Source organism: Myotis myotis, unplaced genomic scaffold (genome assembly GCF_014108235.1).
Source record: "Myotis myotis isolate mMyoMyo1 unplaced genomic scaffold, mMyoMyo1.p scaffold_m19_p_12, whole genome shotgun sequence".
In the NCBI taxonomy this organism is placed as follows: domain Eukaryota; kingdom Metazoa; phylum Chordata; class Mammalia; order Chiroptera; family Vespertilionidae; genus Myotis; species Myotis myotis.
Window position 1 is genome coordinate 35657651 of NW_023416316.1, and position 122827 is coordinate 35780477.

General features: G+C 43.9%; 1 pseudogene; it reads left to right on the top strand.

The window, feature by feature from the left end:
* The first annotated feature begins 41632 nt into the window (after positions 1 to 41632).
* On the top strand, positions 41633 to 120742 carry LOC118667728 (annotated as a pseudogene).
* The last annotated feature ends 2085 nt before the right edge of the window (positions 120743 to 122827 follow it).

Here is a 122827-nt window from a genome sequence, read left to right on the forward strand (position 1 = left end):
GCAGTTGGGAAGGACCAATGCCCATATGTGAGTCTACATTGGAATTCCAGCTACAGGCTAAACAAATGACCTAAATCTTCCTATCTAGCACCAAACACTCCTATGAAATTAACCCAGCACTCTATCAAGCCTGTCATAGAGCCCCAATAAACAAAACCCATCAGAAAAGAGCCTGTTCATCCCTTGTCAATTTACTTCGTCACAAGAATATGAATTACACACAAAAAAATCATTCAACATTTTGGAGGACTTATATGTTCCAGGCACCGTTATAGGGACTCCGAATACAGCACTGACTAGGAAACAAAAACCCTGCTCCTTCCTCATAGAACTTATTGCTCTAATGGAGAGGGACAGACAAACTGTGAGGCATAGAAATAGAAACACCAAGTATGTTAGTGCTTAAGACAGGGGAGAGAAATGGAGGTATTTAGTGGAAGTTATTTTGAAGACTTTGTTTTCTTGCATTTTCAGGACTAGTGCTGGAAGAAGACCTTGCTGAGAAAGTTTCAGTAACGAACTAGAAATCCCACAGGAGACATCTAGGTGGAAGCACCTTTCAGGCAGAGGGACAGGTGGATGTGAAAAGGGTAGCTCACTCTGCAAACGTAAACTAACTGTTATCAGAGTGAATTAAAAATCTACATGCAACAAAATCGTTCCATTCAAAGGAAATCATCTAACATCCACTAAATACATAACAACATTCTTTTGCTCACTCTGCATACATAGCTTAGCCCTCAAAAATGCAACACAGGTACCCAAGTTACATAAAGGAGACAAAAATACTGGTAATGGGGATGTTTTTTACCACAGCAAAGCCCAGCCTGGTGGATACTGATACAAGGGTACAGAGAGTGACAACAATTGTGCGTGGTACAGTAGAAATCATTAAGAAAATAGAATTTCTTTTCCAAGTCAAAAAATAAACCAAGTTACCTTCAATTAACTATAACTACATGAAGAACACCCATTCTGGGATATTCTTGAATATAGATATAGAGCTGAAAGGTAGATTTCAAACCAATGCAAAAAAAAAAAAAAAAAAAAAAACATACACAAAAACTATACCTTTGTAACAGTCAGACCAGCCCAATACCCACTTAAGGAAACACACCCCCTTCCACAGATGCTGCAGAAGGGACGCCAACACTATGACTGTTGAGAGGAAATCTGTTCTTACTGTAAGATTCAGAATTCTGAAATTGGCCCATCTTCCTTAGCAATTCCTCTTTGTCTAGTATCTCCTGGCTTTGAGAGTGGGGTGGCTAAAATCCACCAACATCCAGCCCATGGTGCCAGGATTGTTGGGTCTGTTTGCATTTTAATAACATGTTTAAGTCATGGGTGTCATCATTGGGTATCATTTGATACTGAAAAAAAAGTATTATATTTGTCTGATCCGTTATCTGTGTTTAGCCCTAATAGTTATATCAAAGATAGATATTAGATACTGAAAATTAACAAGGTTCAGATGGTAGCAAAGGATCACCAATATATTCATTTTTAATAAGTAAATGTATTACTTCAATGAGACTCTTCTTGACAAGTTTCGGATAAACAGGAGATGTGGACACCTTCAGTGTATGTTCATCCTACAAACTGGTCTTTCCTTCTGTCAGGAAAACTCTGCCCACTTGTTTGCTTCAGGTGAGGGCCTGGTATGATGGTGTAAACAACAGACGTGGCTAGTTGCTTCAGTTCATTTATAAATTATTTTTAATAAGAACTTACAAATCAAATCGTCTTTTATTTATTCATTTCCCGGACAAGTCAGAGCAAAATTCGCCTTTCCCTCCACATATGTTAAGTTTTACTCTTTTCCCTCGACCACATTTTCATACATTAAGTTTTCAAGAAGATACCAGCCCCTGTACATGGTGGCCCTCAATCAAAGTAAAAGAACAATATCTGCGCCCCTCTTAGGGAGCTCCACAATATTAAAGGTTTTTCATTACTTTTCTCACATTCTCTCCTCCATTCGGCAAAGCCTACCCTGTGGGTGTATTTTCCCCCTCAAAACGTCTTTATGCCATATCCTTCTGTTCTCCTACTGAAATTCATTTGTGTTTATTCCTCAAGCTCTTGCACTTATATATTTTATTACAACTTCTTCATACCCTTTCCCATTCCCAAACCTAATCCTTTTCTTCTGTACCCTGAGGGCCCCTGCCAATATAACTTCAGGTGAAGCAAATGAAAATACTAGATTTTGCCCCAGGCTTCGGGCTTCCTCCACCAAAATTAAAACATAAAAACATTACCTAGATATTAATATAATATTCCCTGCCCCGCAAATCTCCTATAACATTCCATGATCTGTCAGTCAACAACATTTATTGAGTGTCCACTCTGAAAACTAAGTCGGTGCCCTTCTTAGAAGAGACAATGGAAGAGAAGGGCATTTTTGCTTTTCTTTACTATCAGTAAAAGTTCCGTCTTGTTCTCTGTTTTCCACTAACTGCAATTCCCCCACTCCAGGACCTGCCTTCACCCGCTGCAGCAACGCTTTCCACAGTGTTTGTGCCTCTCCGTCACCCATTCTCTTGGTTTCACAGAGAGCCCGTCACATTACTTGCAAACCCTCCAATCCATAATCAGCTACACCCTGTCAGCTCCCCCAAAAAGTCATAAAAGTAGTAGTAAACTAAAATCTGTGAGCCCATTGATATGCTAGGAAGTGTGGTACATACTTCAATTGCTTATATCATTTATTCCTCAGAGCTACTCTGCAAGATAGCAATCATTCCCATCTTACAGATCTTATAAGTCAGAATCAGAAAGGTTAGGGTAACTTGCCTGAGGGTTATAAAAGTGGCAACATGGAGAGCAAACTCCAATCTGGCTGATTCTGAAAAGCTCCCACAGAAAACAATTTTATATTTTGTAATTGGGTCAAAGAAAATTGCACATCCCTTTATGAAAATTCTGAGTGGGGATTAAGAGATTCAGATTCTGCTATGGGCCCGTGCATGTATATCTCACTCTCCAAGAAGTGTCTTCCCTGTACGCCACCCATGTTTGGTGACAAACATCCACCCATGTGGAGAGCATTCTGACGAGGAACTCTGAGGGGAGAATCACCGTGAAACTAGCTCCCTGGCTATCAGAGAGGAGGGCATTGCACTGGTCAAGGGCGCACTGATTTGAGGCACTGATTTGAGGCTGAAAACAGGTGCCACTTGTTCTGTGATTCTTCATGCTTGTTCTCAGCTCAAATTCCATCCAGACATTTCAGAGTCAGCAGAGCATGTAAAAGGGGGGTGTTTTTCACATGCTCAGACATTTTTCAGATGCATTTTGTGATTGGATAGCTCAAACATAGCTTTGTTTTCCACCTTCAAACATGCTCTGATATTGATGGGGAAAGAGAGTTGACAGCAAAGGAAGATGTCGGCCTCCATTTGGCTCTTACACCAAAGAATGGGGAAGACTAGAAGGAGGGGTTTATTTGACCATGTAATGAAAGAGGCTGCTCAGAGCATCACAAAGAAAACAGAACTTCATAAGGACATATGGGGGAGACGGAGGGGACCCACAACTAAAATTCTGACAATCCTGATTTCCAACACAAGTGCAGTTTTAGGATATAGAAAATTTTTCTTGCAATGTAAAAAAAAAAGGGGGGGGGGAGGGAAGCTGACTGCAATTTCTGACACACCATATTGCCATACAGTGGCACTATTATTTAGAAAACTAAACATATGTGTATATAACTTTTCAAACAAAGATGTTGTTTTAAATGTAAAACCCACAGCAGTTTTATTTGTTACAACCATTGGGCCTAATTCAGGGCTGGAGAAAAAATAACTTTTTCTGCCATTAGCTCTGGAACATGGTTTTTCAAAATTACAGTCTCTCTCCCTTTAGACCTTAAGAACATATGAGGGTGAGGAATTGATTTTGGATCTTTGTTCACATAAGTTACAACAGTTTAAAGAGCAGGAAAGGATTTGGGGATAATTCTTAGAATCAACTAACTTTTCCTTCCCATGCATCAGTGTAAGGTCCAAAAAAAGAGAAAATTAAATAAAAGGGAATGGTGTCAGAGTAAGACTATAAAGTGTTATTACTTATTGATGTTAATAAATAGTAATATTACTGGAAGCAAGTTCCTGGTCTGGGCACCTTTCTTTACATATGTTTCCTTATTTAATCCATATAACAACCTTTTGAAGTAAATGCTATTATTATACCCACTTTACAGATGATGAAACTGAGGAACTGTAATATTAAGTAACTTTCTTACAGTAATAACTAAGGAAGCTAGAATGCAGACCTGGGCAAAGTGGCTTCACATTTTTAATCACTGCATTTTTTAATTGTCGAATCATTGTGCAATGCTAAGACTTTGCTAGGTGCTTCAACTTCACTATCTCATTTAATCCTCAGAACACTGCAGATCTCCACACCCCAACTACAGATCAAAAAGACAATGTAACCAGACAAAGGGCACATGATAGGCAAGTAGCAGAACTAGGATTTTAATCCAGACCCACCAGATTTCAAAGTTTATGTGAAGTTGTATGTCAAGTAACCTGTGCCAGAAACTAGAAATTCATGGAAAAAACCTCACACAGTTCCTATATGCCCAAAGATCCTGCCCTGTCTAGAAAGGAAGGTAGATAAGGAAAGAGATATTACAGCATAATGTGATCACTGCAAAGAGCCCCTATTTTATAACTAGTAGACTCAGACCTTAGAGTGTAATAGGAGTGCCTTATTCATTGTTGTCCCATGTAACATATGTTCCATGTAACATATGTCTGGGATGAAAGTAGGTCTGCCATGCTTGCTCAGGTGACCTTCGAAGAAAAAGGGAATCCCAGAGACTCTTGGAGCTTCTCTAATATATCTGGGGGCAAAAATAGGAAGAACACACTTCTAACTATCCCAACACCTACCCAACAAAGCAAGCCCTAGCTTCAATTCTTCCCAATAAACTCAGTAGTAATGAGAAATTAGAAGAGTTGGTTACATACAATGAGCTCTGAGAGAATGGGAGGTGGAAAGACATTATCAGAGTAGAGGAAACGGGATCCTATCAATTTGGTTACCGGGGCCAAGTATTTCAGTAGGTCCCTAAATGTGGTACTAGAAGTATCACCAGAATGAGGGTAAGCCGTTCGGATGAACGCTGATCCTTCTGACTTCCAGGTGTGAGTCAGAGGCTGAAAAGGGAATGAAAAACTTACATATCTGTCTGGATGATTGATGGTAGGGAGGGGAAATCCTATTTTTCACAAATTATGGGCCTTTTTTTTACTGCTAGTAATGCACAGACGATTAAAGTGAAGTCTATATTTCACAAATGGGAGGACCACATGATTTAAAACCTTTGTTATAATGACCTACTTTGGAGTGAAGAATCAATTTCTTTTACAGCAAGAATCTGTTAATTTAGGGAAAGGGAGAGCGGGAGGGAGGAAGCACGTGGACTGAGCATAGAAGAGGAAGCGGTGGAGAGAGAATAGCTGAGGAAATCGGGTGGGGTTTTTCTGGCTCCATTTTTGTATGTCCAGCAATTGAGAGGTCATTCTGCATAGTGGAAAGGGGGGATCAACTTTGTATTTTGTTCTTAGTCCTGACCTGCCCTTAACGTGAAGTTTCCTATTGCTGTTATGGCAAAATACCACAGATTTAGTGGCTTAAAACAATGTGAATGTATTATCTTACAGCCCTGTGGGTCTGGAGGCTGGCCTAGGTTTCACTGGGCTAAGAGGCAAGGTGTCAATAGGTCCGTGTTCCCTCTGGAGGCTCCAGAGAAGAATCTATCTCCTTGTCTTTTCCAGCTTCTTGGGGCCGCCCACTTTCCTTCGCTTTTTGCTCCCTTACATCAACAAAGCCAGCAATGGCCAGTCACATCTCTATCCTATCACATCACTTTGACTCTGGCTGCTTCTGTCTCTCTCAGCCACTTTAAGGATTATTTGAGCTCACCTGGATAACCCAGGACACCCTCCCTTTCCTTAGGTCAGCTGCTCAGTAACCTTAACTCCATCTGCAAACCTAATTCTCCTCTGCCGTGTCAAAACATATTTAGAGGCTCGGGGATTAGGACACAGATATCCCTGGGGGTGGGGTGGGTGGGATGGGTGGGGGTGGGGCATTCTGTCTACCACAAGTGCTGTGGGACCTTGGTCACTTAGCTCTTAACTACCAGTCTCCTCGTCTATCAAATGGGAATAAACAAACGTGCTTTTTAGGCTACCTGGGAAAATAAAATGATAGGGCGTCGGTAACTCATCAGTGACAGTGAGCCCTTGGTAAACAGTGCCTATAATTATCATTATCAGCTGTTAATAAATGTATGGCTCCTAAGAAAGCCACAATATCTGTGACCCTTTCCCTAGTGACCCAAGGCGTCATTTAGCAGCGCATGCTGATCATTCCTCGTGAAGCTTCTTCCTTCCTTTTTCATTATGTCAAACTCCCTGGGATGTTTCCAGCAAGCTGCCTCTGGCCTCAGTGCTCCCACGTGCTCCCACGGCCTGGCACGGGCCTGACAGGGAACAGCAAACTTGGGTTTTATTTAAACCAAGGGGGCTTTTCCGCCTCTGCTTTTTGCACAGAACCCTGCCTCGAGCCAAGGGGCATGAGAAACTGGAAAAGAAGTTAATGTGGTGTCTTAAGTGATTTGGCTTCTCCTGTCACTCGAAGCGACAGGATCTCGCTGGCAGGCGCCCCTTCACAGATCAGTAGGTCCAAAGCCCCTCAGTGGCCTGCCTGGGTAAGTGGCAGTGTCTTATGTTGTCAAGGTGGAAAGGTTTAAATCTTAGAGGATAAAAGTAAGAGCACTGCCGAGCAAAGGCACCTTCCTCCTCTCAGCATTACAGCGAAATGGCTCTCAGACATCGCCTAATTATTACCCCAACATCTCAGTGAGCACCCCTTGGGTGGCGCTAAGCACTGCGGGAAGTTCGCCGGTGCCCACCAATTAAGTGAATCCTTTATTTCGCTCCTGCTAGGCCTGTGGGAAATTCAAGGGCGTTGTTCCAAAGAGCTAGCCAGGCTCAAGATTTGGCTGAAGATGAAATAGAGCATTTGGAGGTACAACTCATCGGGGATCAGGAAGGGAGGGTTTTTCTATGCTGTGACCTCCAGCAAGCACTTCCCAGTCAAATCGTCCTGTTCTCTACACACACAAATACTAAGACTAGTCACTCGCACACACTAACCACAGAAAGAACTCCAGGGACCTAACTGCCCCACCACTTCTCCCCGACAGGGAGGCCTTGTCCCCTGAGCTCCAACCATAGAGCCTTACTGTACTGGGGCAGCGGCCTTCCCCTCCTACTGCTTCGCTTTTTGTGGGGAGAGAATTAATGTTTCAGCCAGAGTCATACGGTGAAACGGAGCAGAACTGGAAGTAAAGCTACATCTTCTGTTCCCACCACAGGATGCCCCTTCCCGCTCAAAAATAAGAGACAGAGGAAAAATGCTCAGACTGTAATACTTAGAACCTCTGTGTGCTGCTTATTCGTATTTGATGTCATTCAACTTTGACACACACAAAATTTTTGTGTGTTTCCATAAGCATTGACCGTCTGTTCTCTTGGAGAAAACAAATTCTCCTGTACCCGCCACACCCTCTTCCCATTCTAGAAGGTTCAGAGAATAGCACTACCCATGACAGCTGAATCCCGTTCCTTGGCCATCTGAGAAGTTCCCAGAGCGGAATGGGCAGAAATGGGTAAGGTCTCGCCCTCACGCCAAACACGCTCACAAACACGCACACTCCCAGGCCAGGCCGCTGCAGCTGCACGCAGAAGAGCCAGAGACAAAGATTCAAGGGCAGCAAGAGGGGCCGTTGGCCAACTATCCATACATCTGAGGACAAGTAGCTATCTCCCTCCAACTGGTACATGAAAGAGTGGAGCAGACGGAAGACAATAAATTGTCAAAATGGCATAACTGTACGCAATCACCGAGAGAGCTAATGGGGCTACAAAAAGAAAACACACACACACAGAGAGAGAGAGAGAGAGAGAGAGAGAGAGAGAGAGAGAGAGAGAGAGAGTCCTGTGAAATACAACCTAATGCTGCCTTATGAATTTTCATACTCCTCTGTGATCCATCACAGCAGATGCTACACCCCGCACTGCCATCCATCACAAGGAGCACCGCAGGCAGGCGGGACACAGCACGGAGGGGATTCGCAGCAGCCGCTCCCGGAGGTGCCCCCACCCCCCACCCGTTGCAAGCTATAAATTGGGAGCTCACTATGGAGCTAAGTGCTAAGGCAGCAGGCTTTAAGCGGCACCCATTCCTGCCTGGGAGCGGGAGTGGGGAGGAGGTTTCCCTGTTTGTCTGGGAGTTCATTTGCACCACACTTGCAAAGCAGAGGACTTCTAACTAAACAGTCTTGCCTTCCTCTGGAAGCTGCTCTCACACCTGAGAGGCCCTGGAAACGTCCCAGTCCCTCATTTTCCTACTGGGATTCCCCTTCCCCATCAATGAAATAGGTGGGCACTATCTTCTTTTTCTAAAAATTCTGAGTTGAGACCCTAAGACTTCCATCAGATCCTTTCCCAGCTTGACAACCTAAGGGCACAGAGGGAAACCATCAGGAAAATTAAACAAGAGAGGGAAAAAAGAAGAAAGGGAAGACGAGAGATTGGATATGACTGGCACCTCCACATATATCATCTCATCCTTGCAACAACCCTGACAAGAGGTTCATTCATTTATTGTCATTTAACAAAAGAAAAAAATCAGAATTCAGAGAGGTTACGTGATCTGTCTGTGGTGAGATTATTTTATGCTTTTCTTATTTTTTCAGAAAGCCAGCTAAAGCCAAGGATAATATGCTATGGTCACCCTCACATACAGAGGAGCAGCTTGATCCGTTCCTTCAGGTTTTGTTCAGAGGCGGATCCTGCCACAGCCTTCAGCCTGTTATAAGCAGAGTCTGAAGCTTGTTGAGAACAAGAACAAATAGGCGAGTCGTCAGCCCAACTGGGCGGTCTACAGGATGAGTCTGAGGTTCCAGTCTTTGGCTGGAGTCTCATCGAGTTGAAGACAGTCACCAGCTCATCCTGATGAAGTCACACAAGTGGGGCACAGTTGGAGAATGCTAGGGAGGCCAGGACATGTGCTCCTTGGTGTTTGGAACTTAACAAACCATGATGTGGTAACTGCCTCAAGGCTAGAAATTGAGAGAATTTTGAAGGCTGTAGGGTTCAGCTCGTCCTCCCAGCTCAGGTGTGGCAAGGATGTGTGGGCCTCCCATGGGCCTATATAGGCTGAGAAGGGAACCTGGCCCTGCTTATTTGATTAGAACCCAAGAGGGTTTCCCGTCATGACAAGAAAACCCCAAAACTAAGAGGCTGAGGGGAGCCCACCACAGGCAAGACTTGAGGGAGAATATAAGAGAATAGATCAGTACACTGTACACTGCAGGGTTTCCCATGGGGTACCTCTGAAGGACCCCAGGATGGCATAGAGGGCATGATAGATGCCAAGGAAAAACTGCAAATAGTACCAGCCAGACACCAGCCAGGTATGAGAGCAGCTTCTTATTTCTTCTTCTTCCTTGCTCCCCCATCCCCAACTCTGGAGAACCCACAGGACAGAAGGAGATAAAGAACAAAGAAAGTAGGGGATGTAGGAAGCCACACCCACTTCTCCATTGCAGGTCTGGCCTGAGCTGGTGGCTGGTGGGGAGAAAGAGAAAGCCTCCGTTCTTTGCGAGCTTTATGTTTTAAAATTGACTGGACTGGAATTTAATGCCTGAAAATGAGTTTTAATTGCCAAAATAAATTCTGACAACTGAGAAGAGGTGGGACTGTAGGGTGAGAAAGTGAGGTTCAATGTAGCTCATCTGAAGACGGTGGGGAGAAAAAAAAGAACAACAGTGTGTTCCAACTTGGACCCTACCAGGCAGCCCAGCCTCTAGGTTGGGTACACTGACTATCACATATGTTTGCAAAGTCAGAATTTAAACTTTGTTTTCCAACTCCAAAGGCAGACCTTTCTAGCACTATAGGGGCAGAAATCAAAGGCAGTTGAGGTAGTTAAACCTGGAGTTAAACAGATGTTTTGGAATCACTTTTTCCCAATGTTCACAGCAGCAGCAGCACAGATCTGCTTCGGACATTAAGATCTGTCTAGGAATGACATAGGGATCTGTAGTGTGAGTCAGTTCGGTCCCACATAATTTTGTCCGCTGTTGGGTCAGAGTTGGTGGCATGAGAACACCCCTCCCCGCCAGCTGACCAACGTGTGGAAGATGCTGAGGACTGAGAACTGACAGAGACGTCCTCCTTGATCAGACTTTAGCTTAGGCTCCTCTGAGCCCTCTGCACGAGGCCTCCACCTTGTACTGCTTTTAGCAAGAAGCCCCCACCCTTCATGTCCAAATCCTTGGCCTACCTTTAACAAGAGTCATGTAAGGCCAGTTTAGTAAGAATCCTCCTACCCTTGGCATCTCTTCTTAGTTATTTCCCACCTACTATTTGACCCCCACCCCACCCCCTCTGGCTACAAACCCCCAGCTGTCTTTCTTGTATTTAGAGTTAAGCACAGTTTCTCCCCTATTGCAATACTCTGTTCTCCATTGCAATAGTCTCGAATAAAATCTGTCTTGCCACCTTTAACAAGTGTCTGGTGAATAGCGTCTCCCAAAAAGCACCGACCACAGAAACCCCCCTGACTTAGTGCAGAATGGTAAGAACAGCTGCTTCTATGATGTGTGTTTGTGGTTTGCCAAGCCTGCTTTTTTCTCTCTGTTGTTGCCAAGTACATTTTGAATTTTCTCTTCCTTTTCAGTTATTTGTATTAAAGAAAGAGAGGACAAAGATTTGGGGGGGGGGGGAATGAAGAAAGTATTACAAAGAAATAGAGAGGAAATGACCAATTAGTATATCTGACAAAAGAGGCCCTGCATTCAAGCTAGTGAGGAAGGAAAGAGAAAGAGATGGGGAGAAGAAGAGAAAGGAAGAAGATTCTGCCAAGTCAGGCTAATGGACTAAATGTTATAGCTTTATAAATTCCCAGAGGTGCAAAAAAGATCTCAGTGTATATAATGCTTTAAAAAGTCACAGAAGGAAAAAGGAAATGAATTCAACTCACTTGCTTTCAGGACTGCCTTTAAAAATAAAAAAAAATAAAAGAGCCAGATAAATGCTGCTAACAGAGCTCTTTGCAATGTTTCAAAATGAATAAATAAAACCTTCCCTGCCAACCTTTTTTTTACTATTATGTCTGTCCCTGACTTTTTAAATGCTTTCCTTAAAAATGTTTTCATGCTTCCTTTTCCCTGAACGTTTTACAGTTTGCCTTCTTAAATTTCACTGGAGACCTGCAAATCAAGTTGCATCTTGCTGATTTGATAGCTGCTTTTACGCAGCCCAGCGGAAGGCGATGCCTTGGCATCACTCTTGCTGGGAAGAGAGTTTATTAGCAAGCCCTCCCCTGCTTGGCTGGCAGGAGGACGTGCTAGGGAGGCCAGACAAGGCTGGGCCTGGCCCAGGGGCCAGCTGGCAGGTGTCTGGATCAAGCGCACCAGGCCACTCAACAGTGACCTTCAGCCTCAGAGTGACAACAAAGGAAATCACCTCTTTCTCCAAACATCATTAGAGACCCTTGCTCCTGCCCTGGTCGGGAGAGGGGAAAGGAAAGTGGGCAGAGGCAGGAGAAGAAAAATCCTTGTTTTGCAATCCCAGTAATTAATCCTAGAGGATTTCTCCAACTGCTCCTGCTGGCAGGGAGGCCTGGGAAAGCAGTCGCCAGGCTTGCTACACTGGCCACCGCAGAGCCGGCTCCCTACTTGAAATTCAAATGAGAGCGGCTCTGACCTTTCCTGTCACATATTTTATTTCAGAGACAGTTTACAAGGCCTCTCCGCCATGCAGGTCATGTTTTAGTTTAAACAGAAATACTCTCGTAGGTGTTAGATGCGAGTTAATGATTACACTGAAATCATTCTAATTAGGCTCTGTTGCTACACGCTGCCCTTTGGGGGCTGCTGCTGTTGTCACATAAAGTATTTTGTAGAAAAATAATTGGTCTGAGATCCTTTCCTCCCTCTCTCACATACCCATCCCTCTCTCCCTCTCTTTTCTTTTTTAAAATAATTATTGATCTTTCAGCGCTAGATCAGGATGATCATTCACCTCCCCGTGTCCCTGTGAACCTTCCGGAGGGGATGGGGCTGTGGGCTAAAAGCCGGGTGGGGGGAGGGGGGGCAGGGTGGGTGGAGCTGAGGCCCATCCTTTGCTAGCACAGGCCTGCCTGGCTGCATCAGAGGGGAAGTGAGAATGGGGTTTCTATTAGGGTTCTTCCAAAGTATCCTTCCATTTTGTTCTGTTCTGTTTTATTTGGGAGGAAGGGAAGAAGGGGAGCTGGATGGGTGGCTGACTTATTCAGGGAGCCTCATCCTCCTCCTGGGCTCTGCAAGTGTGGGGAACCCCAATTTCTCCGGTAACAGTGGGAGTGGGTGAGGCTGGCTTCTCTGTAATGTTTATTTACCATTTACACACATCCACATCCGTGCACCAGGCTCAGTTCACTCTGGAGCAGTTTTCCATCTTAATACTGGTAGGATTGTCCAATATTAATGTTTCTTTTTTCTTCTCTCAACGTTTCTCTGTTTCTTCGCATTTACCTGGAACAGCTGGCCTCACTGCCTTATGGAAGAGCACTTAGCAATGTCAGGGGATATATTTAACACCCGAGGAAAGGTAAACAAAGTTTGGGGCACAAGAAGGGCTTGTGGGCTACAACTAAAAAGATCTGTTCTGGAGAATGGTCAACACTGATGAAGATGTGGTAGACCATCACTTGGGGGAAAAATACATTTTTCCTGAACCTCTGGTAGTTAACAGGTTGGCTGAATAGCTAGAGGAGCAGGAGGAAAGAGTCAAGCTGGGAAGGGCATGCTACTCTAATACCCCAAGTCGCCTGAGAAGGTGCTTAATCTCATTGCTTATTACACAGGGAGTTGGCTACACTTTCTATCTTAAATTCTTTGAAAAAACATTATTCTAAAGCCAACCAATCACAGCTACTCTAAAACTCAAAACATTTAAAGTTTTTTTGCAGCAAAAACCTGTTTGAGGCAGATGTGCAAAAAAATGTACTAATTCTGATAATTTTTTAAAAGTGTAAAGAACAAAAATTATTAGAGCATAGCTACTGTTTATCTTAAAAATGCAGTACCTCAAGGATTTGCTGTCTGGTTCAATAATCCTTGCTCCTCAAAGCGTGGCCCCTGCACCAGCAGCTTCACCCGGGGAGGGAGTCAGAAATGCAGAGTCTCGAACCTGCTGAATCAGAATTTGCACTTTAACAAAAGCCCAGGTGACCCACTGCGGGCACATTCCTTCTGAGATGCCTGCTTTACTGCAGCCCTACCTTCATCGAAATCATCGGAACTTCTGATTTCACACATAAGTAAAGGACTCGCTTTCTTGGAAATTCAACTCACATCTCAAACCACCATAGAAAGGGACATCAGCTCCACCTTCCCCCCCTCTGTTTCCTCAAGAAGTTGAGAAGAATAAAACAGAGACACTAAGTGGATTTTCAAGGGAAAAAAAGTAGCAACCGAAACTTCTCTTCCTTGAGAAATACAATGTAGTGTTTTGCTTTTATTTTCTTTTTGTGAGGGGAAAGGAGGATGAGCCTTGAATTACTTCTAAGAAAGCCATAAAAATTGAAGTGCAGAGTTAGAGACCTCGTGTTCCTTCTATAGTCTCTTAAGAACTAATACGAGTTGTCAGTCCACAAAAATCCTTGCTATTCAAATAAACATTCCGCTGGTGATGCTAAGAATTCAATTAATGCTCTATTTGACTATGAAAGGACTGGTTTCTCCCTGATTTGATGTGGCTGCACTCTGTTAGGATTGGGATTTACAGGTGTGTTTTCCTTGATATATTTTAGATAAAAATTTCTTCAGGCAGCATGTAGAGAATATGTATATATGTGTGCTTAGGTGTAAACAACCAGCTAGCTAGTTAGCCAGATAGATAAAGACACTCCCTCTTTTAAACAACTGAGCAAGACCCCCGACAAACCCTAGACTGGCCTGCAGGCCCCAGGCACTAAGGCCTCCAACTGCAGTGTGTGTTGCTAACACCTTTGTCACTGCCTAAACAAGGCATCAATAATTAAATTCCCATTTATAAAAAGAGAAAATTATTCATGCCATCAGCACTCCCCATCAATAACAGAAGGAAACCTAACTATCTCATTACCCCATCACACTGTGTGCAAACAGAACTGCCCGTTGTTGACAATAAATATTTGATGAGTGAGGAAACACGAAGGATAAACCAAGGATGCAGAGAAGGGCTGGAGCCTCGCCAGGGCTCTGGCCCAGGGTTAGGGTTGACCTCATGGATCCTCCCCCAGACTGGCTTCTAGATGAGCCACAAACTGACCATAGCTGAATGGAATGCAGGCCATCTGGCTGCTTCTGAATTGCACACCCTTTCTTTATTCATGTCCTGAATTGAATTGTATTATTTTCTGTTTTTCAGAGTATTAGGTTTCAGAGGCAATAAATCCTTTGAAGGTTAGAAATCTTCTCATACACTAATTTTATTTCTCCCACAGCTCCTAACTGGGCAGACAGTGGGTTTTCAGTAAGTATTTGTTGAATTAAAGCTTTAGGAACATAGTGTCTATGAAGCTGCTTTTAATTAAAAAGCAAAACATGAACAAAGGCACCCAGTTCTGGAAGATGAAACTAGAAATTAGCTTGCCCATTAAATCAAGCTTATAAGAATTTCCCAGCATTTTTGCCAATATCTTTTTGTAATTATAGCACATTAGTGCATTTTGAATGCATTCAGATAAACATTTATCAGTGTTCCTTCCAGGGCCATCAGATATGGTGTATGGTTCTTGTCGGATGATGGAGAGGTGTCTTCAGCGTTCCGGTGAGGAGATGAGACCTTGAATGTAACTGAAATCTGTACCTGATAACAGCAACATCCTCCAATCAACACATCATGGTTTCATGCTTACTCTGAAATTTTATTTTATGGTGGACTGTGTTTTGCAACACTTTTACATTATATTAAGCGACAATGATTGTTGGAAACCTAGTTCTCCTCCAAATACTTGAATTCTGGAAAGTTTTATGGAAATCTAACTGGAGGTGGGAAGTATCAGATGATGAGAAATGGGGATTATAATTTGGGATTTTTCACTCTAAGAGAACCACTTCACTGAGTCCTGTTTCTCTCAGAAAACCTGGCACTTTGCTTCACACACAGGTCTTCAAAATGATGTTGATTGAAAATATCACCATAGTTTGATTTTCGACAATGATAAATCTACATTATTCCTTCCTCACACTTAGCATAATTTGACATATGGGTTTATGGAAAAAGATCATGAAAGAAATAGCACATAATAAGAATTTTAAATTCTTCTTTATATCAGAACTCCTACCATTATCCTTATGCAATGTAAAGGTTAACAGACAATATATATTTATATATATATACTAGAGGCCCAGTGCACAAAAATTTGTGCACTCGGTGGGGAGGGGAGGTTCCTCAGCCTGGCCTGTGCCCTCTCGCAGTCTGGGACCCCTCGGGAGATAATGCCCTGCTGGCTTAGGCCTGCTCCCGGGTGGCAGAGGGCAGGCCCAATCCCTAGGTGCAGCCCCTGGTCAGGCTCAGAGAAGGGCCGACTGGGAAGTTGGGGCTCCGCCCCATCATGCACAGAGCAGGGCAGATTGGGAGGTTGTGATGCCACCCTCAGTCACGCTCAGGGTAGGGCCAATTGGGGGGTTGGGGCACCGTCCCCTGTCACACTCAAGGCAGGGTCGATGGGGAGGTTGTGGCGCCACTCCCTGTCACGCACAGAGCAGGGCCAATCAGGGGGTTGGGGCGCTGCCCCCGTCACACACAGAGCAGGGCCGATCGGGGGTTGGGGCGCCGCCACTCTCACACTCAGGGCAGGGCCGATGGGGAGGTTATGGCTCTACCCCATCACACACAGAGCAGGGCCCGTGGGGGGGGGGGGTGGGGGAGCTCCCCCCTATCAGGCACAGAGCAGGGCTGCTCAGGGGGTTGGGGCCCCGCCCCCTGTCACACACAGAGCTGCAGGGCGATCAGGGGGTTTGGGCGCTGCCCCCTGTCATGCTAATCCTGGTGCCAGGAGGCATATTACCCTTTTACTATATAGGGTAGAGGCCTGGTGCATGGGTGGGGCCGGCTGGTTTGCCCTGAAGGGTGTCCTGGATCAGGGTGGGGGTCCCCACTGGGGTGCCTGGCCAGTCTGGGGTGAGGGGCTGAGGGCTGTTTTCAGGCTGGGAGTGACTGAAGTTCCCAACTGCTCCTTTTTTTCTTTTTTTTTTTATTCTGGGCCAGCTTTACCTTGAGGCTTGGCTCCAGCTCTTAGGCCTCCACACGGCTGAAAGTAGGTTTCTGGCCTTTGCTTACAATGTTGCGAATCTGCTGGCTGAAGTCCGGCGGTATTTGTTACAATGTTTCTTAAACTGCCCGCTCAGAGGCCTGCAGCCGCAGGCGGGGAATGTTGGTTTCCTCTGTCACTGAGGCAAGCAAGCCTCATGTTAGTTTCAAGCTACCTGGCTGCTGGCCGCCATCTTGGCTAACAGTTAATTTGCATATCTCGCTGATTAGCCAATGAAAAGGGTAGCAGTCGTACGCCAATTACCATGTTTCTCTTTTATTAGTGTAGATATCAGTTTCCTGACGGGCCATTCCATCAACCCACTATGATAGTCTTCAAAAGTCTTTCCACCAACATGTATCACCAGATACCGAACATGGAGTCTACATCCACTACACACATGAAATTGCTTTGTCAAATCAAACGGCATTTTTTGCTGCAAATTAAATGCAGACTTTGGATGGCTGCCAAATCCTATTTATCAATGTAACAAACAATATTTACCAACTGCTTCATTTCCCTAAATTGTTTTCCATCCTTAGGACATGTTGTCTGCATCTTAATTTAGCACTAATTTCTCCGTGCTGGAAACTTCTCCCTCGTGTTTTACCTTATTTCTGCTTCTGACAAAAGTAAACACTGACATGGACAGCTCTGGCAATTGGCTAATACAATGAATTAGTGCATTGTGCCTTAAGCAAGGTCTTTCTTTCCACCCTAGGGGTTGCACAGCTATCAGTTTCACTTGTACTCTTGATATTTTCGCAATCATGCATGGGATTTCTTTAGGCATGTGAGACTGAAATATCTCTCTAACAACACTTTGAAACATGTCACAGTCAAGGGCACAAATACAGTTGCCTCTAAGATGAAGAAGGCTGAAAAGGAACACATCCACGGAAGAAGAATGAGGAAAAGAATCAACTTGGAATTTAGGCCTAAATCTGGGCTACAGTTAAATCCTCCAATTTTTTTTTTGTTTTGTTTACATATTTACTGCAACCTGATCATCTAGGACCAGAAACCAAGAAAGCATTTGAGACAACTAGAAATGACCTGAGACCTTGAAGTCAAATTAATGCCTCCCTCACACAGACAATAAATGTTTTATACCTTATGATTAGATAAGATCCCACCTAAAGTGGCCCCAAATTAAGATATTCAAGTGAGCCCTAGCAGGTTTGGCTCAGTGGATAGAGCGTCGGCCTGCAGACTGAAAGGTCCCGGGGTTCAATTCTGGTCAAGGACATGTACCTCAGCTGCAGGCTCCTCCCCAACTCTGGTCAGGGTGCATGGAGGAGGCAACCGATCAATGTGTTTCTCTCAGACTGATACTTGTCTCTGTCTTTTCCTCTCTCTTCCATTCACTCCAAAAACTCAATGGAAAAATATCCTCGGGTGAGGATTTAAAGAAAGATATTCAAGTGAGATCAGGTGAGCCACATAAGAAGGCAGTAAATAGGTTAATCTGGCCTGGACTGGGGAGGGGGCATGTTAGAAATTGGACTCTGGCCGTTCTTTCCTCTAATCCAGGGGTCCTCAAACGACGGCCCGCCGGCCACATGCAAATACAAATATTGTATTTGTTCCCATTTTTTTTTTTTACTTCAAAATAAGATATGTGCAGTGTGCACAGGAATTTGTTCATAGTTTTTTTTAAAACTATAGTCCGGCCCTCCAACGGTCTGAGGGACAGTGAACTGGCCCCCTGTTTAAAAAGTTTGAGGACCCCTGCTCTAATCCAACCTGATAATGCCTGACAAACCCTCCTCTCAGCCAGATTTCATCAAACAGTATTTCTAGGTGTGTCTGTAGGATTAGATTTTAATTGATGAACTGAGAAATCAGATGGCCTTCCCTAGTGTGGGTGGTCATTATCCAATTGGTTGAAGGTCTGAATAGAACAAAAAGGCAGGTGAAAGTTGAACTCACTCTGTCTGACTGCTGGAGCTGGACCATTGACCTTCTCCTGCCTTTTGTGCTCCTAATCCTCAGGCCTTCAGACACAGACTAAAATCTATACCATTGGTTTCCTGGCTCTTAGGCCTTTAGACTACACCACCTGTTTTCCTGGGTCTTCAGCTTGCAGATAGCAGATGACATCTCAGCTTCTATTAGCCAGTTCCTGTACTAAGTCTTTTTTCTAGATGTGTGTATGTGTGTGTGTGTGTGAGAGAGAGAGAGACAGAGAGTGAGTGGGGAGGAAGGGAGAATATCACAGGCCATGGAGGATATAGTGTGTGTATTCTAGATAAATATATATTAGATAGATGACGATAGCTATTATATATACACACATCTACATCTACTAGAGACCTGGTGCAGGAATTCGTGCATGGGTGGAGGCCCTCAGCCTGGCCGGCGATCAGGGCCAATAGGGGCCATCTCGCCCAGTCCCGATTGGCCAGCGGGAGAGACCGCAGGAGGTTGGCTGTGTGAGTGCACTGACCACCAGGAAGTAGCTCCTGCGTTGAGCATCTGCCCCCTGGTGGTCAGTGCACACCATAGCAACCAGTCATAATGGTGGCTTAGGCTTTTATATATATAGATATTAAATATATGTGTGTGTGTGCATGTGTGTGTGTGTATCTGATCAGCTCTGTTTCTCTGAAGAAACCTGACTAATAATGTTTCTTTTCATTGCTTTTATAGTGTTTATATTATTTCTTTTAATTTTTTCCCCAACTAGATTGTGAGTTTCCCAAAGTCAGGGATAATAGTTCATGCATTGTTTTTGTTTTTTTCCAGTTTCTCTCATAGCACCTAGCAAGATGTTGAACATATAATATGAAATCAACAAATATTTCCCGATTGCTATCATTATGTTCTTATTATATTGACACTTGACATATGCTTGTCCTGTTTTTAAGATACAACCTCTAGCCCTGGTATGTGTTGCTCAGTGGAAAAAAGGATTCTAGTAAGGATTTTTAAAAAGATGCAGCCCTACCCAGTTTGGCTCAATAAAGAGTGTCAGCCTGCAGACTGAAGGGTCTTCAGTTCAATTCCAATCAATCAGGGTATATGCAGGAGGCAACCAATCAATGTGTTTCTCTCACATCAATGTTTCTCTGGCTCTCCCCTCCTCCCTTACACTCTCTCTAAAAATCAATGGAAAAATATCCTCGGGTGAGGATGAACAACAACAACAAAAAGATGCAACCTCTACAAATGATTTTTTGTTAACTTGAGAATCACATATTATGGAAGATATAAGCCAAAGTTAATAAATTATGAGCCTATGACATTTTCTGTCCTCTGAAATTATTTTTAAAATTAGTACATTTTACATAAAATCTGAACTCCAAACTTCTCCTAGAAAAACAAAAGAACCAGGAATTCTGTACTCACATTCCCACAAATCAGAAATTGCCTGGGGCTAAGTAAAACTAACTGACTTACTTAGACAGGATTTGTGTGGTCCAATCTGCCATAGTCACCACTCTTTCTATGGTGTTCCCAATAGAGTGAATGGAAATAGTAATTTATTGTAATGCTCAACTACTGTTTTACATCTAATAGGTAAATAGCTGCTGAGACTATTGATCTATCAAAGGAGAGAAATTGAAAGAGATCAAAAAGGCTACTTATTTTTAAAAAATTGGAAAGAGAATATATGCCTTTGTAAGAGCAAGTAATATGCCTAAATGTTTAATATACAAACAAAGCATGTCCATGTCTTTTTCTAATGCCCTGCCCACCTCATTCACTCATATTGAGTCTCCTGGGCACTCATATTTGTGACGCTTAATATAGGCCCTAAGTAAACAATTGGCCTAGCAATAGTATATCAGTCAGGTAAGCTAAGTTCTGCTGCAGTAACGAAAAGCCCAACAATGACAAAAGTTATCTCTTGTTCATCCTACGTGCCATCATGGGTCAGCAGGGGACTCTGTTCTGGGTTTCTTTGCTCTAGCTGATAGAGCACCCACCAGCTTGAATCTGATAAGCAGCACAAGAGCACTAAAGAGGTCTCACAATAGCAACTAAATACCATTGCCTGATAGTGATACAGTATCACTTCTGCTCACAATTCAATGGACAAAATTAATCCACATTTCTTTCGACTCAAACCTAACCAGAAGAAAACACAAGCCCACTTTGTGCCTGAGGGCAGAGAACTGAAAATAAGTGATAAATACCCTTGATGGCCACCCCCATGAAGCCAGCAGCAGTATCCTGACCCTGAGAATACTAAACCTGCTCTGGGAACATGGGGGCATTGGTGGCCACTTTCCTGACCTGCTGCCTTGGTCCTCACCTGGATGGCCAGGTTTGGAGAGTTTCCATTCAAAGCCACTGGACAAAGACAAGCTTCATTTGTTGCTAGAAAAAGGAAATATAACTAAATAATTCTTCAAAAACTTGAGTTCCTGTACATCTTAGCAATCCGTATCACACCAGTAAGAATGATGGTCTCCTTGGAACATGGGAGTTTAAGCCACCCCATTATACCTGGAGCAATGGAAGTACAGACTGACAAGAAAGGCAAGACTTCCAAGCCATAGGGGTACAAACTTGATCAAGGGGATGTAATCTGTTCAGGAGGCAAGCAAAACGAGAGAAGATGCAAAGCTCATTTGTGCAAAAACTATGTGCGGCACCTTGCACATTATTGCTTTAAACTTTTAACAATTTTAATAATATCCTTGAACCTGATTCTTCTCCAACAAGCACAAAAGTCACTTTCAAATGTGATGCTGGAAAAACTGCACTTACTGCTTAGTGTTATTTCTGAAGTATTTATACACACTTGTAATGTATAAAAAAGTACTTGTTTAATTTGCCTTTTCAATATCACAGTGGAAAAAAGTCACAAAGAATAGAAGGCATCTTTGAAGACTTTAATAAGGCCAGACCATTCAGAATATTCATGTGAACATCTCTACAGTCATCTTCAGGAATGAGCAAACTTTCTGGAATGTATTTAGCAAGACTTTACTTGACTCCTCTTTTGTCTACACACTTTTTCTACATGGACTGACATTTCCCAGATACAGTCTGTGTGTGTGGCAGGGGAGAAGGGGGCGAAAAACATTCTAATCAGAGCTCATTTTATCATCTACACTAATAAAAGAGAAACATGCAAATTGGTGTCACTCCACTATGCCCACCAGCCAATCAGGATGCGTATGCAAATTAACCCAACAAAGATGGCGGTTAATTTGCATATGCAGGCGCAGAGCGAAGACTGAAGGAGACTGAAGACTGAAGAGGCTTGGCTTCTCTGCTACAGCTGGAGCGAAAGCCTGGGTCCCGGGTGCCAGAGGAAAACCAGTGCCGGCAGCCAGGGGAAGGAAGGCCTATTGCACGAATCTCTTCGTGAACGGGCCTCCAGTAGAGAATAAGGAGGCACGGATTAAGATAGCTTTACAAATAAGCCAGAACTTTCAGAAATTGCTACCTGCTAAAAGCACACAATGAAGACCCTGTCATGAAATCACAGTTTTATTTAATAAAGTTTGGTGACCAATTGGGCACCTGTATTAAGAATTATGCAATAAGAATGCCTTTTTGTATATTTCCTGCCAGCCACCGTGTCAGACACTGAGACTGCATTCCCAGTGAACCCAGCTGATTCACAGTCCACAGCAGGGAGTCTTGGCATCTGTATTTAAAAGCCCAATTTGGATGTTTGGTCACTCTCTGTGTATGGCTCCCACAGGCACGGCATCTGAAGATTCCAACTTTAACTTTCTAAACTTTGGTTTATGATTAACAGCACTGTCACAAACGCAGAGAAGAAAATTTCTTTCCGTGAATTATTTAAAAATTGGAACCCTGATGTATGTGTTCTAATAGGAACTATGAAATAAAAACAACAGGACCACATGATGGCTATTTTTAGGGCCATGAAAACCTCCATTTCTAATATCACAAAGAGATAGTTTTCAAAATCACTCACACACAACAACACCAACAACAACACAGATGAAAATCCCAGGACCTGCAGAATATTCTGAGATCACTCTGAGATTTTAAAGTACGTGACATTCCACTTAGGTGGTCCCACGCTTCCATCAGATAGCCACACTCGGCTTCCCAGAGCACTTCAGCCTGTGATATCCCAAACCAGTGCACCAGCACCCAAAGATCCTAGAGCAGTGGTTCTCAACCTTGGCTGCACATTAGAATCACCTGGGAATCTTTTCAAAATCCTGATTTCTGGGCCTCATCCTCCGGAAATTCTGTTACTTTGTTACTAATGTTGTAGCCCCACCCCATAACAAAGAAACAGAATTTCCGGAGGGTGAGGCCCAGAAATCAAGATTTTAAAAAGATTCCCAGGTGATTCTAATGTGCAGCCAAGGTTGAGAACCACTGTTCTAGGCAGTGGTCGGCAAACCCATTAATCAACAGAGCCAAATATCAACAGTACAATGATTGAAATTTCTTTTGAGAGCCAAATTTTTTAAACTTAAACTATATAGGTAGGTACATTGTTATTAACTTAATTAGGGTACTCCTAAGGCTTAGGAAGAGCCACACTCAAGGAGCCAAAGAGCCACATGTGGCTCGCAAGCCACAGTGTGCCGACCACGGTTCTAGAGGATGACACAGGGAGAAGCTTTTAAGCTCAATGACTGGAACCATCATGACATGTGGGGCCCCTTGAGTGAGCCTAGCAGGAGAAGCTGGGGAAGAAAGGGAGACTGCGAGGCACTGGAGTGTCCCTGGCACAAAAAGTTGATGCCCAATTAGATTTAGAAAAAATGACAAAAAGTTGATGCCCAATTAAGTTTAGAAAAAGCTCTTCTCTGTAAACCTCAATTACCTATGATGCCTTATGACATTCAGCATTTACAAAGTATAATTACACAATAGTGTCTGACATTTAACGTCTATGGATAATTTAAAAGACTCCTGCTTCAAAACGGCTGCTCATGAGCAACAGTAATCACTTCAATTAGCTTGGCACCATTACAATATAACAAGACCATTTGACTGCCTATTAGAACCAGCCAAGCTCTTCAAGTGTGTTAATTTAGCAGTCATTGCTAATTTCTGGTCTTTGCTACATTTGCATAGGAAAACACAGCCCTTTAAGCAAGAAAGGAAGTTTCATTCCTGAACTGGCTTCCTATTCTTAGAGGCGCTTTTTATATTTTCACATTAAAAAATCAGAAACATATTCAAAACATGGGCATCTCTAAATAGTATTGGGTAACATAAGACTCTTACCAAATTTAAGCAGGATGCTAGTTCTCCCAGTTTCATACCATTTGTATGTGTGTGGGTATACCTATACACACATACATGTATACACATATAAATTTATGATATATAAACATACATATGGGATATATATAATAGGCAACATGTAAATATATAAGATGTTATAATAACTAATCCTATATAATAAAAGGCTAATATGCAAATTGTCCCCTCGGGAGTAAGACCAAACAGGTTTTCGACTGCTCACTATGACATGCATTGACCACCAGGGAGAGGCGTGGAATGAAGAAAGGCTCAGGTTGGCCCTGATCACGAGCCAGGCCTAGGGACCCTACCCATGCACGAATTTCATGCACTGAGCCTCTAGTATATTTATAATATCCAATATATTATAAAGTATATAGACTATCCCATACATAATATAAATATTATATATACTATAATATACTAGTATTTAAAATCAGCTAGGCAAAGTTGTGATTGGAAAAAAGGAGATGCTTTAGCCTCTAAAAAATCTTCAGTGGCAAGTCAATCTGCTAGAACTAGTGTTATGGATATAGTCTACTTTATTATTTTGTTATGTTTGTTATTGTTACACTTAAATAAAAAGAGCACCTTGCATAAACAAATTGGGCTTTTCAAAAATCATATTCTTATACATGAATATAATTTGTCTCTCACCATAAAGGATCTCTATTTTAGCCCTGGCTGGTTTGGCTCAGTGGATAGAGCATTGGCCTGCGGACTGAAGGGCCCCAGGTTCAATTCTGGTCAAGGGCACATGCCCAGGTTGTGGGCTCAATCCCCAGTAGGGGGTGTGCAGGAGGCAGCTGATAAGTGATTCTCTCTCATCATTGATGTTTTTATCTTTCCTTCTCCCTTTCTCTATGAAATCAATAAAAAAATATTTTTAAAAAATCTCTGTTCTACAGAAGAGAAAACTTACCCATTGTGTTGTAGTAAACAAAGTCAAACATGCACACACACACACCTGGAGGTTACATGTAAGACCTTTAGACTTAGAGGTAAATAAAAATTATTAAATATGCTCCGTGGCCAAGCACTGCTGGGTACTAGAAGCTTGGGAGAATAAAATAAATATTAAAATCATCTGGACTCCTGATCTAGTGCTCTTTTGCCAAGATTAATAATCTTTTCCTAACTTGGGGTTCTTACCTACTTATATTTAGCTATTTATTTAGGAAAGGGTATTACATTCCTAATATGCAATTTTTATGTTGAAAAACACTTCAAAGATTCCTCTTTTTTAAATAAGATATAATTCACATACCATAAAATTCTCATTTACAAAATGTAGAATTCAGTGGTTCTTACTATATTCACAAATATTGTGCAACCATCACTACCATCTAATTCCAGAATATTTTTCTAGCCCAGTAAAAAATAAAAAAACAATTAGCAGTCACTAACATTACCCCCTCCACCAAGCACTGATAATCACTACTCTACTTTATGTCTCTATGTCTACTCTGGACATCCTATATAATAAAGAGGTAACATGCAAATTGATCCTCACACCCTTGCATCACAAGGTGGCCCACATCATCACAAGATGGCCACCCCCACGTTGTCACAAGATGGCCAGCAGGAGAGGGCAGTTGGGGGGAGACCAGGCCTGCAGTTGGGGGCGATTGGGCCAGCAGGAGAGCAGTTGGGTATCAATCAGTCTGGCAGGGGAGTGGTTAGGGGCAATCAGGCAGGCAGGCAGGTGAGTTGTTAGAAGCCAGCAGTCCCAGATTGTGAGAGGGACCCCAGATTGGAGAGGGTGCAGCCTGGGCTAAGGGACACCTCTGATTCCCCCCTCCCCCAGTGCACAAGTTTCGTGCACTGGGCCTCTAGTTTCATATAAATGGAATCATATCATATGTGGCCTTCTCTGTCTTGTTTCTTTTACTTGGTGTAATGTTTTCAGGGTTCATCTATGTTGTACCCTGTGTACTTCACTTTTCATTCATTTTTGTGACTGAACTAGAGGCCCGGTACACAAAATTTGTGCACTTGTGGGGGGGTGGTGTCCCTCAGCCTGGCCTATACCCTCTTGCAGTCCGGGAGCCCTTGGGGATGTTCGACTGATGGCAGAGAGTGGGTCTAAGCCATCAGTAGGACATCCTTAGCGCTACTGTGGAGGAGGGAGGGGCTCCCAACACCAGTACTGCGCTCGCCAGCCATGAGCCCAGCTTCTGGCTGAGTGGCGCTCCCCATGGGAGTGTACTGACCACCAGGGGGAGCTCCTGCATTAAGCATCTGCCCCCTGGAGGTCAGAGCACGTCATAGTGACCAGACATTCCTCTGTTAGGTTGATTTGCATATTACCCTTTTATTATATTCTAGTAGCCCTGCGCATGAATCCATGCACAGGGCCCTCGCCAGTAGCTCGCTGCCGCCCTCCAGTAGCTCTCCGCCTGCTGCCCTGTCCTCTTGTAGCTCCCCCCACCCCCTTTCATAGCTTGATGCCCTGCCCCCTTCTGTAGCTCTCCACTGCCTGCTTGTAGACAGGAGCTCACTGCCACCCTCCTGTAGCTCTCCACCCACTGCTCTGCCCTCCTGTAGCTCCCTCCACCCCCCCTGTCCCCACCCTCATAGCTTGCTGCCCTGCCCCCTCCTGTAGCTCTACACTGCCCACTTGTAACTCACTGCCCCACCCTCCTGCTGATCCGTGATCCAGTTGTTACATGATCGGTCATTATGCTTCACAGTGTAATGCCCATTTGCATTTTACATCTTTTTTATATAGGACTAAATGACCAGTGCATGAAATTCGTGCATGGGGGGAGGGTCCCCTCAGCCAAGCCTGCACCCTCTCCAATCCGGAACCCCATGGAAGATGTCCAACTGCCGGTTTAGGCCCCATCCCGGGGATCGGACCTAAACCGGCAGTCGGACATCCCTCTCACAATCCTGGACCCCTGGCTCCTAATCGCTCACCTGCCTGCCTGCCTGGTTGCCCCTAACTGCCCCCCCTGCTGGCCTGGTCACCCCCAACTGCCCCCCTGCCAGCCTGGTTGCCCCTCACAGCCCCCCCCCCCCCGTGGGCCAGGTCACCCCATGCAGCCGGCTGTTCAGTCATTTCATTGTCCCTCACTAAACCCCCTGCTGGTCTGGTCGCCCCACGCAGCCTGCTTGTTCAGTCGTTTGGTCATTCCTCATTAACCCCCCTGCTGGCCTGGTCACCCCATGTAGCGTGCTTGTTCAGTCTTTTGGTCATCCCTCATTTAACCCCCCTGCTGGTCTAATCATAGGCAGCCATCTTGTGAGGGTGTGAGAGTTAATTCGCATATTGCCTCTTTATTATATAGGACTAGAGGCCCAATGCATGAAATTCGGGCAAGGAACTTGGCCCTCGCAGCTACAGTGGCTTCCCTCAACGCTTACAGCCTAATTAGCATATTATATGCTTTTATTATTACAGATAATATTCCATGGTATGGCTTTACCAGTTGATGGACACTTGGATTGTACCCACTTGGGGCTTTATGAAGAATACTATTAATATCTGTGTAGAAGTTTTTGTGTGGGTATATGCTTTCATTTCTCTTGGTTATTGCCACAGAATGGAATTGCTGTTTGTCAAAGTGGCTGCACCATTTTCCATTCCCACTAGCAATACATGGAAGTGCCAAATTCTCCATGCATTTTCCCACACTTGTTATTGTCCTTCCTTTTGATTATGGCATCTTAGTGAGTATGAAATGGTATCTCATTGTGACACGGGATAGCTTTCATTGCGTTCAACAATGTTTTGTAGTTTTCAGTGTACAAGGGCCATGCCTTCTCCACTCAGTCAGGCAATTGACAACTCTACCTTAGCCTTCACTTCCTGCTTGCACAGAGCCTCGAGGTCAGCCAGAGGTGGGAGTTCAGGACCTTCTTATGTCTTTATTGATCATATGTGGAGGGGAAGAGCCCTCAGTGTGGAAACAGCCTACTCCTACATGTGGTCTTTGCAAGGATATGTTAGAGTTTTTCAAAACCCCAATGGATATCTCATTCCCCAGCTTTTCCTTTTGAGTATTTGGTTATACTATTGTTTTAAATATAATTTTCTTGATTTCAGAGAGGAAGGGAGAGGGAAAGAGAAAGAGAAATATCAATGATGAGAGAGAATCATCGATCAGCTGCCTCCTACACGCCCCACACTGGGGATAGAGCCTGCAAGCTGGGCATGTGCTGACTGGGAATCAAACTGTGACCTGGTTCATTGATCAACACTCAACCACTAAGCCACACCAGCTGGACTGGTTATAGTATTTTTTTGCCTCAACTGTTATCCCTATATCAGGCTGTCTCAAAGCTAAACCACTGCCCCTAAATAGTTTTTACAAATGCCCTTGGAAAAAAACTTTTTTAAAAAAAATATTTTTGTTTTATTGATTTCAGAGAGGAAGGGAAAGGGAAAGAGAGACTGAAACATCAGTGGTGAGAGAGAATCATTGATCGGCTGCCTCCTACTCGCCCCCTACTGGGACCAAGCCCGCAACCAGGGCATGTGCCCTTGACCAGAATCAAACCCGGGACCCTTCAGTCCAAAGGCTGACATTCTATGCACTGAGCCAAACCAGGTAAGGCTGGAAAAAGACTTTTATTACTGAATTAGCTCAAAGTCAGAACAAATAAAGGCAACCTTGCAAGTGGGCTGCTCCGGAGAAGCAGATAAGTCAGACAATAACAATTCTCAAGAAATGAGGCTTTGAAGCAATGCCAACTCCTTTTGTCCCCTTTAATGGCTTCTGGGACAGGTTTCCACTGTGATTGCAGACTATAGGTTTTAAATACTACCTCAGAACTTAAGAGAGAGGTATGGGAATAAGGCAAGTTAAAATGCCACAAAGATCACTGTTCTTACTGAGATTCAGCCTCAGAATGCTGCAAGATTTTGATTCATTTCCAGAGTTCTGAAAAGTGATTCTGGCAAATTTTTATTTTTATTTTTTAGTTTTCTCATTGCTTCTATAGAAGAGAGAATTTTTGGAGCTCTTCATTCTATAATTTTCACTAAAGTAACTCAAAATATTCTCCTTTTCTAACAAAAATCAAACTCCTCAATTTAATTCAAATATCTTTCCAAATTGTATCTTAATAAAACTTACTTTATCCTCCTCGCCCTCCTTCAACTATATCAACATTCTGTTCCAATCAAGTTGGTTTTCCTCCTGTTGCCTGAATATATGATGTTCATTCCTGGGGACTTCTTTATACTTTTTTCCTCACTTGGATGGTCCTTTCCCTTCCCCTCCCTTCTAACCATCAAAATCCCATCCGTCCATTAGTCCTGCTCACATCCTCCCCCAGTTTCCTGAGCACTTCTGCCCACAAGGGTCTCTTTCTTCTCTCTTCTGATGAAACTTAAGTCTCTTACATTAATTATATCAGCTGACTTTAATTGTATACTGTTCTTTTTTCAGATCTTGTCAAATAAACAAGATATTAAATTACTTGAGAATAAGTCCATCTATAATTTCATACTTAAATTATGATTACTCCACAAATGCTCAATAAATTTGAGTTGAATCAGATAGTAGGCCAGGTTCTTTTAAAATTGGTTCAGAGTTACCACCATGCTTGTACTCCTCTACCTATATTTTTTAAGGCAATTTTTCTTCTGGGCACCAATTAAATGCATTGGCATTCCTTACCTGCAACAGGAGAGGGGAAGATTTTAAAGGAACAGAATTGCCCCAACTCACTCTTTTCTATGATGAGTTTCAGAAAATGGTAGTTTTAGACAGAACCTTGTAAAATATCTGAATGCAAGTGAATTTCCCTCAGTTTTCCAAACATATACATATGGGAAGTGGCCAGGCATTTTCTTTAGGTTGATTTTACCAACCTGGGTATGATTTATTTAATCTAGTTGATTTTTTTCCTTCTTAATTTTATTATCTGTGCCCAGGGATTTACTAATTATACAGTAAATTCAAACCAATTTACTTACTTATCTATTCTAATAATAATGTGTGTGTGTGCATGTATTTAATGCTCTGTGGAGCACCTAGTACATGACAATGCTAATAACTATTCATCATCTCTTATTTAACTGCCATTTGCATGTAGTGCTGAGACCTTCAGCCTCCTTCCACCAGCTCCCAGCACCATTCCCCAGGAACATAGGCAGCCAGACTCTTAGCTAACAGACAGGAGACTTGTAGGTGTTTGGAGGGAAATCTAACCTGTCCCGAGTAAAGACCTAAAGAAAATGACATCAGTGGTTCTGCAGCAAATGATTTGCCCACATCACCCCTTGGGTGAAGGTCAGTCAACAAGTTTCCCATTCCCCACATGCTCAGAACTTCTAATTCATTTTCAGTCCCTTACTATAAATCAAAAGCAAGCAACCAAAGACTACCAGATGCCAAAGAAATACTTCAAAATAAAAGAAAGAGAGCAAAATAGGGAAACAAAAATAATACAGAAAATGTAGACGTTGCAGGAAGATTTTTAAGCTATAATTAATATCCTTAAAGAAATAAGAGAATCTATTGAATCTATGAAAGGAAAGGAGACTCTAACAAGAAATTGAAAGATCACTCAGAAGAATTTTGCAATCATATATTGGAGGAAGAAGAATTGATAATTAGACTACCCTTGGTTGTAATATTTTTTTCCTTGAAGAATTTTTAAATTTATGGATTCTTAAAACCCAAGATAAAGAGACTTATCTCCATTCCATGGATGGGAAATGATCAGAAGGTTTGGGGAAGATCAGACAGATGATAGAGTAATCATGTCCCAATTTAGCTTGGACAGTTCCTGGTGTATTATATAGACACCCTACTGATGGGGCACTGCAGTGCTCACAGGGATAATCGCCACAGGCCCCACCCAAGAACTCAGCCATTGTGCCTTCAGTGGGGATTGAAGCTCTCTTCCCCTTTAGGATAGTGACTTTGTAGTCACGTGATTTTAACTCTTTAATAGTGGTGCCCTTTAAAAATTATTAACTACACAATAAAAATCACAGTCTCAAATTATAAAAACCCAAACCATATTCACATATAAACCAAGTTGCCTCAAAATAACTCATATTAACTTCTGAAGAACATACACAGGTAGAAGCCATGTGCTCTGAAAACTGTGGCAGTATCACTGCTCTGTCACTGCACACTGCAAACCACGTGCCCATAATCAAGGCCAAGATGTCCTAGAAATAACTTCTGTCCAAAATGTCTTCCTGCCATGGCCGGTTTGGCTCAGTAGATAGAGCGTCGGCCTGCGGACTGAAAGGTCCCGGGTTCGATTCCGGTCAAGGGCATGTACCTTGGTTGTGGGCACATCCCCAGTGGGAAGTGTGCAGGAGGTGGCTGATCGATGTTTCTTTCTCATCGATGTTTCTGACTCTCTGTCTCTCTCCCTTCCTCTCTGTAAAAAACCAATAAAGATATTAAAAAAAAATGAAATATCAAAATGTCTTCCTTTGCCCAATAATGAAGCCAAAAGGGGAAAAAGAAGGGAAAAAGTAAGGGGGGGCGGGTTGAAATAGAACATTTTATAGAAGGTTGGCAGTTCTCATTCATTATCTTAGTCAGAAGAGCCGACTTTGATTCACTGATTAAAATAACCCTGGACAATAGACAGAGAAGCATTACTATTGCTCCCAGTTTACAGGTGGGAAATCTAAGATTCAGAAACTTGATGACTTTACAAAAATCAAACAACTAATATGCTAGAAAGCTAAAACCCATCACCAAGTCTGATTCTAGATATCACATGCCAACTGAAATCTGCTACCTTTCATAAGTTTTTTTAAAAAATGAGCATTTAACATCTAGCTACTATATTAAGAGTCATCAGCAAGACTATTCAATGTCCTTTCCAGCATCATTGAGTTATGGGTTCTTAGGCAAATCTACAGAGTTCTGTGTAATCAGTTTCTCTGCTCAGCAATTACTACAAAAACATTAGCTAACATCTTTTTTTAACATGAAAGTCACTATACAAATAGAAGGATATATTCCATAGTGTTTGTCAAGTAAGTTCATTAAGTAGATGTTTATAACCTATTTCAGTGTCATAGGGACAATTTTGGAATTGGGGTGCTATTCCATTTGGACACAAAAGGCTTTTAGATTTTTCTCTTCTATCAGATAGATTTTTCATTCCGTCTGAGAGGGCCTGCTCACCCTCCCTCAGGGGTAGGACCCTTCTGAAAAGAAATACCTAGCATAACTGCTATCCTAGGATGTGCACTGGACCTTGGAAGAGAAGGAATTTTTCTTGGGCAAGCACAACAAACTTGCCCCCTCACTGTGTCCACGCTGGAGTTGCTTACACGATTCTTTGTTTCAGCATTTGTTTCAGCATCTGTTAACCCTGTTCTTACATGTAACCCCACCAAGACTCACTGCAACACAATAGAAAAGGTGAAACTATTACCTTTTGAAGAGGCTGTGCACTGGAATGCCAACAACATGAAAAGAATTCATCTTGTGACTTCCTTCAGAAAATCAGCTTGAAAGGCAGTCATAATAATTATCAGGTTCTATAGGCAGTTCTGGGATCATTCTGGGTTCATTCTGAGCAATTTCCAAAGCCGGCACTTACTCCTCTACAATGGCACAAAATGGTGTTTCTCCCCTGGTGTGGTGCACTGCCCTTACTGGTTTACCTCTTCATCAACCCTGGCAGTCTTCTCATCCCCCTTTTTCTTGTAACAGACCTGGGCAATCATGATCTCTCCTCCATTTCGCCCACTCTCCAATCAGTGATTAGTCCAGGATATGGACCCGTGATACCAGCACAATCCTAACTGAACAGATAATCTTGAAATAACATGAATTGTTAAATGGGATCATCTTTTCTGGCTCCATGGGCAAAGGTTTCTACAGACAAGCAAAATGAGCCATTACAAATGTATTCGTCTTCTTGGGCTGCTATGACAAAATACCACCGATTGGGTGGCTCAAACAACAGACACTTATTTCTCTCAGTTCTGGAGACTTGGGAAGTCCAAGATCAAGAAAGAAGGTTGGCCTGTAGGCGGCCACCACCTCACTGTGCTCACATGACCCCTTCTTCGGGCATGTGCAGAAAGAGAGAGAACATGAGTGCACACAAATTCCAGGTCTGTTCTTATAAGGACACTAATCCTATGGAGATGAGGTTCCACCCTCATTACCTCATTTAACCATAATTACTTCCTTGGAGGCTCCAATTGCCAATTCAAGGACATTAGAAGTTAGGACTTCAGTACAGGAATTTCAGGGAGACACACATATTCAGTCCATAGCAACACATAAAATCAGACCTTAACAAAGATGAGAGACAGTTGCACAGCAGACTTCATGTCCATGGCTCCAGGCCCAATGACCAAATGGTTTTTAGCCCATCTTCAAAGTTACGTGCCACCGTGGTGTTTTTCCCACCCATGCGAGTGGGGTCCTTCATTTTATACCCAAGCTGTGTTTAGTTGGGTTTCTGTTGATAGTAGCCCCTACAATTAAGACTCTTAGCACCACTTCCCACATCTGACATGGAAAAACTGACCTTCTCTACCTTCTCCTTCCTCTTCTGAAGCAAGAGCTGGAGGAGTTTGATGTAGGAGTTAAAAGCACCCAAACCCAAGTCTTGTACCTACTTCTTGATCACAAGTAACTTATGCACTGTCTCTCAATCTCAACTTCCTCACATCAATAATGAAAATAACAATACTAGTATCTACCTCACAAGGATGGTGTGGGAAGACATGAGGGAATGTGTGTGAGGAGCCCACCCCTGTGACCAGTACCTAGAAATCACTCAAGATGCGCTGCTTCCTCTATGCAGACAGGCAGACCCTGCCGACTCTGGTGTCCATCCCTCGTGATGGAAGAGCCAGCAACACTCTCCCTGACTCCCCTGCACCTAAAAATCCTCCTGTGGGAAATTCCAGGCCTCTGACTGGTCACAGGGTTCACAAGAAGAGGCCAGGCAAGCTTCAGAAAAAATAGCATTTTTCATTCTCCTGCTGAAGAAGTTGGGGCTCCACACAGAACCTCTCACCCCAGCCTCGGTGAGCTGGGTCTAAATTCAATTACCATGAAATTAATTAAGCATTAAACAAAAAAAACCCCAAACCTGGTAGCCGTCACTGCTAATTAACGGGTTCCCACTCACTGCTGCTCCTGCCTGCCTGCCTTTCAGGGGTGGGCTTGAGCTGCCCTGATTTGATTTGAACTGACATGGCACAGCAAGCTAATATCCCTCCTTAGGAGACTCACGTGACGGGAACTCACAGGACGAGCAAGACAGTGGATACACGGACCGGCCTAGACACAGAACAGGGGCAGGGTGAAGTGGGGACTGCAGGTCCAAAAGGAGAGTGATGGCCCTGAGAGAAAGTGGGGTACAGAGTGGTTAGTCAGGTAGTGGGTGGATTACAATTCAGCATTATGATAGCATCGTCTTGATAAAGTCAGGATTCATCACTTAATCTTGCAACTCAGTAAACATCGGTTGGGTGGATAAATCAACTTTATCAATTAGGAGGGAATATCCTTTCATTTCCATCTCATTTTTTAAGTAAAACTTCTGTAATTCTCTCTTCTCCTCCAAGAAACCAATTTTCTTAAAGCTGAATGAGAAAGGTATTTCTTGCCAAACTCTGAACATACCCGCCTCATGCTCCCCACTCCTCGTCCCATACAAAGTGGAAAGGCCATGTTTATTGACTTGTTTGAACAGACATCTATGGGTCTGTTTCTGCTTGTCAGATATACTGGGACAGCAGCCACACTGCACATTTTACTAAATTCAGTGGCCTTTATTACAGGGGACACAGACAAAGAAGAGGCCTGGTTGAGGCAATGTTCTGGGGAGGGGTTTCCTCATTCAGGCTTTAAGAAATTCCACTTATCATTTGGGTCTACCTTGTCCAAAATAACTACCTTTAACTACAACAGTGCAATCCTTTTCATTTGAGCTTCTACAGACACATCAAAGGATTTGTTAAGAACTAAACAAGGAACGCTAAGTGGTTTGTTAAACAGTTAAGACACTACAAATACTGTACACAGAGAAAACTCCTAGAAGGATCTTGCGTCAAATAGTAAACCCTCAACAAAACAGTCATGTAATGATAATGGAAGGGATTCCAAATTCTCCCAGGCTCTTGTCACAAGAGAACAAATTCCAGGCTGTGACTAACTTCAGCATCTTGTAAGAACAAATAACCACTTCATAGTTGCAACCTGTATTGTTCTAGGGAACATCCCAGGGCTGTGGGTTTTCACTTCAGGGAGAAATAGGGTTCTTTATGTCCTCCACTCTGGGGAGAACACAAGCTGAATAAAAACTTTCTGATCAAGATGGTGATGGTGCAAAGGCACCACCATGAGAAGTGGGTGTGCTCACATTTCCTGCTCCTTGCTTTCCTACCCACCCAAGCCCAAGATCGAACACCTCGTTAATTAATGACTATTGTGTTGGCAGAGGGCAACCTATGGTGCCATTTCTATAACTAGTTTGTTAGTCTAAAGTGATATTCTGTGACAGCCAAGGAGTCAAAAGGACACCAAAGGCCTGGTTTTCTGAAACTAGCTGAAGCAGCAGCAGGCAGGAACTAGCCATGAAAATAAGGGCTCCCCAGCAGTTGTGTGCAAACTTCTATTGACTTTGGAAATGCAGGGTTCAGGCCTCCCCTGCTCAGGTGCCCTGCTAGCTGACTCTCCAATATTTAACAAATCCATGCCAGTCTTTTAAAAGATGTCCCCTGTGACGGCGTCCTCTGAGAGACAGGAGGACATGAATGGGTCACTACCCAAGATCTCAACCTGAGCCTCTGCCTCCTTAAAGTGGGGCAGGGGTCCCAGCCATCAGGAGCCTCGGAAATTGATGTGTAGCCCAGATGTGTTTCTTTTGAGCCACAATATTTTCAAATTGAACGTCAGTATCTATCAGATTTCACATCTTCTACATCTAATGACATACCCAGCATCACTTGAAAATTCGGAGATCATCTTACAACACTAGTCCTACAGCTCTCCCTGGCCACAGCAGCCACCTCCTGCAAGAACGTGGACTCTCCGTGTCACCACAGTCTCCACCTCTCCTTATTGCCTCATACTGGACTGGCTTTCCCATTGACATTGCCTGCCAGCCTCCAGCAGGCACTGGAGTTTGTGGCCCATGGCTAATAAATTTCTCTGCCCCAACATCTTTGAGAGCCACAATCAAAATATTGGGGGGAAAAATTGCAGGGCTTCTCTGCTAAAAGCTTCACCACCATCTATCTACTTGTCATTGACAGGGCCATCTTTTCCATCCCATCATACTCATCCCTAGCTCAGTGGGTCCTTAAGAAAATTAAACAACATTGTATATGTAAACTACCCACTCCAGCACCTACCATATAAATAGATGCTGAATGAATATTGGTTCCCTTCTCCTTCCTAGGAAACAGGCCTGGGTGTCTAGTATTCTAGGAGCTTTTCCCAGCTTTGCCTCTTTACCCACCGAGAAGATGTGTGAATTAACTTGTAAGAACAGCAACCAGTTCCACCCTCCGCTCCACAATATTTTATTCTTGTGTGTTATCATTCCATGGCGGAGTCCCTTCCCCTCCCATACTCTGCTTCTTTTTCCCTTACTACTTTCAACATGGAACACTCTCTGTGCCCCACTGCTATTATGAAAACCAGAGATTATAAACTCAGATGCCTTCAGGGTTCAACTAAGTCATATAAAGGTGTGAAATCGCTGAGTTTAACACAACAGTAAGACATCAGGTCTATCGTCAACTGGAGTGGCCCCAGCCTAAAGTCATTCACATGCGATTTAAAAAAGAAATGCCAATCTGAACGAACCAACCAGTCTGTTGCTGGATGAGACCACTGGCCAGCAGTGTGCAAAGCGTATTTTACACATTCAAACGTAACATCTCCTTCCAAACCAGAGTCTAGACCAGTTGATTTCCAAGCTGCTGGACTTGTGCATCCTGATCAGAAAGCTATATTTAGCATGAACCTCATTATATGGGCATGTTTTGGTTTATAAATAATGTTCATTTACATTAGTATATTCTGTACTAAAGGACTTCGAGCAAATATTCAAAACAAATACAACGAAACCAAATGGCACAGACATTGGCGCACCTCTCACAATTCCCCCTCAGGACTGAAAACTCCCCCAGCTGCTGGAGAAAGCCTCCTTGTTCAAGGCCATACCTTTCCCCAAGGGCAGCCTACATCCATGACTGGTCGCTTACAGAAGTATAGAGGGATGGCACCCCTTTAACAACTCAGGATAATAGCGCAAAGTCTCCCCCAACTTCAGGGCTTCCTGTGTGTCATCTGAGGTGTTTGCTGTAACTGCGCCACAGACCAACTTCTCCCTCCTGTCTCCCAATCCCTTTTCCTTCTCTTCCTCACAGCAGTTCTCAATCTGTGGGTCGCGACCCCTGAAAATACATCCTGCATATCAGATATTTACATTACGATTCATAACAGTAGCAAAATTACAGTTATGAAGTAGCAACAAAAATAATTTTATGGTTCGGGTGTCACCAAAACATGAGGAACTGTATGAAAGGGTCGCGGCATTAGGAAGGTTGAGAACCACTGCTGCGTGTTAAACTCTATCTCAAAGTCTACTTCCTGAAACTAGATGGCATAAATAGAAGTTCTGGTATTTACTTCTCCCACTACAACTAGTGAGTTGTCTTACAAATCCCTTGAATTACTCGTATCCCATTTGGGAGAACAATAGTCTAAGCTAGTGCTGCCCAATAGAATGTTCTGGAATGATGAAAATGTCCAATATGGTAGCCACTAACCATACATGGCTATTGACCACTTAAATGTGATAAGTGCAATTGAAGAAGTAACCTTCTTAAATTATGTAATGTTAATAAATTTTAATTAAAACGGCCATATGTGGCAAGAAGCAATCAGGACAGTATAAGCTATTTGTGTACCAGGTGGATAGACTGAAGGGTCCAGACTTTCTATTACTCCTCTTTTCATTTGGAGGAAGTAAATGTGCAGCAATGAATAAATATACATGTAAGGAACCAATTAATTTAATCACCATAAGTTGTTTTTTAAAAATTGCTTCATCCTCACATCAGATGAAACATTCAGTAGCATCCCGAGACCGCTCCTTTGAGCTGGAGATGTCAACTGCCTTCATGAGTCAGCCAGGCCAGTGCTCGAGGGGCAGAGCTGTCTCTGCCATCTGCTTCCGTTTGATTGGCTCAGTTCTGCTGTTAAGTGAACATCCCCCAATCAAGCAGTCAGTGTTCTTCCCACAAACACTAGGCCTCCATTTAAGTCCAAGAATCAGCAGCTCTCACCCTGGAAAAACGCTGCTAATAACTGCCAGCAAAGTTGCCCAGGACTTTGCTCATCAGCAACAGTGTGTCAATGTGGAGGGTTGCTGGAGGCATACTTAGAAGCAAAGAGAGACCCCGCACCTCTGGAATCCAAATCAAATTGATGACAGGAAAGAAAGAGGTTCCTACATAAGCTGCTCTTGGAGAAAATAGTTCCATTTCTGTGAGATAATCCTCATCGCTGTGTCCACGGCCCCTCCCTCCTGTTTGAAATAATTTCCCAGGAAAGTGATTATCAAAAGCAAATGGAAACTACACACTCAGACCTGGGAGAGCACAGATCCCACTGTGCCCTGGGAGCTGGGAGCGTGGTGTGAGGTGTTAATGCATTATCTACTCCTTTGGAGGAAGGTTAAAGTTTGGGCTTGAATCACAAGTGAAAATGAGGTTGGTGGCCTGGTTGTCGCCCCTTGTGGACATTTATCCACAGTATAGAAACCTCACCCAGCTGGTGGTCTCAGCTCATCAAAGCATCAGGACAGAGAAAAAGTGGGGTGAGGTGCCCAGAGTGCTTCACAAGTAGAACATTGGACTGCTTTCTCTTCGAATGGCAATTAAGCTATGCATGAGGAAAAATCCCTCCTCTAGGAAATGAGCTAACCACAAACTTTGCCTTTTCCTTTCTCAAAAAGGCCTTGCCTCTGGTGTGTCTGTGCAAGGTGGCCCTTAGTCTATAATTCTCTTCCTCCCTTCTCCCTTGGGCCAACTAACATGCTAACCAAAATTCAGCTTCTCTAATGCTTCCATCAATAAAGGGCCCTTGCCCTAGCCATGTTGCTCAATGCTAAGAATGTTCGCCTACGCACGGAAGGGTCACAGGTTCAATTTCTGGTCAAGGGCACATAGCTGGGTTGCAGGTTCGATCCCCAGCCCTGGTATGGGAATGTACGAGAGGGACTGATCTTTCTTTCTCTCTTTCTTTTCCTCTCTCTCTCTCTCTCTCTCTCTCTCTCTCTCTCTCTCTCTCTCTCTCTCTCTCTCTCCTCATTCCCTCTCCCTCCTTCCCTTCCACTCTCTCCAAAAATCAATGGAAAAATATTCTCGGGTGATGATTAACAAAGAACAGTCCTTGTGCATCTGCTGTGTTGGGCCATGCTTCGTCCAGCAAACACTTCCTGGGAACGGTCATGACAAAGAGAGATGCAGTCCCTGCCCTCATGGAGATGATAATCTGACAGGGAAGATGCACATTACCCAAAAAAGCACTGTGAAGGAGGAAAGTAGGCCACAATGAGATAAGGTACATAAAAAAACCTGAGTGAGTCCAGGGCTTTGAAAGGCTTGTTTAGGAAAAAGATTTTTAAGCAGATGCTTACTCAGCCCCAACTCCCCTAATCTGACATTCAATCCACCTCCATGTTGATCAGTACCCTGTGCAAATCCTCCTCATACACTCACCATGTATCAGACCTACTGGTGCTGTGGCTGTCCACCGCTTTCTTCTGCGCTGTCACTGTCTATTTAGATGTGCAGTTGGCACAGGGCTGTCCACAGACATTCTATTTCTCCTTTCTTCCCAGGCACATTTTAGGATTGGACTTTCCAGTTTCTCTTAGGAATAGTGTTTTGCTTTGGCCAATAAAATAGGAGCAAAAATAGCATGTGGCAGAAGCTTTAAGAGTCAGGATGCAATTGACCGTGGTCCTTTCCGTCACTTGGAAGCCACATGTTGAAATGAAGCCTCTGAGGGCCTGGGAGCCTGTGTGTTCCCAACCTGAGGAGTTCCCTGTGGGAAATCTGAACCCTAGACCCTAGACCCAACAGTGAGGAAAGACTGAAGAAGAGGCAGACCACTCTAGATTGGTAAGTGACTGGTTTCATAAGCAAGGGAACTTACAAATGAGGCTTGTCCAGGGCAGCTGTAAAATGAGTAGATCTCCGCATCTGCCTGCCAGCGTCTTTCAATTTTTTCCCAACAGAATCTTAAAAGTTTACATAGAGGCCTGAACTGGATTCAGTCACACCCAGATGGTCTCAACAACACTTTACTCTCTCAAGGCTGTGACCTTGAAGCAGCTGCTAGCATGTGAAGAGTAGGCAGAATGTACTTCCCATGGACAGGGGAGGGATGAGAGCCTCCAAGGGTCAACCAGCAGCCATATCTCTATGACTTCCTCCAACAGGGCCCCCTTTTGACTTTACTTGGATGGAAGCATTTGGAGGGTTGTTTGTTACTGCTCCATAACCTAGCCTAGTTAACTATTACAATATTAGTTCCTCACTAGTCTAGTTCCTCACTAGACTCCTCAAAAACAAGAGTTGCTTATGTATCATTGTATCTCCAGTACCCAGCACATGGTATATGCCCAATAAATGTTTACTGAATTAAAACATAAATGTACTTAAAAATTTTTTAATCAACCTAACGGAAACTCAATTTCTACGTTGTTTTTAAAAAAAATGAAGAAGTAATCAGAAAATTGGTCATTGCAAGAGCCAAGACACGAAATAGTCACTGTGGAATCAATGGAAGCAATATCACTGAATGTGACGTAGATCATGTAGTGCATAACTTGATATACAATAACGTTCATGAAAATAACACAGTTATTTGCTTAAAATGCTGACTAGCATTGAATACAACTAAGGGAAAAGTGAAAGAATTTTAATAATGTCCTGGATCACATCCACTGGTTTTGTAATGGCATCTCTATCGAACTGACACTAGGGGGAATTAGCTTCATTTTCTCAAACCCAGGAGAAAGGATAAGTAATTAGGGGAAGAACCAATTCCCCGAGGGCTTTAAATTTGGAATCTATTCAATTACTTCCCCTAGAAAAAACGACATCCATTTTATAAAAGCAGTTTCCAAGCTCCTGAGTCATCCTATTTATATAATACTTTGCCTTCAATTACTTTTGTCATCATATCTTTCATGGAATACATTTCCAATTTCCTGCTTAATTCCCTGTCGACACCCATGGGTATCCAAGACTAGGCCTTTTAGGGTTGGAATATATGTAAAGTAGTAATGCAGTACTATACCCCCCCAAATAATTAATGGACAAATATTTGTCCCCCATTACACATTGCCCTATCCATTAATTTAGAAATAGTTCCTTTGCTAAGAGAATAAAAGCATAATATGCCATAAATTTAGAAAGGTATGTCCTTTTCCAGACTATCTCTATGAAAAAAGTCATTAATGATCTTGCCTTTTAGCACAGTTTCAATTGACATGTTATTGAGGAATATGACTCAGTATGACTTCTAATATGAATCATTTTGACTTCAAGCCAATGTTAAAGGTAGGCTAATTGGTATAACAAATAAACCTAACATGTGATGTTCAAAACAACAGAAATTTATTTCCTGCTCACGTAACAGTCCTGGATGGATGTTCAAGCATGTTCAGAATGCTGTCAGCACTCCATATGCTGGCTCCCAGGTTCCTCCCACCATCTCATTGGCCTTTATGCTGATCGCCAGCCAGCCAGCGGGAGGAAAAGAACCTGGAGTAGCATGTGTGGAGCGTTTTAATGGTACAGGCCTGGAAGTCACACACCGCCCTTCCACTAGTGTTATTGTTGGAACTTAGTCATATCTAATGCAAGGGAGGCTGCCCAAGAAAAAGAGACAGCAGATTTGGGGAACATCAAACAATCTTTGCCACAACTCAACTTTGGATTGATAAAAGGCAGAAACATGAGTTAATTGGGCTTTGTTGTTCATTTGCTTGGTATAATATAGCTACATCATCAGCGCTGCATAATGATGTCGTATCTGACCCAGCTGGACCATTGGCCGCTTTCCCTATCATGATACATCACGAGGAGGTAGGTAACACAATGCGGTATTAATGGACGGATGTGGTCTACAGACATCTAATGTGACCCCTGAGACCCTTTCAAGGGGACTGAAGAGGTCAAGAATATTTTTATAATAATACTAAAAGATTATTTTCCTTATTCATTATGTTGGCTTTTGCATCGGTGATGCAAAATCAGTAGTGGCAAAATGGTTGGCATTTTAGCATAAATCAAGGCATGTATTCACAGAAAAAAAAAGGGGGAGGGAAACAAGGGGATCAGAGTAGGTTCACTTAAAAATCCTTGATGAAACTGTAAAAAGTATTATTTTTAATAATTCTCAACTTTTGAGTATACATTTTTTAATATCCTCCATGACAACATGAGAAATATATACGAAGTGCTTCTGCCCAGGTATGATGGTTGTCTCAAAGGAAAGCAGACATGCAATTGTTTGAATTGTACCGGCCATCCTCTCCTGAGATAACATTTCTTTCTTGAAAAAAAAATGGCTGACAGTTATATCATGGTTATTCAAACTTGGGTTCTGGCAGATATTTTATTGAAAATGAATGAAATGATTCTGTCACTTCAAATGAAACAAAGGACAATATTTATTACCAATGATAAAGTTTGAGCTTTCAGGTGAAAATCAGAATTTTGGAGAATCTGTATACACTACTATGAGCTTAACAGCTCCCCAATACTTAAAAACTTCTTATAAAATCAGTGGCAATATTAATGAATGTGGGATTTTTTTATACGGCGAACTGTGTCAATATTTATAAGATCTACATAATTCAATAAACCAAATGAGCAATGTATAATGTTCCAAATTTTGCATGGGAAAAAGACTTATTCAAAGTAAAAGATAGACTAGTGGATTTTAAGGTACTGAATAATAAAATTTCATTAAAGCGATTTCAGATTTACAGAACAACTAACTTTAAAGACACTATCATTTTTTTCAAGTTTTGTTCTAGCATCCAAAAATAATATTCACAATTATCTGAAAATGCTATTAAAATATTTCCCCCTTTTCCAACTACAGTTGACCTTTAATGCAGAGTATAGGGGTACCAACCCAGTGCAGTCAAAAATCTGCATATAATTTTGACTCTCCAAAAAACTTCATTCATCCTCAGTATCTTCAGGGGCATAGTTCCTGGACCTTCCACAAATACCAGAATCTACAGATGCTCAAGGCCCTCATATAAAATGGTATAGGAAATTGCAAACTGTATGTATCTGTGGGAGGCTTACTTTTCTTCATATATTTCAACAAAAACAACATACAACAACAGATTGAGTGCAGAAGCAGGTATGAAAATCCAGCTGTCATCTATTAAGCCATACATGAAAGAGATTTGCAAAAATATAAAATGCCACACTCTTTATTTTTATGTTGAAAAGTAAATTTATACTTCATAAAGTTTGTTATATATATTAACATTTGATGAATATATTATTTTTTTAATGATCTGAAAATTATTTTCAATTTCTTAGTTTTATTTTCTACTGTGGTTAATATGACCAACAAAAGTTCTTTGGGGTCCTAATCCAACTCTCTCATTTTGTTTATGAAGAAATCCTGACATAAACAAGTAATTAATTTAGCAAATACTGAGTATCTATGTTCTAGAACCTGTGGGAATACAAAGATGAATAAAACATAGTCTTTGCCATTAAATGACTGGCCCAAGGTAAGGTGCCAACTTTTTTTTTTCATTTTCATTTCATAGAAAAAAGGAGAGGAAGAGAGAGAAACAACAATGATGAGAGAGAATCATTGATTGGCTACCTTCTGCACACTCCACATTGGGGATCGAGCCCGCAACCAGGGCATGTGCCCTGACTGAATCGAACTGTGATCTCCTGGTCCATAGGTCAATGCTCAACCACTGAACCACGCCAGCCAGGCTCATGTGTCAACTTTTATAGGCAGATACGAAATCACACAGAGGTTATATAAATGACCGAGACATATCACCTCAGAACTGAGACGACTAGATAAAGTTAAAGAATATTTAACTTGAATCTAAAACCCCCTTTCAAGACATGGCTCAGTTGCTTATATATATCAAAGCCTTAGTTTCCCCAGTCCACAGAATGGGGCTAGTACCTATCCCACAAAGCTGATGTGAAAATCAATGTGGCATTTGTGAAACTCTAAAGTGAGATACTAATGTAGCTATGTTATTAATCAGCACTCTTTTTAAGAAATTCAGCAAGTTGCTGAGTCACCATTATAAAATCGAAAACCTGTACGTTCTGATACAAAGCTGACTCCAAGGCTTTCAGATAGAGATTGTGGACCATTTATCTTCGGTCAAATCGTGACAGGTCCAAGAGCAGACCAGAACACTCTTTCCCCAGATCAGCACTACATGCTCAGCCAGCTTAGAATCTACCTAATAATACAGCTTTCATGATATCATGAGTGGCTGCTAAAATTCAGATATGTTATGTCCAAGACATTCCTATTATATAGAAGCTTTCTAAACTCCAATAAAAGTAGCACTCTTCAATTACCTTGAAATGGTACCCAGTTCTCTGGGACCCCAAATTGGCTTATGGTAATAATTAGTTTCTCATCTAAGTTATCACAAATCATCACTTTAAAATTTGTTTTTACAATCTGAGAAATATCTCCATAAATCTCCTCAGCCCATGCTTTCTACCTAATTTGAAAAAATCAAGAGTATTTAATGAATTCAGTTAATAAGTATGTGTCAAGCACTTATTCAATGTGAGGTATTTTGCCAGGCAACGGGAATGGACAATGAACGTGGTCCTTACTCTCTCAGATCTGATAGCCTGGCAGGAAAAATAGGCAACAAGCAAAGAAATGTGGTCTCTCACATGTATTTGACATTCTCTCTTTCTTAAAACCGTGACTTCCCTTATTTCTGTGAAAACAAAACACACTACTTTGCCCTAGCAGTTTGGCTCAGTGGCTAGAGCATTGGCCTGCAGACCGAAGGATCCTGGGTTCGATTCTGGTCAAGGGCATGTACCTCGGTTGAAGGCTCCTCCCCGGCCCGGGCCCTGGTCGGGGCGCGTGCAGGAGTCAACCAATCAATGTGTTTATTTCACATCAATGTTTCTCTCTGCCTTTCCCTTTCTCTTCCACTCTCCCTAGAAAATAAAAATAAAATCAAAGGAAAAATATCCTCGTGTGAGGATTAAAAAAAACCACTGCTTATCCTCTCATACTCTGAGTTGTAGTGCTTTTCATAATTTTACCTTCTCCTCCTCCCTTAAATCCTGACTTTGCTCAAGGTTTGGTTCTGTGAGTCTCTTCTTCATGCTCTATGTTCTCTCCTAAAATAACTGCATCAAAGCCCACAGCTTCAACCTGGCCAGTATGGCTCAGTTGGTTGGGTGTCATCCTGTGCACCAAATGGTTGATGGTTCTATTCACAGTCAGGGCACCTGCCTCGGTTTTGGCCTCGATCCCCAGTTGGGCACGTGCAGGAGGCAGCGATCAATGCTTCTCTCTCTCCCTCTCCCTTCCTCTCTCTCTAAAAATCAATTTTAAAAATCTTTAAAAAAGAAGTATACAGCTTCAGCTATGACTTCCAGCATGGACCACCCCTCTGAGCTCCAGGACAGTGACCCATACTGCCCATTTGGCCTCTCTTCTTGCACATCTCAGAGGTGCCTCAGACTCTGTCCAGCACCAAACTCATGAACCAGTCAAATCTCCTTCCATAGCCTCCTCTTCAGTGACTCCACTGCCATCCAGTTACCAACCTGACAGCTGACAGCTTTCTTTGTCATGCTCTTCTTTCTCAGACCTCCTGTCTAATTCACCACCACGTCCTATTAACTTTATGTCCTCCAACGTCTAACAACAGGGCCAGGTTCAGTGAAGACATGTTTTGAATGAGTTAATATAACATGGGCAAAGGCTCAGAGAAAATGTTGCATGCTTGGGAGGCTGGAAGGAATTCAGTAAGGTTGGAACCTCCGGGCAAGGGAGGGGCCGTGTGGGGAGAAGGTGGGAAGGGTCCAGCTTGGAGAGGCAGGGCAAGCAGCCACAATGAATGGTGAAATGGAAAATCCCACCAGTGGCTTGACAAGGGAGTGACATGATCAAATCTGCAGCACTTTGGCGTCCACGCAAAACTACAAGAAAAGCAATTCTAGAGACAGAGCGGACATCAGCTCCTCAGTAATCTGGGAGGGGAGTGACTAACTGGGAAACACAGGCCAGCAGTGATGACAGTGGGACTGGAGAAGATGGAATCGATTTGAAAAACGGAAAATGATGAGGACTAGGGTGCCACTTCTCTTTCAAAGGATTCCACAATCACCTACCAATTTTAAACCTTGGACTATGTCTCTCTGGCCCCAGAGACTTGGATTCACAGAACGCAGCCAGGCCCTCTCTTGCAACCTTGTATTCCCTCTCGACTACATGGGTCTTTGTAGACCGTGCTCCCTGGTGGCAAACACAGAGCAAGGTTCTGGCAGTTCCGCCAGCTCCCTGCATGCGCTAACATTCTGCCATCTGTCTTAATCATTGTGTTAATCATAGCTTTTAAAGGTCCTTTTAACTTTTTAATTGTCTACAGCATCCTTCAAATGTCTGAACTCATTCTAATAGTACTCTTAAGAGTTCGTGCCGTTACATTTATACATTTGATTGCAAATATCAACCCTTTTAAATTCACTCCTGATTAAAATCCACCTTTTATCTGTTAGCATTTCCTTTCTCATCCCAGAGCTCCTCAGAGTCCCCTTCATGCAGTTCTGAACCACTGATTTAGCCTGTGCTTGTGTCAGACATTTTCTAGTCACTGCAGATAAAATTAAGTAATCCATGGGCCCTAACTTCAGTGAGTCATAGCCTAGTGGAAAATGACAGCAATATAAGGAGCACATTTAAATACTGCTCAATAAATATACGACAGGTATGTAAACACATGTTTTAGAAGCACCAAGAATTTTTCTGGGCTGTGGGGGATGTTTCACATAAGAAGGGACTTTGATCTGAATCTTAGAGGATGAGTAAAGTTTGATATGAAAAGAACTTGAGAAAAACATAGAGGTAAGAAAGAACAGCCCATGTAAATTCAGGGGATATTACAATAGTGTGGTGTGATAAGTTTGCTTTTTTAGGAAAATAACTCCAGCAGTTACACTGCTTTCCTTAGCTGCATCTCAGTTTTCTTCCTCATCGTATCATTAAGAATCACACTGGGAATTTCTTGGGTGTGATACAAATTACCAGGAAAAAAAAAAAAAAGATCTTTTGTTTTCATTACTACTTAATTGCAAGCAAAGTCCTCTGTGTTTCTCCTTGGTCTTCCCCTCTCTCTAAAAGAAAAAGAAAAGAAAAACCACCTTCATCATCAACTCCTACTCTGAAAAGTGACTTCCGCCTTTAGTGGGAACCTGGGCCTTCCCATTTTGGCTAATTAAGAGTCTGCATCTGTTCCTGAGCAGCCATGAACTTCCCTCCGTATGTCTGTAAGCATCTTTTCCCTGTGGGGAAAATACCCCACGCACAGCCACACTGGTTCTCTCGTCCAGCACTGGGTAAGCTCTAATTCTCCCATCCCCCGGCATCAGAAACCACGGATTTTGTAAAAAAGACGGTGAGAAAATAATCCTTAATGAAACCAACAGCTCATCAGCAACTGTCTCCCGGGAAACCCACAAAGATGCACCTACCCAATCATGATGCTCATTAGCTTTGATGGAAAAAACCCACAGACTAACATAGCAGAAGGGTCACGATTCATTTTTTTTTGCCTCTGCCAGCAAAAGACAGGTTTTTTTAAAGCTTAAAATGGTCCCTGTTGAAACTGTCATTCCCAGATTACAGCTGGCGGTGCCACAAGCACCATGGAACCGACAGAAAATCACTGCACTTGCTCCGGCCTGGTTCCCTGGGAATAGCACACGGCCTGTCAGCATGCGTCTCTGCCCACGGAGCAGAGCAGCTGGGTGGCTGCAGTGCATGCCGCCTGACAGCACCCTCTCCAGAGGCCTGGCATTATTACAGTCTGCCCTGCTGCTCGCGTGGAATTAACTTGTTCTGACTGTGTGACAGTTCTGACGACTACACAGTTTGAGGCAAGGGGCCGGGTCACATGCTGCTACATGCATGGGCTGTCACTAACTGGGCCACTAACACCAGACAAAACCTTGTCAGGAGAGATAAGCCCCTCTGGTGACAGAGGTAAGTGACTCAACTCACGGCCTGCTCGTGAGGGTTTTGTTCAGTTCTGGGACAGCGTCAGCTGACAAAAGGACTTGACGTTTCAGGGAGACACAATCGACGCTGGCAAGAGGAAGGAGGCAGAGAGGCAGAAAGAGAAAAACACATGGGACTAATGTGAGAATGCTGAAGGAGGCAGCCTGTTAGGAGGGGGCAAAAGAAGAGTGTCGGCAGTGCCCTCAGTGGTCCCCAGCATCTGTCTCTTGCTTCAACAGTGTTTGGACAGAACAGACCCAGGGATGCCCCTTCTTCCAGCCTCGACCGCCCTCCTCCCTCTCTTCCAGGCACCACCGTCAGAACCACCCCAGCCATCCTCAGCCTCCAAGACCAGACAACACCGTTTTTGACCTTAATTGCTTATTGCCAAACAACCATGAGCTCCCAAATCCATTAGAATTCTTCCACCGTAGTGGAGGCCGCCATCAACTGTCAGGTCAACCTGCATCTGCGGGCCTCCCACACCTACCTCTCTCTGGGCTTCGATTTCAACCACGACGATGTGGCTCTGGAGGACGTGGGCCACTTCTTCCCTGAGTTGGCTGAAGAGAAGTGCAAGGGCCTGAGAGTCTCTTAAAGTTGCAAAAACAGCGCGGTGGCCGCATTCTCTCCCAGGACCTGCTGAAGTCTCCCCAAGGTGAGTGGGCAGAACTCAGGACGCCATGGAAGCCGCCCTGGCCTTGGAGAGGAACCTGAGCCAGGCCCTTTTGGAGCTGCAGACCCTCAGCTCTGTGGCTTCCTGGAGAACCACTTCCGGGGTGAGCAGGTGAAACTCATCAAGAGGATGGGCGACACCTGACTCACCACCGCAGGCTGGCGGCCCCCAGGCTGGGCGGGGCGGGGCGGGTATCTCTTTGAAAGGCTCCCCCTCAAGCGGACAAGGAGCCTTTGGAGCCCAGGGGCCCCTCTGTATCCCCTGTGTCTGGCTTTTGCCCGAGCCTCTCTGTCCCCGAAACCACTAGGCATCCTTGTAACCACGCTGGAGCCTATGCATCGACCACATGGAAACAATAAAGCTTTTTGTAACAACAACAAAAGAAGACGGTGTCCTTACTTTTGAAAATCAATGATACAAACCTCCAAAGTACTCTTATTTCACAGTCATAAAACCACCAGCAAGAAAATAAAGCAACCAACCTTGGTTTTATTAAGTACGGATTCTATTGCATGCTTGGCACTGGGCTAGGTATTATGAAGGCTACAAAAACATAAACATGACCCTGAACGTTGGTGACCTTACAACTTAGCTGTTAAGACTCACTTTCCTAAAAATGCAGACTGTGGTAAACATCACTCTCTTTGCACAGGCCTGTACCCGCTGTGGGAATCTGAGCCCCGGAGAGAGAAACACTAAAGAAGAAAGAGGGAAGGCAGGGAGAAATCACAAAGAAGCTATTCCATGGCTCCTCACACTCCATGAGCTGCCATAGGTCATGATCAGGGATCCTCAAACTACGGCCCGCGGGCCACATGCAAATAAAAATATTGTATTTGTTCCCGTGTTGTTTTTTTACTTCAAAATAAGACATGTGCAGTGTGCATAGGAATTTGTTCTTAGTTTTATTTTAAACTATAGTCCGGCCCTCCAACGGTCTGAGGGACAGTGAACTGGCCCCCTGTTTAAAAAGTTTGAGGACTCCTGGTCATGATTCTAGTTACAGTCACCCTCCCCCTTCCCCCCGGGGAATACTTTCCAAGACCCCCTCACAGTGGATTCTAAAGCCACAGATACACTATGTTTTCTCCTGGACATACATACCTATGATAAAGTTTAATTTATAAATTAGTCACAGTAAGAGATTAACAATAGCTAACTCAGGCATGAAGAGTGAAAAGATCCCATGTGTCTCTAGCTGGACATCATCTCTTCTTTATTGTCATTTCCTACCCTGCACATGCCCTTCTGCTGAACAGCACAGGGATTTTAAGAACTCGAACTAAAACTCTACTCTTTCAGGGAAGTTTAGAGTCATTGTAGTGTTTTAGGGACAGGAGGGGGGTTTCGTAACCATCTATTTTTAATTCCCTCTCTTACAGAGGGAGCTCTGAAGCTCTGGGAGTGAATGTGACAGATTGGGAACCGCAGCCTATTACTTCCAATGCCCGGTTGAGTGGGCTTTCCATATCTGTAGTAATCACGCGTGCAGATTTTCCAGGAGAGGTTTGATGTTGAAGGCGTTTGGTTCCATCTTTGCTCTAAGAGTACTTGTACCTGTCAGTCTCTGGGCTTTTTATCTGAGTCACTGCAACAAAATAACTGAGTCACTGCAATAACCTTTTTGTTGAGCTCTCTGACTCACAATTCTTGCCCTTCTAATCCATCCTACATTCATTTGCCAGACATTTTTGCATGAAATGTCATATTAATCATTCCAGCTCCTGCTTAAAATCCTAATGATTCAGAAGAAAGCCAGAACTAGAAAGTGCCATCTGGGACAAGGCCCTATTCCTTCATTGATGGTCTGGGGTGACCTGGGGACACAGGAAGGCATGAATGAACTCGGAAAATGTTATTATCCTAGGGTGGTGAAAAAGCCACAAATTTTATAGGGAGGTTGGCCTCAGGCTTCAGTTCGCCCGGTATATCCCACTCTGTCTGTTATCACAGCTAACAGCACCCTCTTTGACCCTCAAACATGTCCTAGCTTGGACAGTAAATGTCACGATAACCCTGTTATAAGCATTACTATGCCACATGCCCTCCACCAACATAATAATTTTTCACCAAAAGTTATAGTCGCCACAAGGTAGCCCTCAGTACAGCTTATCACAGTGTTCTGAGCTCATCTTCCACCCGCACCACATCACAAGATGAGGGTGAGGAGGGACAGCATGGGGATTAGTGGGGAATAAAGCAGCTAGCTGATGCAAGCTTCACCCTCTGTCCTGAGGTTGTGTCCCATCTTTTCTCTGTGTACCTTTGGCACCTTGTGGTTTTCCACCCAAAATCACAGGATTCAGGCTTTTCTAGACATCTTGATGTCTGTCTGCCTCCTCCCTGTCCAGCATCACTAGGTCAGCACCTAAGCACTACTGACAGTACTAGCCAGGGGAGGTAGGAGCTCTCCACCGCATACGGAAGAAGGTTGTCACCAGGAGATTTAATTAATAGTGAGGTTTTTTAAATTGTAGGTTAGAAGGTGTGACCTTGCTGAATCCTGGCACATTTACTCCAGTGAAAGGGAATTTTAAAATACAGTCAAATTACCTCTATTTTGAAAATATTTGGAAAATAAAGATTCATAACCCTATCATCATACAGCTATTAACATTTTATATGTTCCCTTCCTTTCTATCATGTATATAACATTTTCACAGTCTGCATCATTGTATACAGATAATTTTTCATCATGCTTTGATCAAAACCATTTTTCCAAGTAGCTACATAGAGTTACCAATGATAATTGCAGGCACTTCACAGTGTTTTTGGAAATGCTATATTACTATTTAATGATTTCTCTGTTTTTAATATTTTTATTAAGCCCTGAGAATAGTAAAGTCAAAAAATAAAAATAAATGCTTTTACTAAGTAAAAAATGTTGGACTCTTTTTAAAGACCAACTTTGAATTCTTGAGGTAAGTTTGAATAGCTCTATTACCTTCTTCACATACTAGTCACAAACTTAAGGAAAATGGGAAAGGGGGGAGATAAAAAAACAAGAAAAGGAAAAAGAGGAAAGGAGAGAAGGGAGAGGGAAGAGAGAGGAGGGAGAAGAGAAAGAAGAAATGATTTACAAGGATAAATTGAGGGTCTTCTGTTTTGACATTTGTTTCATGTAAATGATAGAAATATCATACCAATTCATTTGAATACATGTCAAATTTCTCCATGAATTATAATAAATGTCAGCATCATTCCAGTACAGTGGGGCCTTGACTTGCGAGTTTAATTCATTCCGTGATGGAGCTCGTAACTCAAATTACTCGTATGGCAAATCAAAAAGTGAATGAGTGAGACACGTGATGCTGGGCTTATGTTGTGGAGTTCACTGTGACGTTTGCTATGCCAACTAGCAGTGGGGTATCTGAAGCTGGCTCGTAACCTGAATTTTAGCTCACAACTCAAAGCAAAAAATCGGCCAAGAGACGGCTCATATCTCAAAAAACTCGTTAGTCGGGACACTCGTAAGTCAAGGCCCCACTGTATTTAAAAACAAAAGCTATCTATAATTCAGACATGACCCTTTCCCTATTGTCTCCTCCATAAAATAGCCACTGTCTGGCCTTTAAGGCCTTCTATACTCCAGCTCACAGATATAAACCAATTTTTCTTCTCACAAAACCTCATCTCCAGTCAGGACTGCTTACTAGGAAACAAACACACAGAGGTCGCTGGTTCAGTCATAGAGGAATAGCTTGTATCAGAATAAATCGTCTGCATCTAAGAATTATAATCACTGGACAAATTTTTAAAAAATAAAAAATAACTATTTGAAGGAACTGGAAAACAACTAGAAGTAAGCATATATTAGAGGGCAGTAAACCCGTGAAAAAAGGGAACTGCGCTGAGTGAGAGCATCACTTCTATAGCTTTTCTCTTAAGAGATGCTAGACAACTGTAGTTCAAGCAGAACTGCAGTCTTGTTGGCTTGAAGTGTCTGCGAACAGAGCTCAGGGCCTCCAGAGTAGCTGGAGATTAAGAAAGGAAATCCAGAAAATGAAGGATCTAAAGGAAGAAATCTCAAAACCTGATATATAAATTCCCCTCAAATCTTTGGCTGACTTTTATACTACACTAGAGGCCTGGTGCATGAAATTTGTGCACGAGGAGTGGGGAACTCTTAGCTCGGCCTGCACCCTCTAGAATCCAGAACCCTTTGGTGGATGTCTGCCGGGAGCCGGTCCATCCTTGCTGTTTCAATGGACCTGGCTTATATGGCATACTGTTCTTAATATGTTTGCTCACCTTCTTGGCACTATGTGTTTTAACCAAGGTCACCTCTCCGAGAAAGGTTGTTTCCCCAGGTAGGGATTTTCCCCTGAAGTTAGGGAGGGAATAAAACCTCTTAACTAGTGCCAGGTGGGTAATTAATCACTTTAACTACGAACAATCATGCTTAAGCTACATAATCTTTACTCCCTGGAATGGAGATAAGAAACACCCTAACCTTTGAAATACAGATTGATAGGATTGGAATCAACTGGTATAAATACAGATGTAAGAAGACAGAACCAAGAGAGACAGAACCTAGGCACAGAACCTACACAGAACGTTCTCTAGAGACAGAAGAACTTCGCTGGAGAGAACATGGCAAAAGTTCCTGGACAGAAACTGGCCTCAGAACCTAGAGACAGAACCTAGCGAGAGAACATGGCAAAAGATCCTGGACTGAACCTGACTACAGAAATTGGCAAGAGAACCTGACTAGAACCTGGTGACTGAACCTGGCTGGAGAACCTGGACAGAACCTGGCTGGAGAACCTGGAGAACCTGGCTGGAAAACCTAGCAAGAGAACATGGACACAGAACCTGGCTGGAGATCTAGGCAGAACTTCACTGGAGATCCAGACCAGAACATGGCTGGAGATCCTGGCTAGAGATCCTGGCTAGGCTGCTGATCAACTGAACGCTGTCTCCATGTCATTCCTCCTCCGCTGACTCCGTCCACACCTTTGGGGACCCCTGGACCTGCTGGGGCTGGACCCCGGCAGATGTCCCACAGGGTTTGGGCCTAAACCAGCAGTCAGACATCCTTCTCGCAATCCAGGACCACTGGCTCCTAACCACTCACCTGCCTGCCTTCCTGATGCCCCTAACCATGCTCCCCTGCCAGCCTGATTGCCTTTAACTGCTCTCCCCTGCTGGCCCCTGCCACTGTGGCTTTGTCCGGAAGACATCTAGTCTATCCAGTCTAATTAGCATATTACCCTTTTATTAGTATAAATTTGCACAAGGAAGACTGCAATGAACCCAGCAGAAAGCAACAGTTGGAAGGCTAAGAGATGAGCAGAAATATTTGGTGCTACCCACTGTAGAGTAGGAAGACGTGGAAGTTCAAGAGCTTCAAAGTCAGAGGGTTTTGGTAAACATCTTTGGCTTTCCATTGAAACCCTAGAAGAAAACCTACAATTAAAGTGTATGTCTCTGAATTAAAGGATTCACCCTATCAATACAAATGAAAAAATCAAACTGAATACCCATCTTAATAAAATCAAGCCTACATAAGTTCAAAAGGACCAGCCAGTAACTTAATTGCCTGGAAGAACAAAAATCAATATTCTTTAGTGAAAAGTTAAAAAATCCAGAGATTTTACAATGAATCATTCATAGTGTACAGTAAATAAACAGTAGACATGCAAAGAGACAGGAAAATGTGATCCACCATCAAAAGATAAGGCAGTCAATAGACATTAAACCCAAAGTGACAGGAAGACTGGAATTTATAGGTACAAACTTTAAAACAGCTATTTTAAGTATATTCAAGGACTTAAAGGAAAAGCTTGCTAGAATTACTATACCTGATAAGGCATATCAACAGAGAAATGAAAATGTTCAAAAAGAACCAAATGGAACCACTACAACTAAAAAGGGAAGCAGTTAAAATGTTAAAATTCACTAAAATGGCTTAACAACAGATTTGAGACTAGAGAATAAAGAATCAACAAATTTTAAATGTAATCAACAAATTACTTAATATAAAGATTCAAGAATAAAACAAAATAGCCCAGCCGGTGTAGCTCAGCAGTTTAGCATTGAACCAGGAACCAAGAGGCCACAAGTTTGATTCCTGGTCAAGGTCGATGCCCGGATTGTAGGCTCGATCCCCTTTGGGGGCATGCAGGAGGCAGCCGATTGATGATGTATCTCTCTCTCCAATGATTCTATCTATCCCTCTCCCTTCCTCTCTTTCTAAAAAAAATCAATAAAAAACATATTTTAAAAAAATAATAATAAAACAAAATAAACAGATCCTCAGTGGTTTGGGGAGCAATATTAAGCTCTCTAATACAGATCATTAGAGACCCAGAAGAACAAGAAAATGTGGAAGAAAAAATACTTGAAGAAATAATTATTATTTTTAATAGTTTCCCAAATATGATGAAAAACATCAACTTACTGTTCCAAGAGCTCACTGAATCCCAACCAAAATAAAATTTTTAAAAGAAAATAAAATAAAACCACATCTAGAAATATCATAATTAAGCTGTTGAAAACCAAAAGTAAAAAGAAAACCATAGTGGCATTCAGAGGGGAAAAGAGACACATTACTTAAAAGGAAACAATAATAAAAAAGAAGCCTAAGTTCTCAGTGGAGGCCAGAAAACAATAGAATGATTTTTTTTTTAACTGCAGAATAAAGAGGGTGGAGGACCTATCAACCTAGAATTCTGTATCACGTGAAAAAAATCATTTTATGATACTTCATGATACTGAAAACATGAGAAAAACATACATCACTAGAAAAAATAAATTATGTATAAGAAATGGTAAAGGAAATTTTGGAGGCTTCAGAAAAATAAAAACAAATGGATATTCAGATCTACAGGAATGAATAAAGAGCACCAAAAATGATAAATATGGGAATAATGATAAATGATTATTTTTTCCTTCTCTTAATTTTCTGGTGGAAAAGTAAATTGTACAACCACTTAAGAAAATGTTTTGACAGTTTCTCACAAAGTTAAATACACGTGTGATCTATAAATGTACAATTCCACATCTAGATATTTACCCAAGAGTAATGTAACTATATGTCAAAAAATACTGGTTTATTATTTTATTATAATAATTTTAATGTTCATTATTCATAATTCATAACAGCTAAGTGATCCAAATGTTTCCCTGTGGGGAAAAAAAACAAATCATGATATATTCATACAAAGAAAACTATTCAACAGTAAAAAAGAATGAGTTACTGACAAACAACCTAGATAAATCTCACAAACATTATGATGTGAAAGAAGGTAGATTCAAAAGAGTGCATACCATATAATCCCCGTTATATTAATTTCCAGAACAAGAAGAACTGGTCTGTGAAAGTGGAAATCAGAAAACTAAGTGCTGCGAGTTGGGAATGACTGGAACTGGGCAGAAGGGTACATTCTGAGATGATGGAAGTGTTCTATATCATGATGGTAGTCATGCAAGTACATACATTTATCAAACCCATCCAACTGTATTCTTAAGACCTGTGCATTTCACTGTATGTAAATTTTACCTGCACTGAGACTCTAACCAACATTGTTCATCCCTCCATATCCCCTTCCCTAACAAGTCCATCCAGAAACTGCCCCTCCACCAGAAAGCAGGTTTTCATGGAGTTCTCTGTCTCTCCTCTCTGAAGTGTACCATGTGTTTTAGCTTTATCTCCCTGAAGACGGCAAGTTTCTTGTGGACCCAGATTGCATTTTAGGCACAAATGACAATTCTCAGGGCACACAGGGCAGGTGACTTAACTCAACCCCTGAGCAAGGCACCATGCTGAGTGTTATGGGAAATTCTCAGGGGAGTGAGACACAAATTCAGCCCTTTGAGGCACACTCTTCAATGGGTGAGCTAGGCAGGCACACAAGCCATCATGATCCAAAGAAAACTATGAGAAAACGAAGTGTCCTGCACGAACTGGGGATGAAAAATCAGTTCCAACTTGGGATATCCAGAAGTCCCAGCTAACAACGTTTAAATTCATTTAAAAGCTTAAAGAAGAAATAATATTTTCTACTTATTGAATGCTTATTATATGTCAGGCATGGTGCTCAGTACTTATGTACAGCATGCCATTCGATCTTGATAAAAATGCTATGAGATCGGTCCTGTTATTTTTCCAAAATATTAACGATAAACTTGGTCTTTGATCATGCAACAAGGCCACATGGCTATTACATGTCCAATAAAGCGGATTCAAACCCAGAGACACCTGACTTGGAGACCTGAGCTAATAGCCACTACCCTGTCTTATGTAATAAAAGGCTAAGATGCAAATTGTCCCCACGGGCTAGAGTTGGACAGATCAGGAGTTAGATGTGTGCTGACCACCAGGGGGTGGCGCGGAACATGGTGGGCATCGGCGATGCAGCACTGGCAGCAGGTGGCAGTGGAGGTTCTGCTGGCCCCAATGGGCCTCGATGAGAGCGGGATCACGCGGAATTGTGAAGCAGGTGAGTGGGCAGCACCAGGCCAAGGCGGATGCAAGTTGGGGTCCCAATCGCCCCTCTGGTTGCCCCACAGATCAGCCCTGATCACCAGCCAGGCCTAGGGAACCTGCCTGTGCACAAATTTCATGCACTGACCTTTAGTATTAATAGAAAGAGAAGAGGACTGGGGTATTTCACACACAAAGACTTGAAGCAAGTCACAGAAGAAAGTGTGAGATAATTTATTAGAAAGTTGGAGGTGAAGGACCTTAAAGATCAGGCTCAAATGTTTGGATTTTTTCTACTATGCCATAAGTATACTTGATTGAAAACTCTTCTCTGGTAAGTTTTGTAAGTAGTAAGTCAGGAAATCATTTTCTAAAGATATTTAATAACTGTAGTTAGGAAACTTAAAATGATGGTTCTTCTGTTGTCTGTGGGAGAGTGCTCTCTCATTTTCATCACATTATGACTTGTTATATCTCCACAAAAGTGGCCTCATGAGAGGTCTCTGCTCTGATAAATACATTGTGCTTGGTCCATGTCACTGAGTTTTGTGGTTAAAAAAAGCTAGCATTTATACCATCTCTATAGTATCAGGATAGGTTTCGATAAGTGAGAGAAACTCATCATTTGGAAAAGAAGAAACTCACTCATACTTTAGTGTAGCTTCTAATTCTCTCTCACTCTCAGCCCTAAGAATTTAACTCTTAACTATCCAAACTCCACTACCAAGAGATCAGAAATCTTTCCCAAAAGGAACTACCCATTCACCAGAGATAATACCACATTATTCAAACATTACCTTAGCTTTGTTTCCCCCTTTGAAGGTTTACAATTGAATTCAACTAGGAGAGAGACAGATAAGCTATTCTCAAGTTCATTCCAGCATTCATCAAAACTATGATAGTAATTGATAAACTAATGCCCAATGTCAGTCATCTATTCAATCATATATAATGCTAAAGTTGAAGGGTATGCCTTATCGAATGCTTTAGACCAATCTCCCTATTTAGACATTAATTTGCAAAAAAAAAAAAAAAAAATACACTTTTTTTGAATTCAAAGCTTTGGGTACTCTTCTTGACTGAAGTCCTTGAAATGTGCACTGATTACAGTGCCGATGTAACGTACATTACCAGAGAGCTCAAGTATTATACAATAACCTGAAATTAGAGAGTTATAAGAGGCTGGTTAATGAAGGTGAAGTAATGCTGAAAGTACTAGCCTTTTATTCTGCACTCAAAAAAAAATGCATTAGAAAATATGTTTTTAAGAGTAGGTCATAGAGAATATAAATGCAAAGTAGAAGAAAGGAAAGAGGAAAAACCATTGGGCTGGGGAAGGAGGAATGGAGAGAGGGAGAGAGGCTGTACCTTGCAAGGCTTTGCATAATTCAAAGAGTGAAGAGGCTTCAGAAAAAAAAGTTCTATTCATGTAGATGTAGTGGCAATGGCTTCCACAATAACCAGTAAGATCCTGCCTGCAATCTCTAAGCAGCAGCATTTGAATTTGAGGGCCCATTTATATGAAAATCTTCAATATTATATTCCTATACCATGCTCTAAGAGGCCAACCCACCCTTTCAACCATCTGCTTAATTTCCAGCAACCTACAATAACCTATCTGAAGCTTATGATTAAACATTTTTTAAATAGAGTAGTTTGGAAAATAAATAAGTAATGAGATCATTTAGAAGGGAAATAAGAGCAAAACATAAGCTAAGGCATGGGGAAATGTGAGTCCGCCAACTTTAGGTCTTATGATCTCAGCTCAGTGCTGAAGGTGGAATGCAAATTTGGTTCTGGCTCCCTAGCTTTTAAAACAAAGATTGAAACAAAGATCAAAAACACAGGTGGGTACAGAAGTGTTTCTTCAACTTTTCGGTCTCAGAATCTCTTTACACTTTAAACTTACTGGAGAATTCAGAGAGCTTTTTGTGTGGGGCTTATGTTACATCTATCCATATTTATCTAGCAATTAAAACTGAAAAAAATGTTAAAATATTTATGAATTCATTTTATGACAATAAACCTATCATATAGTAACAAATTTATTTATAAAAAGTAACTATTTTCTCAAAAGAATTAGATGATTGACATTTACATTTTCGCAAATCTTATTAACTTCTGGCTTAAAAGGAGACAGTGGGATTCTCCTGTCCGCTTCTGCATCCAGTCTGTTGTGATATCACATGTGTGCAGCCCATGGAAAACCCTACTGCACACTCATGAGAGAAGGAGAGCTCAAAAGTCAAATATCATCTTCATGTATTAGGAACATATTTTTCACCTCAGGGATTCCCTGATTAGATCTCAGGGACCCATGGATCCCCAAGATGCATTCTGAGAACCACAAAGTTATAGGAAACACAGGTTCTATCAGACAAAAGCAAAGATTTCTCAAGAGGTGTATGGCCTTTTGAAGAGGGAGCGCTGAGAATTAAACACACACGCACACATACACACACACACACACACACACACACACACACACACACACGTTTCCTTGAATCACAGAAGGAGCGACATGTAATGTAGTGTACGGCATGCTCAACACCATCCCCATAATAAATCAATAGTGAGTGGTATATGATTAGCCATTCAGAAAGGAGATATACATGCATCCTCTATTTCCCATAATTTATACCTCCTGGACAAGACATGAGTTAATCAAATCAATGCTTCCTGTAATTGATGTCAAGTGCATTTTGTAATTACGTTTTGTGATCTGTGACTTTTATGAGCTTGCTCCATAAAACAATTAACAACTCCATAAAAATAATACTTTGGACTTTTTTTTTTTTCACTTAAAGCCTTTAGTTTTATCCCTGTTGTGAAGAAATGATACAATACCACTAAACTTCATGATTTTTCCATACCTGAATAAGAACATTACTTTTCCTCCTTCCAAACTATTCTATTTTAATATACTTTTTATTTATAAATCCTAAATAGACAAGATTGCATAGCAGTTCAGAGAGTAACTTTGGAGTCAGATGCGCCTGCCTTTGAATCCCAACTCTATCCCTTATTTGTTTTGTAACCCTGAGTACTTCTTTTTTTTTACCTCTTTAAGCCTTAATACTGTCATATGTAAAATAAGAGTAATAGTAGCAGCTACCTTGTTAGGCTATTGTGAGAATTAAATGTAATACAGATAAGACATCAGGACAATTGTTGGCACTTAAAAATTACTGGAAATGTTCGTTATCTTTAACTATAATTATTATGGGACCTCCCCCTGACATCACTCCTCTCCCAAGATCATATTTTGGTTCCACAGTCGGGAGCACACAACGAGCCCGGCTGGCATAGCCGAGAACACAGCCCACCTTCCCTGACTCCAATAACCACAAATATGATGCTGACCTTTTGTGGGGTTTTTAATGTTAGCATCTTGGAGTTATTTCCCAGCTCTGACATGATAGTTCAAGGTGTGATCAATAACTAAGAATCTTTTAAAACACTTTTTAAATCAATGAAGTCATTAAGCATTAACTTGTTATTATGGTTTAATTAACTTCAAAGTCACAAGAACTTATTTTCTGAGAAAAGAGTCAGGCACCCAGGCAGACTTGCCTTAAAGATGTATCGAAAAGGTGACATAAAGAATGAACTAGAGTGAGGGGTTGTAGCAGCCAACATTATAGTCTCCCTTGAGCTGTTTCTCTATCCGTGGGGGCAGTTAGCATCCTGTTCTTCCAGTCAAGAGTGACAGACAGATAGGGACACAGGTGATTCATAGAACCAGCAAATGTATAAGCCCTTAGACATCAGCTTGTCCATACCTCCACTATAAACTGTCCTGAAAATGTGGGGCCAGGGAAGAAAAATCCATTGGGAATGAGAAGCAACTGCAAAAAGATAGAATGTCTCTTGCCACTGGCCCTGTCATGGCCAGACCTGGCAGTCAGCTTCACTGCATGGAATTGTAAGAACTGGTAGACTCTCAAGACTTGTTTGCTCTTGTTCCTCTCACTAAAAATCATGGTGAGGTCTCAATCCAGCAAATAAACAGAAGTAAAAATCCAGTTTATCACTGGGGATGGGAAGGCATGCGTATGAAGTAAAACCTCTGGAATCTGGAATCTATCACGGAGAAGGGCGGTCGGGGGACAAACGCAGCTGTAGAAACACATGTGCAGGTCCACATCCATCTCTCCTTCTTACTCCCTCCAGGATGTTTCCATTCTTCACCTGCGTGAGCTAACGGGCAGGCAAAGCTGGCTGGAACTGCTAGTGCATCTCGTACTCTGGCAAAGGCATAGGCGGTAAGGCTTCAGCTCCCTTCATAGGCATGGGTTGAATATTTCAGAAGGCGATGCTGCCTTTGTTATTAAGAAGCTGTACATCATCAAAGGAGGCAGTGAAAGGCCACATTCCCGCAGGGTTTCACCCTCCTTTCCACGCAATGCCTGAGCAGGCTCGTTTATTCCCATCTTATTTATTTCCCTCTGACACCGAGGACCCCAAAGTGTTCAGCTCCAAAGTTAATGCACATTTACAGCCGAGGAGTACTTTCCTTTCACTGAATTAGGAATGAGGAGCGGGGAGGGAGAAAGGGGGTAATTTAAGTTGCTCTATTGTTGGGAGTGAGGGGAGTAATTCTAGCTTATATCAGCAGCTTGCCGGATCCCACCATCATTCCTACCCCCCTTTATTTTATTTATCTCTTTACGGCCTATCTGATAATGCTGTAACCATTTCCTGTTGTATGCTGGCTGAGGAAGCTTTCTCCAGGCCCAAGAGCAAATCAATAAAAGTAAGCCATAGTGATTCATAAAAATAAAATTGTCATCATTATTGTTCAATTATTGCTGTGTCTGTGGAAAGAATCTCAAGAACCGAAGGTTTCTTGGCTAATATTTATAATCTACGTTGAACAGTGCTAACGAACGAGTGGGTGTGCATTAGCGTAAAATGCGATGGTGTCTGATTTATACCAAGTCCAGGCCTGATTGCTAATGTTAAATCCATTAAAGTCTCTCTCAGTTCTGCCTTAATGGACTCCCTGCATATAATAGAGCTTAAACATACCCGTTTACTTAGCTTTTCATTATTGGTTGAATATTTGTCTTTATTTCATTATCCCCATGATAAATTTGACTTATGATAGTTTGAAAAATAGCACGTCAGCAATCTAGGCTTTTAAGAAACTACAAAAGTAACTCCAGATCCCCCCGTCTCTCCATAGATATAAGAACAGAATGTCCCTCAAATAATTACTGTTCTTAAACGTTCAAACTGTTAAATCCAAGCATGTCCCTGGTCACAAAATCCGGAAGCTCGAGGGAAGGAGAAATATGTCCTCCTCCAAGGAAAATAAACAGGGATGAGAGCTATCTGCCTAAACTGTCACCTTTGGCGTGTCTCTGGGGCGGAAAGCTTTTTGTATCTCTTTAAAACACTTCTCCCTGGAGGAATCCATAAAGCACAAGTGCAAATAGGAACAACAGGTTGAAAAGACATAGGCGTAACCATCAAGAGTCCCTTCTAAGGTCAACCATTTCGCAGGGACTCTGTAATGGACAGTGAGTATGAAATACATCCCCCAGCCTGCACTCCCCTGCTTTCATCTACAAGCGTTTTCCATTCACAGCCCAGCCCCTCCCAGGCGACAGGCGCCAAGTCAATGTGGGGTGTATTTCTGATGCTTCCCCCTCCGTGCTTCACTGGCTTTACTTGAAAGCTTGGCTTCTTGCTTAAGTCTGTGTTTGGTGATGCGTGTCTGGATTAGGCCGAGGAACAGACTACCTGTTTATCTCTCCCAGTGTTGCTGCCACCTCCAGCTTCAGCTACAGGAGACTGAAGACAGAGATGGGAAACACAGAGAAGGTACTTGAAGCTCTGGATAAGATGGAGCAAGATAAGTAGAGAGGTAAAATAAATAAATCCTGTCGGGCGGTGTAGCTCAGTTGGGGGAGAGTCGTCCCATGCAGCAAGAGGTCTCAGTTGGATTCCCAGTCAGGACACATGCCCAGGCTGTGGGCTTGATCCCCAGTAGGGGGCATACTGGAGGCAGTGGATCGATGTTTCTCTCTCTCTCTCCCTCTCCTTTCTTCTCTCTCAAAAAAAAATCAATGAAAACATATTTTAAATAAATAAGTCCCACCCAAAGACAGTCTAAACAGGAATTGCAAAGTAATAGGGAGATGATTCTCTAAACGCCTCCATGGTTATGTGTTTGCTTCTTACCCAGAGAGTAGCCAAGACTGCCCCAATCAACAGGTACTGAGTAGACCTCTGCTGGGCAGCATGAGAAATAGAAAATAAGAGACCATGTAGCCATTTCCCTCAGAGAGTTTATGTTTGTGTTTTGTTTTGTTGAGAGACATAAGAAACATATTTACTAAGTTGAATAATTAGGGGTAAATAAGAAATACAAAACCTCAGCTATTGCAATATACTATGAACAGCCTGAAGCAGCAGTAGCCAACGGGTGGCCTGTGGACCACTGGTGGTCCGTGAAGTCCGAAAGGTTGGCGACCACTGGCCTAGAGAGTAAGTACTGCGTGCACAATGGCTGGGGACCCAACAGGCTGATCCTGGTAGGGGTTTTTAGGGAACAAGGTGGATTCAAGATAGAAGCTTTGTGAGACAGGAAGGGAGTGAGCTATAGCAGTAAAGAGATGTGTGTGTATGTGTGTGGAAATAGCAGAGCAAAACATATTTTGACTTAAGCTAGGCAGAATCATAATTTAAAACTAAAACACACATATCGTACATGTACACACAAATGAAACTAACATAATCCAAGTGTTTATCACACATTTTCGTTGGACCTGTACATTTAGTACCACCTGACACTAAATATTGATATATTTCAGATTTACATACACAAATCCAATCCTGGCTTCGATCTACAGTCAAAGTGATCTATTTTTGGTCACTTTGGATTTCATGATAAAATGTTATACTGCTTACTATAAGACAAATGCTACAGTTAAGCTTTTCAAACTACAAGGGGGGGGGGTGATAAGTAGATAGATAGATAGATAGATAGATAGATAGATAGATAGATAGATAGATAAAAGGTCACTAGTTCCATTTGTTTAGCTTTGTTCCATGAAATTCTAGCCAAAAATGGAAAAAGAGTCACCTGAGTCTTGCAATATATGTTGCCAAGGAGTTGTCACATAATCTGGCAGCTGAAACTCAAAAAAGAAACACTTTCCCCATCATAAACATTAGCTATAGAACAGAAAGGTCCTTTTTAGAATGATGTGTAGCAAAAATGATTTTTTTAAAAACTGTGCACTGCCATTTGAAATAATGCTACTGGACCCTCCTTCCCAAAAAACCTCCCTCGCTGCCCTCCTGCCCATGTGCCTGGCTTTGGGTAATAGAATGAAGCAGCAGTGCAAATATGGTGCTTCTAAGTCTACAACTCGAGAGGCCTTGCTCTTTCTTGTGTTTCTGTCACCTCCATGAGGACAGTCCTGAGGTAGCTACTGGCATGGAACAGATACGTGGCAGAGACTTGAAGTGCCCAGTCAGCCCAGCTGAGACTAGTCTAGAATCTAGAAACTCGTTAGTCAACAGAGCCAAATATCAACAGTACAATGATTGAAATTTCTTTTGAGAGCCAAATTTTTTAAACTTAAACTATATAGGTAGGTACATTCTTAATAACTTAATTAGGGTACTCCTAAGGCTTAGGAAGAGCCACACTCAAGGGGCCAAAGAGCCGCATGTGGCTCATGAGCCTCAGTTTGCCGACCACGGGTCTAGATTATAGTTAAAACATTTACTAGTAAGACAGAACCCCAAGTCTAAAGGACTGTGGGTCATGATGACCCCAGCATTTTCTCCACTCTCTAAGGTCCTGGGAACCTATGATTCCTGGGACAAGAATGGAGAGGGTTTCTCGGCAAGATGAGGAAAACAGAGGGAAAGGTAAATGGGGACTAACATTTATTAAGCCCCTACTGTTTTCTAGAGAAGATGGTAAACATTTACACAGTATCTAAAGGGATCTTCCCAACAATCCTATTATTTCCATATTATTGAGGAGTAAACTAAGGTTCAGAGAGGTTATTTGATGAACATGTGGTGACAATGCTCCTTACGCAGCCAAGCAAGTATTTAGCCAGGTCAGCGTAACAGCATTGATATTTACAATATTTATCTGTCAGTTATGGTGCAGATACTGGTGAATTAGAGCAGACACAGAAAACTGCCTAAAGAGATGCCAGATATGAACCACAGGCACAGTCATACCCGAAGGAATCAACACAGGTTTATCTCAGCACCCAAGTTCTTCCCATTAAACATCAAAGACAAACTTAAATTCAGCCTTCAAACCTTTGCTTTGTCTCTAAATGAGTATTCTCATTTACTTAAACATTCAGGTATGCTTTTGATCATTTCAACACTCTAGGTAGATATCTGTCAATCCAGCTAAGTACCTCTTATTTTGGGAGGAGGTAGTTATCCTCTTCATATATTAAAGCAACAAAAAATTCCTGTAACATTTTATCTACCCTGTAGTACACAGGATACGCTTTAGTTATCACTGGTAAATAATCAAATCCTATTTCCTTTCCCCACAATGCAAATGCAAAGTTAATCTGAAAACATCCAAATAAATAGTTCGTTTTAAAATGTACATTATATGCCTTGCAAAATGAAATCTGCATCTATCTAAAGCAGTGGTTCTCGACCTGTGGGTCGCGACCCCTTTGGGGGTCAAACGACCCTTTCACAGGGGTCGCCTAAGACCATCGGAAAACACATATATAATTACATATTGTTTTTGTGATTAATCACTATGCTTTAATTATGTTCAATTTGTAACAATGAAAATACATCCTGCATACCAGATATTTACATGACAATTCATAACAGTAGCAAAATTACAGTTATGAAGTAGCAACGAAAATAATTTTATGGTTGGGGGTCACCACAACATGAGGAACTGTATTAAAGGGTTGCGGAATTAGGAAGGTTGAGAACCACTGATCTAAAGTGTAAGGGATTATGAAATCTAGACAAACTACTGTTATTTTAAACTTATCCCAATTGAATGCGATCCTGCCGATATTATTTATAATCTGAAAATATATCAACATGAAAAGAACCCATAGATACTGGCATTTTCAGAGTCAACATTCGCCTATAACGTTCAAGATATTGACAGGTACATAATAGATAAATTGGATCGATAGATAGATAGCTGTAAAGCATTTTATTTATCATGTAAAGAAATCATTGTTATCATCAGATCTTTCCAAAAATTATACAGTGAGCTTGCATTCACTATCTAACTCAAGTTAATCCTAGACATTAAGATTTAGCACCTCAGAAGAGATGTTGGCATGGAATGTAACTGTGGGAAAATAAATAAATACATTTTCTTTTCAAGAGAAGCATGCCTTAGGACATAAATACTTTGTAGGGAGGAAATGAGAAACTGACAGAGACAGATAAAACCTTTTTTTTTTAATTACATAGCAATTGCAGTAACCCCTGTGTTCTCCAGCAAAATCTGAAAAAGAGATGTTGTTCTTAATCAAGGATTCTGAATTTTCTATTTAATCAACCACAGTCTCCAAAGGTAAATGGATTCTTGACTGAATAGGCCACAAACAAATTCTCTAGAGAAGTACTAAATATTCCAGAAGTTTCTTCAGGGAAAATGATAACGAATGTCCTATCCTTTGTGTCACTGGGCTTTTGTATCAAGAACAGAAGACAGAAACGAGGGGGCCAGGGCTATAGTCTCAGCAACACCTTAACTATCTGAGGTTGGTCAAGCCACATTTCTATATCTCAGTTTTCATCTACAAAATGGGAATATCATCACCTCCTCTCAATATCTACTGATTATCGTGAGGATAGAAAGGTCACACAGTTGCCTATCTCCAGTAGTGATACTCAAAATATTTAGCATCTAGTGTGACTTGGCCACTGAAAATGAACACTGCTTCTCTTCCACCTCAGGAAGGACTCTCTTTGCACCTTAGGGCAAAGAGAATGTAAAGGCCAACCATGTGATAAAGTAGAGTACCATCCCTGACCACTGTTGCTCACTCAATGGTTAGAGCATCAGCCCACACACCGTAGGGTTGCAGGTTCAATTCCCAGTCAAGGGCGGCATACCTGGGTTGCAGGTTCAATCCCTTGCCCTGGTCAAGGTGCATGCAGCAGGCAGCCAATCAATGTCTCTCTCTCTCACATGGATGTTTCTATCTCCCTCCTTCCCTCTCTGCTTCGCTTCTACCCACTCTCTAAAAATCAATGGAAAAAAATATCTTCAGGTGAGGGTTAACAAAAAAAAAAAAATGGGGACACATTTTTCAGAAGGGCCCTAACAAGGGGGCATTAAAAGACAGTAAGGTGAGGATTCCAAGATGGTGGTAGATTAAGTGGAAGTTACACTGACATTCTCCCAGAACCAAACTGGAATTACAACTGAAATTTAGAAAAATCATCCTGAATAATCAATTGAAGACTAGCTGAGTGAGGAGAATCCAGGGTTGGTGGCTCTGGGAATAGAGCTCAGAGGGCAGCTGCCTGGATTCCTATGCTGAGTCATTGCCCCACACTGCAGAGGACTTCTTTCTCAGGCAGAACTTTACCCTCCAGACAGCTTTTGCCTGGGGGGAAGCAACTGCCCACCCATTGGAAAACCTCTCCCCCAACCCTATGGACTTTACACCTTACTGAGGTGTACAGTCCAAGGCTCATTAAGAGACTGAGGATAACAATCACCCTGCAGGCAGAGGTGGATCTCTGGGTGCTTTGAGTCTCTGACTGACCTGCTTCTGGACCTGAGGCTAGGAAAAGCAGAACTTGATACACATCTTGGTCCTTTCCAAACACACCCAGCCCCAGCAGAGAGAGCCTCCCACAGCTGACAACTCCAAACAGGATATTCAGGGCCAGTCACAAACAATATCTGACATTGGCTTGAACCAGAGACCTTCCAAAAAGACCGGGAGTCACAGCAGATCTACCTAATACATAGAAACAAACCAAAACAGCCAGCCAAAATGGAGAGACAAAAAAATAAGGCCCAAATGAAAGAACAAGAGAATTCTCCAGAAGGAGAGCTAAGTGAAATGGAGATAAGAGACCTATCAGAGCCCAGACGGCTGGCTCAGTGGCTGAACGTCAACCTATGAACCAGGAGGTCACAGTTCAATTTCTGGTCAGGGCACATGCCCAGATTTTGGGTTCGGTCCCCAATGTGGGGCATGCAGGAGGCAGCTGATCAATGATTCTCTCTCATCACTGATGTTTCTATCTCTCTCTCTCTTCCTCTCTGAAATCAATAAAATACATCTTTTTTTAAAAAGAAATTTATCAAATATAGAGTTCATAGTAATGATTATAAGGATGCTTGACAGCATGAGAAGAGATAGAGAAACAATGAAAAACAATGAATCAAAAATAAAGAATACACTGGAAGGAATAAACAGCCGATTCCCAGTCAGGGTATATGCCTGGGTTGCAGGCTTGATCCCCAGTGTGGGGCAACCGATCAATGATTTCTCTCATTATTGATGTTTCTATCTCTTTCCTTCTCTCTTCCTCTCTGAAACCAATAAAAATATTTTTTTAAATTACTAAGGTGACCCTCTCCCCAGTAGATCCTCATCCACTTCCATGACTTCAATTATTACCTCTAATAATGCCCAAATCTCTTATCATTATTGTAAGGGTTCGCGGTGCAGGAGAAAAAGTCAGAGTTAATGAATCAGGCAAATCAAAGGTGGTATTTTAATCTGCACTCCCCGGGGTGAGCTGCATGGGCCCCAAAGGGCAGGGCCAGTGAAGTCTTGCCAACAGGGAGGGAGGCACCTTTTTTACACAGCTGTTTAGTGAGGTGCTGGGGGGCGGGGGGGGGGGAGGAGAGGAGCATCTGTCTGGCACGTTGACCTGTTAGGAATTCCAGGGAGGGTCCAGTATCTCCGCCACCATCTGCCTTGCGGTGACATGCATCCGTTCCTGGGCTTCCCTTCGACCTAACAATTATCCTCACATAATGCCTAGAACCCTAGACACACATTTCCATCTGTTTGATAAGCATGTTTGTAGATGAGTTGGTTTGTACAAATTAATTCATCTAAACAAACTCCTAATCCCACAGTTCTCTCTGCATCCTCTGTGACTCCCACAGCTCTAGCACTCTCTCCTTCTCTGCAGTTCACATGATGGACTTCACTCGAACTCCCTGTACTCTGTCACATCTAATATGTTTCCAAGACCCACAGATTTCCAAAGAAATGTCTTTCTTTGTTTTCCTGTGGCTGTCATTAATGTCTCCTTAACAGCAGTGACTATACTGTGTCATCTGTGTGTTTGTCACAATACCAACAACTGTAGATTATTAATACAATCTGTTAAACTGGACTCTACAATACATATTTTGCTTATTGCCAGGATCAGACCCAACTTTTGAGTCCTGATGCTTATAAAATTTAGGGAATTTTTTAGGGTTTTTTAAGCATAGAATCTTATGGCTTCAAAATCCTACACATCCGGGCCTTGGAAAGAGCCTGCGCAAGTGAAGAGTTCTGAAGTTTAAGGCTCAGTGGCTTCACAGCAATGCCTACTTTACTTCTGAACTACATATACACCTTCTAAGTAAAGTGATATGTTGTGTACTCAATGGCATTTTAGAATCAAAACTTCTATTATCTCTCACTGGTCTTTTATAATATAGCCTTCTACAGCTTTAATCTCATATTGCTCCAAAGCCACCTCCATACAAGTTTCTGGTTAATCTTCCTAACTCATAGTTTCTATCATGTCATGCTCCATTCAAACACTTCGTATGCCATCCCACCCCCTGTGGAGCTGACTTGAAGTCCCACAATCTAGCATTCAAAGCCCATCCCTATTGAAAACTAAAATGATTATAGTTTTGAAATGTTAACTACCTTTTTCCTCCCTACCTACCTTATGCCCTCCTGAGAGTCAAATCAATGTTAATTGCTTCAGAAGAAGATGTGACAGATACAAAGCAGGAAGAGCTTACCATCCTGTCCCTACCTTCCAAAAACTTAAGATTTGGAGGGCCCAAGAGCAGAGATGATCTGTACCCTATTTCTCAGCTAAAATGCTAAGGAAAGGGGAAAAATCTCAAAAATGTCCCAGCAGACTGAACCATGAGGTGGCCTTGCTGAGATTCCCGTGCCACAGGGAGGCACAGAAGTAGCAGAGAATCAGGGGCCCTAAATCAAAAGCCTGTGTGGATGGCTGATGGACGACTAGGATGGCCTGTACCATGTATTGATCACACCAACCCGGGGACTTACCCACAATTCTGAGCAAAGACAGGTGGGGACACCTAGCATTGTCTGAGGCAAGCTTTTGCCTTGCCAGAGTAATAAAAATTAAGTTGAACTTGAGAAAAATGAAGACATGAATGTTGCTTGCACACTTAAGCATCCATTAAGATAGCACTAAGATTACAGATTAAAGCTCTGAATTTAAGGCATTAATGCCAGCAAAGTCATTTCAGAACTGGTCAAGGGGAGCCTCCCTAGACCCCTCCTGCACAAGCCAACAGTTGGTTTCCTTTACAAATATCTATGTCTGAAACGTGGTCTGGGTTAGCCTCTCTTTACTGGGAAGATGTATGTATATCAGAGCAGTTTAGCACCTTGCCTAGAGGGCTCTGTCTTTTCAAAATTCAGAGGTTTGGGGGTCTTTTCCCCCTAAACCACAAATCTAAATACCAGGAAGAACTGATCAACAAATAATTCCCACTAAGAAAAGGGCAGCCCATTCTAGGTCAGATATGGGTGACAGATATGCTTACTTTCACTGGATATCCACTAATGAGTAATCTTCTTGTATAAATATCACCCTCCTAGATTTGTGCAGGACAAAGGGGGAGATTCATTAATAAGGGAAAATTAGACACAGAGGACAACCAAATATATATAAGAGAGAGAGATGAGACACAAATGCCAGCCTATCTACGGTGCACGAGTTACAGAGAAGAAGGAGCACTTGATTTTGAAAATATAATTTCCCTGCTTATTTTTTTCTGTTTAACAAAGTGCACCAAAGCACACTCAGCTGCATTCTCATGTCACTAATAGAAGAAAGAGGAGCACAGGAAAGAGGTGATGATGTGGCTGGACTTTGCTTTGATCTTCACTCCTTTCATCCAAGGATCTTTCTGTCCTTAAACAATAATTGATTAAATCTCACAATATCCCTACTGGCAGTACCTTCTGATAGGTCCAGAGAAAAGCGAAGGGATATGATCAGATCGCCCAGGCTCAGGCCACAGGGCTCTAACAGAGCCAGAAATAGCCCCAAGAGAATCACCTTCCAATAACCCACCTTTAATCCCTGGGAAATACCCTGCCTCCTTGGGATTGTTCACCAAACTACCTCCATTTCTGGAATTAGCTATTGTTTTTGTTTTTGTTTTCATTTAATTATTTTCAGGACATCCGCCTATGACAGCTGTTCTTCCGAGAATGTGACTAGAACATTGTCAAAAGGCTCGTCTATGACCTCCAAAGAGTGTCACCTCACTGATCACTGTGGAGAGCCAAGTGCCGTTCAGTGATTGGGGGGCTGCTGCAGAAGTACTTTCATGATGACTAATTAATCTCTGGTAATTAGCACTCATATGTAACAAGGATAGCATTCAAGGGCCACAACAAGAGAAATAAAATCTGCTCTTCAGAAATTTGCTCGAGAGTTAGAGTGCCTTTTTGTAGATAGATAATGGCAGCCTTCCATTCAGGCATAAAAACTAGAGTAAGGAATTTACTTCATACACCCATGCTAAGCACTGCCCAAAAGTCCCCCAAATAATATTTAGTCTAATTTTATTTTTGCTAATTTCGTTAAAGCCTTAGCAAAAACTACAGCATCCTAAACTTATTAGAACCGGAAAGACCTTCAGAAATCATCTGGCCCGACATTTTCCTTCTGCAAATAAGGAAACTGAGACCCAGAGAGGTACAGCGACTTGCACGGGACCCTACAGCTGGTTGGTGCAAAGCTAAGACTAGAAAGTGAGTCAGTGAGACTAGTGTTTCATCACATCCCCTGTTTTCTCAGTGTGGATCCTGCCTGACATTGGGCATCTTCAAGAAGTAGCTCCAGCAGCGGACTCGGGTACAAGACTGAGAAGTCTCTCTTTAAGAACTAAGATGGCGGCATAGGTAAACACCGGGAATTCGCCGCCTCTCACAACAATTGAAAATTACCGCGAAGGACTGAGCAAACATCACCCAGAACAACAGAAAGGCTGGCTGAGTGTAAATTCCACAACTAGAAGGAAAGAAAAGCACGCTGAGAGCCAGAGGCGCTGCGGAGGTGAAGTGCAGAGGTACGGCGGCTCGTGCGCGCGGAAAGGGGGTGGTGCCTGAGGACGCGGCTGTCTTTTTGAATCACCAACTCCCGACTGCTCTGAACTCCGGTTCCGGGAAGTCTCTGGGGACCCAGGTCTCATACGGGGAGAAGCTGGTCTGTCCGGCAGCGAGCGAACTTGAGGGCGGCTTTCACTCAGAGGTGCTTGCAGCCGTTACCGGAACACTGAGACGCGCGACTCCGGTGGAGAATCGGCCATGGCTGCTTTCTCCGCCCTCTGACTCCCTGAGACCCCGCCCCACCCAGGCTGCGGCAGAGGCTTTTGCATGTGAATGTACCTAACGGCAGCCGAACCAGGCAGACCAGGAACTTCCAAGAGAAGGCCCAAGGCCCTGCAGCGGCTTGCATTGCTTCACAGCTGAGCCTCTAAGTGGCTCCTGCTGTGTGGCCTCAGGCAGAGGCTGAATTAGCACCTCCTTAGAACCAGGAGCCACTGTACCCAGTGGTCAGAGGGGGTCCATCCAGACTGCAACTCCTCAGATCCATAAGGGACGCACTCAGGGAGCAGACTCAGTGAGCACCAAAGCCCCACTGAAGCAAGTCTTGCCCCAGAAGGGTGTCTTCAGCACAGAAGTTCCCCCACTTTAGACACAGCTGATTCTCACAGCCAATTGGCCTGGAGGTCAATTCCTCCCAGTGATTCTACAACAACCAAGGCACCAAGAGTGCACCAAGAGTGTCCACCCCAGGTAACTGGGGAGGCTGAGCTACTGGGCCCTACAGGACACCTGGCGCACAGGGCCACTCTATCAACACAGGGAAGCTGCCAAAATGCGGAGACAAAGAAACAGGTCACAAATGGCAGAAATGGAGGAAAGCAAACGATTGGATATAGAGTTTAAGGCCACGGTTATAAGGTTTTTCAAGAATTTTATGGAAACCGCCAATAAATTTAATGAATCCCTCAATAAGTATAGGGAGACCATGGAGGACATGAAAAAGGACCAACTAGAAATTAAGCATACACTGACTGAAATAAAGAATAATTTACAGAGATCCAGCAGCAGAAAAGAGGATCCCAAGAATCAAGTCAAAGATTTGAAATACAAAGAAACAAAAAATACCCAACCGAAAAAGAAAAAAGAAAAGAGATTCCAAAAATATGAAGATAGTGTAAGGAACCTCTGGGACAACTTCAAGCGTACCAACATCAGAATTATAGGGGTACCAGAAGGAGAGAGAGGGCAAGATATTGAAAACCTTTTTGAAGAAATAATGACAGAAAACTTCCCCCACCTGGTGAAAGAAATGGACTTACAAGTCCAGGAAGCGCAGAGAACCCCAAACAAAAGGAATCCAAGGAGGACCACACCAAGACACATCATAATTAAAATGCCAAGAGCAAAAGATAAAGAGAGAATCTTAAAAGCAGCAAGAGAAAGACAGTCAGTTACCTACAAGGGAGTACCCATACGACTGTCAGCTGATTTCTCAACAGAAACCATGCAGGCCAGAAGAGACTGGCAAGAAATATTCAAAGTGATGAATAGCAAGAACCTGCAACCAAGATTACTTTATCCAGCAAAGCTATCATTCAGAATAGAAGGTCAGATAAAGAGCTTCACGGATAAGAAAAAGCTAAAGGAGTTCATCACCACCAAACCAGCATTATATGAAATGCTGAAAGGTATTCTTTAAGAAGAGGAAGAAGAAAAAGGAACTCTTACCATTTGCCACAGCAGGGGTGGAACTTGAGAGCGGATAAATACCACAGGATCTCACTCATTTGTGGAATATAATGAACAACATAAGCTGATGAACAAGGACTGATCCAGAGACGGAGAGGCATTGATTGGACTGTCGGGACTTGGAGGGAAGGTAGGGGAGGGTGGGGGTAAGGGGGAAAGATCAACCAAAGGACTTATATGCAAGCATATAGGCCTAATCAATGGACATGGACAACGGGGGGGTGAGGGCATGAGCGGGGGTGGGGGGGTGGGGGGTAGAGGGCAACGTGGGGACAAGGACACATATGTAATATCTTAATCAATAAAAAAAAAAAAAAAGGAAAAAAAAAAAAAAAAAAAAGAAGTCTCTCTTTGCTACCTTCCTTCATCTCACTCACCTTGGACCACTGTCTGCGCCCTCCTGTGCCTCTGCCCACACTCTCATGCTTCTGCCCTGTGGCGCACTCCTGCGGCGCCCCATTCTCAGACTGGAGTGGCATATGATCCCTACCCTTAGAAAGCCACCACAGCCCAGGGGCATGTGTGCTCTGCTATGGAACCCTGAGTCTAGAGGTTTTATCTGCCAAAGGGACAAAGCCATGTTACACACACACACACACACACACACACACACACACACACACACACGTACATGGCGGGGGGGGGGGGCGGGGGAAGGGGGGCGGCAGGTTTAGAGAGGGGAAAGAGAGACAGACAGAAAGCCAGAGAGAACTTCCTCTGGATATCCCTAAGACCATTCGAGATGGAGACCCATATCTCTCACCTCTCTTATTAACCTCAGGCAAATGATGCCACCCATGGCAGAATCATCTCCATTGATGCCTCCACTCCCTCTCCCTTTGCTCCTTTGTCCATGCCTCTGCGTTCTCTCCTCCTCCCCTGCCCCAGCTCTAATTCTCTTCCTTCACCTTATCTGAGCCAAATGGTCAACCAAGGGAAGGCACTGGTCCAGTGATGGTGAACCTATGACACGCGTGTCAGAGGTGACACACGAACTCATTTTTTTGGTTGATTTTTCTTTGTTAAATGGCATGTACATATATAAAATAAATATCAAAAATATAAATCTTTGTTTTACTATGGTTGCAAACATCAAAAAATTTCTATATGTGACACGGCACCAGAGTTAAGTTAGGGTTTTTCAAAATGCTGACACACTGAGCTCAAAAGGTTCGCTATCACTGCCCTAGTCACTAGGGTTTCTGAAAGGTCCTGGCACCTGCTTCCTGTGGGGAGCCTTGTTCTAGCCCAGCAGTTGAGAGGGAAGAGAGTGTGGAGAGGTTTGGACCCCGCACAGCCTCACCTCTGAGTAGTGCTGTCCTGGCTGTCCTCACTGTCCATCGAGAGTAGGGAAATTTAACTCTTACCGGGCAGGCGCCGGGCAGGAAGTCTGACCACCAGTAAGCTAGTTTCCTCTGTTTAGTTTTAGCTTTTCCTTTTTGTTAAGTAAAAAGTGTGAAGGCAAATAATAAACCTTTCCAGAGCTTTCCCCTCATCTCTTGGGCCAGCCCTGGCGATAATGTGACACCTTGGCTGAAGCCCAGAGAAGGTCCAAAAGGAGTAATAATTTAAGCAGCTCCTAATTTCTTTATGCCTCAGACTCCATATATATAATGAAGGACTTAAATTAGATCTTTCAAAGGTTTCTGTGTGCTCTAAAATGAGCATTTATTGAGTATTTATTCATGCAAGTCACTGCCCAAAGTATAGGAGATCCAGAGGCCATTGAAACCTCAGCTCCCTCCTCAAGGATCTCATATAAATAAAGTGGCCCCAAGATTTGGTAAATATGGTGACAGAGCATATGAGGGTGCTATGGGCAACCCTAGTGAGGTTATGGGTGAGGATGGAGGGGAAATCTCAGACCTCACAGAACAAGGGACAATTATACTGGGTCATGAAGTGAGAGTTGGAGTTTCTGGGTGAACAAGGACAGGGGATGGAAAACATTCCAGGTGGAAGACTGACACAAGGGCCAGGGTTAGAGACTGTCAGACAGCATGATGTGGCTAGGCGAAGAAGCAAAGATGGAACAGTAAAAAGGAGGGCTGAAACGTGTTTCTACATTGCCCTGAGTTTAGACTGTGTCTGCAATATGAGTTTATAAATTGCTAATGTGTCAGCAACATCTGTGAGAATAAATCACCTGATTTTTTTTTCATTGCCAAAGTGATACATGGGAGCATTATGGGAAACCCTCATAAAATCTTAACATCTTCTGACATTACTTTGAAATAATTTTTTTTCTTTCTTGTGGAAAACAGGATGTTAATAGACCCGGTCCATTGTTTTTAAGCAAGTGCCAACAAAAGCCCTGAGATCCTTTCCCAAAAGATAAGCTGCATGTGGAAATAACAGAGGGGACCATGTAACGACTGCAAATGTTCCGGTTAAAAATTCCTCTTCATCTAAAGATCGTGCTTCTCGGCTTTCTGTTTCTATTAGAGAAGAAAGAAATGAGTCCCCCAGAGCCCTGAAAGTGGTGAGAGTTAGGCTTCCAGTTCCTGCCTCAGGGACCACCTACCCCTTTCTAACAATCTTCCCAGAAAACCCACAGAGCTTGGCTGTGGCTTGCAGGCACACCCCCCACACCCACACACTCCCACCCCAACCCCGGGTCTGCCTTTAGCTCATGCCAGCTTGAGGGTCCACGACTGAGCGAGCACATAAAGGAACTCCCCTTTGGCTGAGGGCGGAAAGCAGTGCAGATGCTATCTGAGCTGTGCCTTGAGTTCATAAAAGTAAAAGGGACAATAAAACCCCTGTGATAGGTCCAACCTCTGATGTCCTGTAACTATTGTCCCCTTACAGCAGGAAGACTGAAGCAGAGTATACACGGAAAGAGACAGCACCCCCCAAAACTAGGCAGATTCTGAAAATGTCTGTCATATTGTCTTATAAAAACTTTAAGTACAGAATTAAAAGCACCCTGCAACCCTCATCCATAGTCTCAATCCCCACCCAGAAGTGTCTGTTGACAGCTTAGAGTGCCTCCTTTAAGACCATTTTCTCTAACTCCACAAGGATGTTTCACTCCTGGGCCAAGTAAAACTTAGACTGGCTTCATTAACTTCCTTCATTAATTTAAAATTGCAGGTGTGGTTCCGGGCAGGGGTCAACACATTTTTCTCTAAAGGGCCCGATAGCTAATATTTTTTATTTTATGGGCCATACAGTCTGCTGGAATGATTAACTCTGCTGTTGCAGCCTGAAGACAGTCATAGACAATTCATAAACAAATGAACAATAAATCTTTATTTACAGCAACAGGCCACGGCAGGATGTGGCCCACTGGCCATAGTGTGCTGACCCCTGATCCAGACCATGAGCTCTGGGCACTTATTTTGCTGAAAGGAGAAGAGCTTGTAAAGATTCAGACATGAGCAAAGTTTTACGATCTGAAACAATTACAGAACACAAGAGAGCAAGTGGCAGAGATGGCACTGGGCACTGGGCTCCCACACCCTCTGGAGTTCAGACACTGGGACTGTTGAGCTGGGCGGGACTGGTGAAGGTGCTCTAACTCCATCCTTCCCAGAGACACCGTTCCAGTCTTCTTAGTTAAGGCCATTCACAAATGGTGTGGAAAATGTTGGTGGAGTGAAGCAATTTGGAAAACCTGTGAAATGGAACATCAGCCATTAGCCTCCACCCCCTCCACCCTCTCTCCACGAACAACTCCGCCCCCAGGAGAACACACTGGAAGCAGAAGCATGCACAAGCATATTTTCAATGATTAATCTCACTGTTTCACTTTGAAACCTAAAAGAGAAAAAAAAAAATGGAAGCATTCGCATTTCCCATTGAAAGTAATCACAGCTTTGTATCCCTCAGTGTTTACATAACGAGAGCTGTTTATTTAGTATCCTTGCTGATAAGAACACCACACGCTCATAACGCATTATATATTCCCTTTCCATTTTGTCTCTTTGGGGGGGGGGGGAGAATTATGTATATTTTATGATAACCCAAAATGACTTATACATAAAAAATACAGACTTTAAAGATAAAAAGGATTAGTCGCAGGTAATGCATTTTCCATGAGTGGCTATAGGGCTCTCGGTTCCAAGAGGTACCGGCTGCATACAAATGAATTGATAAAAGTCTGACACTGTGGATGGGTTGCAAGGCTCATGCTTTGCTGGAGATGATTCTTAAAGTTACAATAAATCAGACAGACAGTGTCGGCCTTTGAGGATAAACCTGTGATGGCTTGTTGCGCCTCTCTGAATCGCCTCAGAGGCCCAGGGACTAAAAAGTGCCTGGATGTCACATTAAATCCACCGGGAGGATGGAGCACTTCAAAGGCGAACGCAATCAGATCTGATGGAAAATACATTTTCTAAAAGCTACTGACAAAAAAGTAATCTTTGATGTGGATGTTGAATAACAATTGATATTGTCTTTCCTGACATTTTTCATTATTGCCGTCTTACACAGCCTACTTCATGTATTAAAGCAATATTAACTGTTTGACAGGGACAAATCCTCTAACTATCACATAAGCAATTGTTTCTGAATCGTCCTAGCCCACTGCCTGTAAAACCTGTCCCAGTAACTGCTTTTAAATATGACGGTAGACTCTTTTTTCTGACTAGCTAGACAGTGTCTGAGCTCCAGTGCGGTTCAGTGGAGTCTAGGGAATATTAAAAAATGGTTAGGTGGTTATGAGGTGTCATTTGATTATAAGGAAGGAACAGGAATGTTTTCTGAAGGTGAGCTTTAATGAGAGAGGTCTATAAAAGTTAGTCCTTATTAGTCCCCCATTTTCATTCACATATATATCAAGTAGAGGTGTGCAAATCTCAGATCTGCTGCAATTCTTGTCGCTCAGAGGGAGAAATAAAGAAATGTACAGAAGATCTTTGTTATTTATGCAATGAAATAAAGCTGTGCCAGATCCTATAAAATAGACTGAAATTAACTCCCCCAACATGCTACTGGAAAGAAATGAAGCGGGTCTGGGAGGCACATGTCACTTTCAAAACCCAGGGTACCTCCTGAGGTTTGATGTCTTAACCTTCAACTGTAAATACCTGTGGTTTCATTGTCGTTGTTTGTGAAACTCTAAATCTCTAATTTTCTGATGACCTTGAGCTTCTTCAGAAATGGGGATGAGGCGAGATCTTCAGAAGAAGAGCTGGAATTTTATTTTGTGAAATGGGGCTAATTGCACCCAAGAGAAAAAGATAGAAAACTAAAACCCCACAATTCAAAACACAAGACCACAAAACCTGTGTTATAGATGCAAAAGTTATCATTTGCGGCTCAGACACCTAGGGAATGTGATGTATATTCTTCACTTACATTATTATTATTTCCCCATATCCCTGGAGTTTCCAGCTATCACAGGCCTTGACAATACTGTAGCTCACCTGTCTTTCTATGCTGCAGTTTTACCATCAGTCTACTTCTCCACTGGAAGCTGGGGGAAGGGGGAGACGGTGCTCAGTCTCCTTTATGAAGCAGGTATGATGAGCAAAATAAACAATACAGTCTTTAAAAATGAAGAATTATAAAACAGTACATTACCAGTCTTGGGAGTTTTTGTGACCTTAAACAAGTCATTTGATACCTCTTTACTGTCCATCAGGGGTCAGCAAACTTTTTCTTAAAGGACCAGATAGTAAATAGCTGAGGCTTTGTAATCCATACCACATGTAACACTCAAGTCTTATGTTATAGCACAAAAGCAGCCATAAGCAATACACAAATGAATGGCATGGCTGTGTCTGAATAAAACTGTAATTAAAAAAATAGTTGGTGACCTCAATTAGACCAACCCCTGGTCTGGGTCCCTTATCTGTAAAATGGATACTAACATATACAAGAACTGATGTTCTCCACTGCTGAGCAGATTAGACTAGTTCACAAATGGGGCAGTGTTTCTACTTCAGAAAGGGTAAGGCAATAGGAAAGTCCCTAATGAAACCAGGAGTCATTTGATGAATATGTTTGTCTTCTCTTAATATAATGAAAAAGCTATATATCACTTGGACAGTATATTAACCCACTTGGACAATTTTTTAATGATGGCATATTTTAAGATTTAACACAGCTATCATCTCTTGAATTCCTTTACAAACTCAAGACACACATTATATAGTTTCTTAATGTTGCAAGGGGTGGGAGGTTGAGAAGGTGTATCTCAATTGTTTAGGAAAAGAAGCATCTAGGTCAGTGATGGTGAACCCATGACACGTGAACCCATTTTTTTGGTTGATTTTTCTTTGTTAAATGGCATTTAAATATATAAAATAAATATCAAAAATATAAGTCTTTGTTTTACTATGGTTGCAAATATCAAAAAATTTCTATATGTGACACAGCACCAGAGTTAAGTTAGGGTTTTTCAAAATGCTGACATGCTGAGCTCAAAAGGTTTGCCATCACTGGTCTAGGTAGACACAGACAATTGCCCTCTGGCAGGTCTTTTGGGATGCTTAGGTAGCCCTTCCAGACAATACAAATGTAAGATAAAGCAGTTTGCATTGTTTATTAGGGTGCAGCAAGAACTGGGAGGCTAATGCTTCCTTCTGGTGAGCAGGGAGGTATCCTATATAATAAAAGCCTAATATGCTAAGTGTCTGACCATTCATTCGACCATTCAACCAGCTGCTATAATGCACACTAACCACCGGGAGGCAGACGCTCTGCCGGTAAGTTAGCTTGCTGCTGGGGTCCAGCTGATCAGGACTGAGAGAGCGGGCTGGACACGCCCTGGAGCCCTCCCACAGTCCCTCCCTGGCCCCAATCATGCACCAATGGGGGTCCTTCGGCCTGGCCTGCGCCCTCTCGCAATCCAGGACCCCTCGAGGGATGTCCGCAGACTAGGCCAAGGGACCCCACTGGTGCACGAATCTGTACACTGGGCCTCTAGTAATTACATAAAGACCATATCAGTCAGGACGGGCAATAACAAGAATCTGAATGTCTCCATGGCTTAAAAGACAGCAAATGTCATCTTTGCTTCATGCTACATTAACATCTAGGGTTAAGGAAGATGACTCTGTTCATTGTGGGCATTCAGGGGCCCAGCCTGACAGAAACACAACCTGACACAGGCTTCCATGATCAAGACAAAGGCACAGTAACCATGCAGAACTTCCAATGGGCACACTACACTTCCACTCACACTTCATTGGCCAAAGCAAGTCACAAGGCCAAGCCTGACATAAATATGATGAGGAAATAAATTCCTTCCTGTGCATGATTACATCTCACTTGTGAACAGCAGTGTCTACACCATAGGGACCAGGGGAGTTTCTTAGTGCAGCAGTTGCCAACCTTTCAGACCTCACGGACCACCAGTGGTCCATGGACCACCGGTTGGTGACCTCTGTCTTAGTGGAAAGAATAAAGGCCCTGTCTTGTTTGCTTCTGAGATGTAAGCTTATTGGAAACTCTCTATCCCACTGGGAGGATATCGAGCTGGAAAGGGCAGAGAAGGCCTGGAAGAGCGGCTCACCGTGAAGAAAGGAAAGTCAGGATCAGACCCAGGTTCCATTCCAGGGCCAAGAGGATCATGGCAAAGGGCTGGTTCTGATACAAGGCAGGGCTAGCAGCTCTCTAAGCTCAGCCCTGACATGTAAGGATCAGCAGTACAACAGTATATTAACCCACTTGCTGCAACCCTGATGCCTGATCAGGAAACTAGACTTGCATGGGCTCCATGGACAAGACAGAGCTGCCTGACTTTTGAGAGTAACCTTTCACAGAGGGACAGAACATCAGAGAGCAAGGTCCTGGGTCTGCTGGTTCCCCATCAGAGAGACTCAGCTTCACTGTCTCTCCCTGCTGGGAGTCAATGTAGGGGAAGGTGAGGTAGACCTCCAAAATGATTCTGGAGCAGTGAGCATGATATGACCATACCCGAGGCTGGTGAAAGGTTCTTACCAGTTACACTGGGAGGAGAGTCTAGTCTTTTTTTCTTCATTTGTTTCTCAGTCACAGTGTGAGCTGGTCTGAAGAATTTCCCTCTCCCGTTGAATCTGTGAGACCAGGGTTTCACCCACTCCCAAGTGAGAATATAAAAGAAGTATGTTCACCTTCTGGCTGGGAGCAGAGAGGATTCGTGCCATGAAAGCACTAAACATATTGAAGTCTTCGGAAAACAATAAGGAGACGGAATTCCAACGCTTTCAGACAAAGCGAAGAAGCTGTGGTTCAAGGTACAGCCAGAGGGGCACCTTTTTAAAAATGTTTTTATTGATTTTTTAGAAAGAGGGGAAGGGAGCGGGATAGAGAGATAGAAACATTCTGCCTGCCCCCTACTGAGGATTGAGCCTGCAACCCAGGCACATGCCCTGACTGGGAATCCAACCAATGACCTCTTGGTTCCTGGATCATCACTCAACCACTGAGCAACTTCCAGCTGGGCCAGAGGGGAACCTTTTCTAACCCCTGAAAGCCACACTCATGGTTTTCTGTTCCACCTGCCCGTCATCTACTGCTGACCTCAGCTCACTTCATGGATTCCAATCAGACTGAAGTAAAAACTCAGTTCCAAGATAGGGGGCACCCTTCTTTCCTCACTTTCTCTCACCTTATCTACTCTCCCAGGTGAGTCTGTACACCCAGCCCGGGACACGCTCCCCCTAGAGCAGTGCAGCTTACTGTAAAGTCTCTAAGCTTTGAGCACAACTTCTGCCCCACAAGCTGTGTGGCTTTGGAAAACCGTTTCACCTCTCTCGGACTTGGTATTCACATTTGTAAAATATATATATATATAATAATAATATCTACTTCATAGGGCTGCTGTCAGTATTAAATAAATTAAACCTAAGACATTCAGGGGAGTGTCTGACATGTAATAAATTGCTATAGCAGCAGCTACCATAATCATGTTTATCTCAACACTCTTCCACGTTAGCAAGTCTCTCCTCTTTCCAGCATTCCTGGAAGATAATGGAATTACTATTTATTAAACAACTATTATATATCAGAATAATAATATATTTAATCCCTTACATGTATTAATGTAATCTCGTTTAGTCTCCGCAATAGTCGTACAGAGCAGACATGATTGTGCCTATCTTACAGATGAGAAAACTGAGTTTTGGCTTAAGAAACATCCATGGGGGGGAAGGAGACATATGTAATACTTTCAACAATAAAGAATTAGAAAAAAAGAAAAGAAACTTATCCAAACTCACGCTAGAAAGGAACCTAGTACTGACTCTGACTTGACTGTGTTCTTTCACTAGAGTATGCAGCTTCTTCCCTTCCCTCCCTGATTCAAACAGAGCATGAGGAGGGATGAGGGTGGGAGAAGAGAGACCTCTTTGACTGATGAGTCCTTGTACCAAAAGAAAAGAGCAGGGAGGAGGTGCAGCATGGCAGAGGGGGGGGTGCAGAACAGCCTGGGGAGTGGCAGTGTGATCTCCTAATTCCCTGAGGACCTACCTGTGGCTGTGTTATTTCTCAGCCAGGAGAGGACAAACGTATCCCTTGTGAATATCTGTCTAAAGTTCACCTCTGCCCTCTCCACACGCCAGGCCCCTATCGCACATGCCCAGAGACCCTCGCTGAACCTTCTGCCCCTTCCAACCTTCTTCCCGACTGGAGACACACGCCCATCTACATTTAACAGACATGCCTGAGTTTTAAGACAAAGCAACCCAACCAACGGAAACCTCTTTGAAACGTACCCCGGGATGTGCGTGCTGTCGGGCTCCCAAGTCTCCTGAAACCTGCAGTCGGGGATGCAAGTCAGGAGGACTGGATCCCGTCATGACTGTCACCTCTCACTGGGTCAAGAGCCCCCAAGCTTGAGAAGACCCTCCTCCCCCACTAGTTCACCCTGGACAGCAGGACGCCATCTCGGTGACCCTCCAACTCTAAAACGCAAGTTCCAAATCAAACCTCTCCCCAATTAGATGTCCCAAACCTACCCCTAAGTTCCACATGGGATACAATCAAATAGTGATGTCACCCTCACTTTTTTCATTTCGGTTAAATGGATCCACTTCACAGAGGAAAAATGGCCAACTTTAATGGAGGAGAGAGATGGTTTGTCATTCAATCTCAAATATCCAAATAATTAAAGTTGAGTAAAGGCCACGGATTTGGAAAGACCGTGGCCAAGTTTCAAATGCTTCATTTTATGTATAATACAAAGCAAAGCTCTTGTCCTGAAAATACAATAAGCAGAAAACCAACATAAAGGGAGGGGAGGTTTTATGCCAAAACAGAAAGTGAGAAAATGCTTGAAAAAAACCACTAAGTGTAAAGAGATGAGCACCTGATGCCTGGTGATAACAGGACAGCTGTGGTGCTGGCAATACTTGCTCCTAGGTTTTATCATTCTTCTCAAGTTACATAGGAGAGAAGTGAAAAATATTCTCTCAGGGAAGGGGGCGGGGGAGAAGGGGTCCTCATATATGGTGACAAGAGAAGATGTGACATTGGGTCGTGGGCACAGGTGCAATATACAGATCTTGTAACATAGAAGCCCACACCTGAAACCTATATGATCATGTTGACCAATGTCATCCCAATCAATTTAATTTTAAAAAATAAAAAGTAAACCAATGAATGCATAAATAAGTGAAACAATAAACTGATGTTTCTCTCTTTCATTTCCTGTCTCTCTAAAATAAATAAAAGAAAAATTAAAAATGAATAAAAAGAAAAAGAAAAAAGAATATTCTCTCCTAAAAGGGGAAAGAGAAGACCAGTAGGGGCCATCTATTCCACACCAGTCCCTGTGGCAGGTGTTTCCATACTTCACTCACGGACTCCTCGCCCCCAGCCTACGGGAAAGGACCTCTGCTATAGATTGAATGTGTCCCTCCAAAACTCACATGTTGAAATCCTAACCCCCAAGATGATGGCATTTGGAGATGGGGCCTTATGGAGGTGATCAGGGCATGAGAATGGAACCCTCAGGAACGGATTAGTGCCTTTATAAGAGACCCCCACAGAGCTCCCTTGTCCCTTCCACCAGGTGAGGACACAGCAAAAAGGCCCTGCCTGCGAACCAGGAGGCAGGCCCCCACCAGACACCAACTCTGCTGGCGCCTTGATCTCAGATTCCAGGCCTCCAGAACTGCGAGGAATAAATTTCTGTTGTGTATAAGCCACCCAGTCCCTGGCATTTTGTTTGAGCAGCCTGAGTGAATGAAGATAAACTCTGTCCTTAGTTTTGAGAACGATAAACTCAACTCTGTAGAGGTCACAGTGACGCTAAAGCCACTCAGCCGGGCAGAGGCACCTATGAAATGCAAGTCTCCAATTCCACAGGCAGTGTTTCCAGCCAGGAGGTCGTAAAGAAGAGCTAAGACAACAGGACAAAGAGCTTACAATTAGAACACAGTTTACGTGTATAGTCGACATCAGTTAGCTTTGCCGCCCAGTATCCATTCCCCACGCTTTCAGTTAAATAAAAGCCACGCTCAGCGGGTACTGATGTCTTACTTCCCTGGCTCCAGGGGCAGAAAATTATGATCCCACCGGGCCATCGGCACCCTGACCTTCATCAAGCAGAGAATCAGGAACAGCTCGATCCACCTGTTCAAATGAAACAGGTCTGCTCTCTGGGGCGTTGGCTTCTATTTCAGGCAGCTGTCCCCACGTGGTGGCAAAGGTGGCCACCAGCAGGCCACCTACCTGCCTACCAACACATTTTTTTTAAATACTTGCTCCAGTAAAAGTCCTGTGCTAATGCTGACTTGACCCCCTTTAGTCAAATATTCTTCGAAACAATGGGGTTGCCAGATAAAATACAGGTTGCCTTGTTAAAGTAGAGGTTCAGATAAAAGACAGTATAAGTGTGTTCCACAAAATACATGAGACATACTTATACGGAAAAAAAAATCCTAATTGTTTTTCTGAAGATCCAATTTAATAGTCATCCAATTTTGTTTTAGTTGGTTATTGGTGGTGTTGCTTTGCTAATTCTGGCAACACTAAGAGCCAATCACTGTGGCCAGGACGGGTGGGACAGAAGACTCCAGGCCAGAGCTGGGGTGCATGCCTTCCCCACAGCATGGCACGTAAGGAGGAGAGTGAGGTCTACTTCATCTAAGCCTCATGAACTGAGATGGAGAGGATAGCTTCCCCCCCCCCCCGCCCCCCGAAAAAAAGGAGGCACCCCTCCCAGGAGAGACGGAATGGCTGTCTGGCGGCCGAAAACAACAGATGCACACTAGAATGGAAGTGGGTGCCTGAGGAAGCGGAGCATATGTTTTGGGCGGGGGCGGGGGGCCTGTGGGCCAGCTAAGTGGGAAAAAGAGAAAGCCTGAACCAACTCCTCTCACCCTTCCAAGTCTGTGTTTTTACCCACACACACTTGCCAGGCGGCTCTAAGAAAGCAACAGCTGTGGAAACTGACAGTTTACAGTTGTGATACATGGCATTAGTAAAGTATTTCAATTAAAGTCCTATCTAACTAAAAAACAAGAAGTCATCCCCGAACAAATAAATTAGTCCTTCCATTTGTGGAGCCTTCGAGTGGAAGATGTCAGCACCTGCCTGCTTTGCTCCCCCACATCCACCCCCCCCCCCCCCCCACACACACACACACCCGCATTGTTTTGCTTTCCTTCTCAGAAGAGCGCCTCATACAGAGACGTGGGGACAGGGCATTGTTTCAGCTAGGGAAGAGGCAATTCATAAAGACGCAGCCGGAAAAACAAAATCTGTAAGGAGGCATTGATTTCATTCCCTTGGGTTATTTCTTAACGACTTAAATCCTAACTCGGTTTCCCATTTGCCTGTGATTTCCCTTATTGTGTGTCAGGAGAGAGGGCACTGACAAGGAGCCTTCCTGTGGGGTCCCATCAGCAGTGGGGGGAGGTGGGGGGTCATAGGGCTGTGTTCTGTTCCCAATCTCCATGGCATGTCTTCCCCAAGATTCTTTATCCCCAGTTTAGAAAGTCATTCGCCTGCAAAAATGAATGGCCTGGTGAAATCACTGAGCCTCTTTCTCTCCCAGGGTCAGAGCCAGCACAGCCCCCACCGCAGGGGCCCGAGGGCCCCGCCGAGGGCTTCAGGCCTTCACACACACCCCCCACCTCTCCTGCCCACAGCCCCTCCTCCCAAAGAAATCACATCCTTTTCTCCAAATTCCCCACTTCAGCTTGATTTTCAGCAGACCCTTTCTCCTGCCAGTTAGTAATTCAGGACTAATTAGGTGATTGCTTTCATTGACGGTAGCAGCCGGGAGGGGGGATGAAATGGCATTGTCCCTATCCTAGTCGGAAAAATAAATTACGCCCATTGTTACTTGAGATCTTATTTTTTCCCCCCAATCAAGCAAATTAGCAGCTTGGTTCATTTTCCCAGCATTCACTCCTGAGCAGACGGCAGCGCCCTGGAATGTGGCTTAGAGCTGTGTGGTCAGTACAATTGTTTGGGGCTGTTTGTGCCAACAATGAGAGGAGCCGGCTGTCTCCAAAAGACAAGTGGCACTTGTCTTGCTTAGGCCAAGGAGCCACTGTGAGCTTCCTTCAGCCCGGCCTCTGTGGAAGATGTACACCGCCACCTAGTGGAGATTGAGGCTCAGTGCAATGCGTTAGTTATCCCGGTTTTTGCTTGGGACCAGTGAGGATTAGCAATAATGCTTCTTGTAAATTACTAAAAATAAGGAAGATTCTTTACCTCTCCAGGAGTGAGAAAATGTTTGCCCCAGGGACCGAAATGCACGTGCAACCCAATGCTTACATAATGTCTCTTTCATGAATAGCTCTCCTTGGTCCCGTCAGGTCCAAAATGGGATTGTTACCAGCTGAGCAATAGTCACAGGCTGGGTCCTAAACCGGGTAGGTGGGGAGTGTGAACACCCATAGGAAGCAGGCTCCTCTATCTCTGCAGCCTCTCTGTCACCCCTCATCTCACCCACAGCCAGCCCGATGCCAAAGAGCACAGGTAGAGGCATTCAAAAGCTGGCTTGCTCACCCAGAGGCTCTGCCACTTATGAACCCGAAGCCAGGAGTGCAATCAAATTGTAAGACTCTGCCCAATGTTGGTGTTGAGGGGGCTTCCCATTCTCCCACCCGGACAACAGACAGACACGTTGCTGTCATTCTCCTTTCCACTCATTCTACCCATATAATGAGCATGCTTGTTTCTCCTATTTCACCAGGAGAGCCATGGTTTTCATGGCGGTTGTGTACAGAAAGGAGAGCATTAGGAGCAAATGAACCCCACCCAGTACGGGAGGACTTGGGGGCGGTGATTCTCAACCATTGCCAATCTTGCCCCAGGACACATTTGGCAATGTCCTGAAATATTTGAGATGGTCACAATCCCAAATAAAAATCCTACAACACACAGGACAGCCCCTCACAACAAAGAACTACCCAACCCAAAGTGTCACCAGTGCCAAGGCTGAGGAGGCCTGGTTTAGGGTAACAAAGCCTGGCCTCCGGGAACAGGGTTACAATAACACTGATTGTCCTGAATGAGCCGCACAGCAAGGGATTGGATAATTCATCCTCCCCCAAGTCAGTATTGACCACCTTTTTTCTTCTTTTGACTCTTCGATTTTAAACATAATTTAGCTGTCTTTTTTTCCCCCCTGTGCACTGCTGGGAAGAGAAAAGATTAGAAAGGGGGAGGGGGCAGGCGACAGAAAAGAAGGATTAGAAGCATGACCTGTTTCTCCTGGAGACATTCGGCACAGTCCTCTCTCAGATGTGCTTTGTGACCGAGCAGGGTACAATTAAAAGCACAATAATTTGCTTGTTATTCAAGTCAGGCATTAGTCCGGGTAATGGCGTGCTTGGTGGAGAGATGGATTTCCTTGTTAGGAGCTAAGCACAGGATTAGCTGAATTCTCCATGGAGAAATCTTGATTTGTTCAAGGTCTTTCATGTTTTCTACAGAGAAGGGATTATGTCTTCTTAAAGAGGGGCCTTGCTTAAAAAGCTACAAAGTACAAGAAAAGGATTTAGGGCAGAGGGGCCTGTGGTTAAGTAGCTGAGGGGTACAGGGAATTTTAGAGCAAAGGATTATTTAAAGCCATAAAGTTCAAAAAATAATTGGTTTAGCACTACTGGGTCAGTGCTGGTGAGGACGCTGCAAAGGCAGTTAAGCATGAGCTAATATTCATTTTACTTTGGCTAATTATTGCATGAATCCAGGAGAGAGGGGAAAGAAAACATGCCCCTCCCTGGAAATCAGGGTGTGCGCTGTTTTGCATTCTTTGCCTTATAGGCACACTTGTCTGTTGGGGTGCCCAGATCCAGGTCTCACAAGGGCCTTCCTAGGTAAAACACGGGAAAATTGTTCTGCCTGCTCGGCTATCCTGGCAACCAAGCAGAAGCCACTATCAGTTTTAACTCTGTTGATATCATTAGCCAGAGAGGCCATGAAATTAAAAAATAATCCTGACTGCCCCAAGGCCCTGCTAAGCCTAAATCGGGGGCTCTCCTCAACTAGGGGCAACGTACCCCCATCACCTGGGGGACATGTGACAGTGCCTAGAGGCATTTCTGGTTGTCACAGCTGGGAGGTGTTACTGGCATCTAGAGAGGAGGGGCCAGGGATGCTGCTAACTAGCCTACAATGCAACAGCAGAGCCGCCCAACAAAGAATTATACAACCCATAATGTCCCCAGTGCCAAGGGTAAGAAATCCTGGTCTAGACAAAGGCAATTTTCCCTCCTTGGGTAGGTCAAGGTTTTCAGAATCCTCCCTTCCTCAAATCTATAATTGACAAGCAATCAGACGACACACTTATGCAGGAAATAAAGTGATGCGGAGAGAACTTGCCAGGGAAGAGCCGTCTGCCAGGGTTATCCAAGGCGCGTGGTGCTGCCTGCCTGCTCCCTCCCATGATTCCCACACACCCAAGAGAGAAGAAAGCCACGTCTCTGCAGCCTCCCCAGGTTCAGAGCTCTGTGGACTCTCACTCCCTTGTCTGAGGTTACTCATCCTTCCCTGCATGAAGTACGTTCAGTTAAGTCGTTTGTCCTGCAGCTTCAAAGGAGTTAAGAGCCGGCAGCTACGAGATGCCCATTTTCTCCCTGGTGAATGATGACTCCCCTCGTGAGGGAGGTTAACGCCTGGGATGGAAGCTTCCGTGATGTTCGTTAAGGCCAAGAGGCTGTGAATCAGGACTATTCCAAGGCATGGCCATCGACCCTCTGGGAGACCTCAAGATGCACTTAACCTCCTTTTGCACGAGCTGGGGATGAGATGCGTTGCTAGTGTGGAGGCTCAAACACTGAATCCTCATGTTCACTGCTAAAAAAGATAAGTTGCTGACAAGTCCTTAGCAGTGCATCAAAGCATCACTTCTGATAAAGTGTGAGTAATTTCTTTAATGTTAATGTCATAAATGATTGACTGCAACTTTGGAAACCCCTCATTTAATTTCTTGGCTTCTTCCACCTGTAACAGTCTTTGCCTATGACGCGCTTATACAAAGTCAGTGTGTTCCTAGCCTATCAGTCCTATTATCTAACCTGTGTTGGTCTCATTAAAGGCAAACAAAGCCCAGAGGCGTAATTTGGAGCTCTCTCTTTTTTCTCTAAATGAATGGGCTTTTGCTCAAAGAACACAGACTTATGCATCTGGGTTTAAACACACACATACACAAAAAGCATTGTTTATAGCCTGACACTAGGCCTGGGTAACTCCATTTGTGATTCTAGGCACCCATGGCTTCAATCACCACCTCTCCCTCTCTGTTAAATGTTTGCAAAGTACTAACTACCTTGCAGTGTGTGGATGGGGAGAGACCCACACCAATGTATAAGGCATTTTCCTCAGCACTCATTACACATGTCATCAGATGAGAGGAATCCAGGCTCAAAGTGACATATGCCCAAGATCTAAGTCATTCAGCTTTAGTTCAAATAGCAACTAAATCCTAACATTCTTGGGGTTTTTAACTACCTACTCCTTGCATAGTATCACCTCAGGCCCAACTCAGTCTGTATAAGTCACACCATTTCTGCCTTGTTGGCAACGTTCACTCGTTCACTGACAAATATTTATTGTATCTATCATGTGTGTGTCCAGCACTAGGCAGAGAATATGAAACACTTAAAATCCAAACATTAAGTATAGATTCAAATACCAAAGACAGAGACTACTAAAGCAATTTAGAGGTGGGCTGGAATGGTAAGAAGAGGCTTCACCGATTAAGTGAGGCTTAGGATGAAGAACAGATGGGGTTTGGACAGTCAGCATGGAAACTGGAGAAAATCCAACTGGGCCAAGAAAACAATGGGCATTATATTTTGGGGACAGGGAAGAGACTGGGAAACAGAGAAGGTGCTGTAAGGGAGGTTCTTGGGTTGGATTATAGACATCTTGAATGTCCATCTAAATAAAGCATTCTAGCTTTACTCTGTGGTACTAATGTGCTACAGGGTTTATTTCAGTATGAATCAAGATGTAATTGCTGCTTTAAGAATTTAATTAGCCCGGCCAGCTTGGCTCAGTGGTTGAGCATCAACCTATGAACCAGAATGTCACAGTTCAATTCCCTGTAAGGGCACATACCTGGATAGCAGGTTTGATTCCCAGTAGGAAGCATGCAGGAGGCAGCCAATCAATGATTCTCTCTCATCATTGATATTTCTATCTCTCTCTTCCTCTCCCCTCCTCTCTGAAATCAATAAAAAAAAAATATTTTTAAAAGAATTGCATTAAACCAGAATGGATTGGAGACCAGTATACTAGTCTACTATTAGATACTATACCAGTGATGGCGAACCTTTTGAGCTTGGCGTGTCAGCATTTTGAAAAACCCTAACTTAACTCTGGTGCTGTGTCACATATAGAAATTTTTTGATATTTGCAACCATAGTAAAACAAAATATTTTTGATATTTATTTTATATATTTAAATGCCATCTAACAAAGAAAAATCAACCAAAAAAATGAGTTCGAGTGTCACCTCTGACATGTGTGTCATAGGTTCACCATCACTATACTATACTATCAGGGAAATAATCTCAATGTAAACTGATGCATTAATCTGCTTGGGCTGCCATAACAGAGTACCAGGAACCGGGTTTCTTAAGTAACAGAAATTTACTTTTTCATAGTTCTGGAGGCTTGAAGAACAAAATCAAGGTGCCAGTATTGTTGGTTTCTTCTGAGGCCTCGCTTCCTGGCTTGCAGATGACCTCCTTCTCTTTGTGTTTTCTCACCGTCTTTTCTCTGTGCATGCATGGACAGAGAGAGGCCATTGTTGTCTCTTCATGTTGTTGTAAAGTACCAGTCCTATCAGATTAGGGCCCCACCTTAATGACCTCTCTTAAGCCTAATAACATCCTTTCAGGTCCTATCTCCAAATATAGTCACACTTGAGGTGAGGGCTTCAACATATGAATGGTGTAGGGCAGTGGTCAGCAAACTGCAGCCTCTTAAGTGTGGCTCTTCCACAAAATACCACGTGCGGGCGGGCATGTACAGTGCAATTGAAACTTCGTAGCCACACTCAAGGGCCAAAGAGCCGCATGTGGCTCGCGAGCCACAGTTTGCCGACCACTGGAGTAGGGGACACAGTTCAATTCGTAATAAATGGTAGGAGCTTGGACTAGAATAGTCACCATGGAAATGCAAGGGAAGGAACAGGCAAGAAAGACTATGGAAGGACAAGAGGAACATGTTTATAAAGGACAGAGAGAAAGCAAAGACAACGCTAACATTACCAACCCGAAAGCACGGGAGGGGGCGGGATGGAGGTGCCCCCCAGAACAAAACAGCCCCCTTGCCGAGCTTAAGGAGCTGCTACTTTCCCTCCCCTCTCCTGCAGGGCGTTTCGTGCATCTTTGCAATGCAAGAACAGCCCATCCTTCGTTATATGAGAATTGTTAGTTCCAAATATACAGAGTTTTAAGGTTGTGCAAGAGACTAGGGAAGATGAAATGAAATTATATAGAGATTTAGACTTCAGCAGAAAAGACCACTATGTTGAACTCTGTTAGACAGGATAATATTCAGTTTCCCCAAAAAAGTGAGAACTGCCATACTCATTCACAACCCAGAGCCAGTTTCAAAGTTGCACAGATGTGTATTCAGTGAACCACAGACAGAAGCCTTAAAGCCCTTTCCTTTGTCATGCAATCACTGAGGTACTTGAGATCCAGTGTCACAGTCCAGACCATCATAATGTCCCATCTGCCAGCGGTTGTGGTAGCTCTTCCTCATTTTAACTAAAGGCTAATCCAATCACAAGCCTGAATATTGTTCACGAGCTGGCTTAGACTGCGTTCCCCAGAGGCAGAACCTGAGATGAAGATCTGTGCATTTGTCACATATTAAATGCATGCTCCCGAGGAGACTGGCAAGGGAATGAAGGAAACGACAGAGTTGACAGGAAGCTACACAAAGGTGATTGCTGGCAGGTCCTGCAGAGGGTAGCTTCATCCAGGTCCCTCAGGGATTCTGACGCTGCGTAGGTCTACTCCCTTGTGCTGCCATCACTGGTAAAGGGCTACACCAGAGTGGTTTCCAGGCTCCACAGTAAATCCTCCCATCTCTGTCTGTCTCTCCAAGTGTTCGGGGAAACTCCAGCAGCCCAAGTGCAGCTTTCCTAAAAAGAGCCCGAGGTACATACTTTGGCAGTGGAAGTACATCCAAACCAGTGGGAATGTGGAAACTGTAAAAAGGAATTCAGGGGGATCTGGACAGGCACACGTGCCATGATTCCATAATTCTACTAAAATATGTATAGAGGAAAAGTCATGGATGTGTGGAAAGATTTAACTTTGTATGTTTCCTAGCTCACAGACTGAAAGGGCTTCTTTTACCTGTGGGCCATGTGACTAGTTCTGGACAACTGGTTGTGAATGGCAATAATATCTGTCATTTCTGGACCAAAACAATCTGCCCCCACCTGAATCCTGAACAATGGAAGCATGTGTAGAGATGGAAATTCCACCAGGTAGAAGCAGCCTTTACCTTTGGAGGAGACTCCCAGACTTGTGTTTGGGGTATTTTATTTTTTATTGAATTTATTGGGGTGACATTGATTAATAAAATTATATATAGGTTTCAAGTGTACAATTCTATAATACATTGTATTGTGTGCTCACCACCCAAAGTCAAGTCTCCTTCCATCAACATTGATCCCCCCTTTACCCTCTCTCTTCTACCTCCCGTCACTCCCCCTTTCCCTGGTAATCACCATACTGTTGTCTGTGTCTATAAGGTTTGTATGGTTTTTTGTTTTTGTTTTAATTCCTTCAGCATTTTTACCCAATCACCCAACACCCCTCCCCTCTAGTAGCTGTCAGTCTGTTTTCTGTATCTATAAGTCTGTTTCTGTTTGTTCATTTTGTTCACTTGCTTCTACATATAAGTGAAATCATATGGTACTTCTCTTCTACATATGGTACTTGTCTTTCTCTAACTGGCTTATTTTACTAAACATAATACTCTGCAGGTCCATCCATGCTGTTGCAAAAGGTAAGATTTCCTTCTTTTTTATGGCCAACTAATATTCCATTGTGTAAATGTACCACAGCTTTTTTATCCATTCATCTACTGATGGGAACTTGGGCTGCTTCCAAATTTGGCTATTGTTAATAACAATGAAATAAACATAGGAGTGCATATATTCTTTCAAATCAGTGCTTCAGGTTTCTTCAGATGTATTCCCAGAAGTGGAATCACTGGGTCATAAGGCAGTTTCACTTTCAATCTTTTGAGGAAATTCCATAGTTTTCCACAGTGGCTGGATCAATCTGCATTCCCATCAACAGTGTATGAGAGTTTTTTATCATAAATTGGTGCTGGATTTTAACAAATGCTTTTTCTGCATTTATTTATATGATCATGTAGGTTTTATCCTTCATTTTGTCTATGTAGTGTATCAATTTTATTGATTTGCAGCTATTGTGCCAACCTTGCATCCCTGGAATAAATCCCACTTGATCATGGTGTATGATCTTTTTAATATATTCCTGGACTCAGTTTGCTAATACTTTGTTGAGGATTTTAGTACCTCTGTTCACTGGGGATATTGGCCTATAATTTTCTTTCTTTATAGTGTCTTTATCTGGTTTTGGAATTAGGATACTGCTGGCCTCATGAACTGAACGTGGGGGTCTTCCCTCCTCTTGAGTTTTTTGGAATAGTTTGAGAAGGATAGGTGTTAGTTAGTCTTTAAATATTTGGTAAAATTCACCTGTAAAGCCATCTGGTCCAGGACTTTTGTTTGTTGAAAGTTTTTTTTTTTAATTATTACAGCTTCAATTTCATTAGTTATAATCAGTCTATTCAGATTTTGTGACCCAGTTTTGGAAGATTGTATGTTTCTAAGGATTTATCCATTTTGTCCAGATTGTACAATTTGTTGGCAGTTTAGGGTATTTTCACTTGCAAATCAAATCCCCCTAACATGTAGAAATTATATATGCACAAGGGTGATGTTTAAAGGAAACTAAGGAAACATAAAAACATTGAATATTGAGGATAGGGAGATTGTTGGGTTTTCTCTTTTATTTCAAAATCAGTTTACCTTTATTAAGGGCTTACAAAAGGTCGGATATATGCATGATCTCATCTAATTCCCATTTTATAAGAAGGAAACTATAACCGTAATTTTAATGCTGTTTGTTCTATAAATAAAAACTTGCACAACAATAACTGAACTGTTAAAGGGATTACTTTGCTCCTGGAAACCATCCTCCTACAGAATGTAACAGTACAAAGTTTGGTTGACATGAAAGAATCACTCTATACAACGCATGAAGAGCAGATGGACAATCTCTTATCCAAAAAAGTTTACAGTCTCTTATCCAAACAACCTAAGCTCAACATAAATATCATATAATCTTGCCTTCTATTAAAGTAACATCAATATGGTTCACAGATAAGATGACCACAATACTAGGGACATAGTAAGGATTCAATAAATATTTGTTGAATTTTATGAGCAACCATGTAGTTGATCCTTTGCAATGCATTTCATTCCTTTAATTGCTTCTGTTGAGATAGCATTTCTATACTAGAATGTTCAAACTTAAACTAAGAACTACTCACCTAAATCAAGATCAAACTGGCACCTCATGGCTGCATCTGGAAGTCCTTGATTTTTTAAAATGTACTAGATAGCTTATACTTGCCCCTCTAGATCCACTCTCCACCCTTTCCACCTTGTGACCTGGATGGTCTATACTGACAAGCTTCCAGTTGGGTGTGGCCACAGGAGAGACAAGACAGTACACAGGAGACAGAAGAATGAGATCAGAATCCTTATCCTCTGGGCTTTCCATCTGCAGGGCCACTGCAGGCTGATTATCTCCTGTAATCGGCCACCTCCATACAGCCAGCCATTCAGACTCCAGTAGTCTCCATCTCTACTGAGGTTATTAGTAACAGAGACTGCCCCCTGCACCCCGCTGTTTCTAGCCCCAGGATACTGCACAATCGCCTATGATTTTGTTCTACATATATGCAAATAGTCCCTTTATCAGATTCACTACAAATTATCCCATTAAGGCATGGCATTTGATTTTTCTAGGACTATGACTGATACAAACATGGTACCCAGTTGATTTTGTAAATTGAGATTAAAAAGGATACAGAAGCTTTTTTAGCAAAATAAGACCTAAAAGTTATGCAGTTGTAGGAGATGTGTCTTATATGTTGACTTAGTGGCAGGTTCTTAAATCTTACATTAGAGATATCTAAAAAAAATGTTCATATCTCCATAAAAACCAAAAGAGGGGGAAAAACTTTTTTAAAATCATCAACTAATGTAAATGCCAACCTGACTTCTTTTCTCCTCTCCAAATACTCTGGGGATTCTAAGTCTGACACCACTACCCAACATTAAAAATAGGTAGGGGAAAGAGAAGAGCTGTGATTTATACCCTATTTTGTAGGTCAAAGATGGAGCAATCTGGGGAAAGCCCCAGCCTGGGAATAGAAGAAAGGTGGTAGGATCTAGCTCTGAAGTTAGAGAGCACAGGGTATGAGGAAGAGGAACTGTGCACATGATGGAATATTTTGACTGCTCATCAGAGTGAGCCTGTAAAGGTAGCTGTATCAGCCAACAACCAGAATCTTGTTGTTATTCCCTGGGGAAGGAACAGGAGAGGTGAGGAACGCATTCTCTGAGTTTTCAGGGTTGGCCCACTCGGATGGCTCACCACAAATTGAAGGAACCTCCATGTGGAGAAGTGATGCTACAAAACCAAAAGAGGGCTGTGTAGGTTTTCTGCCATACAACTCCAAGGAGCACCATATGCCATGTTACTCACACAAGCAGTGGCCTTGCTGAATCTCACTCAGATCCCAATGTTCCTACTTGGTACCTTGGAATGATTAGCTTGATCCGTTGTCAGCTCTGCATTTCAACATTCAAGCATCTATCATTTGGGCTCCATCAAAATGAACATGAAAGAACAGAGTGAACGTTTTAGGGAGTTGTGTTCCCTCTGCTCACTTCCAGTCATCAAAAGGCTCATAAGATTCTTTCTTGCACGTACAAACAGGAAAGGAGGGCAACTACAGGACCAGCCAGCAATGTCCCGTCAAAAGTGGTTGGACTATGTGTGCATAGATCATTTGAATTGCATGCCATCATAAAAATCTGGGTCTCCAGCTGCTTTTAGGAAAATTCATAAGATCTGGCAACACTAGGTTCACAATCCCAAAAAGCCACTATCCCTGGGGCTGAGTAACAGCCATGCCCTTTAAACCAGACCTTCCACCATCTGCCTCATTGACTTGCGTTAAATCCTGGCTTCTGGAACCATCTCACTGAGCCAAGCCTGAAAACTCAGAGAACGGGCTCTTCACCTCCCTTCCTCCTTCCTCAGGCAAGAGCAGCAAGAGTGGTAGTGGTCAGCAGATACAGCAACTTTATGAATCACTCTGATGAGCAGTGAAATACTTGGACCCTTGTGATTCAGGGAGCCCTTGATCATAAGAAGTGGCATCAGCTCTACTGTCATCAATCAAATAGTAACGTTCCTGGATGATAGAAAGACTCGTAAAGAAACCTCCGGCATGGGACAGACAGGCATCGCTCTATGTGGGGTTGGGGGCAGGAGAGAGATAAACCAAAGAACTTACATACTTATCTGCATGGCCCATGAACACAGGTAACAGGGTAGTGAATGGGGGGTGGGAGGGCGGGGGAGGGGCTGGGAGGAAGGAGGACAAAGGGAGGAATGGGAGGTATCTGTAACACTATCAACAATAAAAATATATTTTTTTTAAAAAAAGAAAGAAACCTCTGTAGGTTAAATTGCCGTACTCTCTCCATCTAGAGCAGCGGTTCTCAACCTGTGGGTTGCGACCCCTTTGGGGGTCGAACGACCCTTTCACAGGGGTCGCCTAAGACCATCGGAAAACACATCTATAATTACATGTTGTTTTTGTGATTAATCACTATGCTTTAATTATGTTCAATTTGTAACAATGAAAATACATCCTGCATATTAGATATTTACATTACGATTCATAACAGTAGCAAAATTACAGTTATGAAGTAGCAATGAAAATAATTTTATGGTTGGGGGTCACCACAACATGAGGAACTGTATTAAATGGTCTCGGCATTAGGAAGGTTGAGAACCACTGATCTAGAGAGTTCCAAATTCACACAGGGCCATTTCTGAAAACTTATTAACGTGGGAGTGGCATGTTGTTGTTGTTTGGAGTTGTATTCTGCCCTACAAACATCCAATCCCACCTGGTGAGATGCAGGGCAAATGTGTCCTCACATCCCCAAGCGCCCAGGCGAGCAGAGCCACCCAGGCCTCTCGGCCTCGCGCGCAAGAACGAGCAAGATGGCAACGCAGGGGCCCGGCTCGAGCTCAGCCTCGACCCGGAGAAGTGGAGGGGGTACCCGGAAGGCTTCCACGGCGGAATGAGGCCACCACAGGGGAGCTCAAGAAGGAAAACTTGGAGATGCTCTGACAGAGAAGCGCTGCAGGAGGCAGATGAACTGGACCGGCTGGTGATGGCAAACACAGAGTCTGCGCAGTGCGACCACCCCAACCTCCTGTGACCACCATCAGTGGCCTGGACCTCTCAGACCCGGCCACGCTCAGATTGCCCGGCCTGAGCAAGGGGCCCCCGCGGGTCTGAGGGGAAGGTATCCTCCGCGGAGAAACCAACCAGAGCCTCCCACAGGAAGTCCCACCTGCATGCCCGCACGCCAAAAGGTCAAGAGCGGACATCCCGGACGGGCCTGGACTCCACCAAGAAGCCCCTGAGTGCCACTCCTACCAGCAGAACCCAGCGCACCAGCTGGCCTGCACGGCCCGGCACGGCCTGGCACAGCCCAGCACAGCCCAGCACAGCCCAACACAGCCACGAGGCAGCTGAACGCCAGGCCAGGGCCCAGCCTAGGCTGCGAGGACCTGTCCTGTCTCCGCTGGGCTGTCTCCATCACCCAGTCTGCACGGAGACCTCCCAGAACTAGCAGGCAGCTGAGAACGGCCTCTGGAGGAACCTTCAGGGCCAAATTTGGAGCATCTTCCCAAAGGGGCCCTCGCCCTCCATTCAGCCCCTTCGCTTTGCGAGGTCCAGATTTGCCTCCTTTTCTCCTGTCTTTGGATCTGTGCATCTAGCTCCACTGAGCCTCTAATGGAAGTAGAAGAGCAAAAGGACAAGAACTTTCCATGTAACAAATGGGGAGCTGTCTTTTTTAAACTGTCAGTAGTGCTGCCATGATGAATAGAAACAGGAGTAGCCCTGATGAAGCCTGGGTTAACTTCTCAGCCCCATCGCCTCTGGAAATGGAGAGGAAATCTTTCAACATTTCAATCAGGCTGACATCAAGCACTGAAGACTGTTGCTTTGAGGCAGAATTGTAAGGCAAGGGAGGTAGAAAACTGGAATGGGAGAATGTCAACTTGGCAATAAGAACCGAAAAGAAGTTGAAAGGCATATTAGGAAGTCAGGGGCTCTGTTTCTTAAATATCATGGACTGCTAGAGCTGGGCGGGACCTGAAATCTCATCTAACCCCTATTCAAAGAGGAGGAAAGGAAGCTGAAAGTTGTTAAATGGTTTGGCCAGGATGTCTGTCTTGTTAACCTCTGTTTCCCAGCACTCAACCCAGTACCTGGCATGTAACAGCAATTGATTAGACGGTTGGTTGGTTGAATGAACATATGGCAGAACCTGAACTGAAACTCAAGACAAGGGTTTTACAGCTAGGGTTTCATCATCAGAATTACCTAAGTAAGCTTTTTTAATTTTATTTATTTACTAGAGGCCCGGTGCACAAAAATTTGTGCACTCGGGGGTAGGGGGTCCCTCAGCCCGACCTATGCCCTCTCGCAGTCTGGGACCCCTCGGGGGATGACCACCTGCTGGCTTAGGCCTGCTCCCCGGGGGGTTGGACCTAAGATGGCAATCAGACATCCCTCTGGCAGCCCGGCAGCCCTCGGGGGATGTCCACTTGCCAGCGGGGAGCAGACCTAAGCTGCAGTCGGACATCCTTAGCGCTGCTGAGGAGGCAGGAGAGGCTCCCACCACCACTGCTGTACTGGCAGCCATCAGCCTGGCTTGTGGCTGAGCAGAGCTCCCCCATGTGGGAGCACACTGACCACCAGAGGGCAGCTCCTGCATTGAGCATCTGCCCCCTGGTGGTCAGTGTGTGTCATAGTGAGCAGTCATTCCCAGTGTTTCTTCTGTTAGGGTCAGTTTGCATATTACCCTTTTACTATATAGGATAGAGGCCTGGTGCACAGGTGGGAGCCGGCTGGTTTGCCCTGAAGGGTGTCCCAGATCAGGGTGGGGGTTCTGCTTGGGTGCCTGGCCAGCCTGGGTGAGGGGCTGATGGCTGTTTGCACCTGGTCACACCCCCTTCAGGGTGGGGATCCCCACTGGGGTGCCTGGACAGCCTGGATGAGGGGCTGATGGCTGTTTGCAGGCTGGCCACACCCCCTTCAGGGTGGGAGTCCCCACTGGGGTGCCTGGCCAGTCTGGGTGAGGGGCTGAGGGCCGTTTTCAGGCTGGCCTGCAACTGAAGCTCCCAGCCTCTCCTTTTTTTCTTTTTTTTTTATTCTGGGATTTATTTACCTTCTATAATTGAAACTTTGTTGCTGTCCTGCTCGCTCCAGCTCTGAGGCCGCAGCTGGCTGAAAGCAGGTATCTGGGGTTTGTTTAGCTTCTATAATTGAAACTTTGTTGCTTTTGAAGCTGTTGCTTTCAGAGCTCAGAGCTGGGCCGTGGCAGGCAGGGAACCTTGGCTTCCTCCACCACTGGAGCAAGCAAACCTCCTGCTCACTTCAGTTCCGTGGTTGCCGGCCGCCATCTTTGTTGGCAGTTAATTTGCATATCTCACTGATTAGCCAATGGGAAGCATAGCGGAGGTACGGTTAATTACCCTTTTGTCTTTTATTAGATAGGATTTTTAAATATATTTTTATTGATTTCAGAGAGGAAGGGAGAGATAGAAACATCAATGATGAGAGAGAATCATTGATCGGCTGCCTCCTGCACACCCCTTACTGGGGATTGAGCCCACAACCTGGGCATGTGCCCTTGACCAGCATTGAACCCAGGACCCCTCAGTCTACAGGCCGACACTCTATCCATTGAGCCAAACCAGCTAGGACTAAGAGGGCTTTTTAGATAGATACCTGGACCTACCCCCCAGACCTCTTGAATAAGATTCCTCATATGTGGGAGCCTGGTGATGTTAACCTTCACCCTGTTCATTTGGATGATCACCTGGGTTTAGGAATAATTGCCCTAAACAATGCCATCTCTTGATACCTAATGTACCTAAACAGTTGCCATTCTTTCCACCTTGTCAGCTTGCTACAGACAGAGTAGCCACATCCCCTTTTGGAGTCCAGAAGTCTCCACTGAAGTTTTTTCTAAACATAGCACACAGTTTTCAGGGTAGTTATCATTTTAGCTCAATTTGGATTAGAGGGTGAGTATTGGCTTTGAAACAATAGGATTTCATAGCACTGAAATGGCATAGGATTAATTAGCAAGAAAAAATAAATACATGAGAATATAAAGGATTTCATAATAAAACCTTTGTCACTCAGCCCAACAATGAGGCGCCACATGGTCTGCATCGAAGGGTCCTGGCAGATATCCTGGTTTAGTGGGGATGCTATGGGCAAGGACTCAGAAAATAACATAACTGAATTAGGTCTTCATTAATATGACAAATAGGGTGTTATTTTTTTTTACTCAAAGGATAATAAGCTGGTTTTATTTCAGTAACAAGTGTGTGTGGCTTTTTGTTTCTCTCCCATTAAAATCTTTGTCTGGCATTCATCATGGGCTTGTTCAGACCTATCTAGGATCTCCTGTGAAAGGGAAAGGAGCTAAGCATGGGCCATAACAAATCGGAGGGTAATATGTTAACCAGACACCACTCTCAAAGGGACATTCCAAGATTAATGCATTTATGCTGACAAGGTTCTTTGAGCTCCCAAGAAAAAAGATGTGCTATGCATCTGGTCCTCCTATTAATAACCTCTTTGGTTTTCATTTGTGCTCATACTCACAATAATACAAGAAGCTATGTGGCCCGCTTCATTCATTCAGTCATTCATCTACTTTGAATTTATGTATGAAAATAAATACAAGGCCTTCTTACTTTTTTCAAAGTCTACATTTAAACAAAAGTGAAGAAGAGAATACTAAATAACACTTCATTTCACCCTTGCTTAAATCTGTCTATTTAATTCCCTGTAATTAATATATTCCAAAATGCAACTCTTTTTCTGGGAACCTAATATACAGCATGGTGACTACAGTTGATAACACTGTATTATATACTTGAAATTTGCTAAACGGGTAGATCTTAAGTGTTCTCACCACACACAAAAAGGTAACTGTGTGAGGTGACAGCTATGTTAATTGGCTTGATTATAGTACCCATTTCACAATGTATATGTGTATCCAATTATGCACCTTAAATATATATAATTTTTTATGTCCGTTATATCTCTAAGCTGTGGGAGGGGAAGAGGCAAATTATCCAGCAGAAAATATTGGTCAATCCTAGAAGTATTATCAATAGTATCTCCCAATTCTGGCATCTGTGTGTCTCTCTCTCTCATGGCCACTGCTCACTAAAAAAACTCTATGAAGTCCAAACAAGTTTTTAAATTATCCAGTCCTCTCAACTCCTGAAAGATAGGAAAGAAAAAGTGAGGGAAGGTGAGAGACTATGGTGGCAAGAATGGTGCTAAAGCAGAAACACAAACCAATAAATGCAAGGAAGTTCGGAGTTAGGGCCGCCACGGAGTCTTAAACCAGGCCCGCTGTGTTTTGATCTTGCAGAAGCACATATGGTCTTCCATTAGCGGGTCTCAGAGCAGTGGGCAATGTTACCATACCATATGTGCTGATCACAACTACGGGGCTGATTTATGTTAGTGAGCGCAAGGTTTTTTCTTTGTATTTCATCTCCTTGTTATTTCAAGAGAAATATAAGGGTAGATTTATTCTGCCATTACAGAGAGGCTTCCTAGAGTTTGTTTGTCTAAAGTTGATAGTTTCCCGTAGGGTGAAGCAGGTCTGCTTCCTACAAAAATTTGGTGAAAGCTAGGAGTTCCTTTTCCTCCTCCTCACCTAAAATGAAAGCTGATTTATCCTCATGCCCACCCCTACTCAAAGCTCATTCTGGAACTATGGACATGGAGTTAAGGCAAGAATATTGTAGAGAAGAGTCACTCCATAAGTTTAATGCTTACATGTGATTTCTCCTGTTTCCTCTACTTCTTTTCTCACCAGGAGGAGTAACTATGGCCAGGGATCAATGACTTCACAAGGCTAATCAGGCAAACCCCAAGGATGGAAAATAACTAGGTAGAAATTTTGGAAATGACTGCTATCCTCATTTCCCTAGAAGAGTCTAAGATTCTCCCCTGCTGGCCAATTAATCATTTGTCTAATTGTGCAATTAAAGTGGGTCAAAAGGAAGATGAAAACAGAGGTTTCAATACCAGCACACAGAGATAGAGGTTATCACTTGTCACATGTACGAACAGCATGTCAAGAGCCACCACCATGTGCTTCCACAGGATTCAGTCACCCCTGGTCCTTTAAGGATAGAAAACTATTTATCTTGAGTATCTCTATGTTCCTATACTACCTAATGTCACCCCCCACTTCTGAACCCCAACCACCTAGCACCTTCCTATAGTCCCAATAACAGCCTAAAATACCTGCCCTCCCAATGTAGGTCTTCAAAATTCTTTTATCAGATCTTCTACTTCCTCTAATCAACAGACATCAGAGAGAACAAAGAGGTATGAGGGACTGATAGCCATTCTGGAGCTAGTCTTCACTTCCTTGTGCAGTTAGTAATAAAAAATAAATTTCTAATTGGTGGAGAAGCAAAAGGTGAGACAAAGAGGAGAGAATCTTTTCAGGCACTGTGGGGAAGCAGCACAGTTTTAGACTGGACTCTAAATTTTATCAGACTATCTTTACCTCCTATGTGTACCCCTCACCTCTCTCTTCCTCACTGTTCTATCATAAAAGATCAGGGATAGGAGAGAGCCCTGAGTTAGCAATAAAGTCGAAGGCAATGGCCCAGTGTTTGGAGGAGACTTTATTGTTTAGCTAACCAACCTCTTGCCTTACAATAGAAAATGAAGTTCTCTTTCCTTCATCCACCTCTCTTTAAAATTGAGGAGGTGATTTAAAGAATCATATCCTACCTCTTTTATATAATTAGCATCCTGAAAAGCAAAATAAGGTGTTTGAAAACATATGTGAAGAGGTTCCAAGTACAGCTTTAAACTCAAGCAGAGTTAAGTTCAATGGTGAGCTTTGTCATATACGACCTTTGTGATTTAGGGTAGTTGCTACCCTTCTAGATTCCCATTCTCTCACCTGTAAAGTGGGGTTATTCATACCTATGTCATTAAGAGGATTCAATAAAATGAAGTCTATGGACACTTAGCAATGATGTTTTTTGTTTGTTTGTTTGTTTAAATATATTTTTATTGATTTCAGAGAGGAAGGGAGAGAGAGATAGAAATATCAGTGATGAGAGAGAATCATTGATCATCTGCCTCTTGCACACCCCCAACTGGGGATTGAGCCTGCAACCCTGGCATGTGCCCTTGACGGGAATCAAACCCTGGGCCCTTCAGTCCACAGTCCAATGCTCTATCCATTGTGCCAAACTGGCTAGGGCACAACTGGTTGTTTTTGAGATGAGGGTGATGGTTATGGACACAGCCCATTTCCACCACATTGAACACTAGTTGAGAGGGAATGATGTCTTATCTCTTTCCTCCTCACCACAGTACCACGCACAGAATGCATACACAATAAATACTTGCTGAACTGAGTAGAAACAGTGGGCACAGTTAATTAAGTCTTTCAACAAGTACATTAGGCACCCAGGTTCCACAGAGTATCTTAAATTCAGATAAACTTTGAAGAAAAAAACTTATTAAATTCCCTGTTTTTAAAGAGTTATCATTCTAGTGATCAAAGACAGATAATCAATAAGTAAATAAGTTACATAATTTCGGATGATGGTATAGCAATATGAACTATTAAATATTAAAGAGAATTATGGAGTAGAGAATAACCTGGGGTGAGGAGCAACTTTTTATAGGATCATTAATAAAATCACTTCTGAAGAAGTGGTATTAAATCTGAGAATTGGATGATAAAAAAAAAAGTGTTAACGGTGAGAAGATCTAGGGAGAGTGTTCTGGGCAGCAAGTATAAAACTCCAACATCAGGTACAAGCTTCTAGTATTTGAAGAACAGAAAAGAAGCCAGTATGGCTAAAGCCTAGTGAGCTTGTGGGAGAGTGTATATGTGGGGTTGGGGGAGAATTAAATAAGGACAGAGACAAGGGAAAGCTAGGATGGTGTGAATTTTATTCTAATTATGACAGGAAGGCACTAGAAAGTTTTAAATAGCTTCTCAGAAGAGATGCCTGCTTGGTGTGTGATTATGTGATGGAGCAAATGAAGTTATTCTGGTTCCTGTATAATTGTTTCATGCTAATACAGCAAGGAAGATTGTCAAAGCAACCAGGTTGATATTCAGAGTTGTTGTATCCAAGAAATGTATTTCCTCCATTAGAAAAAAATCAGGACTTGCTTTTAACTTCAGAGAATAGAAAATTAGATCAATTAGATCAAAACCTATCAATTCATTTAACAAAAGAAGGCTTTGAATCCCTTCTGAATTAGAAAAGTTATAAAATCTTACATCGGTAAGAGACCATTTTTTCTCTTCGTATTAGAATTCAAACTCCATGTTAACTAGGATTCACATCCTAATCTCCAGAAAGTAACATTTTATAAGGATTCATCTAAACCTTCATAACTCAAGCTTCATTCACTCTAAAGTGTAAATGACTGATAATAGTGAAACAGCCAGTAGAGTAGGCAGAGGAAATTCAGGAGTAATATCAACAAAAGCCATTTTTTAAATAAATAATCCTTAAGATGTTCTGTTATGTCAGCATATAAAATCTTGCCCTCTGGCTCATGCAATCTAAGGGGAGAAACATGTGGTTCACATGAATGAAATGCCATGTGAAAGGTATGAGCGACATGTACAAAGGAATAGTCGCACAACAGAAGCTGATCTAAAGCAGTTTCTCAGCCTCAGCACTATTGACATTTGAGGCCAGATGATTCTTTGTTGTGGGGGGATGTCTTGTGTATTAGTTTTAACACCAGACCTGGCCAATAGCACCACCAACTTGTGACAACCAAGAATTTCTCCAGACATTGCCAAATGTTTCCCGTGGAGCAAGATCTAAAGTATCTTTAAAACACACACACACACACACACACAACTTAAGTGGAGAATTAGAGTATATATTTAAAAGAGAGAAAAAGAAAAGGATTTCAGACAGGAAAAAAATCATATGGCAAAGCTTGAAGGCATAACACAGCAACGAGGCAGCCGTGGGCAAACTACTGCCCGCGGGCCAGATCCTGCCCATTTGAAATGAATAAAACTAAAAAAAAAAAAAAGACCTGTACCCTTTTATGTAATGATGTTTACTTTGAATTTATATTAGTTCACACAAACACTCCATCCATGCTTTTGTTCCGGCCCTCCAGTCCAGTTTAAGAACCCATTGTGGCACTCCAGTCAAAAAAGTTTGCCCACCCCTGGGTTAGAGCAAGGGTGTGAGGAGGAGTATGGAGGAATGAAGCTGGGAGACTGTTTACTATGCCAAGCTAAAAGTGTGAACTTCAATGTCTAAACAATAGGGAGCCATTGAAGGATTTTTGAGTAGGACAGTGACTTATTCACATCTGCATTTTGGAAGCATTTCTTTGGTGAATATATGAATAACAGAATAAGGGTAGAGGAAATGCAATGAATGGAACCCAGTTATCTATTTGCCATCTTCATTACCAAATAATAAGGATTGGCATGAGGGTCCCGAAAGCAAGGTGAGAGATATTTAGAGGGAATCAGTGTAATTTAGTGATTAAGTGAACGTGGAAAGCAAGGAAAAGGAAGAGTGATAGAATTGCAGGTTGCAAGTTCGAAACAATGGGAAAATGGAGCAGGCTGAGAAATGTGTCCTACTTTGGCTATGTGAATTTTGAGTTGTCTGTGGGACATCCAGGTCAAGATGTGTAGTAGCCCATTGCTCAGGAAAGAGATGTGGGCTCGATCTGCTTGAGACTCTCCAGAATAGACAACAGTTGACATGCCCATGAGTTGCATCATGAAGGGGGGCTGTCCCATGTTTGGCATGGGCTGGGGTCTCACCCTGGGAGGGGGTTATATAGAAGCTGGGTGGCAATGAAGATCCTGGCAGTATTATAAATGAGAGGGAGAAAAATTAAAAGACTAAGGAAAAGAGGGGGAAATTACCCAGGTTCAAATTATTGCTAATCATTCCTGGCTGTTCCTCTTTAAAAAGAAAAAAGGACTCAAGGAGGAAAATTGTTCACCAGCAGTCACCTCCACTGCCACTGTGATGCCTGGTGACACATAATTAGAAAACAAATGACAGATTAGTTTAATAATATTCATTAGCAACTAATGAAACTGGCAGTGTTTCCTTTTGAAAGCAGGTTGGGCTGTTAGTTGATTTTAAGCAAATTATGCTCCTCCCCTACAGCCTCCCTCCTCACTCTCCCCTCCCCTAACTGCCTTTCAGCTAGAGGCTGGGGGGTGAGGGGAGGGATTGCAAATGACTCATAAAAAGGGGCACAAAGGATGAGGTGATTGAGGAGACAAAAAGAATAAGAGGAGACAAATCAGAAAGAAGAACCTCCTGAGGTCAGGGGAGGAGAGAAATGAAGGAAGAGAATGAGTGTAACCTTCCCCCCCCACCCAACCCCACCCCAGCTATCTTCAAACATTTAACTGCTGTCAAAAAACAAAATTTCCATTTGCCTCAGGGAGAAAATGGTTAACAGAAGAAAAAAAAAAATCAGTGCTTCCTCTTAGGCATTGTTGTTCTTTTCTTTTTCCTTAAAAAAAAAAAAAAAAAGTTATCCTAAGTAAGAATTTTAACGATATGCAGAAATCATAGCTGTCTTCCTGAATTGCTGTAGGACTGACCCCCTTGACAGTTCTTAAATTATTCAGCTATCAAGGGCCTGCTAAACATTAAATTAAGCATCCTCTCTCCCCTGTCCTAAACCATTAAGTTATGCAAATGCACAGATAATGGGGCATATGACAACCGGAGGCATTAATCACGCAGCCCTGTCTCTGGGCTGTTGTTATGTAGAAACTGCATCTGCCAACAGACGGAACAGCCACAATTAGATCTCACTTAATGGAATGAGGAGACTGCCTAGCCCTCCACACTCGTGTTAGGTTGTAGACTAGGGAGTGAATAAGGCACTGGGGAGATGAGCCTGCTCTCCCGCTCGCTCTCCCTCTCTCTCTCTTTTTAATACCTGCTTCTCCAATTGAAATGAAAAATTACCTGTAATTGTTATCATTTGCAAACAAAACCTGTCAGAAGACAAACCTGCTGTTTACAATGGGAGTTTTTGTTGTTCCTTGGGGGGGAATTTCCTTCATTCGTGTGTGTGTGTGTGTGTGTGTGTGTGTGTGTGTGTGTGTGTGTGTGTTTAACAAATTCTCTGTCTTTTGGAGCTTGGGAGTGGGAAGAAGCAAACAACCTCCAAATTGCTCTCGAAGATGCAGACTGACTCACCCAGCCCACTCTGCTGTGGGCTGCTTGGCTCCCACCAGCACCAATCATCCAAGAAAGAGGCGGGCAGAGAGTAAGCTGTCTTCTACCAGTCTCTCCCCCTTCCCCCCAGCAAGTGGTAGATGAGATAGACAGGGAGACATCCATCCCCTCATCTTCCCAAGAATTTTCCTATTGCTTCTCCATGATTGAACACTCAATTTACAGCTTATGTATTTTTTTGAAATCCAAGTACATAGTTAAGCATTTTTACCGAGGTCAATTACTTGTTATTTTTAGTTTTACTCTTAGGACATGAGGACAACACAACTGGCTTTGTAGGAATCTATGTAGATGACTTGCTAACAGTTGCCATCTATAGACTTGAGTTGGCATATTATTTTATACAGAAACATTGACTTCCAACTGGTTTCTCAAGAATCCTATGGTTCCACAGTCCTGGGTAGAGAGGAGGCCCAATATGGTGTAAGGCCGCTGAAAAACCCCCCCCCCTTCCCCCTGGACCAGCTTTTCCAGTAAGCCCTGGTTAATGTAAAGATTAAAGAGAACTTCCCCCTCCTGACCTTTCCCGTAAAGCTCTGGCGCCCTGATCTGGTCATAGCATAGTTATCTTATCACTCCTCGGGATCGGCCTGCGCATACCAGACCACCCTGGCCCCTTAGGAAATGAGTCAACTAATAACAAAGACCTGTCCCTGTAAAAGATGAGTTATGAGTTAACTGGTAACCCAGTTCCCTGTTTTCCGGCCACCTGCATGTGGTTTTTGCCTTTATAAACCCGTGTTCTGCAATTGCTCGGGGCTCCAGTCAGCAGCACTTCCTTTGTGTTGTTGCCTGCCTGCCTGAGAGCCCCTGCGCTGCGCTTGTAATAAAAATCCTCTTGCTCTTGCATCAAGCCTCGGTCTCTGCGTTTGACTTGGGGTCGTCGCCTCCTCTGCTGGACTCTCCGGGGGTCTTAGGGCCCAACATTTGGGGGCTCGTCCGGGATGAGGCGACCCCCTTCAAGCGCTGGGATCGGTCTTGGAGGTAAGCAGACTCCGGAGTCATTCAGTGTTTGTCTTGTCCTTTGTTCGTTCTTAGTTTCGGTTTTTCAGGAAGACAGGGTGTCGGCTCCGTAAGGAGTCGGCTCCTCTGGTCGTAGGGGCTTCGGCCAGAAAAACTGTCACCCTGGGGGACGCCCCAGGATCGGGCGGTGACCAAGAGGTCTTGGTCACTTCAGGTTCTGGCTGTCCGGCAACGGGCACTCGCGTGTCCGGCCGGACTAGCATTAGGGAGGGATATCATCCCTCAGCGGCCGTTCTGTATCTGGGTAAATTCTTGTGGATCCGGTGTCTTGTCGCGTCATTGTTTGTTCTTTGTTTTTGTCTTTTACTCCTCTTCTCCCATCCAGGTAACATGGGCCACGGAAGCAGCACCCCTCTTTCTCTTACAGTAGCACACTGGACGGACGTCCGGAGTCGGGGACTCAATCTTTCCGTCAGTGTCAAGAAGGGTCCTTGGCAGACTTTCTGTTCATCCGACTGGCCAGCCCTAGGCGTGGGATGGCCAGCGGACGGGACTTTTGACCTGTCTATTATTTTTGCAGTAAAGAATAAGGTGTTCCAATCAGGCACGGCGGGCCATCCAGACCAGCAGCCGTATATTGTCGTCTGGCAGGACCTGGTCCAGAACCCTCCCTCTTGGCTGAAACCCTGGCTGCCATCCGGAACCTCCCGGGTTCTCGTGGCCCAGGCCCCTCCCGCCGCAGATCAGACGAAACGTCCCCTGGCAGATTCTCAAACCGATCTTCTCCTCTTGGACTCTCCACCCCCTTACCCCTCTCCTCTCCAGCCAGAGCCGCCGGGGAGACCGGAGCCTTCAGCACCTCCTCCCGCCCCTCCAACAGAGGGACCGGCCCAGGGAACCCGGAGTCAGAGGAGACATCCCGCGTCTCCAGATTCGACCGTAGCCTGCCCTCTCCGACCATACGGGCCTCCACCCCCCCGCGGAGACGATAATGAAACGGCTCCGCTCCAGCCACTCCAATACTGGCCCTTCTCCTCGGCAGACCTCTATAACTGGAAAACTAACCACCCTCCCTTTTCAGAGGATCCCCAGCGTCTAACGGGGCTGGTTGAGTCCCTTATGTTCTCTCACCAGCCCACTTGGGACGATTGTCAACAGCTTCTTCAGACTCTCTTTACTACAGAGGAAAGGGAGCGGATCCTCTTGGAGGCCCGGAAGAACGCCCCTGGCCCCGACGGCCGGCCGACTCTACTCCCTCATTTGGTGGATGCGGCCTTTCCTCTGGCCAGGCCGGACTGGGACTTCAACACGGCAGAAGGTAGGGAGCACCTGAAGGTCTACCGCCAGACACTAGTGGCCGGCCTCAGAGGGGCAGCTCGGCGCCCCACGAATTTGGCTAAGGTAAGAGAGGTCATACAGGGGCCCACTGAACCGCCTTCTGTTTTTCTCGAGCGATTAATGGAGGCGTTCAGACGGTACACCCCGTTTGACCCCACCTCGGAGGGGCAGAGGGCCTCAGTAGCTATGGCTTTCATAGGGCAGTCAGCATTAGATATTAAGAAAAAGCTGCAGAGACTTGAGGGATTGCAGGACTTTACCCTCCAAGATTTAGTTAAGGAAGCAGAGAAAGTGTACCATAAGAGGGAGACCGAGGAGGAAAAGGAGCAGCGGAAGGAGAGAGAGAGAGAGGAGAAGGAGGAGAAAAAGGAAAAAAGGGAAGAGCAGAGACTAACCCGTATCTTGGCCGCAGCAATAGAAGGGAGTAAGCCACAGGAGAGAGGAAAAGGAAGACAGGCAGGGGCCCTGGGCAACAGGCCACCGTTAAGGAAGAATCAATGTGCTTATTGCAAGGAAGAAGGACATTGGAAGCGGGAGTGCCCAAAGAGACTAGCAAAGAAGGCGCTGGCACTCCAGGAAGATAGTGATTGAAGAAGTCGGGGCTCGGATCCCCTCCCCGAGCCTAGGGTAACTCTTAAGGTGGAGGGGAAGCCTGTTAACTTTCTGGTAGACACAGGGGCCCAATATTCAGTTCTTAAGAAACCACTAGGACCAGTCTCCCAGAAGACCTCCTGGGTGATAGGGGCAACGGGAAATGAGCAATATTCCTGGACCACCACCCGGACAGTTGATCTAGGCACGGGAAGAGTGACTCATTCCTTCTTAGTAATACCCGAGTGTCCAGCCCCCCTTCTGGGAAGAGACTTGCTAACTAAAATGGGGGCTCAGATCACTTTCACCCCACGGGGGCCGACCCTGACCCAACATGGAGAGCCAATTACTCTCTTGACACTCCAGCTCGAAGACGAGCATCGGCTGTTTGAGAGTAATGTCCGAAAGGACGAGAGGATAGCGGGATGGTTACAGCAATACCCCAAAGCTTGGGCTGAAACCGCGGGGATGGGCTTAGCTACCGAACGGCCCCCCGTGATAGTAGAGCTTAAGTCCACTGCAACCCCGATTGCAGTACGACAGTACCCCATGGCAAAAGAAGCCTGGAGGGGGATCAAGGTTCATGTCCAACGCCTCCTACGTCTTGGAGTCCTCGTTAAGTGCCACTCCCCGTGGAACACCCCACTCCTCCCGGTAAAAAAGCCCGGAACTGATGACTACCGACCGGTGCAGGATTTAAGAGAAGTCAACAAGAGGGTACAGGATATTCATCCCACGGTCCCCAATCCTTACAATCTCTTAAGCTCTATCCCTCCGTCCCATGTGTGGTATTCAGTCCTAGACTTAAAAGATGCCTTCTTCTGCTTAAGACTGCATCCTGCCAGCCAGAATATTTTCGCCTTCGAGTGGAGAGACCCAGATTCGGGAATAACGGGGCAGCTGACTTGGACCCGACTTCCGCAAGGATTCAAAAATTCCCCCACTATCTTCGATGAGGCTCTTCATCAAGACCTGGCTGCTTTCCGTGCTGACCACCCGCAAGTCACCCTTCTCCAGTACGTGGATGACCTTCTCCTCGCCGGAGCTACTAAGGAGGACTGTGAAACAGGTACCGGGGCCTTGCTTTTAGAGCTCTCCCGCCTAGGATACCGGGTCTCGGCCAAGAAGGCCCAGATATGTCAGCGGAGAGTGACCTATTTAGGATACGCACTAGAAGGGGGAAAGAGGTGGCTCACTGAAGCCCGAAAAAGCACAGTCACCCAGATTCCCAGACCACAGACCCCCCGGCAGGTACGCGAGTTCCTGGGAACAGCTGGATTCTGCCGCCTCTGGATTCCAGGTTTTGCAACCCTAGCGGAGCCCCTATACCCGCTGACAAAACAAGGGAACCCCTTCGAGTGGGGGGAGACTCATCAGAAAGCCTTTGACGACATTAAAAAGGCTCTTCTCTCGGCGCCAGCATTGGCCTTACCAGATGTGGCCAAGCCCTTCACTCTGTTCATAGATGAAAGAAAGGGAGTAGCCAGGGGGGTCCTAACTCAAACCTTAGGCCCCTGGAAGAGGCCGGTAGCCTATTTATCCAAGAGACTAGACCCAGTGGCTAGGGGTTGGCCAGGCTGTCTAAGAGCAATTGCAGCTACTGCCCTGCTTGTAAGAGATGCGGACAAACTTACCTTGGGGCAGAAACTAACTGTGGTGGCCCCACACACTCTCGAGAGTGTTATCCGGCAGCCACCGGACCGGTGGCTGTCCAACGCCCGGATGACTCACTACCAGAGTCTCCTGCTAAGTGAAGATCGAATCCGCTTCGGGGCTCCGGTAGCTCTCAACCCAGCAACCTTACTACCGGAAGTAAATCCTGAGAGCAAAGAAGTCCTACACTCATGCCGTGACATTCTGGCAGAGGAAACAGGGCCGAGGAGAGACCTCAAAGATTCCCCCTTGCCAGAGCCTCAACTCACCTGGTACACGGATGGAAGCAGCTACCTCTATGAAGGTAAGAGGGTGGCGGGAGCGGCTGTGGTCAGCAAGGACCGGACTATCTGGGCTAGTAGCTTGCCCGAAGGGACTTCGGCCCAGAAGGCTGAATTAATTGCTCTGACACGGGCTCTCAGGCTGGCAGAGAACAGCCGGGCTAATATTTATACTGACAGTCGTTATGCTTTTGCCACTGCTCATGTGCACGGGGCTATATACCGTCAGAGAGGTCTCCTCACCTCAGCAGGAAGGGAAATTAAAAATAAAAAGGAAATCCTCGACCTCCTAGAAGCCATTCATGCCCCCCAGGAGGTAGCTATCATCCATTGTCCCGGCCACCAGAAAGGGACCTCGGAAACAGCTATAGGAAACAGGAAAGCGGATGCCGAGGCAAGGCAGGCCGCTCTAGGGCCCCGGCTACTCGCCCTCGCTGTTGGCCCCGCAGCACCACAGCCAGAGACCCTCCACTACACCCTAGAGGAGGAAAAAGACCTGCTTAAAAGGCCAGAAAAATACCATAAGGACAAACTAGGAGTGTGGAGAACTGCAGGGGAAAAAATGGTAGTACCAAGGGCGGCAGCCACTGCCTACCTCCAACAACTGCACCGCCTTACCCACCTGGGGGCCAAACACCTCAGCTCCACCAGCCGGGCAACGGGACACTATGTCAAAGGACTCGATCGCCTTTCAGAAGAAGTAGTTAAGCAATGCAAGGCGTGTCAGCTGGTAAATGTACATTCATCCCAGGTCGGGACCGGACACAGGCTCAGGGGAGACCGGCCCGGGAGTTACTGGGAGGTGGATTTTACAGAAGTAAAGCCCGCCCGATACGGTTATAAATATCTTTTAGTTTTCATAGATACCTTCTCAGGTTGGGTAGAAGCCTTCCCTACCAAAAGAGAAACTGCAACTGTGGTCGCCAAGAAGATCTTAGAAGACATCTTTCCACGGTTTGGAATTCCTAAGGTAATTGGATCAGACAACGGTCCAGCTTTTGTTGCCCAGGTAAGTCAGGGAATGGCCAAGATACTAGGGGCGGATTGGAAATTGCATTGTGCTTACAGGCCCCAGAGTTCAGGTCAGGTAGAAAGAATGAATAGAACATTAAAAGAGGCTATGACTAAATTGTCCTTAGAGACTGGCGTGGCAGACTGGACGGTCCTCCTTCCCTTTGCCCTTTTCCGCGCGCGAAACACCCCAGGCCCCTTGGGGGTGACACCGTTCGAGGTTTTGTTTGGGGCCTCTCCGCCCCTAGCCGCTGACCCTTGGTCCGTGCCCACAGACACTCACACCCCTCAATCCCTGCTTGCCAGGCTGAAGGCCCTCGAGACTGTCCAGAAGGAGGTGTGGACTCCCCTGGCCGCCCTCTACCAACCAGGAGAACTGCAAGTCCCCCACCAGTTCCAGGTCGGAGACTTTGTGTACATCAGACGCCATCGGGCCGCTAATCTCGAGCCGAGGTGGAAGGGACCCCACCTGGTATTGCTGACAACCCCAACAGCGGTCAAGGTAGACGGTGTAGCTGCTTGGATCCACGCCTCCCACGTCAAGCGGGCACCCCCATCAGACGACACCGATCATGGATGGACTGTGGAGAAGACAGACAACCCTCTCAAGCTACGGATTTGCCGCCGCCCTCTTCCTGCTGAGCCTGCCGCTGATAAGTAGCAACCCCCATGCCCCAAAGAGACTAACTTGGAGGGTAATGTCCCCCCACACCGGACAGACGGCCTGGTCGGTCACCAATATAGCACCTAAAGGGACATGGTGGCCAGACTTAACGCCAGACCTCTGCGCTATGGCAGCAGGATACAGACTATGGGACCTCCCTGAGAGAACAGTAGAAGAAACTAAAGCAGGTATAGAGACCCGAGCTTACATAGGAAAAGGAAGAGATTTGCAATTTGGAGTTCACTGTAGTTATCTGGGGGCCCGTGAGCGTCTTACGATGACCCAATTCTATGTATGCCCCAAAGACAGGCAGGGACATAGAAAGAATTGTGGATCTGAACGAGAGTATTTCTGTGCAGAATGGGGATGTGAGACAACTGGTACTGGATATTGGATCAGAGGGCCCCCCGAGTGGGACCTCATCCAGGTTCGGAGAAATGAGAGCCAAACCTCCGGACATAGGGGTTGGGTTAACGCCCTGAATATCTCCTTCACCTCAGCTGGGCGGTCATACGACCTAAACAAGTGGCGCTGGGGAGTGACATGGGGGATCCGGCTGTATAAGGACCAACATGATGATGGCCTCCTTTTTAAGATAAGATTAGATGTACAGGATTACAGGCCACCAGTTGCAGTAGGACCCAACACCGTCTTGTCCAGCCGGCAGCTCCCCACGAAAGAAAGGCCTCTTGCCACCACCACCGTGGCAGGAACTAGCCCAGCCTCCAGGGAGGAACAGGCCAACCCCATAGAACTAGAGACAAACTCAGGTCAGAGGCTATTAGGCTTGGTAGAGGGGGCCTTTAGTTCTTTAAACATGTCCAAGTCTAACCTAACTGAGTCTTGCTGGCTCTGCCTAACTACAGGGCCCCCCTACTATGAGGGCATAGCCTTCCAGGGAAACTATACCAACACCACCAGCCATGACCACTGTTCGTGGGGACAGCAGGGGAAGTTGACCCTTACTGAGGTCTCAGGGCAAGGCACATGTATAGGACAAGTGCCAAAGGATCGCCAGCACCTCTGCAATGAAACCTTAGCATATCCCTCCTCTGCAAACTATTACTTAGTGCCCCCAACAGGGGGATGGTGGGCCTGTAATACGGGACTTACTCCATGTTTAGCAGCCCAGGCCTTTAACCGTTCTCAAGATTATTGTATCCTTGTCCAACTAGTCCCCAGGATCATGTATTATCAAGCTAATGCATTTGAAAAAGAATTTGACTTCTATTCTCCTTCCCATCGGGATAAACGGGAACTTGTTTCACTGACCTTGGCTGCTCTCCTAGGTCTAGGGGTCGCGGCAGGAGTAGGAACAGGGACAACAGCCCTCATTAAAGGCCCCACCTATACTGAGGAGCTCAGAGCTGCTATAGATGAAGACCTCAAACATATAGAGCACTCCATAACTAAACTTGAGGAGTCTCTAACCTCTTTGTCTGAAGTAGTCCTACAAAATAGGAGAGGACTAGATCTCCTATTCTTAAAGGAGGGAGGGCTGTGTGCAGCTCTCAGGGAACAATGCTGTTTCTACGCTGATCATTCAGGGGTGATAAAGGATTCCATGTCAAAACTTAGGGAGAGATTAGAAACTCGCAAAAGAGAGCGAGAGGCCAAGCAAGGCTGGTTTGAAAGTTGGTTTAACAGCTCACCGTGGTTCACAACCCTGATATCCTCTCTCGTGGGACCCCTGATCATTTTACTCCTCCTTTTGACATTCGGGCCATGCATAGTAAACCGCTTAATCGCCTTCATCCAGGACCGGATTAGTGCAGTTCAGGTAATGGTCCTCCAACAGCGGTATCAGCCTGTACCCTCAAACATTAGCCTGTAGTTCCATGATTGGAACTTCCCACAAGAAAAGGGGGGAATGTAAGGCCGCTGAAAAACCCCCCCCCCTTCCCCCTGGACCAGCTTTTCCAGTAAGCCCTGGTTAATGTAAAGATTAAAGAGAACTTCCCCCTCCTGACCTTTCCCGTAAAGCTCTGGCGCCCTGATCTGGTCATAGCATAGTTATCTTATCACTCCTCGGGATCGGCCTGCGCATACCAGACCACCCTGGCCCCTTAGGAAATGAGTCAACTAATAACAAAGACCTGTCCCTGTAAAAGATGAGTTATGAGTTAACTGGTAACCCAGTTCCCTGTTTTCCGGCCACCTGCGTGTGGTTTTTGCCTTTATAAACCCGTGTTCTGCAATTGCTCGGGGCTCCAGTCAGCAGCACTTCCTTTGTGTTGTTGCCTGCCTGCCTGAGAGCCCCTGCGCTGCGCTTGTAATAAAAATCCTCTTGCTCTTGCATCAAGCCTCGGTCTCTGCGTTTGACTTGGGGTCGTCGCCTCCTCTGCTGGACTCTCCGGGGGTCTTAGGGCCCAACAATGGGAAAGACCCATGATCACCACCCTCCCTACCACCACCCCACACACAGCAGGAGCATCACTTTCAGCTGTTTCATATACTGAGCTTTTGTGTTAAGAAAAGGTTATTCTGTTCCCCCAGCACCACCAGCACCCCACACCAAGAAATATTTTCTGGAATTAATATTACATGGAAAGTGTTTTTTTAAAAAAAAAAAACACAAAACAATAACAACAAAAAAAACACAACACTGCTCTCCAAAGTTAACTGGCTCTTCCTTTCATTGGATTCAGTGAGATCCATTCATAATAAACAGATCTCATTAAAATTGTCATTTTTTTTCTTTAATTTACCCCAGGGCTTGATTTCTGGGCTTGCCCTTTATTGGCTGCATGACCCTTCAACAGGTGCCTCAATCCCTCTAAGATTCAGTTTTTCATCCATCAGATGGGGATAGTACCTTCCTCCCAAGGATGTCAGAAGAATCCAATAAGAACCAATGTAAAATGCCTAGCACAGTACTTGCTACCTAGCTGGTGTCTAATAAAAATCTTTCTTTACCAAATATATCAAACCCTTAACAAAGAAGTAGTTATACATCTCTAACCCCCACAATGCTGGCACCGTGCTGGGTCCATCACAGACTTTACACAAATAGTTGCTAAATGCAAGAAGGAATCACCAATGCCCAGCTAGACCCACATCCCTTGGCCACACAAATCCAGGGTAGGCCATCCATGACAGTGTGACAGATCATAAATGAAGAATTCTGGAGCTTACAACTCACTGTCTTACTATGAGAATTTTCATCAAATCCCCCCACAATATATAGCTCTCTGCCTTGCTCTTTTAAGGATCTAAGTGTTATAAATCTTTGCTAAAGGACACTAATGACACATGTTGCTTTTTCAATTGAGGCAGACGGACAATCCTAATGTCGAATGCATTAAAGCAGAGGAAACAGTCAGTCCACAACACAGAAAGCCCAGCACTTGGACTTGGAACGAGACCACCTGAGTTTGATTGAATCAGATTCAGCCAAGTATGACCTTGAGCATTAACCTCTTCATGCCTCACCTTCCTGTCTTAGCACTTATCTGTAGGGCTATGGTGAGGGTTAGAGTTAAGAAATGAGAGATGCTCGGAGCAATGCTTAGAACATAGTAAGTACTCAAAAAATATTGACTGCTATTATATTTATAACTGACATTATTAATTCCTCATCATAAACCCTTTTCAGCCCTATTCAACCCTTCTCTCGTCTAGCTGTCCTCTAACCTCATGGGTGAAACAGAAGAGATTCAGCCATACAGAACAAATTCCTAAAGAAACTTTATTCATAGAACAAGTGTGAAAATTTATTTTATTGGCAGTAAAAGGGAATTTTAAGGCTATAATACCAGCTCTTTATTCCTCAAAGGGAAGTAGTTGCTGTAACGCTGTACTTTGAGCTACATGGCTAGTTAGCACCTTCCTTCTTCTTTGGAGAACCATGAAATCTATTATGGTCCCTTAGGAGGCAAGTTTCAATGAGAAATTGCTACATTTGTTCAAAAAGAAAAACATATTGACCATGATGGAAAGATTTTACCCATATCTACATAATGGTGACAAAATTGGACATGGCTAAAAGGCCTGGGAAGCCCAATTCTTAGGAACATTCCGGGGGCCAGTGAGGCAACCAGACTGGAGCCAAGTTTTGGATGTCATTAGTGATGAGCATGGGATCGGCCCAACTGGCAATCACCATGGAGAGTGACTTGTAGCTGTGTAGTACAATGCAGCTGCTAGTTGCAAGTAGTACCTCAGGCTATCCTGGTGGATCTACAGCCTGGCACGATAGACTCGGTCAGGTCTGAACCATTGGGCCAGATCTTCAGGCCAGACAACTTCATGTTTGGTCAGAGTGGGACTGGGAACATCTGAGCAAAGGGCCACTACATAGAGGGAGCTGAACTGGTGGACTCAGTCCTGGACGTGGTGAGGAAGGAGTCAGAAAGCTGTGACTGTCTGCAGGGCTTCCAGCTGACCCACTCACCGGGGATGGCACCCAGTTAGGGATGGGCACACTGCTTATCAGCAAGATCCAGCAGGAGTACCCAGATCGCATCGTGAGTACCTGCAGCGTGATGCCCTCGCCTAAGGTGTCCGACACGGTGGTCAAGCCCTACAATGCCACCCTCTTCAACTACCAGCTGGAGGAAAACACAGATGAAACCTACTCCATTGATAATGAGGCCCTGTATGACATGTGCTTTCGCAACTTGAAACTGACCACCCCCACGAATGGAGACCTCAACCACCTAGTGTCGGCCACCATGAGCAGGGCCACCACCTGCCTGCACTTCCTGGGCCAGCTGAACTCAGACCTGTGCAAGCTGGTAGTGAACATGGTGCCCTTCTCACGCCTCTACTTGTTCATGCCTGGCTTCGCCCCCTCTGACCAGCCAGGGCAGCCAGCAGTATCAAAGCCCATCAGGGCCACTACCTGACAGTGGCTGCTGTTTCCTGAGGCCACATGACCATGAAGGAGGTGGACAAGCAGGTGCTCAACATGCAGGACAAGAACAGCAGCGCCTTTGTGGAGTGGATCCCCAACAATGTGAAGACAACCCATGGTGCGACATCCCGCCTGGAGGCCTGAAGATGTCAGCCACTTTCATTAACAGCACGGCCATCCAGGACCTGTTCAGGCACATCTCAGAGCAGTTCTTGGCCATGTTTCAGGGTAAGGCCTTCCTGCTCTAGTACACAGGTGAGGGCATGGACAAGATGGAGCTCACCAAGGCTGAGAGTAGCATGAAGGACCTGCTGAAGCCTGGCTCTCAAAACTGTGAGCATGGCAAGGACAGATGATCTCTGGAGTATGGAGAGTGGAGAGTCTTGATTATCCTGTAGGCATCAGAAATTGTATATAGAAACATGGTTATTTTGGGTTTTTTTTTTTAAATTTATCCTTAGAGAGGGTTGGGGGGACATCCATTTGTTGTTTCACTTATTTATGCATTCACAGGTTGATTCACATATGTGCCCTGACTGGGATCAAACCCAGAACCTTGGCTAATGGGGAGGATGCCCCAACCAATTGACCTACCTGGCCAGGGTGATTTATCCTTGTTTTAGAAATTGATCAAGATGTTGAGCTGCCCCCTGCACTGAAAAGGTTGCCAGTTCAATTCCCCATCAGGGCACATACCCAGGTTATAGGTTTGACCACCATTCGGGCGCATGCTGGAGGCAACCGATGGATATTTCTCTCACTCTCTCTCTCTTTCCCCCCTTTCCCTTCCTCTCTTAAAAAAATCAGTAAAAACATATTTTTAAAAATGAAATTGACCAAGATGGCCTTAATATTCCCCCTCAGATTGATTTAACATTAGACAAGATTTTTCCCAATTCTAGGTCTCTTACTTCCCTTTTCTTGGAGCATCCTCTTTAGAACATTTGTAATTGTAAATCCTTTCCCTGGCCCTTAAAGTGTATATAAATCTTTTTAATACGTTCTTGTGAGTGCCCCAGCCGGTGTGGCTCAGTTCTTTGGGTGTCCTCCTGTGCACCAAAGGATTGTAGGTTGGATTCCCAGTCAGGGCACATGCCTGGGTTGCAGGCTCGATCCCTGGTAGGGGACATGCAAGAGGCAATCAATGTTGCATTCCCACATGATGTTTCTCTCTCCCCCTCTTCCTTCCTCTCCAAAAAAGAATTAATAAAAATTTTTTAAAAAACAAGTCTTATCAGCTTTATGACCCAGGACCGTCTTTCTCAAAGACTTAGGAACCATCTCTTGAAACGCAATCAAAGGAGAACTTATCCTTACCACCCAGTCTCTGTGGGAGCATGACCTCGGGGGCCACCTTGCTCCAAGTTGTAAAATTACCTCTTATCATAATGATATGAGAAGTTTAATATTACTTTGGGTAAAACCAAATAGCAGACATGGATGACCCATATCTCTCCTTCACACCCCAGCCCTTAAAAATCCTACCACCCTCTGCTTCAGCAGGGTTGAGCTCAGGTGAGTTCTGGCTTCTCTCCCCTATTGCAATAGCCTTGACTAAAACCTTTGCCTGTGTAGCTTTGACCAGTATACTTTTTGCTCTGACAGGATATTCTCCCTTCTTGGACTTTCATTCCCCTTCAGCTATATCCCTATTCTCTATTCCCTTGGAGAGCAAAATTCCTTCCAAGACTTGTCTGTGCTCACTGTCCCTCTTCCTCTCTGCTCCACTCTGGCTTCTGCTTCCACCCCTCCACCAGAACTTCCCTGTCAACTCCATTAATGACCTCTTGTTATGACTTCGTTAAATTAAAGTTGTTAGGTTCAGTCTGACCTCAAAGACAAAGACTAAAACTGCTGTAACAGTTTCCAGTCACAGACAACTAGACTAACATAGGCTGATGTAATTAAGACATCAAATAGTCACATAACAGAAAATCTGGGAGCAGACAGTCCAGTTTGGATGATAGGATGATAGGGCTTCAACTAATTTCTCTGATTTTTGGTGTGTGTTTTTAAACTCAGGGATTTATATTGGCTGCTATTGCTCCATTCCCTACGATCAAGAGATCTCTGCCCAGCCTGAATGAAGTTGGGGGCTCTTAGCAGAAAAGAAGTGAGATAATGGCAGGTTGCTTGGGCAACAAAAGATTGGCCATGGCCGCCAGTGGTTTTGAACGATGGCTTTAAGGCCATCATGTCTTCAGTCCCAGCAGTTCCTGATGATACATGGGATACATATCACCTGCCAACCTTGACTGACTGGCAGTGGCAGCCTGGAAGTGCTATGACTGGAAATGAAACATTTGTAGGATCCCAGGAAAGATGGTCTGAACTTTTTAGCAATAGCTGTGAAGCACATGGCCCAGGGGAGTAGCAAGCAGCAGGAGTGCTTGTATTACAGATCATTTCTTCCTTGCTAGACTGTCCACAGGCTGTGCCAG